This window comes from Maylandia zebra, linkage group LG4, assembly GCF_041146795.1.
Source record: "Maylandia zebra isolate NMK-2024a linkage group LG4, Mzebra_GT3a, whole genome shotgun sequence".
NCBI lineage: Eukaryota > Metazoa > Chordata > Actinopteri > Cichliformes > Cichlidae > Maylandia > Maylandia zebra.
This window is the reverse complement of record NC_135170.1, coordinates 1007179-1146541: the sequence shown is the minus strand read 5'-3', so window position 1 is coordinate 1146541 and position 139363 is coordinate 1007179. Positions and strand designations below refer to the sequence as shown.

The following is a 139363-nucleotide window of genomic DNA, read 5'->3' as shown; positions in this document are numbered from 1 at the left end:
CATAGAGGCTGGGGTCTATCACACCAGGCAAGACCCCAGGTGCAGGCTGTGTAAAGATGCCCCAGAGACAATCCAGCACATAACAGCAGGGTGCAAGATGCTAGCAGGCAAGGCATACATGGAACGCCATAACCAAGTGGCCGGCATAGTGTACAGGAACAAGCTCTGATCCATAGATGCTGGGGTCTATCACACCAGGCAAGACCCCAGGTGCAGGCTGTGTAAAGATGCCCCAGAGACAATCCAACACATAACAGCAGGGCGCAAGATGCTAGCAGGCAAGGCATACATGGAACGCCATAACCAAGTGGCCGGCATAGTGTACAGGAACATCTGTGCCGAGTATAACCTGGAAGTCCCGAGGTCAAAATGGGAGGCGCCCCCAAGGGTGGTGGAGAATGACCGAGCTAAGATCCTGTGGGACTTCCAGATACAGACGGACAAAATGGTGGTGGCTAACCAACCGGACATAGTGGTGGTAGACAAACAGAAGAAGACGGCCGTAGTGATCGATGTAGCGGTTCCGAATGACAGCAATATCAGGAAGAAGGAACACGAGAAGCTGGAGAAATACCAAGGGCTCAGAGAAGAGCTCGAGAGGATGTGGAGGGTGAAGGTAACGGTGGTCCCCGTGGTAATCGGAGCACTAGGTGCGGTGACTCCCAAGCTAGGCGAGTGGCTCCAGCAGATCCCGGGAACAACATCGGAGATCTCTGTCCAGAAGAGCGCAGTCCTGGGAACAGCTAAGATACTGCGCGGGACCCTCAAGCTCCCAGGCCTCTGGTAGAGGACCCGAGCTTGAAGGATAAACCGCCCGCAGGGGCGTGCTGGGTGTTATATATATATATATATATATATACATACATACATACATACATACATACATACAAGGGAGGGGTAGAGAGAATTTGTGGTCCCTGCCAGGACAGACCTTTCTAAGCTGATTATACTGTCTCTGCACTGAGCCATAATTTAAGGGCGGCAGTATGTCAGTGTCAGTAACATTTATTTATAGCCGTTCCTTGATTTTGCGCACACACAGTTAGTTAGAGACTTGCTTTTAACTGGTAATGAACTTGTGTAATAGTTTTCCATCTTTTACTTTAAACAGCTTGCAATTTCTAAAATGCAAACAAATGAGGCGTTCATTAAAGTATTAAAGCATTTCTTATCCAATTACTGTATTAATTGATGGAATAATCAACAGAATACTCGATTACTAAAATAATCCATCACTGCAGCCCTAGAGATGGTTACAGAAATAATTAAATTGAAGATTTGGCTTAATATAAACAAATTATGATTATATTTGAATAAAAATTATGCTATTTGGAAATATCAGATCAGATCCACATATAAAGATTCAAATAAATTGAGTTGATATTGAGTCAATGAGGTGAATCATACAGAGGAACATGATGAATTTCAGTGAATGTCTCTGTTCAGTAAGTTACTACGTTGTGCTTGTTCAGACATTACAGTTAACATTCCCAGACTTGAGGTATTTGACTTTGATGTCAGGAAATAAAGTTATGCAGTTGCAAAAACAAGAATGGAAAGGTGACGTAGATGAGCTGTGAAAGTATGAAGATGCGTAGGCGAGAATGCAGAGAATCTTGGCGAGAGAGAGGATGCCTGAGGAATGCAGTAGTGTACTGGTACCAATTTCCAAGAACAAGCGTGATGTGCAGAGCTGTAGTAGCACAGATGGATTAACATGAAGATTCATAACATGAAGATATGGAAGAGAGTTGTTGAAGCTAGGGTAAGAATAAAAGTGACAATCAGCAAGCAGCGGTTTGACTTTGTGCTGAGAGTATTACTGTTGTGATATTTGCCTTGAGAACGTTGATAGAGAAGCATAGAAAAGGTCAGAAGGAAGTTTACTGTGTTTGTATCTGTGGTGCAGGACCTGTATGAGGACGACAAAGTGGTGAGGTATGTGGTAGGAGTGACAGATGGGTCCAAGGTGGGAGTGGGATTACATCAGGAATGGCTCATATTTGCAGTAATGATGGATTCATCCATGAAGTCGTGCAGGAGTCTCTGTGGACTACGATGACTGCAGGCCACATTGTGATTTGTGATCTAGTGAGAGCGTGGAGCAGTTGGAAGAGAGCCTGGAAAGGTGGAGGTATGCTCTGGAGAGTAGAGCAATGAAATTTAGTATGAGCAAGTCAGGATATGTGTGTGAATGTGAAGGTGACAGGTTTAAAAGTCAACATGCAAGAGGTAGAGATAGTGAAGGCATGCGACTTCGAATTTCAAAGGTCCAAAGCAGCAGACAGTGCACAAAAATAGATGAAGAAGAGAGTGCAGGCAGGGTGGATGAATGTTAGGGGCGATTTGTGATACGATAGCAACAAGAGTAAAAGAGAAAGTTTACAAGATGGTTGTGAAACTTGCTGTGATGTATGGTTGACACTGACACTGACAAGAGGCTGCGTTTTTCATTCGGAGTGAGCAGGACTAAAAAGTACATCAGAGGGACAGCTCAGGTTTGAGGTTTAGAGATAAATGTTAGAGAGGTAAGGCTGAGATGATTAGGACATGTGTAGAGGAGGGATAGTGGCAAACAAAGACAAAGGATGTTAAAGAAGTAGCTGCCATCTTCCAGGAAGATTCATGGATGTAGGACATGCAGCTGGTTGGTGTGAGGCAGGATGTTGGAGACAGAAGTAAAGCATTTGTTGTGGTGACCCCACAACCAGCCACACAGGAAGAAGAGCTAAAACCCCAAAACCTGAACAAGGACTAGACTGATCAAGACATGATTTTTCTGGTGGCTGGTGGTTTAGCAGTTTGGACACATGCATCAAGACTGGTGGTGAACCATGCATGAGTTTTCTGAACGATATGACAAGTTTAATCAGCTAAATGCGTGAGAAGATGCAGTAATTTACTAATCTTCCAACAATGTTGTGTCAAATTAAAAATAAGCAAACGTGGTGCTTCCTGCAAAACAGAGACACAAAGCTAGGATGTCAAAAAGGAAAAGAAATTCTAAGACTGCATCATGATTTCAGTTTCCAAAAGGTTTGCCTGTCTTTTAGTCCATGTTTGTTCCAGCTTATTTAGACTAGTATAGAGACAGATATGGTGACTTTATTTAATCAGTCCAACCGCTGTATCACTTTACCTCACTGTAAGTTCCTCTTGTAATTGTAATGCCTCTTTATACCACAAGATGGTATAGTCAGCCAATGTAACATCCAGACTGCCCATACTCTAACATTAGCAGTGTTAGGTGTGGCTGTGTGCAGACAGGAATAGGACCCAAGGTGCAGACTCCGGAGACAGAACTTAAACAAAAACAGCTTTAATGCTGAACGCAAACATGACATAACTGGAAAATGTCAAAAATAAACTAACACCAGTGGACAGGCAAAACACACAGCAAAATAAACAGTAGATCGCGACACAGACACAGAGAAACACTGGGCTTAAATACACAGAGGGAGCAATCAGGGAATGAGTAACAGGAGGGAAACACAGCTGGGACAAATCAGAGCTGACGAGACCAAAGAAGCGTAAACTGAACACACTGAGATAAGACACAGACCTTCAAAGTAAAACAGGAAACGCATAACACAGACTCACATGCAGGCACTACAGAGGGAACAGAGACGTGGGAACAGGGCAGACACAAACACTGACTGAACACGGGGATATAGGAACTTAAGATACACATAGACGCGAACTAGACAAGGGGATGCAGGTGATAGGGGAGACAGAGCAACTAAAGAAGACAGAGACATAAACCATAAGACAGAACTCAAAGAAACCAAAAACTAGACAGTATAAATAATATCATAAACTCAAAAACCCTGGGTCGACGACCCAGGCATCCTAACAAGCAGTGCATATTTTTCTTTCATACAGTCCATGATTGTGACCTCTTATCCACCGTCCTGACAGACAAACAGTGAAGGCAGCATCTGTTGATTTTATACTTTTATTCTTTGGTCTAAGTACTCTGAGTCATTATAAAAACAGCTAAAATGTGCAAATGAACACAAAAGTGGTTTTTAATAACAACAAGCCAAACACCATTTTCTTCATACCACTCTCTCTAGCCTATTTTTGAACTATGCGTCTCGTTGGTGTTGTGGATGCACGTTAGCTACTTTCTGAGACAGAAATAAATGTTTGTGAGACAGCACAATACTGCTACCAGAATGAACCTTCTGTTAAGATTCATACTTAATGCAGAGGGAATTAAAACCCCACACTAGCTAGTAGCAGAAGAGCTGTGCAAACTAAGGGCTGAAATATCACATTCAAATAGCAAAGATTTGTCAAGATCAGTTTATCATATATCTTTATATCTGCAGTTCACTGAACAGTGAAAATAGACTGACAAATTATAATTGTGTAAAGTCATATACCTCTGTGACAAGGCCACAGTGAAAATGAAAGTCTTATTATTAAAACCCCTGGGGGGTCTTGGGTCGATTTGTGGCTATTTTCAAATTTTGATTACATGCCATTTGCACAGTGTTGAATGGACTATAGCCAAATTCTCCAAAAAAAAGTTTGATATGATTTTATTTCAAAATTCAAGTCTGACTTCCTTCAATTAGCTTCAGTGGCTAAGCTACAGACAAACTTACACTATCGGTCCTAGTGGTCGATTTGTGCCCCATTGAAACCCATTATAAACGCTATTTTTCACTGTACAATTATTACCATTAACGTAGTGGCGATGGCTTAAGTTTCACTTTCATTCTGGACTCAGGGCCTTAGAATTGTAATTTTTTTATTTGTCCACCGGGTGGCGCCCTTGCTCCACATTTGACCCGGGGCTGGAAAACAGCAAGAGCAACAGCGGGCTGCTTTGACAGAGCTGCGGGAAATGAAGCCTCATTTCCGGCGTGCAGCAGCGGCTTCGCCCGCTGATCGGGCGGGACCATTTTTGGTCCCTAGGACCGTTTGAGGGTGCATTTATTTTTTTTAATCAACAGGAAATGACGTATTTGTTTTCACGTGGTAGCGGAAGTGTGTGCTGCAGACACGGGAACCGAACCATATGCTCCGGCGCTGCGCGAAACACACCCGCGGCAGAGGCACTCCTCCCCGGGGGAGCAGGAGCAGCAGCGCCGCCTGGGGACATTTTCGGCTTCTGCAAAAAAAATTAAAAACGGATCGAAATTAATGTTGGTGCCAATCTTTTGTCCATCTAAAGGCCTAATTATAATAACAATAAAATATTACTTCAAATGTTTTTTTTGGAAAATATTTTATGTTTTATGTTTTATGTTTTTGGGGCAAAAAAAGCAGTGCGCTCATGTGACGAAACCGGGATATAAAGGGTTAAAATCCGCGAAATGTAATTAAAACTTGACATGAATATTTCAAGGAGAAGTAGGTCTAAAAGATTGGCTAATTTAAAGTGGAATAAAATATTAATATATAATTTTTTTATAGCACTTTTTTGGGCGTGGTCGATTTGTGGCTCTAGGTCCGATAGTGTATGCATTTTTCTAAGACCCCCCAGGGGTTTTAATAACAAAAACAGAGGTGAGTGAATTCTTGGGGCTGGCTCGGTACAGGTTCACGCTAAACTTTGCTCAGCTGACTGGCCCCCTGGCCAATGCGACCTGAATGGGTGCCTCAGATCAGATCCATAGCTTGTTTTTTTTGTGCACAGCTGAGATTCTTGGTCTTTGTTTGGCTTACCATCCTGTGTCATATATGTATATGCAATACTGGTCCATTTTCCCAATTCCAAAACCAGGTCCACTGTTTTCCATTTAACTTCCTTAACTGGATTCTTATGACCCGTATGAGTTCAAGCTCAAGTGAACAGTTTCCACTGCCCGGGATAGGAGGGTGTCTGAGGGCGGGGATCTGATGGCTGGACTTTAGTCCATGGGCCCGGCTGGGCACAGCCAGAAAAAGGGACACGGAACCATCCTCCTGCAGGCCCACCACCCACTAGAGGCGCTGTGGGGTTTGGGTGCAAGGTATACCAGGTGACGGCCAGGAGCAGAGGTGATCCCCTGCTATCTAAACGAGCAATTGGGACATGGAATGTCACCTCTTTGGTGGGTAAGGAACCTGAGTTATTGTATGAGGCTTAGAGGTACCGGCTATATATATATATATATATAGTCGAGCTCACCTGAACGCACGGTTTGGGCTCTGGAACCAGTCTCCTGGAGAGGGGCTGGACTCTGTTTAAGTCTGGAGTTGCCCTTGGTGGGAGGCGGCGGGCTGGGGTGGGTATCCTAGTTGATTCTCCAAATCAACAGGATCTAACTGTTTCTTTCCACAAGTAAATGCTGGAATCTTTAATTCTGCTTGGCATCTCCGAATGGAATCTTTGACCAGGAAACCCCTGTCTGCTAAAACTACATCACCTGGGAGCAAATGAGATAAAAAATTTCTTTGTTCTGTAATAAACTTGCCACTTGTGCGACCTCCCCATCCAGAGGAGATGAAACAAATAGAACCTTGAGGTCAAATTGTAGCAATCTACTCGGTTTCTCTAGAAATATTTCTAAACAATCTATGATGCAAATGTAGCACCCCACCCGTTATACTGAGTCTAAACCCACTTACCTCAGATTGGACCCCCTAGGCGGGGTGTTAAGTTCGTTACTGCCTAGATACCACAAATGGTTCTGGTATAGACAGGAATCAGGGAAACTACCAGTAAACCCTTGCCTGCAGGTTAAACTTAACCGGTAGTAAGTTTTTTTTTAACACTTTATTTGTAGTTTTTCAATTATCATACATAGCATTCTTATTATTTTACAGATAACCACAAAACAACAATCCCCACAGATAACAAAGACAGATAATACCAAGATAGGGAAAGGGAAACAAACAAACAACAAAAAACAAAATAAAACAAAAAAACCACAACAACAACAGGGGAGAAAGAAAAAGGGGGCGGTGCACCTCTCAATTGTTTTTACAGGACTGTTCCAGGGCAAACAAAAACATTCAAGATCCCAGTTCCCGACCAGGTAGATTGTTGACGTATGTTAACAGAGGGTCCCATGTTGTGTGGAATTTGCTGATGGATCCGTTGAGAGTACATCTGATTTTTTCCAGTTTGACATTTTGCATAACATCCCTTATCCAGTGGTGGTGTGATGGAGCAGTAGTAGACTTCCATTTAAATAAAATCAGGCGTCTCGCTAATAATGACAAAAAGGCAATGACTGCTCTGTAAATGGGCAGGGGGAACAGAAGAAGTCACGATACCAGAGAAACAACCAAAAAAAGGGGCAAGGCGAGATGTTATAGGCATAGGCTTTAGAGATGACTTCAAAAAATGATGACCAGAAAGGAATAATTTTCAGACAGGACCAAAACATATGAAGGGAAGTAGCAGGAGTCTGTTTGCATCTATCACACGATGGGTCTATGTTCAGAAATATTTTTGCTAATTTAGCTTTTGAAAAATGTAACCTGTGTAACACTATTGTATCAGGGAGTGTCTTGAACACACAGAAGACGAATGGACCCTGGTAAGAGCCATACCCCACTCTTCGTCAGACAGCTGGGCACCCAAATCATTCTCCCACTGTTTTCGAATGTATGAAATAGACAGGTTACAACTATCCATAATATGTGAGTAAATAAATGATATTCTGCCTTTTTTCATCTCATTGACCCTTAGTATAGAATCCAAACAGGAAGGAGGGGGGAGAGTAGGAAAATTAGCAACCTTTTTACGTATAAAATCTCTGATTGGCAAGTATCGCAAGAAATGGTTATTAGTCAGACCAAATTTTCAAGATAGATGTTCAAAGCTAGCAAACATATCATTAATATACAAATCCTCAATACTGTGAATGCCCCTGTCTACCAAATTTTGAAGCCATTGTCCACTAAGGATGGTTGAAACAGATGGTTACGTATTATTGGAGAGTGAATAGAAATACTCTGAATACCCAGATGTTTTTTAAACTGATTTACAATGCGTAGCGATTGAGTAACAATTATGTTATCTTTAACATTATTAACTAGAGGTGGTAGGGGTGCGCAGAGTAAAGCTGGGAGTGAATGGGGCCTGCTACCAAGTCTCTAAGTTGCTGCAATTCTTCCTCCATAATAAATTTAGACCAAAAAACAGGGAAAATTAAATCAGCAAGGTGCTAAAATCCTATTACTCTTCCTCCTAAACCTGGATACTGCTGTCTTGTCTGCTCAAATATTAACGACTTACCAGCAGCGGTGGACCAAAAGAAAACCACACAAAAAACCCCACTATAGTCTATTCACCTGAAGCTGTATGTAGCAGGTTGAAAAAGCTACATGTTTATTTTCGTAAGAAAACCAATTACCCCCTTATTTTTTGTTTATTATTGTGACTTATTTTGACATTGTTATGTGTTGCCAGACCATGGTTATATTTCATTATGCCAATAGATGGTGCTCTTGCATTGCTGTGGAACTACCAGAGAGACTAGCTATAGGCTCTGCGCATGCGCAGCTCAGAAATAAATGAGTTCCGTCCTGAGCAAGACGCTAACTTCGGTGTCCTCTCTATTAATCCACAGGTACTGACAAACAAACTTTTATGTTACCGAACTGGTTCTAAATGTCATGGAAGTTGAGTAACAACTGTTCGGCTATATTTTGAGATGAGAGTGATGATGTTGTTTTGTGGTATTTTGTTGTAATGAGTATTAGTGTATCATCGGCATAATGCTATAATGCTACGTAGCACTATAAGTATATGCTATGACAGTGGCAACCTGCGACTTCTGAAAATGTGTTGTAGTGTTTGTTTTAGTGTTAGCCAAGCAGTACTGAGTACATGTATTAAGGGGAAAGCTTTTTGTTGGTGAAACAACGTTTGCAGTCGTCTGCCGCCATGTTGTGTTGCGTTCAGGGGACGCCATGTTCAAAAGTAATAGCGCTGGGGTTTCCCCTGGCAGGACGAGTCGTCCGTCCAGAGGATATGACCAAGTTTTGAGTCTCAGTGATGTGGCAGCTTTGTTTCCATGCAGAGAATTCAAGTTGCATGGTGGACAAATTTCAGATCTTGGCTCGGATATGTCCTACAGTAGTCTGTGCAAACAAATTGATGAGGGGTTACAAGAAGGGTTTACTGAGTGTGAAATAATCAGAACCGTGCTAAAGATAATGAAGCCTGGTACTCTCAAGGAAATGTTAACCAACAAAGATGATTTGACAGTTGATGGTTTGAAGAAACTTCTCCGCTCTCATATTCGAGACAAGAATAGCGCTGAACTCTTTCAAGAGCTAAGTAATGCTAAGCAGCAAGACAAAGAGAGTGCACAGCAGTTTTTGTACAGAATTATAGGGTTAAAACAGCGTGTACTATTTGAGTCACGACAGCCTGGTGCAGACTTTAGCTATGACAAAAAGCTTGTGCAAGGCACATTTCTTCACACACTTTATCAAGGGTTCAATGAAAAAAACAACTGTGTGAGACAAGACCTCAAACCTTTTCTTAATGACTTGCAGGTTAGTGACGATTTTTTGCTTGAACAGATTACAAAGTCCACCAGTGAGGAAGCTGAGAGACTAAGGCGACTGGGTACAGCATCTAAAATCAGACCTGTGACTGTAAGCTCAGTCAGTGTTAGCCGCTCAGCTTGCTAACACTGAGCAAGACTTGACTGAGCAAGCGAAGGTTGACACTGAGCTACAGGCTAACCGTGCAGCTATTAGAGAACTGACTGCCCAAGTGTCTTCACTGACCAGACAGCTAACTAAAGTGGTGAGCCAGACTGATAGTGTGACATCTGGAGACTCCTGCTCACCCCTGAACCACCCTCCAACACCTCCAGCTGAGAACCGGGGCAGATGTGGTGATTGTGTACAGCAAGGCAAAGTGAGCTGCCCCCACTGCTTTGCGCGTAGCCAGCCAGGAGACCGGGCTATTGGCTGCCTGCGGCGTAAGGTGTCGGGAAACGGGGTGAGGTCACTGGAGAGGGGCTGCCAGTGACCGAACAAGCCGAGGAGTCCCCAGCACACACCAATTTTGCTAAGACTTCAAGTGTGGTGAGATCAAATGCACCCAGTCCTGCACCACCAGCGAAACCCACTGCGCAACTTATTGGGAACAGATGTATGGTCTCATGTGCCATCAATGGAGTACCACTTAAGATGCTGCTTGATTCAGGGGCCCAAGTGACTATGGTATCAAGAGCGTGGATAGAGAAAAACATCCCCCACATTAAGATCAAGCCACTTGAGTCCCTCCTTTCAGACCAGCCCCTGGAAATAGCGGCAGCTAATGGTACAGACGTTCCATTTGATGGTTGGGCAGACACGGAACTTCAAATTCAGAGTGTGAACTATGGGCATGTCGCCATACAAGTGCCAGTGCTTATCAGTCAGCACAACCTTAACTGTCCTATTTTAGGCAGCAATGTAATAGCTGAAATCCTAAAAACCAATAAAGAACAGAAAGGTGGGGCTGACCTTTCTGCGCTCCTCAAAGAAGCGTTAAGTGTCAGCAGCAGTGCAGTAGATGCTCTAGTTTCAGCACTTCAGATGCCAACCCCTGATGAAATAGATCCTGAGTGCAGTGTGAGAACAGGAAAAAAAGGTGTAATGATTCCTGCAGGACAGATTTGTGAAGTAAAGTGTAGAGTCAGAGAATGGCCAAGAGGTGGCCCACGACTCTTCCAACCAGATCTAGAGAGCAGCTGCCCTGAGGGTTTGGAGTTGTTCCCAGCTTTGGTAGATGTCCCCAGTGGGTTGACAAAAATTGTTAAGATTCCCATTCAGAATCCTACCAAACATGACATTTTTCTCTCCAAAAGAACAGTCTTAGGTACATTGGAAGAGGTGACTGAAGTGAAACCTGTCAAGTATCTCTCTGCTGACGCAGGGTCATCAGCCCATATAAATGTAAAAGTGTGTTCAGTTCAGCTAGGTAACAAAAAGCACCAGACAGAAGTCAGTGAAGGTCAGAGATGGCATCCACCTGTTGATTTGTCCTACCTGACAGAGGTCAACATCGTTTTTTGGACACCACTCAGGCAGCCAGCAAGGAGAATGTGGCTAAACATGTCACTCTTGGTCAACATGCTGACAATGTTCCACACCACATTAAAATGAAAAGATATCATAGAAAACAAAAAGAAAGAGTGCATTTCAGGGCATCATAGACTTACCCAAACTAAATGCAAAGCACTTCAAAGAATCTGTAAAGATTATAAATAACTGGCCTTTCAGGTAAAGTTTTCTTTTAATCAGGACATTAATGCACACATGAAAAAGGAAAACAAACAATATCATGCCTTTTTTCAGTTTTGTTCTTTCTTGGAATTCTAGATGTTTCATAAAACCTGATGATCCTCCATGCAAGTGGAATAAATGCAGACCAGAACAAATGAAATTAACACATAATAAGAAGCCTCCTAGATGACAAGCCTTTAATAACATTTAAAGAAGTCAATTTACCTTCTTTTCAAGCTCTTAAGACTACCATGACCTGGATGACTGAGAACCTAAACAGACACACCTCGTTCCTTATTCTTTTCCTTACTCCTTACTCTAATCAGTCAGGGTAAGTGGTCACACGAAGGTGGTTGTATCATGGTCCTGGATCTTGGACTTCCACTTTCTATTGCTATTAGAATTGAATGGTTTTTCTGGGCTTGTTTTACTGTGATTTATGAGGCCTATGGCTTCTGAGCTCTTATATTCCTTACATTCTGTGCTCTTTGGCTTAACCTAGGTTTTAAATCCTGCATTTAGTGTAAAAACACAACCAGTTTTTAGATTATGTAAAGCCAGGAAGGAAAGATGGAAAAACCCTGATGTTATACGTTTACAACCTTCTTACAGATCTGTCATTAAAACACATTATAGTCTGATAAATTCACCAAGGTTCAATAATGATAGTTTTAGCGTTTTTGTCATTTGCACCCCTGGGGTGTTTTAACGGTTTGAGAGTAAGTAAAGAATAATTTCTCTGATAAGGTGAACCTTCTGGTTCTGTTGCACACACGCACATATAAAAAGGGATATTTCAAGTTTTGCGAAAGAAAAGTCATGATCATATCCCTCAGTGGCAGGGTGTGGTTTGTGTTGGAGCAGATGTTTCAGGGTGTGGTGACCTCCATCATCCAATCCCGTCTCCCCTGTAAAGGATGTTGCCGGGACCAAAGGGAGTGTGGTGTGGCAGCTGGAAAGCTGCTCAGACAGAGAGTTTGTAAAAACCTATAAGCAATACAACCCATAGCAAAGTGCGTGTGTGTGGGGGGTCGTCATTCTTGTCACACCCTCCAGCCGCACAAAATGATCCCTGTGAGTTTTGCTTACTCAAATCAAAGACTGTCTTAAATCAGGTGATATTGTTAAAAAGTTTATAGAGTAAATCACTGTTTCAAATAAGATAACATACACTCAACAAAAATATAAACGCAACACCTTTGTTACTGCTCCCATTCCCCATGGGATGGACGTAGAGACCTAAAATTCATTCCAGATACACAATATAACCATCCCTCCCAAACAGTGGTCACAAAGCAGTCCAAATGTGTGGTAGTGGGCACATCTGCTATATTGAGATAATCCATCCCACCTCACAGGTGTGCCACATCAGGATGCTGATCTGACATCATGAGTAGTGCACAGGTGTACCTCAGACTGCCCACAACAAAAGGCCACCCTGGAATGTGCAGTTTTTTGCGCTATTGGGGGTCTGGGGACCCAGAACCGGTCAGTATCTGGTGTGACCACCATTTGCCTCATGCAGTGCAACACATCGTCGCATGGAGTCTATCAGATTGTCAATTGTGGCCTGTGGAATGTTGGTCCACTCCACTTCAATGGCTGTGCGAGGTTGTTGGGTATTCGTGGGAACTGGTACACGCTGTCGTATACGCCGGTCAAGCACATCCCGAACATGCTCAATGGGTGACATGTCCGGTGAGCATGCTGGCCATGCAAGAACTGGGACATTCTCAGCTGCCATCTGCCCTGAACAATGTGAACCATGATTCATCCGTGAAGCGCACACCTCTCCAACGTGCCAGACGCCATCGAATGTGAGCATTTGCCCACAGAAGTCTGTTACGGCGACGAGCTGGAGTCAGGTCAAGACCCCGATGAGGACGACGGGCATGCAGTTGAGCGTCCCTGAGACGGTTTCTGACAGTTTGTGCATAAATTGTTTGGTTGTGCAAACCAATTGTTCCAGCAGCTGTCTGGGTGGCTGGTCTCAGACGATCTTGGAGGTGAACCTGCTGGATGTGGAGGTCCTGGGCTGGTGTGGTTACACGAGGTCTGCGGTTGTGAGGCCGGTTGGATGTGCTGCCATATTCTCTGAAACGCCTGTGGAGACGGCTTATGGTTGAGAAATGAACATTCAATGCACGGGCGACAGATCTGGTTGACATTCCTGCTGTCAGCATGCCAATTGCACGCTCCCTCATTGCTTGTGGCATCTGTGGCATTTTGCTGTGAGACAAAACTGCACATTCCAGGGTGGCCTTTTGTTGTGGGCAGTCTGAGGTACACCTGTGCACTACTCATGATGTCAGATCAGCATCCTGATGTGGCACACCTGTGAGGTGGGATGGATTATCTCAATATAGCAGATGTGCCCACTACCACACATTTGGACTGATTTGTGACCGCTGTTTGGGAGGGATGGTTATATTGTGTATCTGGAATGAATTTTAGGTCTCTACGTCCATCCCATGGGGAATGGGAGCAGTAACAAAGGTGTTGCGTTTATATTTTTGTTGAGTGTATTAATGCATTAATTTTGGGGTTCAGCACACAGAGCTGTAAAAATAACAATTTTAATTCAGCCTAATCATTTTATTACTGAGTGTGCTTAAAACATGTTGTATATATCTTAATGACTTCACAAAACAAGAATTGGGTACACAAGTTTGAATTTATTTTGGATTTTCTTTAATCCACACAGGATAAAAAGTATACACATATGCTCAAATATATACATGTACCCCACTAATATTTGGTGAAATATCCCTTAGGAAGTTGACAAGATGCTAGTCATCAACAAGCTTCTGGCATAATTCTGGCTGAATAATTGACCAATATTCTTGGCCAAATTAGTAGAGTTCATGTAAATTGGTTGGTTTCCAGGTACGGACCTGGCTTTTAAACATAATCCACAAATTTTCAATATAGTTAAGGTGGGGGCTGTGGGAAGGCTCCTTCATCCATCCATCCATCCTACACTCTTCCACTTATCCAATTCAAGGTTGGGTGGTAGGCGGGGGAATAACCCAGCCTTCATAGGACAGACACTCAACAGGGTGCCAGTCTGTGGCAAGGGTATTCCAGAAGCTTACTTTAACCTGGTTCATCCATTTCAAAACAACTTCTGATATGTGTTTGGAACTTTGGAATTAATCCTCCTCCATTATTCCATCCACTAACAGTCTTCCATTTACCACTACCACTGGCAGCAAAATGACCCCGGAGCATGATGCTACCACCACCATGCTAAAGATTTGTACAGTGTTCTTGGGTTTGAAACCATTACCACTCCTCCAGACATGCAGTTGTGGTCCCGCGTTTATATACACCGATATGAACATGAATGTCAGGCTAATTTCAGGCTTTAACTGTTTTCTTGGAACTGTTTCTTTTCCAGGGTGGAATGATTGTACACCATATTTCTTTAATGACTTAAAAAAACAGTATTGGGTGCACAAGGGATAATACAAATTTTGTATTATCTCTGATGCAAACAGGATAAAAAAAACACACTACCAGTCAAGCGTTTGGACACACCTTCTCATTCAAAGTTTTTCTTTATTTTTACTACTTTCTACATTGTAGATACAAACTGAAGACATCAAATATATGAAGCAAAGATATGGAATTATGTAGCAAAGAGAAACTTGATGACTCTAAATATGTCTGTTATCTGAGTGTGACAATTTCAGACATCTTCGATATGCTGGCAAAGTGGTAACACATTTGACTAGTTAATTTTAGTGTTTTAACTAATGTTCTCAGCGTTAATCTCGTTAAAATGACGTGCGTGGGGCTTCATGGCGTCAAGGCATTAGCACGGTTAGCTTGTTAATGCGTTAGCGCCGTGCAGCCCTACGCATGGGGTGATCCGCGGTAGCTCAGTAACGGAGATTTGACGCGTTAATGTGGTTATGGCATTAACGTCATTTTATCGAGATTAACGCTTACAGCACTTGTTTTAACTCATGATCTTGAAATATTCTGTCGTTTAGAAATGGCTTCAAGTTTCTCTACTTAGATCCTCATGGAGCTCTTGGACTTTCACATTGTTCTGAGTACTGTCAAACCCGTAAGTGCTTTTAAAAAGTTTTTCTTTTTTGCTGACAAAGAAAAATTACCAGTAACTCATAATTAATGAGAAGTTTATAGGCCCTGGTCTTGCAGAGTTAAAAGACATTGTACAAACTCCAGTATCACTTATTAAAACAGTTAAAGTGGGAAAAAAGATTGTCCCCTGGCTTATGTCTCATTACATCTGAGAGAGGGTTAAAGGACTTTACATCTAGCTTTTTATGTTAAAAGTGATAAGGAGTGCTAAAACAGAGTTTAATTGTATGGGTTTGCTAATAGTAAATCTAATAATTAAATTCTTGATCAAAAAATGTAATCAAAATGTAAGAGAGAATTGAGAAGATTTTGCTGTGGACAGAAAACATGCGGTCAAAGTAGCTCTCTATGCAGGTGAAACATGCCGTCCTTAAGCTGTGAAAGCAGAAAAAAAAAACTATCCGAGAAAGTCCTGCAATATTAGGAGTGGCAAAATCTAGAGTTTGGCACATCCTGAGAAAGAAAGAAAGAAAGTGGTGGATGATTGCAGAATGGTTTCCACAGTGACGAGAAACTCCTTCAAAACAGCCAACCAACACTTTCCAGGAGGTAGGAGTATTCATATCAAAGTCTATAGACTTCAGGCTGTCATTGCCAAAACAGGGGTTTCATCCAAGTGTCAGAAATGAAGAGTTTATTTTCAGTTATTTAGTTTGTCCAATTACTTTTGAGCCCCTGAAATGAAGGGGTTGTGTTAAAAATGTTTTAGTTCCTGACATTTTTACACAATGTTTTTGTTCAACCCACTAAATTAAAGCTGAAAGTCTGCACTTCACCTGCTGTTGTGTTTCATTGTTGAGTTGTTTCATGTAAAATTCATCTCTGTCCAAACTGGACCTAACTGTTGATGGATTAAAGACGAATCAAAAATAAAGTCAAACTTTTCTTGCTTTTTGAATTCATTAAAGATTCATGCTGAACAATCATTCCACTTTAGAAAAAGGGTAGTTCAAAGATGTAATTAAAAACCTCAAATTACCATGACCTTCATTCCTATAATTAGTGTATGCAAATTTTTGAACAGAACTCTACCACTTATCATTGCAGCCAAAAAGCTCAATCTGCATCTCATCTGATCATAACTTTTATGATCAGATGCATTCGGTCTGTCCATGTAGGCTGCTTCAAATTTCAGTTGAGCTTGAAGGTGCTGATTTTGGAGCAGGGGTCTTGGTCAGCATTCTCTGTCCATAGCAATGTAAAGCCAATAGTTCCCTGTTCATGGCAGGCTTCAGCTTTGGTGGTTCCTGAGTTATTTTTGAACGTCTGAACAATTTTGTGTGATCCAAGGGTGAAACTTTGGGTAATTTCCCAGACCATGGCAAAGTGATGACACGTCAGAAACCTTTCCAGTTACATGTACATGTTTTATGTAAATCTACAATTCTCTTTCTAAGGTAGTTACTGAGCTCCCATTTTTCTGAGTACTGGTCAGTTCAATGTCAAAAAAATCGTTTTATATGGGCAACAAGAAACTACCAAATTATTAAAAGATTTAAGTGAATGTATGTATATTTTTGCCCTGCTTGTGTACCTTTAACCCTGTTGTGGATTAGAGAAAATAAAAAAATAAATTCAAACCTGCTCATCCAATTCTTCTTCTTTAAAGTCATTAAAGATTTATACTTTACAATTTATTGTCTAAGGAGCTTGGAAAGAAAAATTTACAATTCATTCCAAACTTGAAAAAAAAAAACAGTTCAAAGAAATCAAGCCAAAAATGATGAAGAAATGTAAAATTCTACCTACAACTGTATGATCACACTCTGCAACACCACCACCACCTGTCGCCATTTCCAAAGACATACACTTAGACAAGTTTCATATTGAAAACACTGAAATATTGGACATGCCCCTTGCTACAAAGGTAATTTGTAAAAGTGAGCTTTGTTGTCTGACACTGAAGCGGAGGGAATTTGCAATTAACTTCCTGTAGATACCTGACAAGAGTATCTTCTTACTGAAAGTAAAGCTGGGACCATGGTTGGTTTTGTCCTTCACAAGTTTTGCAAATTGTTGGCGTGGTCAAAATTGTTTGTTAAACCCAGATGTGTGTGTGTGTGTTGTTTGTTTTTCAAATCACTGTTTGTAAAGGTGAGGACTGTTTCAATGAGTACACAATATATTACCATGCAACAACCACACATGGACACCCTTAGACATGTGCACTGTTCAAATACACGCAGGAGACATCTACTGGACAGCAGCTTAGGGCTAGGATACACGGGTAGCATTTGGCAGCAATACCGCCAACAGGAGGAAAATGTTTTCTATTAAATGTTTGGTATTCACAAGACCTCAAATTTTTCATGATGAGTAATGCTGTTGAATCAGTATTCTGGGTCAGAGTTAAGTATAAATTTGAACCACCTGCAGTTTCACCAGTGAACCATGTATGGTATGGTTAGGGTTAAGTTAGATTTAAGACGTAAACTAGCATACTTTCAATAACCGGACTTTATCTCCACTGCATATGAATTTTTGACCAACACTTCATCTGTGATATGATTTTAATTTGGATGTCCGAAATAAGTGCATAGTCACTATACAAGCATAGAACCTAACCCTTACCCTAGCAGCATGTTGTTTTGTTATTTTGAAGAGGCGAATGGAACATATATTTTTCTTATGCAATACACATGGGGAGAGAAATCTAAAGCAATGAGCTGTCAGACATTGCATCACATTTTAGCACTCATGTGATAAAGTTCAACCGATTAAAGTTTTCTGACTTGTTTCTAGATCTTTGCAGATGAAACCATTTGGTAAGGATTCTCAGCTGAGGTTGTCTCACATGTCTCAACTGTCATTGTAAAGCACTTTGACCTATCTAAGAGCTTCAAAAAGTTACCCAAGTAACAATGCCTGAAAACATCAGATATCCTCCATGTTGCCCCAACAGTAAAACATTATAATAAAGTTAGATTTATTTCATTTACAACAACAATAAACATTGTTTAGATAACCAACCAATTTCAATAGTTCTTGATTTCCAAATGGGATTTTTTCCCGTGCTGGAAAAGGTTGATTCCTTTTGTGATGAAAACCTCCAATCTTCCATCCAACGCTCAGGCTTTCTTCCTGTGATTTATTAGTGCTCTCTTTTTCTGTCAGCGTGTTTTTTTCTGCAACACAAAAGAGCAAATGTTCAAGAATGATAAACTGAGTGTTATTATTACAAAAAATATATTATCTGTATTATCATAATACAGTAAAAGGTACAGTAATGAGAAGTACTAGGAGTGCAAATCTCCAGCAGTGCAGCTCACTTTATGGGCAGTATGTAATTTTAAGGTGATACTATTGTATTTTGTATATATTCATTTAGTTACCGTGTGCCAATTTGAAAAATGGCACATGTGAAATGTAAAAGTGAGATCAGAGGTTAAATGTGACACGATATATTGGATATATTGATGCAAACTATAATGTGATATTTAGATTGTCCATATATGATATCCTAACGTATATACACTACCTCACATTTCTGTAAATATTTTATTATATCTTTTTATGGGACAACACTGAAGATATGACACTTTAATACAATGCAAAGTAGTCAGTGTACAGCTTGTATAACAGTGTAAATTTGCTGTGACCTCAAAATAACTCAGCATACAGTCATTAATGTCTAAACTGCTGGCAACAAAAGTGAGTCCACGCCTAACTTGTGCCCAGAGTGTCAATTTTGTGTGTCAGCCATTATTTTCCAACTCTGCCTCTGTTGGCCATGGAGTTCACTAGAGCGTCACAGGCTGCCACTGGAGTCCTCTTCCACTCCTCCTTGATGACGTCATGGAGCTGGTGGATGTTAGAGACCTTGTGCTCCTGCACCTTCCATTTGAGGATGCCCCACAGCTGCTCAATAGGGTTTAAGTCTGTAGACATGCTTGGCCACTCAAGTTACTTTATTTAGCAAGGCACTGGTCTTTTTGGAGGTGTGTTTGGGGTTGTTGAAACACACTGATGAGAAGTGGGCTACTGGAACAAGAAGGCACAGGTGGGCAAGAGATTAAAATAGGGCGCTTTTGGAATTGTTGGAATGCTACTATGCAAGTAACCCCAGCGGAAGGGGTTACATAAATAGGATGAGGGACCTATGGATTCTTCGCTACCCAGCATCCAGATTGATTGCAAAACAACCAGTAGCTCAGTGTTCCAACATTCAGAAGAAAAAACTGCTCTCACTGAGAAGAACTAAGGGCTCAGAGAAGTACTCAAGAAGATGTGGAGGTGAGTGGCTCCGGCAGAACCCAGGAGCAACATCTGAGATCTCTGTCCAGAAGAGCGCAGTCCTGGCACAGCAAAGATACTGCACAGGACCTTCAAGCTCCAAGGCCTCTGGCAGACAATGCAAGCTTGAAGGATAAAGGGTACCCTGCAGGGGTGAGAGGGGATTTTCTAAATACTGCAATATATCTTTGTCTCCCCTTGGTCAGTGCATACTGTTCAGTTCCCTGGTCTTAGTTTCCGTGTGGTTCCTTGCCAAGAGTTAGTTGAGTTAGTTTTGTCCTTATAATCCTGTTGGCCTATGGCTTTTTGCATCGGCTGAATAAAGGGCTAGCCTTTTGTTAACTTCCACCTGCCTTCCTGTGTCTGCATTTGGGTTCATTTGGGTTGTACAATTTATGGATGTTAGTTATGGAAGTTATCCGCTAATTTCTGGTTAAAAAGACAACAACATGGCAGTCTAACATGATAACACTGAGGTCTCAAAATGCAAAATCCAGAAACCAGTGGGTGAACACATACTGGGCATAACCTTCTTCTCATTTACAGTGAGCTTCTTATATGGCTATATATTTGGTCTGACCACTAGCAACTGTGTGTGCATTCACAATAACACTTTAACCTGGACAGAAAGTAAACATCATCGGTATGATTACCTGTTAGAGTGGCTCAGGGTAGGTCTGTCTTGGATCATAAGTCATGTCAGGAATGTAGGGCTCATGGAGGTCGGGGTCTAGCGGCAGGGTGTCCAGTGGCAGATCAGCATAGCCATATGGGGGGTAAGAGCCATCTAACTCTGAGATGCAGACAGACATAACCTGAGTGACTGGTGGTTTGTATTTTTCAAACTATTCAAAATTAAAAACACTGCTCCTAGAGTTACAATGAGGATTTTCTGTCAGCACTATCAAATTAAAACCTTCAGTTCACCTCCATTATGGCTCTTAATTTTAAATTTGTTTTGGAAATTTTAAATGCCATCCCCACACAAACATGGATACATACTGTTACAGTTTCATTGTATCAGATTGTATGATGGAGGGAAGTATATAGACCAGGGGTAGGCAACCTTTCTGATGATGAGTGTGTTGGAATTTAAATATATATACTTAGTGCTTATTTGATTATATTGTTTTATGTATTTTAATAGGAGAGGGCCAACTTTGAGTGTAAACCAGGTCGCAGGCTGACAGGAAACTGCATGCTTTTGCAGAGCTTATGAGGTGAAGACAGAAAGTGAAAGTAAGCAGTGTTTTGATCAAAACTTAAAATGTGTGTGACGTGCAGCGGACATATATATATAACCAGGCTGGCACTGCTGCTTTCAGACCTGAGCTTGTGTGTTCGTGTGTTCAGGTCTCCGTTCCCGGGAATGTAAAATAAAGATCATTTGTTTGAGCTTTGACCACTTTGAGCCGTGTCTTTCTTTGCCGTGAAGAATACAAAGAACTGGATTTAATAAGTGCCATCTAAAATTTCCTCAGAAGTCAGTGTGCCATATGATTGCATTAGCAATAAATTTAATAACGCTCTGTATTAACAGTTACACACTAGCTAGAACCACTTTACAGAATTATATTTGTTCACAGATTTTGGCAGCTATCAGCTATTATGAAAGAAAAAAAGACTTTTTATCCATAACAACAAATGAACTGAACAACAGAAAATACAAATGCTATTTATGGTCTCCTCACAACAATGATAAGAAAAATAAACTGGGTCAATACGGCATGTTTGTTAATACAGAGACACACATGTTAATGTGATCTCTGGTCTCCCACTCAGAGACACAGGTCTCCCATTGTCCAGCATTCAGAGGCTACCTGAGGACTCGTGAGAGAAAACCTGCTCACACAGACATGTAGAGCCAAATACTGTCAGTAAGGCCTCTGCAATGTTCTGAAGATAGTCAAACTTGTCAGGTAGTGACGTCCAGCAGGTGAACATGCAGCTCCATGAACACACACAGGTAGTGACAGCTCCTGAAGCATTTGAAGTGTCCGAATGTGTAAATTACAACATCGCTTGAAAAAACTGCCAGCTGGCAACGTCCCTTTCACCGGTAGGCTGGGTTATTTTTAGCCAATTACAAGTTGAGTCTGGTAATTGGAGCTGTTAGCTAAGATACTGTCATTAAGAAGCGGCACAACTAATGTTTCTATGCGCGATAATTTGCGATGTGCACCGCTGGCCCGGCCATTTATTTTTTAAAGCACCTCTCAGATTAATTCACTGCGTGTCGTGTCCAGGGCTGGACTGGGACAAAAAATCATCCCGGGCATTTTGACTAGAGACCGGCCCACCAGGTATTATAGCCATAAAGCCTTTGAATGAAAACAGACGCTGTTGTGACAGTGATGTACAGTCTTGTTGGTATATGTGTGATTTCTATACATTTTACATCAGATAAAAACTTTGGTTGTAAGATTCAGATAATTATTTATTAAAAGCGAAACATTTTAAATGAGAATAAGAAAGAAAAGTATTTCTTTGTGCCCCCCTTTCCCTGTTAATGCCCTACCTGCCCCCCTGGCAACACTTTGCTAGACCCGCCCCTGCACAGTTACCAGCTGTCAGCTACACAAAAAGGATCCTGGTGTTATTTGTCTCTCAGAAACAGTTCATAACTTCAACTCATCCATGTCACCTAAAAGGTAAACCTGTTTCTCCATCACCTGTTCAGCTCTGATGATCCAGTAAGGACATCTCCTGGTTTCATCTTCATGTTTCCCTCTCACCACATATCCAAACCATCATGACCAGCAGCTTTACAGCTGTGGCTCCAGCAAACATCAGCTGATACTAGAAAGTAATATTAAATAAATTCTAACAACAGCTGATCAAGCTTAAACGTGCTGCTGTTGTTTAGCGCGACATCCGCTGGTTTCTTCTTTCTGGCGCAAAGTGGACGATAAATAAACAAGAGAGACGATCAGCTGATCATCGATCAGTTTCATGATTGAAGTAGAAACAGGAAAAGGGAGGGGAGAGAATGAGAGAAGAAGAGGCAGCTGTGCAGCATAAAGACAGAATAACTTTTTCCATTGTAGCTGAAGTCCGGGACAAACTGTTCCTTTTCAGCTCAATACGAAACGCGTAATATTTTCTCTCAATACGGAACGATTCCATTTTTTACGGGACAGTTGGAAACTCTACTAACTAACCTTATGAATAAAACAAAGTTCACTATCAGTAACATCACAGCACCCACCCAGATGTATAGAAACTCCGTCATGCTAGCTAGCACAACGAAAATAAACTCCACCTAAACTTAGTTTATATCTGACCCAGATAGACTGCAGCTCATAACTTCTTACCTGTAGCTCAGTTCACCTGACACTCGGACCGGCGGCCGCCTCGGGTCTCTCCTCCCCCTGCCTCCCCTTCCCTCATCCACCCTCTGGCCTCTGTGGAAGCTCCGCCAGAGCCACCACCAAACAACTGAGTTATTTTTACACGTCAGCCAGCACCTGGCCAATCCACCACCTCTCATTGTTCATGCCGTTACAAGAAAAAAAGTCATCGGCCCATAAAAATCACCATCGACCCACCGGTATGCCTGATGGCCAGTCCAGCTATGGTCGTGTCATCAGTTAACCCTTCGCGTGCCAGCTGTGGCACGTGTGCTCAGGGTTGCCGACCCCTGATATAGACAGAGACTTTCAGTTTTAGTTCTACTATTTCACTGCTGCCTTCAACACTGTTGATCATGACAATTTCATTCAAAGACTTCGTGACTCAGTTGGTTCAACAGGTCCAGTTCTCAGTTGTTTTTCATCATATCACATCGAATCATATCATATCAAAATCTCTGTTTTAATTAGCAGTTTTAGACCTATATATAAATATTTTCTCAGTGGTTCCTCAAGGGTCTATTTTTTGTTTATTATTCTTTAACCTTTACATGCTTCTTCTTACTACTCTCACAAACAATCATCTAGCCAATCTTATGTTGATGATATACAATTGTGCTAATATTTTTTTTCTTCTGATGATTGAACCTCTGTTCACAAACTAATGAGGTGCGCCGATGACATTAATTTGTTGGATGCCTCAAAACTTTTGGGAATTAAACAGAGACAGAAATATTTGCTGTTGGTCCAAAATGTTAGAGACTGACAAACTGCTCATATATACTACCCCTGTCTCTGAAACAAGTCAACAACCTTGGCATCATTTTGGAGAGTTTTAATAGTTACATCAAAAAAGGTCACCACAATTACTCTCCTTCACTTACAAATATATGGTTAGGTTAGAAAGGTTAGAAAATTCTAGTCTCAAACTGACTATAAGATATTGGTCCATGTATTCATATCAAGCAGGTCTGTTTGCAGGATTATCCAAATCCTGATGTTCATTCAATACGTAGCAGTCAGAGTTCTTGTATGCAAAAATCTGACCATATTCCCCCAGTATTGAAGTCACATTGTTGGCTCCTGTGATCTATGTCCTTTCTTTTGAGTGGTGGTGTGACTACAGCACATTTGAGAGAAACAGAGGTGAATGTTGGATCTACGGACAGGTCGGCCACTGAAGGTATTTATTAGTGGAAAGTGTTATAGCGCTAAGAAAAATAAAGAAAATAAGCAAAAGATGCACATTTTGGAGGAAAAGATAGGTAAATGGAAAGACAATTAGCAGGGAAATTTGATGATAATACATTTAAAGAGATTTGTTGGCTTAAGGGTAACCTTCATGAAATTTATAACAGAAATGCGGAGCATGCAATCTTTCATCTTAAAACAAATTTGTATGCGAATGGTGAGAAGACAGGCAGACTATTAGCCAGACAACTTAAGCAAATAGACAACCAGAATGTTATCACGGCAATTAAAAAGGATGATAAATTAGTTATATCCTCTTTGGAGATCAGCATGATTTTTTAAAATATTTTATCAAGACTTATACACGTCTGATAACAAAGTAAGTATGGACCTGCTGAACACGTTCTTTGATAAAATGACAATACCACAAATTTCACAGGGGGTAGGGACACATGGGAAATTCCCCTAACAGAGACAGATGTAAAGGAAGCTATCCATGCAATGAAAACCAGAAGGACACCGGGAATCTCAGCTCAGCTTCTCAGCAGTTTTATCACAAATTTATAGATTTGCTATGTTAATTTTTAACTTAAGTATAACATGAAGCTTTTGGATATGGACTGCTTCCTGTAAGTTGTATTTAGGCAGTAATATCACTAACTCCAAAAGGCGATTTAACTGATCCAGGTATTTACAGAGTGATAGGTTTAACCAATGTGGATTGCACAATTCTATCCAAAGTATTAGCAGCAAGGCTGGAGGTTGTACTACCAAAAAATATTCATAAAGATCAAGTAGGGTTTGTCAAGAATATAATATAAGGATAATATGAGGAGATTACTACTCCTGCTGTGGCTAAACAGAAATAACACAAATCCTGTGTTGGATATATCTTTAGATGCACAGAAGGCTTTTGATAGGGGCCAGCTTCCCCGCTGACCCCAGCAGGCCTGGGCCCCATCAAGGCTATGGGGCCCAGGCTCATCTGGACCGGGGCCCACAGCAGCCTGGGGCAGCCGGCAGTTGTGATTTGGCGCTATATAAATAAAATTGAATTGAGTTGAAATGGCTTGATTAGGCAAACATTGGGCAGGGAAGACTGATATAGATTGGATTTTAATAGAACAAGAGCTTGCATCTCAGTTCACACCAATCGATATTTTATCACCAAAAGTAAACAAACAGTGTAAGATACAAAATCCTACTTTGAAGTTTTGGAAAACACAATGTGCTCTGAAACACAATTTTCTTGTGCATCAAAGTACTTACCATCTGGAAGATACGTAGGCTCCAAAGGAACTGCAGTATGGGCCTGTGAAGACATTGTTAGACATAAATACAATAATACATTTTACTCGAAAAAAGTAAAACATTACCTATTATTTAAATGTAATACATTACATCACTTAGTTATTCCCCAGAGGAATCACTGCATAATATGGCCTGAGATGTATTATCACATAATTAGCCTTTAACAGTATACACCTTAGGCCACAGTCAAATAATAAAATTAATTAATAATAGAATCTGATGACTTCCAGTTATACCACAGCAAGTAAATAATATTAGTAGATCTAAAAGGAGACAGGCATGCTAAGTTTCTGAATCTGTCAAGTCAACTAGTAATTATCTGCCTTTGCCAAATTTTAAGAAAGAGCAGGTTGGAAGTTAGTCCGCAGATGATTAAGACAAACCGAAATGAGGTTAACACTCTTTAAGAGTGGGTGTGGCTTTTGTGCCAACACCTCTGCACACAAAAGCACACAGACATCCACAAACATAGGTATTTTACCATTTCCCAGGCAGCAGGGTCATGCTTGAACAGCGAATGTGTAAGCTCCACTGACACTCTCTTCCTGTAGTCGGAACTCTTGTCTTCTGAAATGCGGAACAACACTGCTGCGGCATAGGTAGCTGCAGGGAGATGGCAGCATCAGTTATTTACAAACAGAATTAATTATCAAGTCCTTTCACGAATGAACATATTTTGAGTGTAAGGAAGCTTCTGTGTTACAGAAGTGTATATGCATACAGATCCATGATGGACTGTGTTCCTAAACCTCTGGATGGGGCCTGGGATGTTGAGAGCTCTGCACAATATCTTGACTGCACTCTTTTGGATACAGACCTCCAATCTTGTTCCTTAAATCTGCCGGAGCCACTCTTCAAGTCTACCACTGGGACCACTTTGGACTTTACCTTCCACATCTGCTCCAGATATTCCTTCAGCAGAGGGCACTTTTGGATTTCGTGGTAGTTGGTGTAATGTTTAGTGGAAGTTTAGTGTTTAAATCGATGACTGTTCCAGTCTGCACGCCAGATATCCTTGGGCAAGATGCTAACCCCAGGTTGCTCTCCGATCCATCTATTGGAGCTTTAATGTGTGTGAATGTTAGATAGAAAGCACTTAGGAATGTATAAAAGTTCTGTATGAATAAAGTGCTTTGAGTGCTCAGGTAGAGTAGAACAGCACTACACAAGAACCAGTCCATTTACCAGAACTAGTCCAGCTGTTGTTGGATAGGATTGCCACATCTATCACAACTGTGGTTTTCTGCTCCTTGTCTAGTTCATTGGCCTACAGCTGCTTTTTTGTCTGGAACTTGTAATCCCACAGGACCTTAATCCTGTTCATCTCAGCAACCATTGGTAGTATCTTGGTGTGTTCTTGTCCATATGCTGCACAAGTGTTCCTATATACTACCCCAGACATTTGGTTGTGCTTCTCAGTGTATAAGGTCCCAGCTTGAGTGTTACATCATGCTACCATTAGTTGGATAGCCTCCAGGGCACCTATGCACAGCCTGGGTCCTAACAGGTGTGTTAGACTCCAACTCTGTGCATCTGGTGCTTATGACCTGTTCTTGTGCTGCCATGATCGGAACCTTTTTGCTTTTAGTTCAGGCTTTAATAACCGCTGGTAGGATTTCTTGATGTCTGTCAATGACCCATAGCATGTAGGTGCTTGGCCGTCCATAACTGCTGCTCTTCCTCACCTTCTGTTTTCAGCTGCCTGAGGCATTTTTGGAGCAGGTTGGTGGATTCTAAATGTTTCATCCTGGACTCATCCTGGCTCTGACGTTCACTAATCCTCATGGCTCAAGGTGCTGGACTTTGGGTGGAGACCTCAATGCACCTCCTATGGTCATCTAATTATTCCTGCTGAGTATGTGATGACTAGTAGGGTCTATGTATTCATGGCTTGGATTTTCTTCATAGCATTTATCTGGGTTCTCAAAACCTGTCTCATCTTCTGGAGCCATTTGGCTGTTACTGAGATTTGCACATTGTCATCATAGTTCATATTGGCATGTGGGAGACCCAGGTATTTGTAGTTATCCTGTATGTCTGCTGTTCTTTCCCTTTACAAATCCACCCATTTAGTCTGCATCAACGTTCCTGTCTTTGCATCCATTCAGCAGAACATTCTTGATGTGAGGCAACAGTGCTAACCAGCACCACCATGCTGCCTCATTTACAATTCCACTTTACCTTTTCTTTTCTTTCTTTTCCTTTTTTATTATTATTTTAAGGAGCATAAAATAATCCAGAAGAACAAGGGGCTGAAGGAATATCTGTAGCAGATGTGGAAGGTAAGTCCAAAATAGTCAAAGTGGTGGGAGGGAGCTATAGATATATCTGAGGTATTTTAACGGGCACAATTGGCATGGCCTACTAAATGACTCATAAGCTACATTTCCAGTTTCACCCATTATTAAATGCAGCAAATAGCACTCATGATACACTGACAGGTTTTTCCCACATTCACCGTTTTACTACACAAAAACCTTGAGCTTCTTTTTTCTTAACTTACAAAAGAATAAAAAGCCATAGTGGAAATAAAAATTGAACATAACGTCTTTGGTGTCGGATGAATTTTGTTGTTTCAAGCAACAAGTTTTTCTCCTGCTAAATTTTCAGAACCTACCAATTCCCTCGTTGTTTGAGTGCAGCAGCTCCATGAGTGGTGCTGATGCTCCTTCTGCATCTATGAGCTCTGCAGAGTGTTTGTCCAGGGCTAGCTCACACAGTACTCCTGCAGACACTCTTTTCACATTCTCCACATACGAATACAGCAGCTGGACAGACACACACAGACACATAGATACATAAATCCTGACATTTCCCAACACACATTACTTTTTTGGCTATCCTTATTACCAAAAACATTAGTACCTAAATTAGTGCAGATGCTTTGTATAGGTGATTGAGGCTTGTAGTAAAAATCATTTTAGTGCTAAGTTACATTAGAAAAGCTCTATATAAGTAAGAGTCCACTTACACACTGATGCCAGTGTCGTGAGAATCCGAATCAGAATTGTCAGAATTTTTAAAGTTGGCTTTTTTGTGTGACGCACACAGCAGGAAACGTTCGCCGTCAGAGGTGTTTTCTTTACTGAGTATACTTTGTGTGTTTTTGCAAGTCTTACTAAATCACAAAGAAGGCAAGATGCACTTAATTCATGTTTGCCATGCCAGCAAGTTCTGTTTGCCCGACTAGAGTGTTTTTTGACACAAGACAGTGATGTTGTGGTTACTGTTGGATCACAAAACGAAGGTTCTGAGTTTGAATCTACTGGCTAGCTAGTAGCATTCTTTTTTGGGTTGCATGTTTTCCCTGTGTGAGTTTCAGAGGTGAGAAGCAACTAAGTACAAATATTTCGTCACTGTAATGAAGTATAATTTTTAAGTATCTGTACTGTACTTGAGTATTATTTTTTCTGACACATTTGAATGTTTTAAAGGAACAGTCAGTCATTTTTTAGGTTATTTAACAGGAAAATATCCCTTAAATGTGTGCCCTTCAAGGATATCTGTCATGTGGACTGGAGCAGCCATTCCAATTACCAGCCTTCTAATTAAATTGGCCTCTTGGGTGCATGTGTTGGTGTACGTGAGTATATGAGCTGTAAATAGTGAGTATGACTTATAGTATAACTCGAGTGCTATTAAAACTGAGGGGACACAAGCATGAGACCCTGGTCAAGAGTGCTCATCTACACGTCTCCCCCCAAACCCTCCATGTCTAAGGTGCATGTAAAATTGAGAGGCAGATACCAGTGAAGACGTGATTAGGACTGCCTTGCCAGCTCTGCCCATTAACCACTGGGTAACAAACCTGCCCCCAAAGGTCCTTTGTGTATGGTTATGTGTCATGAAATGTAATGACTGTAGTGTAATAAAAAGGAGGGACAGATGGCTGCACATCACAGCCAGGAAGGCCATGTGGATGGCCCTACCAACTGTGGTCTATGCTCCACAGTTACACATGTTCACTTTAATTTTTGGAATGACACTATCATCCTAGAGGTATTCATTGAATGAAAGACGAAGAACTCAGCTATGAGGGCTCTGAGCAGGACTCACATTATCTCTGTTTTATCTAGTAGTTTTAGGTACTTGTATAATCTTTTGCATTTAGTCATTTAATATTCATGAAAGATGAAGTTGAAATACTTTGTCTAGAAACATCAGTCTGTCACAGAAAAACTGATGTTCAAATCTACTAGAACAACTTTAGCTGGACATTTATATTTAGGATGGAAATATATGAAATCCTACTGGCTTTAAACTCCACAGTGTGTATTTAGTGGTATGGGAACCAAATGTTTTTAGCAAGAAAGTCAGCAGTTTCTGTAGGAGCCTGTAATCTTAATGACATGTCTGCCTTGATGTGACTATTGTTGTGATTTGGTAAATGGAGTGGTTCTTATATAGCGCTTTTCTACTCTACTTGAGCACTCAAAGTGCTTTATACAACGAACTCATTCACCCAATCACATCCATTCACACAAGCACCTTTTTAAAACTGTTTAGTGCTTACTATCTGACATTCACACACATTCACACTCCGATGGATGCATCGGAGAGCAACATGGGGTTAGTGTCTTGCCCAAGGATATTTGGCATGCATGGATCGAACCATCGGACCTGCTCTACCACCTGAGCTACAGCCACCACCATTTGGCAGTTTATAAATAAAATTGAATTGAATATGCATGCATGTGAATGTACCTGTACAAACAGTGGTATGGTCTGCATGCTGGCAATCTCTCCTCTGTTTATAGGGTCTCTGGCCAAAATATGAAGCGCTCCTGTGCAGCCCTCTACTATTTCCTCCATGCGAACGCCATCCTGAAACCAGGAAAAGTGAAGAAAGTCATGCATACAACCATCAAGCAAAGAAACAAAGCAGAGGACCTCTAAATACAGTAGAAGAATTATTATTAGACCTTTTGTTTTATTTTATTTTTTGACACATCATTGTTAGTAGGTGCTTGGAGAAAAGCAACATAAATACTGTGATGCCAAGGATTCCCAGCCAAGTGTCAGAGGGTTCCAACAATGTCACTGCTCATGATCAAATAGTTGATCTCAAACATCAACATGCTGTTGTAGTTTTATTCAGCGTTAGTCTCCCACTGTACAAAAATAAGCAAAACTGCACAATTACTTTTAGAACTCGAACCGTTTGCTTCTCTCTCTGCCCCGTAGTTTTCATCTGAACTTCAGCAACTTAAAGCTGCCCTCGTGCACTCCGCTCTTCTTCAGCTTCCCTTCTGTCTCTTCCACCTGCTCACCAGACTTCCATGGGACTCAGAACCTTTAGCTGTTCTCCCCCAAGATTTTGGATGCACTTCCTCCAGATCCCCGGACTGCAAACTCTCTCTCTACTTTTAAATCACATCTCAAAACCCATCTATTCAAAATTGCATACCCTTCATCATGATTCCGTTTTAGTCAATTTTTTATTACCTTTTTTAGCTTTTATACTTTCGTACTTGTTTTTTATTTTTCATATACCTTATTTTTTTTTAATTTTTTCGTACTAATGCGAGGTGACCTTGAGGGTCTTTAAAGGCACCTATAAATAAAATGTATTATTATTATTGTTAATATTATTATAATAAAACAGCTTTTATAACTTTCACTGACAAAAAAGTCACAAACTATAAACCTAATGGAATAAAACAAAGATTAATATGAAAAACAGAAGATGAACCATCTAGTCCTCATATATGTTTAGAATAGCTCTGAACTGGCCTTGCCTTAAACCGTCACCATCAACTGCAGAAGTCTAGGCTCAAAAAAACTGAAATCTAAACTTAGATTATTATATCAATGTCACAGTGAGCAATAAACATTAAATAACTTGTTGAGATTCAATGTTTGTGCATCAGTAGTGGGTCCTGCAGTACTAAATGATACCAAAGAGAGCAGCTCACTCCAGGTTCAACATTTCTGCTTTATTTCACATTTTATACTCTGCTCTGTTTGTGCGCACACAGCGAATGTGTCTTTGTACTTGTACTACTCATGCATGTCTAAATTCCAACCCCGCATCACAGATGAAACCTGTCAATGCATTCCTGTTATCTTCTTTCTACCTACCCTCATTTCCTTACTTATGTGAAGATTGGTGGCTGAATTTCCATGTGTGTGTGTGTGTGTGTGTGTGCGCTCTCCATACCTGGTATGTGTGCTGTGTAGAGGAGGCATGTCTTTGTGTATCCTGGTGAGCTTTGAGCAGCAGGTTCACCAGTCGTGGAATTGCACCTGCCTCTCTCAGTGATGCCTGATTAGCTGGGCACAGTGCGAGATTCCGGATGAGTCCAACTGTGGCCTGGACACAGAAGAGAGATCAAGACTTGTTTCTGAAGGTTATACATGTAGCAAATCCAAATGGTACATCCTGTTACTGTTTGAGCATTCACTCATCTGCACTAAAGTTTGCTGACCAGAGTGTGGTGCTACATATCTAAGGAAACCACAAGGATGAGAGAAAAAGTTTTCTGCTGCTGCTCATTGATAAAGTTGGGCTGAGGTTAAGCATCCTGACATCAGTGACAGCTCAGTTCTGTTTTGCTACCACTATTAACGCTCTGTAGTTTTCAAGCACTACATGGAGGCTTGCTGATATTTCAGAGGGAGTATTTCCTCCTTCAAAAGTAGATACATGTTATATTTATATGAACGTTCAAAGTTCCCAGTCCACCACACTACTATTAGGTCCAATCATCCCCAGGACCATAGCAATCTTTGCAAACCATATATATATATATATATATATATATATATATATATATATATATATATATATATATATATGTATGTGTGTGTGTGTGTGTGTGTGTGTGTGTGTGTGTGTGTGTGTGTGTGTGTGTCAATTTTTGTGTGGTGGAACTTCAGGTTCAGCCAATATGATGCCAAAAAGTGCACTGCTGGAGTTGTCACTTGAGGGTCATCCCAAAATCTAGTCAATTTTCACAGACACCCATTGTTAGCTATTGTAAAACTGCGGTCAACAATGTAGCAGCAGTTAGATTAAGGCAGATATGTGGACATCCGTTAACAGTGATGTCTACCTGTTACCTGCCCATTTATACTTGCCTGTCTCTAGTCCATTCTCTCACCCTTTAATGAAGCCACTGTGGAGTTGTCAGAGGAAAAAAGCATATCAGGTATCAAGTATTATGACAAATGGTAGAGCAGATGCTGGAGTAGGCAAAGCAGTCAACAGTCCTACTGACACAGGAACTGGGTTAGCACTTCATCAGGCTCCTAAGAGAAAAGTTTCAAAACCTGCAAAGCACGATCATCATGCTGCTGGCCACCTCGCTGGATCCTCGCTTTAAACAAATTGGTTTCTTTAGCCCCAGAATGGCCAGTGAGGCTGTCAAAGGACTAACATCTGAATGTACTACTGTTTTGATGTCCCGGTCAACTCCAGCAGCAGCGTCAGCATCAACATTATTACAGGATGCCGTAGCTGACAGACCTGGTAATTATTTTTACTTTGTTTTGCAGCCAGTCTAGATTACTTATGTGCCTTACACAATCTGTTTATGCTTCTCAGGAAACAAACTTTGGTTATTTAGATGCCACAGTAAAGGAGACCCAGAGAAACCACATCATTGCTGATACCACAGTGGAAGTCCAAAGATAGTTAGCAGAAGCAAACATTCCCAGAATGGAGGACCCACTTCAGTTTGGAAGGGGCAACATAAGATTTATGCCAACTTGTACAAACTTGCTGTGGAGTTCTTATGCCTCATCTGTACTCCTCTGAAAGAAACCCCAGGACAGTTGAACACATTTTGTTCCTGAATAAAAACCGTTTAAAAACAGTTGTTCCCCTGTCATTATTAATTATTTAAATGTTGACAAAATTATTTATTGATAAACATTTGACAGTTAATATTAGGTTCAATTGTATTGTCATGGTATATAGCCTTATTACACCAAACAAAAATAGAAATTTTGTTTATATGAATGAATACATGCATTTAAGATAAGTTGATTTCTTTTACTTGGCAGTCTAAAATTTTGCAACATATTTACCTTCATATTTTATCATAGTAGGCAGTAGCTGAAATTTGGAGAATCACAGCATTTTGAATTCGGTCAGTTAGAGCTCTCCACTGCTTATTGGGCAGTACTCAGGATCAGAGAATGCACTTTTTACACAGGGAGCCGATCTAGACTTCCAGTATCCAGACACAGATCACATACCTCACTTCCTAAAAATAAGCCTGAATTGAGTTGGGAATGCTGTCTGACTGAGCATCAGAAGTGCAACCAGCACTTCTTTGCTTGTGTGTATGTGTGTGTTTCTCTGTGTACCGAATAATGTGTGTACCACTATTATTTGGGTATTAAAGCTGTGACATCCAAAAGCCCCACTGCTGCACTGTGAGTGTGCTTGCTACCAGAAATACTCACTATCATGTGAAATGTGGATTGATTGTAGAAAACAGTCCAAATAGTGCCGTGAACAGTTATGCAATATATTACCTTGTTTATTTATTTGTATTCTTATATCCGACTGTTTTATGGAATTCCTGAAAATATTGATCTTTGAGTGTGTGTTCAGGTGCAGTGGTGATTTGAGATCAATTCTAATATCAGCATTCCCACTGGTGGCATAGATGAAAATCTAATAGTAAAATATACTTCACTGTTACTGTTCACTGTTACAACTTACTGTTTTTATCACGTATTAGGACTCCACACTGATTTTCAATTGGTTACAATTTTTTTTTGTTTTCACTTTTTGACTGGCACCTTCTTTAGATACACCTAAAAATGCTCAGTCTGCTGTTGCAGCATTTATAATCAGTGGGCATTTGTGTTGTGTTGCAGTAGAAAGCAATTTTGCAATCCAGTGTGACCTCTTACCAGTGATGGGAATAACGGCGTTAATAACGGCGTTACTTTCTTCAATAACGAGTAATCGAACTAATTACTATTTCTATTGTTACAACGCCGTTACCATTACCAAGAAGAAAATGTGGTGCGGTCGCATTACTATTTTTCAACAAACAGAAGCCGTCTTCCGCTTACCGCATCTTATATCAGTTGTATGGAAGTAGCTGTTTATGTAAGTAATCTGGACACTACAGCTTTAAGCAGCTGCGCGCGCTCGCGTGGACGGCAATCACAGACGATCACTTTCTGGCACAACACCTGGAGCTAAGGGGGCAAAACGATCGCACGAGTGCTGCTGTTTAACTGAGGAAGAATAAAGTAGTTGTGGTAAGCCAATCACACGACCACTTTAAGATGACAAAGCAACAAGGTGCCAGTTTTTAAATTGTGTTGATAGGCCACGTAAAACCAGAGTCATGATAAACAATATATACGCGACATTTTTTCAGCGAGACCTCTCTGCTTATGAGCAAAACAAAACAAAAACAAAACAAAAACCAGCCCGTTTGTGTTGGTGGAAAAATGCAACATGCCGACCAATCAAAAAATGATACGGCAACATGACATTTGGTTGTTTAAGAAGAGGGGGAAGTTTTTGGAGTGTGTTGTCTTGTGTAGTTAGTGTGTGTTGTGTGTCAGAACAATGAGGCGACTGCTGAATGAAAACAGGAGTGATGCTGTCAGGCCCGCAGGTATCAGGCTGTGATGTTCTCGTTTATAGTAGACAGAAATTATTTTTTTGGAGAGGAACAAATAATTTGTGTGGCATCTTATTGAATGCAGAACACCTGATTGTTATCTAAATAGTTTGAAATGGTTATTTAAAAAATCAAGGTAAAAGGTAAATGGCTGCAAATAACTTTGTTGTTTGCAAAACTTGTGCATATGATATTAAAATCAACAATTTATATTTGCATTTAAAGTTATAAATATGATTCAATAAACATGTTTGTGGCTGTTACAGTAAAAAAAATATTTTTTTGTACTCGGATTTTATGTTTTTTTGTCTGATTTTAGATCAATTGTGTTAATACAGTCTGTCAAAATGAAAACATAACTGTAAATTCAGACACGTGAGGTTGTGCTGAAAAGGATGATGCCAAACAAGGCAAAGTAAATAGTTTTTAAAGGTGAAATGCAGAGGGAAAATCAAAAGTAGTTAAAAATGGCCAATTATACCCTGGACCCCATGGTTAAACTTTTTTTTTAAAGTAACACAATAGTTACTTTTCAAGTAATTAATTACTTTTAGAATCTTGTAACTCAGTTACTTTTGTGAAGAAGTAACTAGTAACTATAATTAATTACTTTTTCAAAGTAACTTGCGCAGCACTGCCTCTTACATACAAGTGGAACTCAATGTCAGATTGAGAAAGGTAAAGGGATCATATAAAACATGAGAAAATCTGGAATGGTATGAAAAACTATCAGAGGATGCAGGAATGGTGCTCTAGATGGGGACACGGTGTGAGCAAATCTGTTGATGTTTTTGTTTTTTTAACAGATTTGATAACATTGTCACTGCCAGTAATGCCTGGCCTAGTGGCACTTCCCCCAACTATCTGAGATACACAAACCGTCCTCATTTCCCCCACGATGCACAGAAGCATCCTCACTCCCTGACAGCTTCCAGGACCTCGAGACTCCTCCAATATGTTATGTTATGGTGGACCATAACATCTTATTATTAAGACTTAAGCACACTGTGGGTATGAGAGGCACTGCCCTTGACTTGTTTAAATCATACCTCTCTGACAGGTCCTTTTCGGTTAACTTGGGCACCTTCTTCTCTTCTTCTGTTGCGGTGTACCTCAAGGATCAGTTTTAGGCCCTATTCTTTTCTCATTGTATTTGCTCCCTCTAGGCGCAATCTTTGAAAAATACAATATTGCCTTTCACTGTTACGCAGATGACATACAGATCTATTTTGAACTTACTAATGAGCTTGCTGTGTCTCTGCATTACTTTCGAGAATGCATGCGTGAGGTCAAAGAATGGTTCCTGAGTAATTCCCTTGTCTTAAACGATAAGAAGACTGAGATTGTGGTGTTCGACAGTAAAATCCCTCGTGTCCAACTTCGTGCTGCTTTGGGTCCCTTTGCTAGCTCTTCCTGTGACTATGTCAGTAACTTAGGTGTATTGCTGGATAGCTTGCTCAAACTCGATAAGCAAGTCAGAGAAATGACAAGGCATGCAAGGGTTGCCACCCTTGGCTAAAAAAAACAAAACTATCAGACAATCAGAGACGACTTATGGACCTCAGGTTCAATCCAAAGGCATACAGTAAAAGAAGATCTACACTTGTAAGATTTGTATTTTTGACTTTTAATCAACTTTAAAGTTAACAACCATTAAAGGAAGCTCAAACAGGACTCCTGTTTGAATGGAAGTCATTGGCGAAGGCTGGGGAGCTTATCCAGGAGATGGCCCCTGACGCCTGAGAAACAGCATATGACTGCATTTAAGAAAGGGAGTGTTTCTAAAAATAGAATCTCCTGGTATAAAATTGTTTGGGGAAAAAGACAGGAAGAAGATGATGAAGGTTTTGTGAGAAGAACATGATTATGTGCCTACAGAGACACATGTAGGTAGCAACATCAGACTTGTGGAGAGGATTCCCTGCCAGAGGAAGTTGTGGAATGTAAGGACTATAGTCAGGGGTGCACATAAGTGGTCTGCAGGTGCTTCACATGTCTTAAAACATAATTGCCAATAATCATAGTTTGTTCCTCAGTAGGTATGGAAAAATAATTACAGATGTCAATTGGATGGTAGTTTGCTGGGGGCTTTCTCTGCACCCTTACTCAACCATCCTGTTTTCCTAGCTGCTCAGGAATCCTGGGATAACTGTACAGGATCAACAGGACCCCAAGACCATATATCAGGAATTCAATGGGGATGTGGCAAACAACATTAGAGACTAACTGAAGGCCAACAGCACAAATTACTATCAAATGCGGGATTTACCAAGAAGATGCTCTGTCCCCGCTGCTGTTATAGGTCTGAACCCCCACAGCCAAATTAACAACTTGGCTACTGGAGCAATTGTCAGCCACCTCCTCTACATCAAGCTGTATGCCATGAGTGAATCACATCGATTCACTGGTCCATACCACTGGGATCTACAGCAACGACATCAGAATGTCCTTCGGACTGCAGAAGTACAGTTGCATGGTAACTAGGAGAGGGAAAATAGTGGCATCAGTTTAGCTCACTGCATTGACCACATTCCATATGGCTGAGAACCATATAATTATGATATAATTATTAATTAATAAATTCATTTTCTTTTGGATGTGATATTTAAACAACTATTTTTATTGTTCCAGAATTTTCTTATTGGTATCTGCTTCAACAGTAACTTACATTTATTTTTATATCAAGAAAAGTACTTAGCTTAGAAATGGGCTTAGAAATGTCAGTGTGTTTAGCCTGTCAAGGGGATTAATAAAACTAAGAAATAAAGAAACAAAACAAAAAACAAAAAAAAATAGATGGCCAAATTTAATGTAATTTGGTAGAGAAGTGGGGCATGGATCAACAAAGCAGTGTAGTTTGGTGTAGGTCTGGTCTTTGTACCAAGAAAAAAACAACTGACATAGGACACGGGTCTTTAAACTCTATGGGTGTTTGAAATGATTTATTTATATATAGAACAAAAAACCTTAAAGATTCTGCAATGAGAATATAAACAGAGTCACAATAGAGCTTTTTTAAACACAAATAGTCACCTTGTGATGAAATGTGTGTGTTTCAGTTTAATGGTAAATGGACTGATTCTTATATAAAGCGCTTTTCTACTCTCCTGGAGTACTCTATACAACATGCCACATCCACATTCACACAAGCACTGTCTTCTATGCTTTTAAGTGCTTTCTAACTACCATTCATACACATTCATATTCAAATGGATGCATCAGAGAGCAACTGGGGGTTAGTATCTTGCCCATAGATTCATTTATTTATTTATTTAGGACAGTGCATGTTAATGAACATAAATGTAAAAAAAAAAAATTACATGAATGTAAACATACCAGATTATAGCCAAGGGCTAATTTCCATCTGTTGTCCTTAAGCATAAAAATAGACATAATAATTCATAAAAATTCATCATTCATTCATAATAAAAACTCCATCATCAAACTTACACATACACACCATTCTGTTCCCAAATAAAACATTAAAACTATACAACTTATACAAGATATTTGGCAGGATATCCTTGCGGATATCTAGGGGTAGCCGGGGATCGAACTACCAACCTTCCAATCAGTAGATGACCTGCTCTACCTGTGGAGTGAAACAATTATGTGAAAAACAATAAGTACAATGTAAGCTCAAAACAGCAGGGAAGTCTAGATTGGAATAATAGTAGTCTTACATAGTACAACACAGCAATGTCTAATGCATGTTGCTATGCTGTGTATACTATTGCTGTTCAGACAAAAAGAAGCAACATGAAGAGGTTGCATTACTGAACTGTGTTATATTCAGGATTCTAAAAGAAGGTGAAGATCTTCCTGCTAAATACAGTGCATGTATATACTTATAATAACTAAACTGAACTGAACAGGTAGTTTTACCAATGTTACCAGTTTACTGAATGATTACTGCAATTATTATGCAGGCAAAAGGCCTCTGCAAATACCAAGTGGATTATCAATATGTTGTTCTTGTGCACCTCTGTTCACTGATGAATCACCTTGCAGGCTTTTAAATTGTCTTTCTTTTCAATTTTTACTTCAGTAAATAGGACCCTGGTACAATGAGTGCTCTCTCTCCCACTTTTTAAGAATCAATCCTTCCCTTTGTCTTTTCCTCACTAAGAAACAAAGCAAACAGCCTTCTTGCTCGAGCTTTTAGTGTCTCTCTTTCTCTTATCCATCTGTCTGTCTTCCCAGGGACATTATGCACCACTAGGAGTTGTCACAGATGAACTATTTTAGGGAAGTGGGTAATGGGAGGTGTATGTCATGATGTGTGTGTTTGCTTGTGGTGTAGCTACAAAGGTGGTGGTAGTACTATTACCTTATGTCTATCAAAAACTCAACCTGACACTATGTAAAGAGGGGTGTCATTTACATCCTTAACCTTTTTTCTTACCACTCCTGTGCTCCTTCTCTGTTCTTTACCTCTGGCATCTTTTCTTTGCTTTAATCTCTCCCATCATCTCTCTTTTCTTCTCTTTTATTTTGGCTTAAAATATCTATCTATATCTATATAAAGTGTACACTTACAAACCTGTCAAACCTGCATTTGGTAAATGGCCTGCATTTGTATAGCGCTTTACTCAGTCCCTAAGGACCCCAAAGCACTTTACACTACATTCAGTCATCCACCCATTCACACACACACATTCACACACTGGTGATGGCAGCTACGTTGTAGCCACAGCTGCCCTGGGGTGCACTGACAGAGGCGAGGCTGCCGGACACTGGCGCCACCGGGCCCTCTGACCATTTGAAACGTTGGCTACCATAGCAGTACAGTATTACAGTCCATTTTTATGGACTACCAAATTTTCATTCCTATTTCTTATCTAAAGATTGCTACATGTTTCAAAAATGATCAAACCAAAATTTCTAGACAGTGAAGACAGTGAATCTCAGTGAACTGAACTTTGGAAATACCTACTCGGGTAACAGAGTTTTTAAATTTCAGCACCCCTAAGTTGTTATCAAAATGTAAAAGTTATTATTAAAAATCAATAATTCTCCCTCCAAACCACAAAGTGGGAGTGAAATCTTTCCATCAATCCAGATCAAAACTTCTAGACACAAATGTTTAAGTACTTTCAAAATGACTTAGAACCCCAACTTACAACTCATACAATACAAAAATCTCCACAGAATACACGATACAGGACAAAGGATGCTCCTAATGGGTCTTGCAGACACAAAAATATGCACCCACTGCACGGGCAATTCCATTGAGAACGATATGCATGTTATGTGGTCTTGTATGCCTGTCCATATTACATTCTATGACAAATTCTTTCTCTCACACACACACACACACACACACACACACACACACACACACACACACACACACACACACACACACCAAAATTGTATATCTGCTTGTGTAGCGCTCTATAATTTGTCTTTTTGGTGCTGTATATCATTTGAGTGCACTTTATTACAAGGCAGCAGATGGAGACCCAGCATGTCTGTTTACTTCACCCTCGACTTTCCCCCCACCTCCATTCTTTTCTCTCTCTTTTTCCTATTTCTCACTTTCTTCTTATTTTTTGCCAATCTGGCCTTTACCCCATCTGCTATCCACTACACAATAATATGAATAATAAAATACAGTAAATAAATAAAAGTGTACACTACAAAGAATTCAGACCATAATTCTGCTTGCTGGACAGGACAGGTTAAAAAATAATAACAAATAAAAACATTTTATTTTTCAACTCACTTTTGTCTTCCTTCTGCTTCTCTCATTCCAGAGGTGCAGCACCAGTCTACAGGCATCCAGATCTGATCACAAGCTGTTTATAAAGTGGGGTCATGATCAGAGATGGGCAGTAACGCGTTACAGTAACGCGTAATCTGATTACTTTTTTCAAGTAACGAGTAAAGTAAGGGTTTACTATGGCAAAAAAAAATTTGTATGATGGATTATGCAGAAAAAATAGAATTGGTCTGAAAGATCTATCGCTTTATCACCTATTCAGGTTGTAAATCATGTTTTTAAAAAGTAACTAAGTAACTAAGTAATTAATTACTTTTGAAAATAACTAATCAGTAAAGTAACAGGATTACTTTTGGGGGGAAGTAATCAGTAATTAGTTACTGATTACTTTTTTCAAGTAACTTGACCAACACTAGTCATGATAGAAGTCCCACTCTGAGTGACAGTCTCTGATATAGCTGTTTTGTCAGAGTCTCAGTCATTGTATTCTCATCAGTTGCTGCAGGCCTGGAGTATCTGCCCAGGTTGCAGGTGACGACAATTCAGACATAGCAGTGTCCTTTGCTGTGTTGTGATGGACCTTGAAGAGACGCCCTCTTCTGGGACAACTGCTGCCATCAACCATGACCTCCTTTTATATACTTACATATATATTTAATTTCTTTTTTAGATTTTTTACTTTTAGATTTAGATTAATTTATTTATATTGTATTACTCAGATGGCAAATCAATGCACAAAATCACATTCTGATGTGCACTAACTGGTGTGTGTTATAAATGAGAATAAAGTAGCTATTCTATTCGCTTGTGCTGAGCTAACACTTGTGGTTGAGCAGGGAGTAGTCCTATTGCTCAATAAGGCCGTGGATATGTCTCTGCATTTAGTCAGGCCATTGTGTCTCATGAAATGATGAATGATTTCAACTCCTACTGACCTTGGCGCTACTTAGGACATGTCCATCACATTCGGACGGCTCTGATTTCACTTGAACAAAACAAAAGCACTCACTTCCACTGGTACTTGTAGAATGAGCACTCGGTAGCTTTCTTATGATGCTGCTTTGTTGAACGTGTATCCAGCATGGGTTATAACAGCACAACAATGGGTGTGGCAGCTAAGAGAAGAACTGCACATAGACAGCCCTGCCGCAAAGCATGTCATGGTGGCGTAAAGCCGCAACACCCACCCGCTCGACACAGGCAACCCAGTATATGACATCTCCCCCCTTTTCATGTTATTTCCAATAACAAACCCCAAATAGAACAGCAACGACACAATGATAACATGTGACACTATAATAGCCTCTGGGCGGTTCTCTTAAGGACCCGAGCACAATTGGCTTACTGTCGGCCTGAAGGGCAGTGTCCACAAAACAGGACTTATTAAACATGGTAAACCTTTAAGGTAATTAACTCAACCAGGTAGCAGCAGTATTGGTTGCAGCTCAAAACACAAGTGCAAAACAGCAACAATACAGCATTCCCACTCCCCGGTCCTTCCTTCTCTCCCATTACCCCAGTGTCTACAGATCCAGCCTGTTGACTGGCTTGCGTACCCGGCCGCACCTCCTGCGTAACTGATCCGGTACGTCGCCGTGAGTGGGTGCAAGCGTTGGGGCCAGACTAGGGGCCAAAGGTGGGGTCTCTGGAGTGGACACACCAGCGCACTGAGAAGGCAGCTCCTCAGTGTCCACAGTGGGTGTTGGAAGGGGCTGTGGCATAGCCCGTGGAGATGGTTCGAGGCGAAGATGGCGGCGGTTCCATCGCAGCACCGCACCTTGGGGTGTGGCAACGAGATAGGATGTCGGAGAGACGCTCTCCTAGGAGATGATGGCCGGCATTGCCCAAGCCTTCTCCTGGTCCAGCTTAGTTAGGACAGCATCCCCTGGATGGAGTGGAGGTAGGGGCTTAGTACCATGGCGGCGGTCGTAGTAGAACGCCTGCTTGGCCTTCTGACCAGCATCCCTTCGTTTAACCTCTCTTTTGTTGGGCCATTTAGGTTGAAGATTCTTCTCCAAGGTAGGCAGGGTTGTCCTGATCTTCCTCCCCATAATAAGTTCCGCTGGGCTGAAGCCTGTAGTGGTATAGGGAGTAGACCTAAAGCACATTAGTACTATCAGTGGGTCATTGTGCCAGAGGATTTTCTTTGCAGTCTGTACTGCCCTCTCCGCGTGACCATTTCCCTGTGGGTGGTGGGGACTAGACATTCTGTGGGCAAAATCCATCTCTCTCGCGAAGGCCTGGAACTCAGAGCTGGAGAACTGAGGGCCATTGTCACTCACCACCTCGTCAGGGATCCCAAACCTAGCAAAGGTCAACTTCAGTTTCTGAACAACTTGGCCACTGGTAGGTGCAGTATTTCCAGAAAACGTGAGTAGTAGTCCGACACAACAAGGTAATTATTCCGCTTGTGTTCACAGAGATCCAGGGCTATCCTTTGCCATGGACGATCCGGCAAAGGTGTGGAGATGAGCGGCTCCCTTGTCTGTGTTGGCCTCTGTGCCAGACATGTGTGGCACTGCAGCACTGCATTCTTTAGCTCAGTGGAGAGCCCCGGCCACCACACAGATGAATTAGCCCTATCCCTGCACTTGGCGAGGCCTTGGTGCCCTTCATGTAGTTTGTGTAGAATGGCTGTTCTCTGTGACTTTGGAATGACGATTCTGCAGCCTCGTATAACCAGGCCGTCAGCCTCTAATAGCTCGTTTTTCACTTTCATGTACGCTTTAATGTTCAATGGCACACTAGCTCCGTATGCAGGCCAACCCCTGCGTATGTACGTAATGACAGTCTGTAGTTCAACATCCGTTGCAGTGGCTGCTTTAATGCTTTCCATTCGGCTTGGGGACGCTGGAATGCCCTGTAACACGGTGGCTATGTAGCAGTCCACTTCACTGTGAGTGCTAGTGTCATCCTCAGCCCGAGTCTGTGGACTTCGTGACAACGTATCGGCGATGACAAGCGTTTTGCCAGGGACATAGATGGCCTCCGGCTTGTACCTCATGAGCCTCATCAGGAGGCGTTGACACCTCAATGGAACATTGTCAAGGTCCCGGCTATTGACCAGGGGCACCAAAGGTCTATGGTCGGTCTCAAGCCTGAAGCGATCTAAGCCACATAGATACTTATCAAACTTCTCACAGGCCCAAACACTTGCCAAACACTCCTTTTCGATTTGTGCGTAGCGTGTTTCAGCCTCCGTGAGGCGTCTAGAGCAGTAGGCAACAGGTTTCCACTCTGCACCATGAAGCTGAAGCAGCACAGCCCCAAGCCCGTAGCTACTGGCATCGGCAGATACGGCTGTGAGTCTGTTGACGTCATAGAAGGCAAGAACAGGTGCTGATGTAAGCGCTCTCTTTATGTTCTCGAAGGCTGCCTGCTGTGGGTGATCCCAGGTCCAACTGTTTTTGCTTTTAAGCAACTCGTACAGTGGCTGGCATACTGTGGCAAGAGCAGGAATATATCTGCCCAGGTAATTAACCATTCCTAGGATCCGTTTAAGCTCTTGCACATTTTCTGGTGACGGCAGCTGAAGAATGGCGTTCACTTTCTTAGGGTCTGGCCTGACCCCAGAATAGTCGATCAGGTGCCCTAGGAAGCGAAGCTGGCTCTGTCTGAAGGAGCACTTCTCTCCTTGAGAGCTTCAATCCGGCTAACTCAATGCGCTGCAGCACCTTCTCAAGTCGGGTGTCGTGTTGTTCCATGGTGGCCCCATAGACCAGGATGTCATCCATAAAGACCTCCACACCTTCTAGCCCCTCTAAGGTCTCCAAAATCTTTCGCTGAAAGATCTCTGGTGCACTTGTTATCCCAAAGGGCAGCCTATTTGGCAATACCTGCCAAATGGCGTGATGAATGTCGTTAGTTTGCAACTCTCGTGATGCAATGGGATCTGCCAAAATCCACTGGCTGCATCCAGCGAGGAGAAGACCGTTGCCCCACTCAACCTGGACATGGTTGCCTCAGGGGTAGGCAAGATATAGCGCTCTCTTTTGACAGACTTATTCAGTTTTGTCAGATCGACGCAGATCCTGGCCCTTGCTGTGTTCTTCTTCAAGACAGGCACCATTGGGGCACACCATTCGGTAGGTTGGGTCACCCTCTCAATGACACCATGGTTCTCCATTCTTTGTAGTTCCTCCTTCACTTTCTGCAGCATGGGGAAAGGCACACGGCGTGCCGTATACACTGCGTATGGCACAGCATCGTCCCTTAACTGAATTTTGACTGGCTCAGTTTTTAGTGTTCCGTGTTCACCGTAAAGTGGTTGGTTCCTGGTGGGTGTGATCGTTGCTTCATCAATTCTTCTCACCAGGTTCATCTGCACTGACAAGGAGCGGCTGAGAAGGTTGCTAACTCTGCGTCCACGAACCACATACACCTTGGATAGGTAGTCTTTGCCTTCATAACTTATTGTGGCCTTTAAGTAGGTCACGAGCAGTTGTCCAAGCATTTCACTACATATCGTACTGTGTATGACTGTGTACGTGACAAATAAAATTTGAATTTGAAGTAGCCGAGACATAACAGCTCTCCTCCTGTACTGAGCCTCCCGCATCTCCCTGCAAGCTGACCTGCGCTGCGACCACCTCTGACTGTCTGACAATCTGGGTCGTTTGCGCCAACGTGAGGTCCTTCATCAGCTGTAGCCTGCGGGAGAGGTCCTTGTCTCGTATCCCGACCACAATACGATCGCGGATATTTTCCTCTTTACATGCACCAAACTCACAGTGCTCTGAGAGGTCATACAGGGCTCGGATAAAACTCTCCGCCGTTTCACCTGGCCGCTGGACACGCTGGTGAAAACATGCTCTCTCATGTATAATGTTCCTCTGCGGGAAAAAATACTCGTCGAACTTCCTCATTACGACAGCGAAGTCGTCACGTCTTTCATCGGCGGCGAAGGTGAGTGACTTGTAAATGTTCTCTGCTTCATTTCCCATCACATAGATTAGGCAGCTCACCTGTACTTGTCCTTCGTCTTTGTGGAGTTTCGTTGCGATCCTGTAGCGCTCGAAACGCTGTTTCCAGTCGGGCCATTCCGTCGGCTTATCGAAAGGGAAGCTTGACGGGGGATTAAACTTAGCCATTCTGTTGTTTTCTCCCTTATGGCGTTATTCCGGCGATGGTCCGGGTCACTTCTGACATCATGTAGAATGAGCACTCGGTAGCTTTCTTATGATGCTGCTTTATTGAAGGTGTATCCAGCATGGGTTATAACAGCACAACAATGGGTGTGGCAGCTAAGAGAAGAACTGCACATAGACAGCCCTGCCGCAAAGCATGTCATGGTGACGTAAAGCCGCAACGCCCACCCGCTCGACTCAGGCAACCCAGTATATGACAGTACTTTGCTTATGTGTTAAGTCTATGCTGTTTTGGGGAGTTTCATGAAAGACTGCAGTTCCGTGTTGGCTCTGTTGCCATTCTGATTTGCTGGTGGACACAGGAATCTACCACTAGCAACATAGCATGCCACATCACTGTGTGTTCCAGTCTCTGTGAAAGTGTTAGCTACGGGCTATGTGACAGGGTGTCTGCAATGATAAGAGTATTTCCCAGGACATGCTCCAATACTGGACTGAATCCCAGGAGCCTCATGAGAAGATGTTGGTACCATAGTGGCACATTGTCCAAGCTGTGTTTGTTAACGAGAGGTACCAGTGACTCGTAGTCTGTTACACATTTTAAACTGAGCCGGGCCACTAAACTGTCAGACTCTTTGCACACCCACACACCCACCAAACTGAACGTACTGAACGTAGCATGTTCTGCTCATTACTCAGATTTCAGGAGCTGGTCTGCAACCTATTGCTATTCACCTGTTTCCTGCTGCTGATGCGAACCCACAGGCTACGGGAAATCTAAAAGGAGTTGGAGAACTCACCTAGCTGGGGTTTTTTGTTACAATGTGCGCTAGCTTTGGGTTGCTCGTCCTGCTCTTTCCCTAATGATGCCACTAAGCTGTCCAATGCAATCAGGGGGAAAGCGCTGGCGTGGGCTGAGGTTTTTTCATTTATCATTCCATTTCTACCTTCCCATATGAATGAGCTGAGAAAGAAATTTGCTCACCTATATCTGAGGGCAGTTTAGCTAAAAGATTGTTTGATCTATGCCAGGGCATCCGCAGCATAGCTGAGTTCTTAGTTAAGTTTCAAACTGTGGCCGCCACAGCGAGCTGGCCAGATAATGCATTACAAGGAGTATTTCTCCAGGGTTTAAATGATCAGATGAAGGGCCAACTAGCTTTCTACAACAACATTCTTACCCACATTGTCCATTATTCCCTCCAGACTTCATTTATGTATCAATCCTGCTCCATCTTCTTGCATAATGACTTGGAAAAGTAATTTCCTCTGCTTGCCTTTGGGTCTCACAGGTTGAACTTTTCCAGAAGCAATTAAAAGCACAGTGAACTTGTCAACATATACTGATGTACTGATGCTTCAGCTTCTTCCACAAAGGTCCACTGGCCAAAATGTAAAATATGATGGTTTTACCATTACCAGCTGGGACCTGCTCTACCTCCTGTAGCTTAGGAGCAAGCATTTGGCAACAATGGGAAGCAATTTCTGGAAGAACTAGACTCTGGAATGAGGTTAAGGGGAGGGAAACAGTGAAAAAAAAAACACTGGGGAAGAGAGCCAGAGATGAAAGTTAACTAATGATGAAATGCAGAGTGATGTATAAACTGAGAGTGAAAAGAGGTGAAGAAGAAACGCTCCAGCATCATGGAAAGCCCCCAGCAGCCTAGGCCTATTGCAGCTAATTAATGCATGGCTCAGGGTCACGTGATCCAATCCTTACTATAAGCTTTATCAAACAGGAAAGTTTTAAGCCTAATCTTAAAAAGTAGAGGGGGTGACTCCTGAATACAAACTGGGAATATGTTCTGTAAAAGACTATGTTGAAAGCTAAAAGCTGTGCTTGCCATTCTACTTCTTTATACCAGAGGAAACCACAAGCAAGCATGGGCCAAAGCATGTTTGGCCCATATCCAGGAGTAAAGGTAGTTTTTTGTGTTGGGATAAAGGTCATTACTAGGGGTGGAGAAGGACCCTGTGTAAACCTCTCATAAAGATATGTAGTGCAGCTCTCCAGAGGACAATGGTGCAAGGGACTGTTGATACAAAAAGACACGGCACATATAAATCCAAAAAGGAAGGAAGCTGTTGCATTTTCTGCTATGCTGAGGAGACACTGCAATACCCTTGGCTTACCTGCCTCAGGCTGGCTTCCGTTTTAATATGTTGAACATCATGAATGCGTTCAACATATGCAGTAACATGAAGTTTTATGAATGGAAAGCTGGACCAATGAAGGGTTGGTTAAGTATCAAAGGTGCTTTTCTCTTTTCCTTTCTGTTCCCGTCCTTTTCTTTCCTTTCTTCCAATTCTTTTGACCCACAGAGGCTAATTTAGTTACCAGCTCCAATGCATGTTATCTCTAATAGTATACATCACTGTCTGTCCTTACCTTTACTACAGGCCAGTAGTGGGGCTGGCCCAGTAGTTTAACAATAGCTGGGACACCATAGTGCAGACGCACGGCATTCTGGGCTAGCTCGGCATCTTGGTGGCGGGAGGTGAGATGCCGCAGGGCGCAGACCGCAGGTTCAGCAACATCCTCCTTCTCGCCAGCACGAAGCACAGCATGGATCAATGCCTCCACTCCACCATACTGAGTCACCAGCGTCTGTAGGAACACATGGGGAACAGAAATCTGGGTTTTTCACCATGAAATACAAATGTGAATCCACACATCAAAACAAAGACAAGTAAACATTAAGTTACATCGCTTTGTTAAACTGACGTTCTTTAGAATTGAAATGTGTACACAGCTGAGGTGTTCATGACCACTGTGACACAATCACACATGAACAAATAAAATCTGTTGGCCGTTTATTTAATCTGATATTTTTAATGACTTTGGTTGGCAATAAGAACTTAAGAATTTCAGGAAATATTCATAGTAGTATGTCTTCATACTACGCCAGCATGCGTAAAAATGGATTTATAAAAGCCCAGAACATCGCACCTAAGCTTGTGTATATTGTACAATATGCACAAGCTTCTGCTCATTTAGAAAATGATATTTGCCAGCAGTGTGTTTTGTGTATTTTAAAACTTGACTGCATGTCTGTGGACTGTGGGAGGAAGCCGGAGTATCCGGAGAGATCAACCCACGCAAACACAGGGAGAACATGCAAACTCCACACAGAAAGACCCTGGTCTAATGTTGGAACTCAGAACCTTCCTACTGTGAGGTAACAGTGCTAATCACCAATCATTGCGCCGCCCCACAATACGGAGAACAACTAATAAACTCTGAGCCTGTGAACAAAGACAGCAGTGTCTTTTTTAAGAAGTTGAGAAATGAAATCTGGAGCTTGTTCTGTATACTGAATTTTAAAACAAATCCTAAAAACTATTTGGAGCCAGTGTAAAGAATATAAAAAAGAAGTAATGTGAGCTTGCTACAACGTGTTAATAGTCTGGCTGCAGCACTTTCTATAGCTTGAAGGCGTGAAAGAAACGATTAGTCCAAGCCGGGCATTACCATTATTTAAATGCAATGACATAAATGCATGGATAATTTTTTCCAGGTTGGCTGATGAGACCATATGTCACAACTTAGAAATGTTCCTAACTGAAAGATGTGAGTCGTATTACACCAAGACTTCGAATGCTGAACTTAGTTGAACAAACAAAAGCAAGAGCCTGAATGTTTCTAAGATATATTTCAGGAGGAGCTACAACCATGGTCTCAATGTTGTTGGTGTTTAAAACAAGATCATTCCTAGAGAGCCAGTTGGTAACTTCTGTTAAACTTCTGTTAAACAAGAGTAGTCTTGTTTAATAAGTGAATTGAATTGGATAGGCTGTCCACACTAGTGTAGACTAGTGTGGACAGCCTATCCAATTCAATTCACTCATTTATACAGCACCAAATCACAACAGTTGCCTCAAGGTGCTTCATATTGTACGATAGACCCTACAACAACACAAAGAAAATAGAGAAAACTCTAACAATCATATAAGCCACTATTAGCAGAGTTGGAAAAGGTACAGATATTCTGTACTGAAGTAAGAATACTCAAGTAAAAGTTACAAAGTAGAGGCTCTGAAATGTACTCAAAGACATTTGGAGACATTTTTGTGCAAAGCTAACTGAACCTTGTGCTATATTAACATTAAATAAAATAAAATTAAATAATATCAGATGGGAACTGAATTCAACAAGATGTCAGCAGATGTTTCACGAGTTCTCCTGGGTGATTTCCATCCTCTATACTGACACTACGCTGTTTATGATGTCTTTTTCCCAGATGGTATAAAGTTGGTATGAAGGTGGAATTAGTCAGTGGATCTAAGGATCATCAAATTCATATGAATCTCTCCTATATTTGATGTAACCTCACTCTGACTCATGAAACCACAGCCACTGTGCACCAGTCACACGTACTTTTATTTACTTAAAGACAGTTTGTGTGTTTGCTGATGTCTGTTGAGCTGATAGAAACATTGCAAAAAAGTCACTCCCTTTATGATCACTCCTCTTTAGTTGGACTTGCTAGATGCCGAAGTACCACATTCTGGTGTTGTGGCAAGAACAAAAAAAAAACACCACTTTTAACCCATGACTTTAGCACACACCATCTCTTTTTGTGTGACATCCTCTGGTGATTAATAAACAAACTGAATTGCTCTTCATCTGTTTAGTCCTAAATCGTGTTGATGTTTGGAGGCTCACAGTAACAAAATAATAACTTTCCCCAAATGTGCTAAAGCAAAAGTAACAAGCCTGTTTTGAAAATGTAAGAAGTAGAAAGTGCAGATATTTGTTTAAAAATGTAGGAAGTAAAAGTAAAAAGTAGCCAGGAAAAAACTACTCAAGTAAATTACAGATACAGTTTTCAGGTATCTGTACAGTTAAGTACAAAGTATTTGTACTTTGCTACTTCCCATCTCTGCCTATGAGCTAGCGCTTTGGCAACAGTGGGAAGGGAAAACGCTGCACATTTTTATTTATTGGTTTACACTTGTGTTACTAACCTCTTCTCAAATAACATAATTATTTTCAAAACATTTTTCTTGCTGTTTCTTACCACCCCAGTCTTTTGTTGCCCTGTCCCAACTTTTGAGAGATGTTGTTGCCATCAAATTCAAAATTAGCCAATACTTTTTAAGAAATAGTGAAATGTCCCAGTTTAAACATTTGATATGTTTTCTGTGTTGTGGTTATAATAAAAAATATGAGTTCATGCATTCTGTTTTTATTTACATTTTACACAGGATCGCACCTTTTTGTTGGAACTTGCAGCGTTCTAGAAATCCTTTACTGTTACAACACTTGTAAGTGGTGGAAAGTACTCCTGACAGAAATGGTGACATCATAGATTTTTCTTTTACTCCAGTTCAGCGTTGCGTTAGGGCTAGAGCCTGTCCAGCTTACAATCTGGACAGGCCAACATACTGGATGTGTATGTGAGTGTTTGTGTACCTTAAGACATTAAAATTGTACTTGTTTACATGTTAGTTCCATGTAGTCTTGAAAGTTGTGTGTCTGCCATCTCATCATGGTTACCTTGTTGCGTGAGTTATTGCATGTCAGGTTGGACAGAATGCCGGTGGCACAGGTTAACATGTTCACATCATCTGAGCCCAGCTGAGTGACCAGTATCTGCAGCAGACCATCTAATCCCTCCTACAGAGCAGAACCAATAGAGATAAAGAAAGGATCAATCACAGCAGAGATGTATTGGAACAAAGTTAAAGTACAAAATGTCCTGGGATAAATACATTTCTATACATTTTATGGAGCAGGATGTCTAACCAAACAAGTATCACTAGGTTTTTTTCTAGGCATCAGTTGACAGTCGTGATGTTATTAAAACTTATATAAATATAGTAATCTTCTCCTCCTTCTCATGTCATATTTAGTATATTCTGAAAATCCAAATGGATTATTTTTCTCCTAATTGTTGATCATCATGATTATTGCTCCATGAAGCAGTTGTGAAGGCAATTGTGGAACATCAAAGTACTTTTCCTGTTCCAATCCGCTGAATGAGCTAGTTTGCTACCTGATATTTTGATGGAAATTTATTACATGGTGCTTGAGGATTGTGTGTCAGTGGTGTGAATGTCATAGCTAGCAAGTTAAGAGCAACTGTTGAACTGCACTAACTGAAGTGACTTGCAAATGAAATGATACTTACATACCTTTTCTATTCTGAGCACTCAAAGTGTTGCATATCTAGAAGTTACCGTTAGGATTTTGTAAAAAATGAAAATCATCTACAAGGCCAAGATTGCACCATTTAGGGTTCTGGGTTTTAAGGGGATGTGTTGATGGGATATTTTGTCTATGCGCTTGATATTGCATGAACCAGCTTATATAAAGTCATCAGTATAACTAATGACCAGCGATCATTTGTTTTGGCTTCTTTATCTTTACATACACACGAGTGACTTCATGTCATCACTGTACCTGTTTGGTTGCTGCGTCTGACAGATTACGGAGTGTCCACAGACAGTTCTGGATCAGACGCTGGCTAGACCCTGTAAGATGCTGCCCCAAAGCCTGCATGCCTCCTGAGCACACATGTGAACATATGGTTACAGAACATGTAGCATGTTGCGCTAAGCCCACAGTATATTCAGCAGTAGTTACATACCAGCTTCGACTATAGCTGGTTTGTTGCTGGGGCAGACAGACAGCACTTTAAGGACACGGCTTGTCGTCCAAAGCAGCTTCTCATAGTTGTAGTTTCTCATGATGAAAACCAAACACTCTGGACCCCCATTGGCTAGAATAATCAGCTGACAAGAAACAGGAAGTAGGAAGTGTTGATTAGGTATTAAAGAAAATAAGTAGACCAATAGTCTCCTTTCCAGCTCCAGGGTCCTCTTCTCACCTTGCTTTCCTGGTTTCCGTAGGACAGGAGTTGCAGACAATCTGTAGTAATGGCTAAAAACTTTGGGTTGCTCTTTTTCAATAAGGGAACTATTCTCTGCAGGCCATCAGCAAGACGCACAGCCATCTTTGCTCCCTCTTGATGCAGCAGCAGGTTGTGAAGAGTGGTAATTCCGTAAAATAGGACTGATTCTACTGGTGAACTGCACAATGAAAAATGGAAAAGGATAGAGATCCCATAAAATTAATAGATTTCAAGGCACATTAGACAGTTTATGACCTTAACTGACTTCTATCAGACACAGATAACTCATTCAAAAGAAATCCCTGAGACTTGAGTTCAAGACTTTTTTTCCAGTGTCCATGACTTGATAGCAGCACCACTCCCTTCATGAAGCATCTGCTATTGGTGAATTCTGCAACAGCAAAAACGATGGTAGAATACCACTTTTGGATGAAAATGCAAAATAAGGTAGTGCCCCGAAAAACTCTGTGCGTAAAGGTGCTCAGATGTGTTAATATGGCTGCTGAGTATCAGGCCTTGTTTCTAGAAGCTTCTAGAAATTAACTGATGATGTTCTTTAGGTGCCACACTTGCATGTTCTAACTTTATAGTACATGCATATAAAAACAGCCCTGATGGCTACTTTGATATCTGTTTTTATACTGTTGAATGTAAATATCTAAATCCACCAAGACTTCAGAACCATCAGCAGCACAAAGTATGTGTCACGGAGGACCCAAGAGCAAACAGAGGTGAGGACACAAAACCGGACTTAACAGAAGGCGAGCCTTTATTTAGGGCCGAAAACTTAAGGAACAAGGCAGCAAAGCAACTGAGGGAAAACCTGAACATAGACTGGGAAAACTATGGCTAAACAAAGTACAAACTAGGACTAGTTAAGGCTGGGGAACTATGACAAGGGGTAGGGGAGATAACACAGACGACGCGACACAGACTGTAAGAAACACAGAGACTAAATACACATGAGGGATGATCAGGGGAAGTGGCCACACATGGGAACGCAGCTGACACACATGAACTTAACGACAGGACAGGAGGAGTGAGCTGAATACACAGACAGTGAATGCAGGCCTTCAAAGTAAAACAAGAAACATGAGACATGAACCGGGGAGACGTAGTACAGGGGGAGGTGACATAACTGACAGCATGAACTTGACAGTACAAGACACACAGACATAAACACACGAAGGGCAAGGGAGACGTAATGCAAGGGTAACATAATTACAAAAAGGGCTGGACTACCTTAAAGAACCTAAGCAAACAATAAACATCAAAATAGGTTAAGCATAACACACTGGGTCACACGACCCAGGACCATGACAGTATGGCCGCTTTGCTCAAGCAGACGTTTTTGCAGTTGCTAGTCTGAAATTAATTTAATTGGACAAAAAGGGTCCAACAACACGGGGTAATAATGTGGAAAAAAGCTTCGGCAATGAGGCAAAACCAGTTAGTAATAGTTGCAGAATACATTGGTAACAATATGATAACCTGCTAGCAATAAAAAGGTAATATCTGTGCATTAGACTTTTCTTTTCTTTGTTTTTTTGTAAGAAGGCTTTAAATGGTAATAGCCTCATAATAATGAGGTTACATTTGCTGATGTTTTAGCATAATAATAAAGTGATTAAATTAATCCTAACTTAGGTTTCCAGCATTCTGCTTTGCTTAAAATCAATGATGTAAATATTGTGTTTATTGTTCAGGCTTGTTAAATGCAATTATGTATGTTTGGCAGTTTCTGGGTAATAAGCAGGAGTCAGCGCTGCAAAATGCAAAACTGCCTGCTTCTATTCAATAACACATTAATAACATATTAAAGCAAACTTTAAAAGTGTGTAATTATTACTTTATTATTATTATTATTATTTCTATTTAATACAATCATTGATCAAAGAAAGGTTCAAGAAATGTGATGATGACCTGGAAACACTCGTGCAAAACACCTAAAAAAATATGTTGTTAATGCTAAAAATGTAATAAACATGTGTAAAAGATGAATCAAAAGTTAGCTTGAAAATAATGCATTCTATTTTATCGTGGATCACAATACTGTCCAAAATATCTAAAATAGTTTTTGAAAAACTTATATAATACATATGAATAGGTCAGATTTGCATGGGAAAGAATGGAGCGAGGGTAATGTTGGTTGAGTTTGTATTAAAAGGCAGAAGTAAAGAGGACATAGAAAGGAAATCTGCATGTTGATAGCATTGATGCACCAAGCAGGGCTCTCTCTGTCAAGCTCTTTTTCATTTTCTCTTCTTTAAATTCAATTTTCTTTCATTTTCTGTACAAATTAAGCTCCCACATCAATTATGAGTGTGAAATATCCTCTTCTGTTAAGCCTGAGTGTATGGAATTATTTAGCAGCCCTTCCTGAAGGTTGGAATAGTTCCCATAATCAGTACTGCTAGCCTGTTAGCAACATCTGCTACAATTGTCTGTTGATAAACTTTGTTAAGCTCCTTGTTCCACTGGGTATGTTGGTAAAGAGGATATGGGCTACAGGGTATCTATATCAAGGAGGCAACATGCAGTAAACACTCACATATAAAAATGTAAAGAAGGTGGAGAAAATCTTAAGCATATAAGTACTCTAAGGACTTTTAAATAAGTACTATCCCTTTAACCCCTGGAAACAATTTTTCGTAAACTTTATATTATTCATGAATGCACTTCATTATTAAAGTGTATATATACTTACTTCTGCCGTTTGTATCTGCAATCTTATTCTTACTACCCAGGGCTTGTGACCCTAAGTAAAACAGGGCACTTCCACACTCAGCTCTCTCTTCATTTCCACAGAGCGATACAGAGGTCCATCACTGCTGATGCCACAACAACTCATTTGTCGGTCTCCCGCTTCACTTGCACCTTGCACGTAAACAAGAACCCGAGATACTTGAATTCCTTCGTTTGGGGCAGCAACTCATTTCTGCCTTGACGTTAGCACTCTACCCTTTTTCGCCTGAGAATCTTGGCATCCAACTTGGAACAATTGTTTCTCATTCCCGCTGTATTACACTCAGCAGCAAAATGCCCCATTGCAAGCTGGAGGTCTCTAACCACAGGAATTGGTGGTTCCGCCCCTACTTGGTGTTGGCTCTCTCTGTGGTGTGGTATTATTTCCTGTTCCTGTTCCACTGGCCAAAAGTTTTTTTGTGTAGCTTATCTATTTTTTTCCTTTTATAATAACTCATTTCATGGAATAATCTTCTACACCCTGCTGAATCATAATACTAACTTTGTCTTTAGGGATTTGCTACAAAAACTTAGCTCATAGTGAAATCACTAGCAGCATGTGTTCTTCCCCTGTTCCTCCCATGCTTATTTTAAAGACCTCATAGTGCCATAACACTCCAATAGAGCACTTTGCTCTCAGACTGCTGTTCACTTGTGGTTCCTAGCATATTTACTGTAAATATCGAATGGGAGGCAGAGCCTTCAGCTTCAGAGTCCCTCTTCTGCCGAACCAGCTTCCAGTTTTGATTTTGAAGACAGGGACCCTTTCTTCTTTTATGATTAGGCTTAAAACTATCATTTTTGATAAAGCATATAGTTTAGGAGCAGATCAGTGGACCGTGAATCACCGTTAATTTTGGTGCAATAGGTTTAAGCTGCTGTGAGCTTTCCATGATGCACCGAGTGTTGTTTTTCACTTTGTATTTATACACCACTCTGTATTTAATGCTTAATACTTAATTATAATTAATCTCTGACTCTCCTCAACAGTCAGAGCTTTAATCTGCCTTCTTCCAATTACCCTGAACCGGTAGCGGCAGATGGCTGCCCCTCCCTAAACCTGGTTCAGCTAGAGGTGACTGTTGTTGTGAATGGGTGGAATGGGTCCAACGTATTGCCTAAATGGGGACCAAGCTCTCACTGCGGTTGCACAGTGACTGATCTTCCCATAACCATAACCACGTTAAGGTGGATAATGTTAAACTGAATATTTAACTTGAGCAGATATTTCTGCTGTCTAGCTAAATGTAATTAAATGAAAACCACTCAAATGAATCTAGCAATTATATTTCAATAGTTTCATAAAAGACACAAACCTCAGTCTTTCAAATGACAGTACAGTACAGGACCTGGCTGTGTGTGGACTTTGTCAGCCTTTCAAACATCTAGACGTCTGATTTCTGCCAGAAAACTTTACTTGTATTTCTACAGAAAGGACGGTCTAGTACAATTAACATTGTTGTCCGAACGTGTGCATGCCTGCTCTACCTTTGTTCTCAAGTCCACATTACTGTTCCAAGTTCACTTACTTCCTGTTTTATTTTGTTAGACCTTTGTCTCTTGTGCTTTTTATTTAATTTTACATCCCAGTTAGGTACAAATGTCCTCTCCTGTTGCCCTCATCAGTTTGTTTATTTATTCCCTCAGTTTGTCTGAGTTCTTTGCTCTGGCCTCCCCCATTCCTCATGCATGTGTGTGTCTGAGCTTTGTTTTTCCTTAGTTTTTTCTTTCCTTGCTCCTGGCTGTCCCATATTTTGTACGGTGTTGGGGTTTAGCATTGATGTTGCCTTTTTCTTAACTATTTTCTGTTTAGAGACAAATAGACAATCAGTGAAAAGTGTAAAAGAAAGTTGGTGGTTGCATTCTTAGTAAGTGCTGTATTCAAAATGACCAGCAGTTTGTTTGGGGTTTTTTTTACATCTTGGACTGGACATTAATAAGTCAAAGATTCATATTTAGAGCATTTGTAATGGCCTTCCTCTGTGTTTTGCTTTTCAGTATGTAAGTATTTTAAGTTGCCATATGCTTGCCTTATTTATAATTGTACAAATTGTTATTTTTTATTTGTATCAATTATAGTACTAGAAATGTTCATTATTATTTCATCTTTATGTACTTCATTTCATGAACGTCATTCCCAGCCATTTTTTCTGCAAAGCCCTTAAAACATATTTCAAGCACTGAAATGTTCAATACTTTAAAGTCCTGCTTGCAACAGATGTACAAGGTTTAGATTCAAGGTAACGTTGCCAAACCACGTTGACAATGAGCATAATCACTACGTCCAGATAACAGGACACAATTTGCCAGATTCTGCTACCAAGTATAGCAAAGCCTCTGGTGTATAGAAGGCAGTTTGGCATAATGTTTTAGCCTAAGTGCTGACAAGGCAAAATCATTGAACATAATTCTAATAACAACAATCTAAGTATTTGTACCTTAGCATTCGGACCAGTGCTGGTATCCCTCCAGCCTTGAATATGGCCAGCAGTCCCTCCCTCTGGTGCGATAGGCTGTGAAGCACACTGGCTGTGCAACGTGCCGTCTCCATGTCAGTTGTTGTCGTCATGGCACACACCACGGATGCCACCATGGCTGGAGACTGCACCAGCACGCGGAGACTGGCCTCCTTACGGGTTAGCTGGTTGACAATCATGGCCGCCTTGTTCACGACAACCTAGAAAATAAAGAAGCTAGCCATCTAAAAAAACACTGTTTCCTTGGTGTTCAACAAGCTAATCCTTAGTAATTGATTGTGTGAGCTCTGTACCGGATCCTCGTCTCCCAACAACTTGGTGAGTTCTGGCACTGCCCTGGTGGCCAGTTCAGCATCATCTTGGTAGTTTATCAGGTGGACGAGAGCTGTCTTTAGCAGCCGAGAAGGTTCAGCCAGTCGTTGCACATTGCTCTGCTGTGAGGGATCTGACTGGACAGGCATGGCTGCCTCCCCTTCTACCAGAGTCTCTGGAAACATGGCAGCCCTGACCCGCTGAGCCCGGGTAAGAGAGTACTGAGCTTCTAAATCTGTTGGAGGGAGATGGCAACAAGAGTTATGGTACAGTGTGTGTAAACTGCAAATCTCATAAACCCATATGCCATCAGTAGAAGAATTTAAAAAAGCAAATCAAATGCTCAAGCTACAACATTTTATTTCAGGAAAAACATGAGCTCATTTTGAACTTGGTGACAAGAACACATCTCAAAGAAGTTGGCACAGGCACAACAGAAGGCTGGAAAATACTGGCAACCGCCTGTGTTACCCCTTACCCTTCTAGCAGACGTGCCTGTGGTATCAATCAACTTATCGCATTTACAGGATTTTAAAAAAGAGTTTAACGCAGGACCTCCTTGCTCTTCAAAAACTTTTCTATGGTCAGACGAATCAAAAATTGTAATTATTTTATGGAAAAGATCCTCTGGACTAAAGAAGAGAAGGTCCATCAGCAATCAGTTCAAAGTCTGCCTCCATTGTGGTAAGGGGTTGCATTCGTGTATATGCAATTACCAGTTTGTTTGGAAAGGCACCATCGATGCTCAAAGGTATATATAAAATTATTATATTATATATATTATTATATTATTTAAAGGTATATATAAATTTTAGAACACCATATGCTTTCATCAAGACATATTAGAGCAGGACAATGCTAAACCACATACTGGACTAAATGGCAACTGGACTGATTTTTGTATAGTGCTTTTCTACTTTCCTGGAGCACTCGAAGAGCAATTCACCACATTCACCCATGAAAACCCATTCACACAAGCACTTCCTTCTATGCTTTTAAGTGCTCACTAACTACTGGTGACCAAGATGGTGGCGCGTGAACAACGTGAGGCTCAGTGTCTCTCCAGAATCTGCTATTTAGCGGTTTTTTATCTACTTTTCATCAGATTATTCATCCAGAATTGCTGACCTACAGCAGACAAGAGCTTCTGGACATCTGGACTCATAACTCCAGAATCAGAATCAGAATCAGAATGGGTTTATTGCCAGATGTTGAGGTTTACAACATTAGGAAATTGCTGCGGTGCTTCAGTGCAGACAATAAGAATTAAAGTGCTATGTAGAAAGAAAGATATGTGCATGAGATATACATGAGATATATACATGAGAATAAGAATTATGAGTGCTACGTAGAAAGATATATACATGAGTGCAGGTGGTGATCAGTGCCAAACATATATACATGAGAATAAGAATTATGAGTGCTACGTAGAAAGATATATACATGAGTGCAGGTGGTGATCAGTGCCAGACATGAAATGATGCAGTGACACAGCGTAGGGTCATGTGTTAGTGGCGGGGACAGTCATGTGGTTATTGTTCATGTGTTCAGCAGCAGAGGGGAAGAAACTGTTCTTGTGGCGAGAGGTTCTGGTGCGAATGGACCGGAGCCTCCTGCCTGAGGGGAGCAGGTCAAACAGACTGTGTCCAGGGTGAGAAGGGTCAGCTGAGATCCGAGCTGCACGCCCCAGTGTCCTGGAGGTGTACAGGTCCTGCAGAGATGGGAGTCTGCAGCCAATCACCTTCTCAGCAGAGCGCACAACACGCTGCAGTCTCTGTTTGTCCCTGATAGTGGCTCCAGCGTACCACACGGTGATGGAGGAGGTGAGGATGGACTCGATGATTGCAGTGTAGAATTGCATCATCGTCCGTGTTGGCAGGTTGAATTTCTTCAGCTGCCTCAGGAAGTACATCCTCTGCTGGGCTTTCTTGATGACGGAGGTGATGGTGGGCTCCCACTTCAGGTCCTGGGTGATGGTGGTACCCAGGAAGTGGAATGAGTCCACAGAGGTGATGGGGGTGTCAGTCAGGATGATGGGGGGGAGTGGGGCTGTGTGCTTCCTGAAGTCCACAATAATCTCCACTGTCTTCTGGGCATTCAGCACCAGGTTGTTGTGGCTGCACCAAGACACCAGACGTTCAACCTCCCTCCTGTAGGCAGACTCATCCCCGTCAGAGATGAGCCCAATGACGGTGGTGTCATCTGCGAACTTGATTAGCTTGACAGACTGGTGGGTGGAGGTGCAGCAGTTGGTGTACAGGGAGAAGAGCAGAGGAGAAAGAACACAGCCCTGAGGGGAGCTGGTGCTGATGGTCCGGGAGTCCGAGACATTCTTCCCCAGCCTCACGTGCTGCTTCCTGTCCGTCAGGAAGTCAGTGATCCACCGGCAGATGGGATCAGGCACATTCATCTGGGAAAGCTTGCCTCGGAGATGGTCTGGAAGGATGGTGTTGAAGGCAGAGCTGAAGTCCACAAACAGGATCCTGGCATAGGTTCCTGGGGAGTCCAGATGCTGCAGGATGAAGTGTAGGGCCATGTTGATGGCGTCGTCTACAGACCTGTTGGCTCTATATGCAAACTGCAGGGGGTCCAGGAGGGGGGCCGTGAGGGTCTTGAGATGGGAGAGAACTAGGCGCTCAAATGACTTCATGACCACAGATGTCAGAGCCACGGGTCTGTAGTCATTTAGTCCAGTGATCCTAGGTTTCTTGGGGACAGGGATTATGGTAGAGGACTTGAAGCAGGCAGGCACATGACATGCCTGCAGTGAGGAGTTGAAGATGCCAGAAAACACTGGGGCCAGCTCGTTTGCACAGTTTTATCGCCGATCTCTGACTCATCCCAGAGATCTCCAGAACACCGGAGGCTGCCCACTCTCCCCGGCCGGGTGGAAGTGCACACAGACGGCACCGAGATCGTAAACAAAGGCGAGGTAGGCGCGGAGGGCTACGGGCTAAGCTAAAGCTAACACCACACCGGCTGCCTTTACCCAGTATTTTCCTCACCAACATCCGTTCTCTGGCAAACAAAATGGATGAGATACGGCTCTCCATCACTAACAACAGACGGATTATGGACTCAAATGTCATGTTTTTCACCGAAACATGGTTGAACAACAGCTGCCCGGACAATGCTATCGAGTTAGCAGGACGCCACACACACTGAGCCGACCGGCTAGCAGATGACTCCGGCAAGGCCAGAGGTGGAGGTTTGTGCATTTATATTAACAATGCTTGGTGCATGAACTCCACTACTACCGAGAGTCACTGCTCACCTAATGCGGAGTTTTTAATGGTCAAATGCAGACCTTATTACCTCCCCAGAGAACTCACTTCTATCATACTCACTGCCGTGTATATCCCCCCCGACGCTAATGCTAGGTTGGCCATGAAAGAACTTTCTGCAGCCATTAACAAACACCAGAATAAACACCCTGAGGCTGCTTTTATTGTTGCTGGCGACTTCAACCACACCAACTTAAAGACAGTCCTCCCCAGATTCCACCAACATGTCTCCTGCCACACCAGAGGAGACAAGACTTTAGACCATGTGTATTCCAACCTGGCTGGAGCCTACAAAGCCACACCCCTCCCCCACATTGGACAATCGGACCATCTCTCCCTGTTCCTCACACCTAGGTATAGGGCTTTGGAGCGTGATGTCACGGGGGGTGGGCGTGGAAAGGATTTTGGCCCGATCCGCCATTTTGGGGGTCTAGCGCAAGTGAAAAGGGAGCGAAGTCACACACAACACCGGCAAGAGAATAAGGTTGAAAATGGTTTATCTTTTCATTCTTTCCCAACTTGGAAGCAACATAAGGCAGCTCGTGTATTGATGTTACCAAACGAAGGCGTCTAGCCTGGATAGCAGCTGTGAGACGAGCTGATATCCAGTTCTCTTCCATCTCCAGATATCTGTTGGTGCTCCAGACATTTTCATTCCGGTAAGTTCTAAATATGTTCATATCACTCTTTATAGCCTATTAGTTTTATTTTCGATGCGCTCTGAGGTCATAGCAAATTAGAACAAACATCCTACTGAGTGATTTTGCAGAACTACCTTCTATCTATACAGATGCTAATTATTTGGCATTATTGCAGCAAACCAGCCTATGAAATGGATGAAACATCGTGACTGGGTTCCAGTGCTACACAAGGGACCTTGTTCTGGCTCCTTAAGAGTCACCACTCATTTTATGTAGTGTTATACAAGTTCATGCAATCTTTATTCGTTTCTGGCACACTGTTCATTTTATTTTGACATTCTACCGGAAGTGCTACTTCTCATTACTTCCTGTCTAACGGGAGAAGGACAGTTTGCTACTCCTGTGCCTGCCTATGCTACCTCTTAAGCCAGCACAGTCTTTTTACCATTCATCCATTCATGTATTTCGACAAAGCCATGCTATGCATCCAATCAAATAAATCCACCAGAAAGGAACAACGGTGTGGTTTTTCTACATGGGATGATGGTTGTCTGTCTGCCTAGTTAAGTGCGAGGGCAGAACAGTAAAAAGACTGGCGAAACGGCTACTTCAGGAGGCAGTCTTCCAGACATCTGACCCAGACGCCACTATGCTGTCAGCAGAGGAGTTGCAGCTGGAGGTACGGTCCACCTGCTCTGGATCTACATCCAGATCCCGCAGCTCACTCGCCAAAGCAGCAGTCGAAGCACGGGCAAAGGCCGAAGCAGCACGCGCCAGAGGAGAGTTTAGACAACGGGAGATTGAGGTGAAAATGAGGCAAGCAGAGTTAAGTGCTACATTAAAAGCACTAAAAGAAGAAAAGGAAGCAGAAGCTGCGCTCGCTGAAGCCAATGTATTTGAAGCAGCAATAGCAGAGGAGGTAATCGGGGAAATGTGGTCATCTCGTGTGTCAGAAAAACAATATGGGGAATCACGACAGGGTCAAGAGAACTCACAACCAGCGCTGAACTCTCACGCTCTACTCCAGCTTCCAGCTTCAACCCAGTCATACAGACTACAGAGTTATCTTGGATATTCTTCACCAGAGCATCGCAGAGAAGACTTGCCGGACCCCAAACACTTTACGCCGATAAAACAATGTGACATCAGTCCAATCCCCGATCCAGCCACTTCACCTCAATATGTCCCACAGGTAAATCAACAGGACATCAAATATGAGATTGGCAGCCATCTGACACCAGCTGCTGATACCCAAGAAAAATGTGGCCAAAGGTATGTAAGTACCACACCGCAACCTATGAGCTTTTCCCCTTACACTCCACCTTTCCAGCCAACGCACATCAACAACGGGAACAGTGACTTTGCTAATCTCGCTAAGTTTCTGGCAAAAAGAGAATTGGTGGCCGACGGTCTGACAAAGTTTACGAACAGAGCAGAGGACTACTGGGCATGGAGAGCTTCTTTCTGTAACGCTATTGAAGGGTTAAGCTTAAAGCCTAGCGAACAGTTAGATTTGCTCACCCGGTGGCTTGGAGAAGAGTCGTCTAAGCATGCCAAACGTATACGCTCTGTCAATCTCAACAATCCAGCAGAGTTTGGACACGGCTACAAGAATGTTATGGCACCCCAGAGGCTATTGAGAAGTCGCTCCTTGACAGACTTGAACGCTTTCCTAGAGTGTCAAACAAAGACCCTCAGAATCTCAGAGAACTTGGCGACCTACTTTCTGAAATTGATGCAGCCAAATCAGACGGCTCTTTACCTGGGCTAGTGTATTTGGACACATCACGTGGCATTGCCCCGATAGTTGATAAGTTGCCAACAAATCTTCAAGACAGGTGGATGTCAGAGGGGACTAAATACAAGCAGAGACATGATGTATATTTCCCTCCATTCTCATTCTTCTGTCGCTTCATCTTGTATGAAGCGAAAATGAGAAACGACCCCAGTTTTAAGTCTACTGTATCAGGTCCCACATCCTATCCAACAACTCACGACAACCACTATACAAGATTTGCCAAGTCAAGACCGCCTGTTGCCGTCCACAAAACAGAGGTAAACAAAACTCACAAACCAAACTTAGGCAGCACGAGTGAGTTCACAAACAAACTGTGTCCCATCCACAAGAAACCGCACCCGTTAAAGAAGTGTAGAGGTTTCAGGGAAAAGACACTAGATGAGCGTAAGGCATACCTCAGGGAACACAACATCTGTTTTAGGTGCTGCAATTCCTCAGCTCACCAAGCTAAAGACTGTAAGGAAGAGATTACTTGCCTAGAGTGCAACAGCAACAAACACGTTGCAGCGCTGCATGCAGGTCCAGCTCCATGGACACAAAACACAAAAGCTCAAAACATTGCCCCAGACCAGGACAGGGAGGAGCATGGCGGGGAGAGTAGCCTAGACTTGGAGACTAGCTCAGCATGCACTCAAGTTTGTGGGGACTTAGGTGGGGGGCGTTCCTGCTCCAAAATATGTCAAGCCTACATTTATCCAAAGGGGCATCCAGACAAAAAGGTCAAGGTTTACGCTATCATAGATGACCAGAGCAATAGGTCATTAGCGAAGTCAAATCTTTTCGACACCTTTGGCATCCCAATGAGCAACCTAGCGCCATACACACTTAAGACATGTACAGGGGTTTCCACCACAAATGGCCGCTTAGCTGAGAACCTCTTTATACAGTCTGTTGATGGCCAGTTCAGCTCTCCTCTGCCTTCTTTGCTCGAGTGTGACTCACTCCCAGACAACAAGAATGAAATACCAACGCAAGAGATTGCCCTAGCCCATCAACACCTCAAACACCTAGCAGATCATATGCAGCCCCTAGACCCTGAGGCTGACATTATGTTGCTGTTAGGCCGAGACATAATACAAGTGCACAAAGTGTATGAACGAGTGAATGGACCAGTCAATGCTCCATTTGCCCAGAGACTTGCACTTGGGTGGGTTATTGTAGGTGATGTATGCCTAGGAGGAGCCCATAAGCCAGCCATCATAGGCACATACAGAACGAGTGTTCTAGAGAACGGGCGTCCAAGTCTCCTAACACCCTGTCAAAACAGCTTTCATGTCAAAGAGCAGTCACACAACAAATCCTGGAACACTCACAGTTCATGTCAAATAGGGAAACACATATTCCAGCAAAGTGAAAAGGATGAAGAGCTAGCCCCTTCCTTTGAGGACCAAGCCTTTCTGGAAATTATGGAAAGAGACTTTTACTAAGACGATGCAAATAGCTGGACAGCTCCACTTCCTTTCCGTACACCGAGAACCCACCTCCCAAACAACAGAAACCAAGCACTCAGCCGCTTAGAGTCGTTGCGCCGCACATTAAATAAACGCCCTGAGATGGAGAGACATTTTATGGATTTTATGCAGGGGTTGTTTGACAGGGATCACGCCGAACCAGCACCAGCTCTCGAAGAAGGAGAAGAATGCTGGTATCTGCCCTTCTTTGGCGTTTATCACCCGCAGAAGCCCGGGAACATCAGGGTGGTATTTGACTCAAGTGCTAAGTTTCAGGGAGTGTCCTTAAATGATGTGCTGCTCAAAGGTCCAAATATGAATAACAGTCTGATTGGGGTGCTCATCCGTTTCAGAGAAGAAACGGTGGCTGTCACAGCGGACATACAACAAATGTTCCACTGCTTTCAGGTGCGAGAAGACCACAGGAACTTCCTCCGGTTCCTTTGGTACCGCAACAATGACCCAAGAGAGCCAGTTGTCGAGTACAGAATGAAAGTGCACGTGTTCGGCAACAGCCCCTCTCCAGCGGTGGCAATTTTCGGTCTGAGAAAGGCAGCACACCTATTCGACACACAGCACTATTCTGAGGCCAAACAGTTTGTTCAAAGACATTTCTATGTCGACGATGGACTCAAATCCCTCCCTACTGAGTCAGAGGCAATTAAGCTCCTCAAAGACACACAGGAGCTGCTCGCTGCGTCCAACCTGAGGCTCCACAAAATAGCTTCAAACAGCCCAAATGTCATGAAAGCATTCTCTACTGTAGACTTGGCAAGCGGGCTCAAGGTCATAGATTTCAACACAGAGTTTCCTCCAATGCAGAGAAGCTTAGGAGTATGTTGGGACATTGAAGGCGACACCTTCACATTCAGAGTCTCTCAAGCCGAAAAGCCTTACACGAAAAGAGGTGTTCTGTCCACTATCAACAGCCTTTTTGACCCGCTGGGGTTTGCAGTGCCAGTGAGCATCAAGGGGAGGGCACTGTTGCGGGAGCTGACAAAAGAGACTTGTGGGTGGGATGAGACTCTTCCAGAGGGCATGTTTAAGGAGTGGTCAGAATGGAAGAATGCTCTCAAACAACTCGAGCAAATCCGTATCCCAAGGCCATACTGCTCCTTCTCCTTTCTTGGTGCGAAGCACAGAGAAATCTGTGTCTTCTGTGATGCATCAACCCAGGCTATTGCAGCCGTGGCTTACCTGAAGTTAACGAACAAAAATGGTGAGACAGAGTTTGCGTTCATATTCGGGAAAGCCAAACTTGCCCCCAAGCCCGATCTTACCATTCCCAGGCTCGAGCTGTGTGCATCGGTGTTAGTGGTGGAAGTTGGGGAACTAATCAGAGATGAAATGGACATTCAGATTAGTAACATGCGCTTCTTCTCCGACAGCAAAGTCGTTCTTGGCTATATCTACAATGAGGCAAGAAGATTTCACGTTTTCGTGAACAACCGGGTGCAACGCATCAGACGAGCAACAGTACCAACTCAGTGGGGCTATGTACCCTCGGTGCACAACCCGGCCGATCACGGATCCAGATCTCTACCTGCCGAAAAACTGTTGTCCAGCACATGGTTGAAAGGGCCGGAGTTTCCCTTAAAGCCCTTACAGAGCAACTCATCAGGTACATTCCAACTTCAAAACCCCGACTCAGACATTGAAGTTCGTCCCTTGATCACTGCCACCATTCAAACATCATACCCCTGTTTAAAGACTGCAAACTTAGAATCTTTCTCCAGCTGGCAGTCCCTTACCAGGGCAGTTGCACGTTTGGCACACATTGCACGCACCTTTGAGGTAAAGCAATCAGGCGGACAATGTAAGGGATGGCATATATGTCATGAACTCACTACCTCAGATTTTGAGCAAGCAAGAGAGACGGTTATAAAAGCAGTCCAACAAGAAAGCTTCCCAGAGGAGCTCAAACAAATAGAGTCAAGGAAGGACATCCCAAAGAAAAGCCCTCTCTTAAAGCTTTCTCCCTACCTTGACAAATCAGGCCTCCTGAGGCTTGGCGGACGCCTTCTTCATTCTGACCTTGAGTCCGCAGAAAAACACCCCTTGATTATGCCGCACAAACACCATGTAACTAACCTGTTAGTCCGCTATTACCATGAAAGGGTCAGGCACCAGGGGCGTCATCTTACAGAGGGTGCTTTAAGATCCGCAGGTTACTGGGTCTTAGGAGGTAAACGCCAGATCAGCAGCCTCATTTACTCATGCGTAGTTTGTCGCAAGCTAAGGGGAGTAACACAGTTCCAAAAAATGTCAGATCTTCCTGCAGAACGCCTTAGTGCTGAGCCTCCATTCTCTTACGTAGGCATAGATGTGTTCGGGCCATGGTCGGTTGCCTCTCGTCGTACTCGGGGCGGACTTGCCAGCAGCAAACGATGGGCAGTGATGTTCACCTGCATGAGCACAAGGGCAGTTCACCTTGAGATCATAGAGGGGATGGACACGTCTAGCTTCATTAACGCTCTCCGCAGGTTCTTTTCAGTCAGAGGACCTGCAAAGCAATTGAGATCGGATTGTGGAACTAACTTCACAGGAGCCTCCAGGGAGCTAGGGTTTGACAAAAGGATTCCTTGTGACCCACGTGTTAAATCCTTCTTAAATGATCATGGATGTAGTTGGGTCTTCAACCCTCCCTACTCTTCTCACATGGGGGGCAGTTGGGAGCGGATGATAGGAGTGGCACGTAAGATATTAGACTCCCAGCTCGCTCAACTTGGTTCCAGGCCCCTCACGCACGACGTCCTGATCACCTTCATGGCAGAGGTGGCCGCCATCATCAACGCACGGCCGCTGGTTCCAGTGTCAAGTGATCCCGATGTTCCGTGCATCCTTACTCCCGCCACACTCCTCACGCAAAAAGTTGGTGCACCTCCAACACCCTTAGGTGACTTCGGGGAGAAGGACCTCTACAGGCAACAGTGGAAAAGAGTTCAGAGTCTGGCCAACTCTTTCTGCCATCGCTGGCGTAAGGAGTACTTATCAACACTGCAATGCCGCCGCAAGTGGCATTCCACCAGACCAAACCTGCAGCAGGGGGATGTGGTCCTCCTGAAAGATCCTCTCGTGAAGAGAAATCAGTGGCCCATGGGGGTGATCGCAAAGGTTCATCCTAGTAGTGACGGACTTGTCAGGAAGGTAGAAGTCAAGGTGGTGAAAGATGGTAAAGCCAAAGTTTACTTTAGGCCAGTCACAGACGTTGTTCTTCTTGTATCAGCTGCTGTGCAACAAGTTTAGTTTGGGTACAAGTGTGACATCTTACCGATGTCAGGTGGGGAGTGTTCTGGCTCCTTAAGAGTCACCACTCATTTTATGTAGTGTTATACAAGTTCATGCAATCTTTATTCGTTTCTGGCACACTGTTCATTTTATTTTGACATTCTACCGGAAGTGCTACTTCTCATTACTTCCTGTCTAACGGGAGAAGGACAGTTTGCTACTCCTGTGCCTGCCTATGCTACCTCTTAAGCCAGCACAGTCTTTTTACCATTCATCCATTCATGTATTTCGACAAAGCCATGCTATGCATCCAATCAAATAAATCCACCAGAAAGGAACAACGGTGTGGTTTTTCTACATGGGATGATGGTTGTCTGTCTGCCTAGTTAAGTGCGAGGGCAGAACAGACCTGCTGCAAACATACCACCATGCCAATCAGATTACTTCTTCCATGTGAGGGTGAAGAGGTGACCCTTCTGGATAAGATGGTGAAATATGAAATATGATATATATGATAAGATGGTGAAGGTTTGCTGCCGTTTTGATGAACAGTGTGATAATAAAACCAGGGAAGAATGAAACCTGCTCCTGTTAAATATTCTTAAGTATTGTGCTGTTAAAATTGCTGTATTTTTTCAAAAGATACAGTAAATAATGTTAGTAGTGGGTGATGTCATGTAAACACTCATGATTTTGTGTAAACATTTTGTCATTTGTAAACTATAAATGACATGGATTCTACATTGTAACTGATGTGATGTTCTATAAGGTGGTTTCAATAAAAAAAAAAAAGAGGCAAAAATTAGTTTGTTTCTTTATTCAACTTTTGAACAGTGGGACTCAGTCAGTATATATTCAGTAAATGCAAATTATTTACATGACAGTGCACTACAGGCATAAATCTAGACCCCTAGATAAAACATTATGGGTCATTCCCACAACCCACAGCTTTACTGTGTTCCAGCAAAGTATCCAATAGCAGTGACAACTCCTCCAAAGTAGCAGGTGGGATTTTTCTGTTTTGAGGACCCCTCCTTTTACCTGTCACTACAGATGGTCTGTTTATGTTTTGATCAAGAGCCTTTTTTTTGGGCAGCTGAAGAGGAGAAGTCTATCTTATGGCCAACCTCTGGCTGTATCTTGGTCATATTACCCAGAAAAACCCAGTATGCAGGTTCATCTGTAACAGTCCTTGTGCCACGGATCAACACTGTTGCTTCTACATTAAACAGAAGAGCAGCGACATGGCTGCAGGTCTCTGCGACTCCGGCCATACAGGTGCAGTGGGCGGCTTCAACCTTCCCTGTGATGCTCACAGTGACCCATGGCTGCAATGCTGGTTCATTTAGTCTTTGAGAGTGCAGGACCTGAAACACACACAGACAAAGTTCATTTAAAGAACAGAACTATGAGCCAAGGCCGACGTAAATGTGTTTTATCTACTTTATCATAAATGTAACAAAGTGTTTAGAAAGTTAGCACATACATGTAATTTTTTATTTTTTTATGTGTCCATCTATAGAACGCTGCATGTTATATTCTAAATCTGCCTGTTCTCTGTCAGAAACCTGCCTGCAGAAAATGAACCTAAAGGATGTAATGCAAGGATGTCATCACTTTAGAGATGGAGAAAGCATAAAGTGACAATTATGAATCACTTAATATGATAAGGAGATTCTGCAGGTCATTGATCAATATATAAAATTAAAATAAAATGTATTTTTAGTGACACAAGATACAAACATGGAAGCAAGATGTATAATAAGGATTATTTATAATAAACATTAATAAATTAGTGCAATTTCTTTAACCATAAAGAATAACAATCCTTCAGGACAGTGTCACATCAGTGCACTGAACTCATTATGTTATCCACCTAACAGCCTCCACATGTTCTCACTGTCATTTCCCCTCATGAATGAATTTATGCTGCACTAATCTGAATGTTTGCAGGGAAATCAAACGCATTTCACTCGCAGTACTCAAGCTGACTTACCTTTGCTTGAATGACGACTTGTACGCGCTGACTCCACAGACAAGGTACGAGAATATGTCAGGCTACGTCAATAGCGGTTGGTCTTCAGGGTTTCTACTCCACGGCCGTATTTCATACGGGTCCACATTTCCAATGCACGCTATTTTCTGCAAGTACCGCTGCTTCGCCTCTGAATGAAATCGGTCTCTATACAGTTCATTCTCTTTTGAGCTGCTTTTAAGCATCTTTCTTGTAGTCGTCGTTCCAACACAGTGTGTTTGGTTTGATTCGTAGACCCCGAAAATGGCGCTGCGCTCCCATAATGCATTGCGGTGTGACGTCAACTCCAAAGCCCTATTCACCACTCATCCAACGTGTGAAACCTGCTGTGAGGACAATTAAAGTGTGGCCAGAGGGGACAGACGCAGTGCTCCAGGACAGATTTAAAAACACAGACTGGAATATGTTCACCCACACAGACCTGGACCAGTACGCCTCATCTGTACTGGAGTACATCTCCGAAACCACAGACAGTGTCACCACCCAGAAACGGATCCATGTACCCCAACCAGAAGCCTTGGATGAACCGGGATGTTCGTCTCCTCCTGAAGGCCCGCAACATTGCCTTTAGGTCAGGAGATGCACACGCCTACAGTACAGCCAAAGCTAAGCTAAAGAAGGGCATCAAAAAAGCCAAACACATTACAAAAAGAAGGTAGAAGAACACTTCTCCAACTCCAACCCCCGACGCATGTGGCAAGGACTCCAGACCATCACAGACTACAGGACCACCAAACCCTCCCCCGCATCCTCTGATGTCTCCTTCCTCAACGAGCTCAACAACTTTTATGCTCGTTTTGAGCGAGGGAACCCCACAACCACAACCAAAGCAGACGTGACGCCAGACCACCAACCTCTGACTCTCTCCCCCACCGATGTAGGAGCGGTGCTGAGCAGGATCAATGTCCACAAGGCTGCAGGTCCTGATGGCATCCCCGGGCGTGTTCTCAGAGCGTGTTCTGGGGAGCTTGCAGGAGTGCTGACAGACATATTCAATCTGTCCTTGGCCCATGCTGTGGTACCGGCCTGCTTCAAATCCACCTCCATCGTCCCGATACCCAAAAACTCCAACCCATCTTGCCTCAATGACTACCGCCCAGTAGCACTCACCCCCATCATCACTAAGTGCTTAGAGCAGCTGGTCCTAGCACACTTCAAATCCTGTCTCCCCCCCACCCTGGACCCCCACCAATTCGCATACCGCCAGAACAGGAGCACAGAGGATGCAGTCTCCATCGCACTGCACTCTGTCCTCTCACACCTGGACAACAACAACACCTACGCCAGAATGCTGTTTATAGACTTCAGTTCAGCATTCAATACAATCCACCCCTCACAACTCATCAGGAAACTGACAGACCTGGGCATCAGTTCCCTCATCTGCAAATGGTTACTGGACTTCCTGACCAACCGCCCCCAACATGTCCGGCTGGATAACCGCTGCTCATCTACAATCACAATGAACACCGGTGTACCACAAGGCTGTGTGATGAGCCCTTTCCTCTACTCCCTCTTCACCCACGACTGCAGACCTGCTGATGGTTCCAACACCATCATTAAGTTTGCAGATGACACCACGGTGATTGGCCTCCTCAGTGACAACGATGAGGCCGCCTACAGGGAGGAGGTGGATCGTCTGGCTGAGTGGTGTGACACAAACAACCTGCTGCTTAACACCGAGAAGACCAAGGAGCTCATCGTGGACTACAGGAGGAATGCTGACCCACATCCACCCATCCACATTAAGGGGACGGCTGTGGAGCGTGTGAGCAGCTTCAAGTTCCTGGGAGTCCACATCTCCGAGGATCTCACCTGGACGACCAACTGCTCCAAGCTGGTCAAGAAGGCTCACCAGCGCCTCTTCTTCTTGAGGACTCTGAGGAAGAACCACCTGTCCTCAGACATCCTGGTGAACTTCTATCGCTGCACCATCGAGAGCATCCTGACCAACTGTATAACAGTCTGGTACGGGAACTGCTCTGCCTCGGACCGGAAGGCGTTGCAGAGGGTCGTGAAAACTGCCCAGCGCATCGCCAGAGCACCACTTCCTGCCATAAAAGACATCTACAGGAAGCGGTGTCTGAAAAGAGCTGGGAAAATCATCAAAGACCCCAGTCACCCATCACATGGACTCTTCACCCTCCTGCCCTCTGGGAGGCGCTACAGGAGCCTCCGGACTAAGACCTCCAGGTACCGGAACAGCTTCTTCCCCACAGCTGTCAGACTCCTGAACTCTGCCTCCTGACATCTGACCCACGTTAAACTCATGGACTGGAGATACAAAAACCCACAACCACCTACACACACACACACACACACACACACACACACACACACACACACACACACACACACACACACACACACACACACACTGGACAACTGTACCCTCATACACACAATAATAACATGGACTGAACCACCACTCACAACCACCAGCACTTTATACAGCCTCTGTAGAAACTATCCACACCCTCATTTATCTTAACACTGGGATTGCCAGGCTTCTACCGTTCTACCTTTAAAAGCCGGAGAGCAGTCAAATGCTGGAAGTGGAAGCTAAATTGGCTAGTCATTCATATGTAGATTAGGTCGTTACCTAGGAATTCTGGAGGGAGGGGAGTGGGGGTGAGTGATTGAGGGGGTGGGGGAGTGGAGTGTTTCAGTTTGCCATCTTAGGGAGAAATCAACACATGTCCTTTGTATGTCCTTTGTTGCTGACATTTATTGATGAAAACAGTACAAAAAACCAACCATTTGTACACATATTTACAAATAATGATAAAAAGTGAGTGAGTACATTTCATTTCATTCATTCATTTATTTATTCATTTTCAGGCACAACAAATACCTATATTGAACATAAAATACACAAAACAAAAAACAAAACTTGCATGAAAAAGGAGTGGGACGAAGAAAACTTATTAAATCCCACCCCTATACTCACTCATCAACAAAAAAAAACAATAAACTTCCCGCAGCTACGCCCATCATTGCATACAGACCCATCAACAGCCCCGGGCAGATACAAGCATCTAAGCGGCAGCTCGCAACCAACAATTAGAGCCTTCATAACTGAATACAGAATATATAAATTATAAATTGCATTACCACAGGTAACAGGCAGTAATAACTACAAGTAACAGACACACATACATATACATACATATATATCTACACACACAAGTACATATATGTACATACATACGCACACTTTATTTTTTATTTTTTATTTTGGAATCCATACCAGCAATGGTAAGAGGACAGACATTACAGAGCACACTAAAACCCATCATTGAGTATACTGTGACCAGACCAACTGTTTGTAGAGGAATTTAAATCTATGAATATTTTTGCATTGTTTCAATTGTAAACTCAGACTGTTCCAGATTCTCACACCACATACAGACACACAAAAGCCTTTACGGGTTGTTCGAGTTCTGGGTAATTTGAATTCTCCAAAGCCTCTCACATTATAAACCTTTTCTCGAATTTCAAATCTAGTTTGTAAATTTGCCGGTAAAAGTTTAGTAAAAGCTTTATACAAAATTATGGATGTATTGTAATTAACCAGATCCTGGAATTTAAGTAACTTTGCCTGAAGAAAGAATTTGTGAGTATGATCTAGATAACCAGCCTTGTGAATAATACGCAGTGCTCGTTTCTGTACTGTGACTAATGGATTAGTTGTATTTTTATATGTGTTTCCCCACACTTCCACACAATATGTAAGATATGGAAGAACCAGGGTACAGTACAGAGTACGAAGTGCATCTTTATAAAGGAATTGTTTCACTTTGTTCAAAACTGCGAGGCTTCTGGAAATTTTGGTTTTTATGTGTCTGACGTGGGGTTTCCATGAAATTTTGTTATCAATTATAACTCCCAAAAATTTGTTTTCACTCACATTATCAATTGGTACACCTTCAATGATAATTGGTAATTCTATATTATATTTTAAATTACCAAAAAACATTGCTTTAGTTTTATTTATATTTAATGATAATTTATTTATGTCCATCCTTTTTTTATTAATTTTATCTCCCTGTTTACGGTCATTACAAGATCAGTATAATCATCGCTACTGAAAAATATGTTGGTGTCATCTGCGAACAGTATGAGTTTAAGTACTTGAGAAACATCAAAAATATCATTTATGTATACATTGAAAAGTTTTGGTCCCAACACTGACCCTTGGGGAACACCACATGTAATACCAAGTTTCTCTGAATGGTAATGCCCTATGCTAACATATTGTTCCCGACCTGTTAGGTAACTTTTTAACCAGTTACCAGCTTTCCCTCGAATACCATATGTTTCCAATTTATCCAGTAAAATTGAGTGATTGATTGTGTCGAAGGCCTTTTTGAGGTCAACAAAAATACCAACTGCATATTTATTTTTATCCAGTGTATCAGTAATTTCTTCTACTGCCTCAATTATCGCCATTGAAGTGGTTCTTTGCGTTCTGAAACCATACTGACCAACATTTATTATTTGATGTTTTTCAAGGAATTTTTCTAATCTTGAATTAAAAAGTTTTTCTAGAATTTTTGAGAATTGAGGCAGTAGAGAAATAGGCCTATAATTGGTAAAACTGTGTTTGTCATTACTTTTATATAGTGGTATTACTTTCGCAATTTTCATTTTTTTTGGAAAACAACCGGACTGAAATGATAAATTACAGATATATGTTAAGGGACTAGCAATATTCAGAATAACCTGTTTAACTACAGACATATTTATGTCATGATAATCCATTGAAGACTTACTTTTACATTTTAATGTGATATTTATTACTTCTTGCTCATTTGTAGCTGAGAGGAACAGTGAAAAGGGATTTGATTTTATATTACTGATATTTTCATTTTTATGACACGGGATGTCCGCTGCTAGTTCAGGGCCAACATTTATGAAGAATTTATTGAACCCATCGACAATATTACTCATGTTGTGATTTTCACCATTTGCATCAGTAAAATATTCAGGATATGATGTTCCAGAAGATCCTTGTTTAATTAAGTTGTTTAACACATCCCAAGTTCCTTTTATATTGTTTTTATTTTCATATAATCTTCTTCTATAATAAAGTTGTTTGCTCGTTCTTATAATATCAGTCAATTTATTTCTATATGCTTTATTTTATTTCAACATTTTCAGCAATCACTCACAATCCTGGCACTGCCATGGTATCTGTCGTCTGCATTTACCACATGTGTACCTGTAGCAGTGAACACATCGCACAGTGGCCTGATTTTTTTTGCATCTGTGTTTGACCTGACACGTGGCCCTTTTTCCAGGGCTCGGTGTGGAGGGTTGTGTCCGAAGCAACTGATCTTTTCTTGCCTTCTTCGCAGCTACATGAGAGTGAGCCAACTCCCTTGCAAGCTCCACCAGGAAGTCCACCCGTCTTTCCTTCGTCCCGGTGCATGCTTGATACAGCACATGTGCATTCAGTGCTGCCATGTCAATCATGTTATAAAACACGGCGACTGGCCAGCGCCGTGTTCCTTTGCGGACAGTGTACTCCCGAACCATCTGGTCCATCACATCCACGCCACACTTTGTTTTGGTGTAAAGGGTGACAGTGTTTGGCTTCCTTTTGGTAGTGTTATCAGTCTGAACCACGCCGTGCATGCTGCTAAGAATATAGACTGTCTTCTTCCGTTTGGCCGCATACGCCGTCAGCGTGGCAGCAGAGGTTGAAAACACCTAAGAAATAAGATAAATTGTTATTTCCATAGCCCTTTTACACACAATGAAACACATAAACATAGAACCACAAAAGACCTGCAACATACCTGAGTGGTGAATTCATTGCGATCTGTCTGTCTAGTGGATTGAGGAATTTCCCTGCGAATCTTGTTGACTGTGCCGAGGATGGTGGTTTTCCGTCCAAGAAGTTTTTGCGCAAGTGAAAGCGATGTGAAGAAATTGTCCGTGGTAACATTTCTGCCCTTGTCTAGGAATGGTTCCATCAGCCTCATTACTACATTTTCAGAAAGTCTCTCCCCAGTGGGATGATTGGGGTCCTTGCCAAGATATGGGAAGACATTGCAAATGTACTTGGATTTTAGGTCACAGGCCACCCAAAACTTGATCCCAAACTTGTCCGGTTTACTTGCAATATACTGCAGGAAACAGCACCGAGTCTTTGATGGGAAAAGCTGTTCATCAACGGTGATATGTAGACCAGGGTTGTAGCACGTGATGCAGTTGGTGACAAATGATCCCCACACACTGGAAATTGCAGCGAACTTATCAGTCTTTGCTCGATCACTGCGGGTGGACTTGTCATCAAAGCGTAGGTGTTGCATGATGTCTTGGAAGCGGTTTCGTGCCATAGTTCCAATTATCTGTGGGTTTCCCAGGTTTGCTGACCAGCAGTCATTTACCGATGGAACCCTGTAAACCCCCCGCAAGATGACAATTGCAATAAATGCCATTAGTTCAGGGAGGTCCATGAACCAATGAACATGCTCCGTTTGCTGTGCATGTTGAATAGTCCATTCTTGAATGCTATGAAGCATGTCAAGAGTGATGAAACACAGGAAGCTCTGAAGGCGACTCGAGATACTTCTCCTGGCCTTAGCCGTTGGCTCTCCATCTGCAGCGTACGGTTCTATTGGGGTGAAAGGGAGACGGGTCCCCACATGTTCTTCACGCCACACTGTGCCATCTTTCGCTGTCTCAGTCCCCAAACAAGCTCTCTTTTTCGGTGGAGAAGCAGTCTCCTCATCTGCAGTGTGAACAAATTCAAATTGTGAGCAATGGGAAGGTCAAACAAACTTACTAACTACATCCACTTACTTGTTTGAAATGAAAAAGGAAATAACATGAAATGAAACTAACCGGAAGACTGATCAGACAGCTCTGAGTCCGAATCCGGCTGAACTTCTAGGTCTTCTCCATCCGAGTCACAAGGGTCGACTTCCGTCAGGATCATTTCCAACGCCTGCTGAGTAGTGAGCCTTCTCTGCATTTTCTTTCCTTGGAGAGGAGGTCCGTACACCACAGAATTCTTCAGGGCAATGAAGGGTTAGGCTAAGTGCAGTGAGATTGTGTCATATATATACCCAGTACAAAAAACACCCAGTGCTCTGATTGGTGCACAATCATAGAGATGATTGTGCACCAATCATAGAGCACTGGGTGTGCCCCGTCACAGTACCCCGCTTAGCGGGGCACACCCAGTGCCCAGCGGGGCACACCGAAAAAGAGAGCTTGTTTGGGGACTGAGACAGCGAAAGATGGCACAGTGTGGCGTGAAGAACATGTGCACTACTGTATAGCTCTGTGTAAATAATCATTCTGTACATACGATAATTTTTAACCCTACAACTGTTTACAACTTGCATAGTTCCCATTTCTGTATAGCTGTATATCTCAGATTCTGTAAAGTTTTTTATTTCATATTCTGTATAGTTTTTCATATTTATATCCTGTTCATAGCCTGTACATAGCTTGTACTCACTACAGCCTGTACATACTTATAGTTATAGAATATTCACAACATACTTCATACCGTGTACATTATAACATACCATAATAGACCCATTTCTGTAATATACTTACATATCTATATTATTGTTAATATATATTTGTAATATATCTATATCTAATGGTAGATATAGCTAATGGATGCAAACTGCATTTCGTTGCCTTGTACCTGTGACATGTGCAATGACAATAAAGTTGAATTCTAACTAACATTCATATTCTGATGGATGCATCAGAGAGCAACTTGGGGGTTAGTATCTTGCCCAAGGATACTTGACATGCAACCTGCGGGAGCCAGGAATCAAACCACTAACCTTCCGATCAAAAAGATGACCTGCTCTACCTCCCGAGCCACACTATAGCTGTTACACCATGGCTTCATAGTAAAAGAGTCCATGTGCTGAACCTAACAACCTGCAATCCAGACCTTTCACCATCTATAAACATTTGGAATGAATTAAAATAATAAAACAAGGGGATGGCATTCCTCTCCTAAAAGTCTGTTAATAAAGAAGAAGAAAGAAGGCATACTAAAGGACTGAGTTCAATAACCTTAGTAGGAAATTACAGATTTCCAGGCCTTTATATATTTAGGACCTTCCTGTAGTTTAATTAATTAATTTGTGTCATCTGCCTGAATCGATAAATAACGCTGGGTGTCATCTGCATAGCACTGAAAATGTACGGAGTGTTTCTAATGATAATGTCTTAGGAAAGCATACAGTGGGGCAAAAAAGTATTTAGTCAGCCACCGATTGTGCAAGTTCCCCCACTAAAATGATGACAGAGGTCAGTAATTTGCACCAGAGGTACACTTCAACTGTGAGAGACAGAATGTGAAAAAAAAAATCCATGAATCCACATGGTAGGATTTGTAAAGAATTTATTCGTAAATTAGGGTGGAAAATAAGTATTTGGTCACCTCAAACAAGGAAAATCTCTGGCTCTCACAGACCTGTAACGTCTTCTGTAAGAAGCTTTTCTGTCCCCCACTCGTTACCTGTATGGATGGCACCTGTTTGAACTCATCATCTGTATAAAAGACACCTGTCCACAGCCTCAAACAGTCAGACTCCAAACTCCGCCATGGCCAAGACCAAAGAGCTTTTGAAGGACACCAGGAAAAGTATTGTAGACCTGCACCAGACTGGGAAGAGTGAATCTACAATAGGCAAGCAGCTTGGTGTGAAAAAATCAACTGTGGGAGCAATCATCAGAAAATGGAAGACATACAAGACCACTGATAATCTCCCTCGATCTGGGGCTCCACGCAAGATCTCATGGGGTCAAAATGATCATGAGAACGGTGAGCAAAGATCCCAGAACCACACGGGGGGACCTGGTGAATGACCTGCAGAGAGCTGGGACCAAAGTAACAAAGGTCACCATCAGTAACACACTACAACGGCAGGGAATCAAATCCCGCAGTGCCAGACGTGTTCCGCTGCTGAAGCCAGTGCATGTCCAGGCCCGTCTGAAGTTTGCCAGAGAGCACATGGATGATACAGCAGAGGATTGGGAGAATGTCATGTGGTCAGATGAAACCAAAGTAGAACTTTTTGGTATAAACTCAACTCGTCGTGTTTGGAGGAAGAAGAATACTGAGTTGCATCCCAAGAACACCATACCTACTGTGAAGCATGGGGGTGGAAACATCATGCTATGGGGCTGTTTTTCTGCCAAGGGGACAGGACGACTGATCCGTGTTAAGGACAGAATGAATGGGGCCATGTATCGTGAGATTTTGAGCCAAAACCTTCTTCCATCAGTGAGAACTTTGAAGATGAAACGAGGCTGGGTCTTCCAACATGACAATGATCCAAAACACACCGCCCGGGCAACAAAGGAGTGGCTCCGTAAGAAGCATTTGAAAGTCCTGGAGTGGCCTAGCCAGTCTCCAGACCTCAACCCCATAGAAAATCTGTGGCGGGAGTTGAAAGTCCGTGTTGCTCGGCGACAGCCCCAAAACATCACTGCTCTCGAGAAGATCTGCATGGAGGAATGGGCCAAAATACCAGCTACTGTGTGTGCAAACCTGGTAAAGACCTATAGTAAACGTTTGACCTCTGTTATTGCCAACAAAGGTTATGTTACAAAGTATTGAGTTGTATTTTTGTTATTGACCAAATACTTATTTTCCACCCTGATTTACCAATAAATTCTTTACAAATCCTACCATGTGGATTCATGGATTTTTTTTTTCACATTCTGTCTCTCACAGTTGAAGTGTACCTCTGGTGCAAATTACTGACCTCTGTCATCATTTTAAGTGGGGGAACTTGCACAATCGGTGGCTGACTAAATACTTTTTTGCCCCACTGTATATAATGTACAAAGTACTTTCATTTACATGCACCAACAGGAATATTTTAGATGAATATGATCCAAACCACTGCAGTGCAGTTCTGTTGATGCCCATGGTGTAATCTGATCTATGTGGTCAAATTTTTCACTCACTGGTATTGAATACTGTTTAACAGAACAAGCACAGAGATGAGTGCACTGTCAGAGGCCATAAGAGTCAATAAAGTAAAGTCAATTCAATTAAAGTCAATTCAGAAAGATCAATCAGAGAGAAATAATTTAAGTAAATATCAGCAGCTATTAGAGTTGTTGTACTTAATCTGTGGCACAGATGTAAAAACAAAACAAAAACAAAACTCTAATAGTTACAATTTTTTCTGTCAAGAAATTCACAAAGTCATGTTAAAGGAATACTTAACAGAGCTCTGACTCTTTTGCAGCCTGGTGGTACTGTTGAGAAGAAACCCGGGGTTGTTCCTGTTTTCCTCAATCAGTGACAAGTAATAAAATGCTCCTGCTTTATGGACAGCCTTTGGTTAATAGGGTAACAAAGTATTTTCCAAGTCAAATGAAGACCCTCTAAATAAGAAGCTATTTCCTCTCCAGGTCACGTGTCATGTACTTTAAGATGTGCGTTTGAGAATTATACTATGAGGTCAAGTACTTGACTGAAGTGATTCGAGGATTTATTTTTCAGAGGAGCTACATAATAATTCAACACTATTAACAGGATAATCAGCTGTGGGAGTAGAGTTTAGCTCCAGTTAAGATGTATAAAGGTGTCAAAGGTGAGAATTCTGACAGTCAGTGTGACTGGTATTGATTCATTTAAACTAACATTTTGTGTAAGGCAGAATAATATGTTGATTGAGCCTAATATAATTTACAAACAGGGACTTAGAGAACAAGCCAATGTGTAAAAATCCACATTTAATTTAACCTTAGTGTATGCCACTGATATTGGCAACATTGTCTAGAAACCTTTGAATCTAAAACTGTACTTGGGAATTAATTTCCCTTGTCATGTAACTTGTTTTCTCCTGGCTTACATTTGTTTCTTGTTTTTAACAAATAGTTATGCAATTAGTGTATCTTTGCCAGTTATAGAAAAGTAGTTTTCCCTACTTTTGCTAGTTTTTAAACAGTCATATTCGATATAGTAGGATTTGTCGTGGTGGCAATCCCGAAAAAAGCTTCTCACATTGTTAATCTTATAAAAAGAAAAGCCAATTTGTGATCTTTTTGAATCTTAACCATATTATTCTGTGTTTAAAAACTGATCAAAATAAAAATAGCAAAACTGACAGTAAAAAAAGAAAATGATGGTCCAACACACAAACACACAAATCAGCTCAATTGTGCCTCCACCACCTGACTTACTGTGCACAGGTTAGAAAGAAAATATGTGATTAAGGATGCAGATCCCACTAAAGTAGTCAGCTATTCTGCGCAGAGATTACTGTGTACAGCCTGCACTTTTTCAACTGTCAAACAAACACTTGTTGCTGTTCCACTGCTCACCATCCGGATGATTTAAGAACTGAACCCCTAAAATGCAATTTGATACCTTCATTTCCAGAAGTTCATGCAGTCATTAGGATTATAAGTACGCATGCGTTTATTTAAACTCTTTACGGCAGAATAAATGCTGCGATTAACTAAGTAGAATAGAAGCATCTGCTGCTGAAGCTGGAGACCAATTTTTAAAATGCCCTAAATGGGTGGTAGATGATATTAATTATGGAGCCTCAGGTTGCATCATCATTAAAGGTACTTTGTAGTCAAGGAAAAGGAATAATTGCTAGATAGATTACTTAATAATCATAAAACAGATGACACAGCCATCTCAGCTTTGGAAGGTAATACGCAAGAAATCCTTAGTATATGCAACACTGTAATGGTTTTGAAAGTTGTACCCAACAAATTAACTCACTAACTCCATAGAAACCTTAATCATTTCCCTGCAACATGAGTACTTAAACACAATTCATACTTACTTAATACTTACTTACTCAACACTTTGTTACATTTGAGAACATTTTCCTGATGAGCTAGTCATCTTAATCAACACACATATATATATATAGGTTATTGGCACAGTGCATGGTAGCATAGTGTTCTGCCTACCTAGTAATCAGTCACTACTTTGAAAATTACAACTTTACGAGCATACATGGACTGGGAACCCATCCCAGCTACCATAGGGCAGAGGCAGGATACATCCTGTCTGTTGCAGTGCAAACACAGAGAGACAGACAACCATTTGCACTTACATTCACACCTATGAGCAATTTAGAATTACCAAATAACCTAGCCCTCCTAACTGCATGTCTTTGGACTGTGACCTGGAGAGACAGACTTGGGAATAGCATGCACACGACACACAGAACTCCCCCAGCCAAATAGTGGAGTCAAACTCAGAATAAGCTTTAAGAACAACCCGATAATAATGAATTACAGTAGTTCAGCCTAGTAATAAAGTAATAAAAACATTAACTAGTTTGTCAGCATCACTCTGAGACATGATATTTTTAATTTTAGATATACTGTGTAATTGCAAGAAAGCAGTCCCACATATTTGTTTAATATCCAAACTGAAGGATATTTCCTGGTCAAAAATTATTCCAAGATTCTTTACAGTGTTACTGCAAGCAATGCCATTCATTGTAAGTACCTCAAGCAGGTTAAGGCAGGGGCAGCCATCTGCCGTGACCGGTTGGGAGGATGACAGGATAAAGACACGCTGTGGAAGCGAGCCAAAGATGAATAAGAACTAATAATTTACACACACAGTGAGTGAAAAGGAATGACTGAAGAAGAAACACCCAGTGCATCATGGGAATCCCCTAGCAGCCTACACCTATTGCAGCATAACTAAGGGAGGATTCAGGGTCACCAGCCCTAACTATATGCTTTAGCAAAGAGGAAAGTTTGAAGCCTAATCTTAAAATGTTTTTTAAGATTAGGAACCAGCTTCTGTGGAACCAGCTTCCAGTGTCTCCTGAATCCAAACTGGAAGCTGGTTCCACAGAAGAGGGGCCTGAAAACTGAAGGCTCTGCCTCCCATTCTACTTTTAAATACTCTAGGAACAACAAGTAGGCCTGCAGAGCGAGAGCCAAGTGCTCTAATAGGGTGATATGGTACTACAAGGTCATTAAGATAAGATGGGGCCTGATTATTTAAGACCTTGTATGTGAGGACCAACCCATCACTAGTCAGCGATCATGCTCCTGTATCTTTAAAACTAATACACAAGAATAATACTACACCAAGTAAAAACTGGAGATTTAATTGATTGATTGATTGATTGATTGATTGATTGATTGATTGATTGATTGATTGATCATACTTTATTCATCCCGAGGGAAATTGGGTTAAGGCTGCCAGCCGTGCCAGCGCCATCTTACCCTTCCGACCATAGATACATTACACAAACATCACATGGGGAAGACAGGTAAGAGGTATAACAATGGAAAATACACAACATGAGGAAAGAAGAGGAGAAAAAAGAACTCCCCCCAGACTGAGCTCCGACAGGGAGATCAGTTTGAGAACAGAAAAAAACACCTCAGCGCATACAAAAAGCACATGACTATCAATACACCATACAAGACAACCCATATGGAAAAGATATATATAAATCTTATAAAGTTTTTATCTGTCTTGTATGAAACTTGTATGAAAAGCATACAAGAGTGAAAACACATATAAGATCCCTTGAAAAATTATATAATGAAACTAGAATTAAATGAGATAATTGATAAAAAAAACAAAATTCTTAGTACAAAGACTACGCCTACAGAATTATTAACATGGTAATAAATCCGGTCAATTTCTAGCAAACCAGCTAAAAATAAATAAAGAAAAAACAACTATATGTGCTGTTCAAGATTCATCTGGGAACACAATATATGACTAGAAAAAATAAACAACATTTTCAGGCATTTCTATAAAACGTTGTATTCACCACAAATAAACCCATCTAAAAAAGAAATTGATCAGTTTTTGGACAACATAACTCTTCCAAAATTATTGGACACTCAAGCAATGGCACTGGATTCACCATTGACACCAGGTGAACTCCAGGAAGCCCTGATAAGTATGCCCAATAATAAGGCTCCAGGTCCAGACGGCTTTCCTGCAGAATTCTACAAAGAATTCTGGACGATTCTAGCACCAGTTTTCTACAGAACGTTGTTGGAAATTAAAGAAAAGGGCAGACTTCCATCAAATATGAGTTCCGCAAACATTAATCTCCTGCTAAAACCAGGCAAAGACCCTGTATATCCCTCAAGCTATCGTCCAATATCCCTTATAAATGTAGACCTTAAAATAATCTGCAAAGCTCTCTCAAAGAGACTGGAGAAAATAACCCCCCTCTTAATTCATCCTGACCAAACTGGTTTCATAAAAGGCAGGCACTCATCAACAAATACACGTAGATTACTTAATTTGATAGACTACTCATACAGTAAAAACCTAGAAACTACAATATTCTCTTTAGACGCAGAAAAAGCATTTGACAGAGTTAACTGGAAATTTCTATTTGCAACTTTACACAAATTTGGTTTTGGATCCTCTTTCATTAACTGGTTAAAAATATTATATAATTCCCCAACAGCTTGTGTTAGAACAAATGACCAGACATCCTCCAGCTTCTGTCTCTTGAGGGGCACCAGGCAGGGATGCCCACTCTCCCCTTCACTGTTTGCAATTTTTATTGAACCACTAGCAGCAGCAATTAGACAGAATTCAGTAATTAAGGGCATAAAATGCAAGAACGTGGAACATAAAATCAGCCTTTATGCGGATGATGTGTTACTCTTTCTCCAAAATTCACAAACCAATATCTCTGGGGTGATTGAATTGATAAACTCTTTTGCAAGAATATCAGATTACTCAATTAACTGGTCAAAATCTACAGTCCTACCGATTAATTGCTCCCTCCATAATTCCTCTTCTACACCACTGCAATCAGGAAATATAAAATATTTAGGTATTAATGTTTCTCCCAAGCTTGCAGATCTAACTAAATTAAACCATATCCCACTTTTAAAGAAGGTGTAGAAGATGATCTGGCTAGATGGAAATGATGTCAAGATATGTGAAGACTTATCAAAGTGTCTGAAATGTAACATTCCAACTTCCCCCTTAGTGTGTTTGTTGGGCAGCTTAGATAATGTCACTACAGAAAAGAATATCGCCCACATGGTTTTCACTGCCCTATGCATAGCCAAGAAAACAGTCCTCATGAACTGGAAAAATAAAAACAATCTTAATTCTAACCAATATAGAAATTATCTATTAGATGACATTAGTCTTGATACAGCCTCTGCCACCACATCAGATCATCCATCACCTAGTGGGGGTGGGGGGTCATAGTTTGGTCCCACCTTTGCTGTTGTGATTGGTGTGGGGGTAGGGACAGGCTTGGGGCGTTGGGGGATTCCCCGGAGGCATCTTCCTTGGAGGACTCAACCCGGGGTAGCGGTCATGGCCTGTTAAGGGCTCTGTTGGCTCTTAGGTGACGGTTTCCTCGAGGCTGCGTGCAGCGGGGCTAGGGGAGGGTCTGTGCTGATGGACGTGGGTTACTGACCTGGTAGCCTTGCTGCCCCTGGGTGGATCGGGGGGGGGGGGGGGGGGGGGGGGGGTTCTGGGGGTGCACCGTCTCTGGGCTGGGGCCCTGGCTGAGCCTTGGGGGCTTGGGTCTTGGTTGGTGTGTCGCCGGGGTCGTGGGCAGGTGGGTGTATGGAGGCCCAGCCCTGGCGCAGGGTGCCGCCAGTGCATCGAGCCACCTGGGGGGCTCTTCAACTGGTGGGGGAGGCTGTTACATCTTGCAGGAGGTCTCCTCTCTCCAGGAACTCACTCTGCAGGTGGGGGAGATATAAGAGAGGTGGAGAAAGAACTCAGCCTGGGTGTCTATTGTCTTGTGTTGTCTGGGAGATGAGTGGATGACGGGGTGGGTGCAGTTTTCTCTGTGGTGGGGTCTGGTGGGCTGTCCCGGAATCTGTGGGGCCCGGCGGGGCTGCTGAACTGGGCCCCGGTCTGGATGGGCCTGGGCCCCCTTTCCCTGGTGGGTTGCAGGATATGGGGGTGCCTACTGGGGTCAGCGGGGGAGCTGGCCCCAGGGAGGGGCCACTTGCCCCTGCCTTCCTTCCCTCCCCATTACATTGAGGGCTATCAGGAGGGGCTATGTGCTTACCTGCTGCTCTCTGGCAGGTAGCTCCATGCCCTCCTGGGTTTTAAATGCACCTTAGAACACACATGCATCAACACTACAATGAGCGGGTGGAGGGAGGTTTGGAGTCTTCACACACCCCCATTCTCTGTTGCCTGTTGGGGTGGGGGGCTGGGAGGAGGAGTTGGCTGTCCGACTGCGGTCTGGAATGTGGGGCCTCCCTGCTGCTGTGGAGTCGGGGCGGTCTGCCTCTCCCCACCGCAGGGAAAAGGGTAACACCACCTGGGTCTGGGTGCAGTTCCCCCCTCCAGGGGCAAGGGTACCTAGACCCGGTTCGTAGAGTACGCTTGGGGAGTGTGATCGTGTGTACAGTGTCTCTCTATGTCTGTCTCCACGTTGGGTGAGTGTGGAGTAAGTGCATATGAGAGCATGAGGGTGGGAATGGATGTTTGTGTCTGTGTGTGCCTGTATGTCTGTGTCTGTATGTCAGGTCGAGTATCAGACGCCACCTCTTTAGGGACATCTCAGGCCCTCCAAGGTATGGAGGCCTATCCACCCCCACCACTCCCCCTGCCGGTGGCAGACACCCACCCTGCATTGGTGGTTCTTTGTGTCTGGGGATGGGCGTCCAGGTACCCACCGGCTCACTCCTGGTGGCTGCTTGTCGGGGCCTGGAGCCTGCGGGCACGTCACTGCAACTCCCCCTGGCTTCTGCTCCGCGGCTGCTGAGTGAGCCCTCATCTGGGACTCTCCTCAGCTCTTTCTGGGACAGTGGCGCGGCTGCCCCTCTGTTGGTCTTCCTTGGTCTCTTGTGTTCTGGGGGCCTCTGGATGTCTGGAGTCTTGATCTCCTCCATACCTGCTTCATGCCCTGGAGGACGGGGCTGTGGCCCCCCCACACTCCCTAGCAGATCATTACATGAAGGAACCTTTTAAAAACAAGCGCGTCCATGCTCACAGATGTACACACGGGTGATCACACCCACAAACTACACCCTTTTTGGCTCCTACCTCAAAGCACACTGTGTTCTGTCGATCTTACGTGCTGCACAATAATGTTTAATATTTAGTATTGACTGTTATATTCACATAGATCATCGCAATGATGTTGTTTATTGTATTGCTCTCTTTTTTTGCTTGTTTTCTCTTTTTTCTTTCTCAACAGGTGATCCAGGTGATTGATAGATGTATTTTTTGTCTGTTTGTTTTGTTGGTTTTTGTTTTTTGCCCTTTATCATTGTTTTTTCTTCCCCTCGTTCTTTCTACCTTTTCTTTTCTGCAGTCAAGTCTGTCCCATGTTTAGCTGGTGAAAATAAAATAAAATAGACAATAAAAGAAAAGGTGAATCAATTGGACCAATACGGCAAGGCTGGGATGGTCCGTTTGGTAAAGTAAATCTGTTGGGCATCTTTCTTTGCCTTTAGACAACAATTCTGATGGCAAAAGAACCAAACGGGACAGGCGAAGAAAAACAAACAAACAAACCCCCCCCCAACAAAATATCATCATTACCTTTCCCTTAAAGAGATATTTTGAACTTCTAGTGTTCTCCTTTATAAATGCTAACATTTTTGAAAAAGCAATGTAGAATTGAAAATCCTGTGTTATAACTGTGTTCCACTTTTAACACAAATACTTTGTCAGCTTCACACACAGAAGCACAGAGAACATGCTAGTGAGGTCAGTCAGCAAGTTGGCCCAAGGAAAGAATACTTGTGCATGATATACATTTACGTAGACTTAAGTAATAGAAGTTTGTCAAAAAGTTAATCTCTTTTGATTAGGCAGACCATTCCAAAGGTTAGGTGCCATAAAGCAGTAAAGACACCCGTCTGATCTAGTGAGCCGGTTGTTGTCCAAGGATATCAAGTTTTGTGTAAATTCAAATGAATGATTTACATCTGTTAACAGGTATCTGCAAGAATTCAGCTGGGATGAAACAAAGACATATACATTATTGTAAAACAATAATTTCATCCTTGAATTACAGAAACAGGAGGATGTGAGCTTTTGAATCATGAGATGTAGTTAGTGAGTCTCCTGAATCCCAAAAGACTGTATGTTGGTGGAGGTGTGTTTGAAACATGCAGAGGGCAGGATGGGCTGGTTTACATGTGCCATGAACATGCCATGTTCAGTGTTCAAGAAAAGGAAAGGGGGAAAAACACTCAATTGAATTAGTGTGATTTTAAAACCCAAATGAAAGCACACCAAATGACTTTAACAACAAAGATTTGGGTGGCATGCTGAAAGAAAGCAGAGATGAACTAGTGTATAAGTTCAATTACCTGTAGTGTTATTTTAAACATTTTCTAGATTATGTGAAAAGTGGTCAAAGGAAACAGGCAGTGCTCCTGAATGAAGCGACAGAGGACAACCACAATCCAAAGTAACTGCAAGTATTTATTTCTGATTTTCATGGAATTTGCTGGGGCTGCAAAGTAGCCTAAAACGAATTAAATTATTAGATATGTACTTTAAACTTTCATGCATGCAGTGGAGAAATAAAAGTACATTTACAACCTGCAGCTAAGTTTTCTATTTAGCTAGCTTGTGTCTACATTTGACATTTTACTTCACATGTCATATGTGAATAGAATTTTCAAAGCACCACAATGTCAAACTGAGCTTGAAATGGCCAGCTGTCTACAAACAGCACAGGTGTGATGATGCGTGAATTTTTAAAAAATGTAGCAGACTTTTATTTCTTCCCCTGACTGTCAGATGACTGAAGCAGAGCAAAACAGAGCGAAATGAAGATAAAACACAAAGTTTCTTAATACTTACCATGATGCATTATCTTGCACCATGAAGATTTATTTCATATTGAAGACAGATGAATCACAGGAAATGGAAAACAAGCTGTTATCTGCAGCTGCTTACAATAACCTGTGCATGTCAGTGTGCTGCTATTTCACCATTTTCATTATCATTAAAGCTGCAGTAATTGTTTTTTTGTTTGTTTGTTTACTTGTGATCTGTCCAGTGGTATTTGATACTGAATCATGTGAATCAAATCCTGCATTCAATTCCATTTATGAAAAAGAAGATGAACCAATATATTATATGATGTTACCAGACACAAAAAAGAGCCACAAAATGCAGATCAATAAAGACCGAAAGCTGCTGTTATTAAAGGAAGCAAACAGAAAGCACAAACAAAAAAGAAAATCAAATGATTTTGATCAGAAAGTGTTACCTGTTGGGCTATCTACTCCACTGAATGCTGAGTCTCCACCTCCCCCCACTGTGGCCTTAACAGGTACAGAGCCAGTGCCGGTTGTAGTACTGTTTGTGTACTTCTTGTTGCCACTATACTCAGTGCTGCTCTCGTCGTCCTGCACTGTGGTAGCTCCCGATTGGATGCCAGAGTCTGTGGCATAGTAAGTCTGCTGCCACTCTGCCACCTTCACCACGCTGTCTGCCTCACTCACTGCAGAAAACAACACACATCTACTGCAACCAGTAATATCTACTGCAACTATTGTAAAGTGGTACATTGGTTGCACACCTGCAGCTAATGAAAGTCTGGACCTAGCGGTTAACCTCAGTGCAAGCCTTTCCTTATAGTAATTTCTCACAGACTTAACACAATAAAACAAAAAATGTTTTATAGAGTTTTTTGTTTTTGTTGTCATTGTTTATGATGCACACAGGTCTGACTTTCAAGGGTTTTTAGAAGCTGGTATAGCTAATGTTACCTACTTTACTCCAACATTTTTCTCATGCCATTACCAGCACATGCAACTTTTTGTACCACAATCCGCATTTTTACTCAACAAGGAAGTTTGCTTTTAGGACTTTCTGAAAAGTTGAAAAAGTAAACAGTTTTAAGAATGCAAAGTATACAACCAGACGAATCGGTAGTTAAATGGCTTAAACAATCGTCTAGCAAAACTTTCCTCTGTATAACTAGTTAGTATGTTTTTCAAACATTGCTTCAGAAAAAAAAGTCTTGTTTCTGACAGAATAACCCAGTCGCTGCATTCTTCCATTTCTATTGGGCACAGCTTGAGCTTGTGGGCTGCTGGCCATAGAGCCTGGGTGAGGTCAAGCTGCACTAAGACTCTTCAGTGAGTAGCCTCACACAGCTCACTGAATGGTCTAACTGCATGTAGTGCTGCTAATTCTACCATTTTTGGAATAGTACTATTACTAAACTACTACCAATTCTTCAAATCTTTCTGTGACAAGTACAACCTTTTATTGGTAGCATTACCTTTAACCCTCTCAAGCTCAAATTAAACTTTTTGTTGCTAATGCACAACCAAGTCCTGCAGTGGTACTTCTGAGTAAAAAAAACTCATAAAATATGTATGTGGGGTAATCCGGTTGTTAGTTTTTAACTGTTGCAAATCAGCAACGCCTGCCTTGGGAGGGTTAAAGATGGTACTGGTGTTATGGCTAGAGTATATACTACTTCTAATGCAATTACCACATCTCATTATAACTTCTACGTTTCCTGCTAGGATTAAACACTGAACTTCATACTAAATGCTACCACTCAGTACTACCACTAGTGTTCCTTCTACTACTGCTACTTATTCAGCAACTAATGCCAGTGCTGCTACTTCCTCTGCTGTTGAAAATACTGCTATTTGCACTAAACTACTAAAATGATTCTGGTATTGCTACCACTACAGCTACCATTAATGCTTGTTTTGTAAGTACTGTAACTGTGATTTTTGCTGCTGGTAGTCCTAATAATTCCACGTTTTTTACTAAAGAAGTGGCATTCCTTTATAGATAAATGAATGACAAAAGCAGCAATATACTGCTTGTACTATTACAAGACTACTACTACTAATCACTGCTACTATGAATATACCTACCTGTACCTGTATACCAGCTAGTCCTAATAATAAGTGCAGTGCTCATATTGCTACTTGTAGTGCACCTATTTTTTACTATATCAACTACTACGACTAGTGCTGCTTCTGTTAATTATCCCTGTTGCTTGTATCAGATACTACTCCTATTTCAACTCATGTTGCTACTGCTTTTACTTTTTTCTTCTAATGATGCAGATACTTCTTCCAAGAACCACCTGTTTTCCTCCCACAGCTATTACTACCGCAATGAACTTAGGCCAGAGCTGGGTGCTATGGTGACAGAATACTTACTTTGCATGGACATCATCTCCATCCACTGGTACTGCTGCTTTCACTGACCTCTCACCTGCAGGAGAATACAGGAATCATTAGGTCTGAAAAAAGATTCAAGATTAATCCTCTAGTCCGACTAGCCTGGGAAATCGCAAGTGACCCCTTGTACCCCACCCACTACCAGCCCTCTGGTCAGCGCCTCACATCAATCAGGTCCTACACTTCAGTCTCACAAACAGCTTATTCCCCTGGGCCATTCGGACAGTAAACAAACATCCACCAACCTCCCCACATCCCACCCATTCACACCCAACCAACTTATCGAGCCACAGTCTGAGTCCAAGCACTTTACAACTTCTTCTCTATTGTGTGCCTTTCTATTGTTGTTGCATATATTTCTCTTGTTTTGTATATATTCCGCGTGATTCTATGTATTTCTCCTCTTTGCCATTCATTCCTGTTGTGTCCTATTTATAGTTTATTCTGGCAGAGTTGGTGTGAGGAACCTACAATTTTGTTGTGCATGTACAGTAACAATGATCATATGGGTTACAGCATAACTCTGAAGATGATGATGGCCCAGATTTATAAGGGGCATATCCAGTCTCAGAGGCATCTTCACACAGACTGCACCTGGGGTCTTTCCTGGTGTGATAGACCCCAACCTCGATGGATCTTGTGCTCAGAGCTTGCTCCTGTGCTACCATGATTAGTGCCTCTGTGCTGTCTTTCGGTTCAGCTGCGTACAGCCACTGGTAGGATTTCTGGGTATCAGCCACGTCCTCTATCTGCCGGTGGTACATATCATGTAGGGGCCTGTCCTTGCATGATGGTTCCTCCTCTTGCTCCACCTTCTTCAGTCTCTACTTCATTAGATAATCACTAAGCACTTTCGGTCGACTGTGGCCATATTTCTGATGTACCCATGGATGTTTGTTGTCCCATCCTGGACAGTGGTTCTGACACTCACTAGTCCTTGGCCTCGTACCTTTCGCTTAGTGTACAGTTTCAGGGTCCTCGATTTGGGGTTGATCCCTCTATGCATGGTGATGACCTTCCTTGGCTTGATGCCAATGGCTTCAATCTCCTCCTTATCCCAGTTTATTATCCCAGCAGCATACATGATTGTGTTCAAGTGGATTCTAAGCAAATGGGAACCAATGTACTTGTATTATGTATGTACCAATGTATTTGTAGGTAATTGCAGCCATCCTCAGTGTCTGCAATGTTGCATTCTGCTAGCGCGATCCCCTCAGTTCTGACAGTCTTCCCTCTCTTTGTTACCACCCAACTACATTTCTACTACTACAGCTTGATGTCATCCAAGTAGAGGAGGTGGCTGATAATTGTGTCATTCCGTAATCTGTATCCATAGTCAGTCATGTCAGTGATCTCACTGTGGGGGGTTTCAGGCCTATGCAGACCAGCAGTGGGGTCTGCATAGGCCGCACTTAAAAGTGACTTGTGCAATTGGCTTGAAGTTGGCCTCTATTGTTGTTCACTAATTCCCCATTGAGTTCCTAATGAGTTCCTTGTATGGTTCTAGGCATTCCAGGATCCATGTGTGGGGCATTGAGTCATAGGCTGTCTTGTAGTCAATTGTAGGGATTATGCATAATGCTGCATTTACATTTTTAGTAGACCTTCAGATGGTACTTGATGCAGTCTTGGTAATTGGCCACAGAGGGTCCAGGTTTCCATCTTCACCATGATCCTATCTTTCAAGTCAGCCGCTACTAGTTGCTTCACCATCAGTCTGGGTGTTGGGTATCAAACATTCCATAGGTCCACAACTTTCCTTTCATGTAACCCCTTCTGCTGGGATATTTGCACTATACCAATCCATTAGCGCCTTGTTTTCATCTCTTGCCCACTTATGCCTGCTTGTTCCGGTAACTGACTTCTCATCAGTGTGTCCTCAACACCAGATGCGGACCTTCTTAAGCCGAGCAACATCCGAGCTTATATGACCTCCTGTCTGAGGTAGGCTTGGTTGGCATTGGGGGGGGGGGGGGGGGGGGGGGGGGGGGACTAGCCTTAGGACCTTTACTGGATACAGATGCCCTAGTCGAGAGTCAATCTCCCGACGATACGGTCTCAGAGACTCCAGCAGTAACACACACACACACACACACACACACACACACACACACACACACACACATGACCAATCAAAAGTTTGGACACACCTTCACATTTAATGTTTTTTCTTTATTTTCATAAATTCTCACTGAAGGCATCAAAACTATGAATGAACAGTATGCAGTAAAAGAAAAAAGTGTGAAATAAAAATGTTATTAATGTTTCACAATGTTAGCTCAAAATACGGAGAGTGTCCTCAGTGGCCAGAAGAGAGAAGGATGCCACACCGAGGATGTGGACAAGTGGGTGAAGAGTTTGTCTCACAAACAGCTTACCAAAACAGAGAAAAACATCCTTGCAAAAGGATAGAATTTTGCTGTGAAACTGAGGCAAATCCCTCTAGTGGAACTGATCACAGCCACCGAAACTGCAATTCGATACAACAACATTGCAGACGTGGAAGCAGAGCAACTATGGATGAAAGTTTCAGCCTGTCTCAGCAATGCAAAGCCCCCAGCGTCCAACATCAGCATGGAGAAGAGGAAGGCAATCCCATCAGTTAGTCATGACAACAACATCATTATCCTTCCAGCAGGCAAGGGTAGGTGCTCTGTGTCGCTAAACCAAAAAGGCTATGATGAAAAAATTTTGTCACTGCTCAGTGACAAAAATACTTATGAGCCCCTGAAACGAGACCCAGGAAGTGGTTACAGGAAGACGGTGATAGACTGTCTGAAGCAGTTAGAACAAGACAAGGCTATTGACCGTACCTCATACCACAGGCTATACCCAGCGGAATCTATACCAAGTCTGTATGGTTTACCAAAGAACATAAACAGAGTGCACCTTTAAGACCAATTGTCTGTATGATCAACTCACCGCATCCAGAACACCTTGGATTGTGTTGAGAAGGTGAGCGATGTCATTATGGAGGCAGATGAAACCATGGTCTTGTACGATGTTACATCTGTCTTCACTCATGTTCCAGTCACTGAAGTGTTGGAGGTAGTTTGTAAGAGATTACAGGATGACCCCAACCTCAGCAACAAGACCACTATCAGCACCGACCAAGTGTGTTTGAACTGTGTCTTAATTCCACCTATTTCACATACAAGGGTCAGTCCTACAGGGAGAAACATGGGAGTGGGTTCCCCAGTTTCACCCATTGTGGCCAATTTGTACATGGAAGAAGTGGAAAAGAGGGCTTTGTTATCCTATCCTGGAACACCACCTAGTCATTGGTTCAGATATGTGTATGACACCTGCGTGAAAATTTAATCTCAGGACCTACCACAATTCACGGGTCACATTAACTCGGTGGACCAACACATCAAATTCACAAGGGAGGATATGAAAAGTGGCAGGTTAGCCTTCTTAGACTATGAGATTTCCATCAGTAATGAGGGACATCTAAAAGCTGATGTGTACCGTAAACCTACGCATACGGATCAGTATTTAAGGTTTGACTCTCATCATCCACTGGATGGTGGTTTGATCCCCCTCTGCTCCGGTCTGCAGGCTAAATATCTTTGGTCAAGATATTAAACCTACAACTTGCTCTAACCTTTTTCAGTGCTGTGAGTGAATGTTAGTTAGATCTGTACATAGAAAGAGACTACAAATCTATTTAATTCAACAAATGAACAGCCTTAAAGTAAATTAAAAAATCCACACAAAGGGAGGTGTTTGGAAAAAAATACGGAACTTTTACATTATTCCTACATGAAGGGTAGGAATAATAGAGTGGCTACATCTGAGTGACGTCTTGACAGCTTAAATGGCACAATGTTCTGTTTCAGTAATGGCCATTTAACGTGTGGGTGTGTGCAACAGTAGATGTGTTCTCTGCATGTGGCTGTGGCACGGTACATGAGTTTTATGCATGTGAATGTGTGAGGAGAAATGTTTCCTGTTAAAACAAATGTGGGTTTTTTGATGTGCTGAAAAGCTTTTTGAGAAAAGATGGAATGAAAAAAAAAAATCATCACACACTCCCTCTCCATTTTACTGTACTCTTCAAATGAGACTGGACACTAGACACCTTTTTCAGCACCACATGGCAGTTTGGATTAAAATGAGACCCCTAAAACATTTAACATTCATTTAAAATTTTGGGGGTCCCATCAAATTGAACCTTCTTGTACATAAATGCATGTACAATATGTCCTAAAATACACAAAAAATATCTAAATTATTAAAAAATTCATAATGTGTTAAACATTGTTTAAACCATAACTAATCCTTCTTTGTATGCAACAGGTGAAAATAAATATTGATCATATTACTTATTTTCTAAGTAATATTTGTAAAGGTGCTATTGACATGAAAGTCTCACCAGATGTCAGTAACGACCAATCCTATACACACATACAAAGAAATCGTACCATAGATGTCAAAAGATTAAGTTATTTGTAATCATGAGATATGACACAGGTAAAACGTATTGAACAAATGAAGTAGAGAGGTCCAAGAGGCACAGAGAGTCAAGACACAAGTTGAAATCTATCAGCATTTAGAAAGCAATCCTGCCACTAATATTAGCTAGTTCAGTCCCAGCTGATGGTCTACAAAATGTGTCTCAAGTCCTGGGGAAGATACCAGAGGGAGAGCACCTGGTGGCTAGGCCTTCTGTTACTGTGAAAACCACTGTTGGTCCATAACAGACAACATGTTTGAACATAAGGTTATTTACAAGTGCACCAGGACACTCTAGGCTGCAGGTTGATTATTGATTTTGTAATCGTATCATCGGATCTGCAGCAATTTGTTCTGGACACTCAGGTGAAGAGAGGGATGAGCTATCAACTGATCACCACCTGGTGGTGAGTTGGATCAGGTGGTGAGGGAGAATGCTGGATAAACCTGGCACAACTAAATGTATTGTGAGGACACTCTGGGAATGCCTAACAGAGGCCTCCAACCTTTGCCAGAACTTTGACAGCATTCTGAGGGAGACTGGGGACATTAAGTCCGAATGGAGCATATTCAGCACTTCCATTGTGGAAACTGCTGCAATGAGCTGCTGCAATGAGCTGCCTGTCTTGATGGTAACCCCTGAACCAGACGTTGGACACTTGAGGTGAACAGAGCAATCAGGCTGAAGAAGGAATCCTATCGGGTTTGGTTAACCCTGTGGGACTTCGGAGACAGGCAATGGAGGCCAAGCAGAATGTGTCCTGTACTCACAGCTTCATGTTGAGTTTGGTCTTTAATTTGTTTTTTACATTACATGTTCATTTTGTAATACATTTTCAGTGCCTATTTGTATTTTTACTGCAGTTATGTTATGTCTAATTCTATGTATTCAAGTTAAACACTACTTTGAGACATTGTTCACAGCTAAAGAATGTTGAATAAAGAATTTGGTGGTGAAAAGTGTTTTTTGTGCTAATTTAATAGCAGCTAACAAGGACCAGTCAATTTTGATTGGGAACACTAAAGTAAGGGGGGTGGGGGTGCACAAAACCGGAGGGCTAGGCTGTAGTACTGTAATTCACTATTTTTTGGCTGTCCTAAAACTCTGCGAAAAGCCTTCAGTTGATTGTAGTTGATTGAAACTAGAATGAGAGGCCGGGCCTTCAGCTTTCAGATCCTTCTTCTGTGGAATCAGGTTTCAGGAGACAGACACCCTTTCTACTTTTAAGATCATGCCTAAAACTTTTGACAAAGCATATAGTTCGGGCTGCATCAGCTGACCTTAGTTGTGCAGCAATAGGCCTAGGCTGCTGGTTATGGAGGACCAGAAGAGTCACACGCATCAACATAAAGCCTTTTGTGCTCAATAATGAATTGTGAAATAAAATCTGCATTAATAAATTAATTTACAAGTTCATTTTGTAATTCTTTTACAAAACATATAGAAACATTTAAAAAAAACAATTGATTACTCATCCAAGTGACTTTTTCAGTACTCTCCAGTGTCATGGATGAGTGATGAAATGTTACGATGCCTCTGATAACCACTGTGTCAAGTGTCTGGGATTGGATCTTAAAACTGGATTTTTAGGTGGCAGACAAATGGTGGCACAAGCCAATCCTTGAACAGATGGGGTAAAAGCTTTTCAGGAAGTTTTTAGGACAGCCCAAAAATAATGAATTACAGTGGTTCAGTCTAGAAGAAATAAATAGGTCTATCATGATGCGTCTGCCAGGACCTGACCAAAGCTGTTCTCTGTTTTCGTAAACTGGTACCAAGAATTACTTAATAAAGGTCAGTGAAGTCAGAACACAGAATCAACCCATTCCAAAGACATGTAACTCTCTTTGTAACTCTGTGCTGTGAAGTTCTTTCTCTACTTTTAAGATTAGGCTTAAAACCTTTTGCTAAAGCATATAGTTAGGGCTGGTGACCCTGAATCCTCTCTTAGTTAGGCTGCGATAGGTGTAGGCTGCTGGGGATTCCCACGATACACTGAGTAGTACTTCTTTAGTCACTTTTCTCACTCACCATATGTTTATACACCTCTCTGCATTGAATCATTACTTATTATTATTCTCTGGCTCTCTTCCACAGCATGTTTTTTGTTCCCAACACCCATCCCCTTTGGACTGTGTCTGCTTCTAAACCACCACAAAACACACCAAAAATCTGCAAAAAAACCCAACTGAAACATTACCAATAAAAAAAATCACAAAGAAAGAACAATACAGCATCCACATCTGCACCAAAGAGTAACACAATGAAATGTGGATTATTAAACATTAGGTCTCTCTCTTCTAAGACCCTGTAAATCCATGAATAATAACTGATCAACAAAAAAATTTACCGTGCTATACAAAAACTTGGTTACAACAGGATGATTATGTTAGTTTAAATGAATCAACCCCCCTGAGTTACACTAACTGTCAGCATTTAATCTATTAAATGCTGACAGTTAGCATTTAATCTATTATTAGACTCAACTGTCTAAATATGACAAGACAAATAATCAAAGAACCTACGCACCACTTTAATCACACTCTAGCTCTTGTTCCGACGAATGGCATAAAATGGAGCAGAACAGTAATTCTTGAAAACCCTCTTTTTTCTGATCATTTCTTAATAGCATTTAACTTTACAATAATGGATTAGACGGGGGGGGGGGGGGGGGGGGGGGGGGGGTCGATTTACAGTTGTTGTCTTACTGAAAGTGTTGTACAGTGCAAAAAGGAAAATGCATAGACAAACAGAAAACCTCGTACACCATTTGTTCAAAAGTTTTTAAATTTAAACTTAAATTAATCCGTGTTTAGTAAACAACAACATTGGTACATTTAATGTTAAATATCCTTTAATTTTCAAAACTATACTGAAAAACAATGACAGCATCCATCCTCATCATAAAATTACTTAACAGCTAATACATGGAGGTGGAGCATTTTTCTTTTTTCTTTAAATATGCATGTATTAAAGTGACTTTAAAGTGTTTTCTTCAAACAGGACACCTGAAAAACACAAAACTGTAACAATATTTGCACATTTAAGATTATCCAGAGTACATTTAAGCTGCAATCATTGCCTTTTGATTGTTGTGCCTCAGTCAAATGCTTAAGATGTGGCTTTCATTCTGGTCTGTTCACCCATGATACAATATCCTTTAATATCCAAATATCCTGTATATGCATACAGTCAGTTTTACTTCATTGATGAATCTGAGTGAACATTTGTCATAAATTAACACTGTAGGGTCTTTACCTTACAATATAAAGTGACTTGAGACCAGACTCTCAGTGGTGCTAAAACTGAACAGCCCTAAAGGTGTTCCTGAAAGTTGGGTTTACTAGAACAAAACAGGTGGATGACCACAGACCTCTCAGCACAAGGATGACAGAACTTTTCCCCCATATAATAAATAAAAAAAACACAGAACACAACATTGAAATAGAAATAGATTAAGACAGATTACGATACCAAACGATACCAGATAAAAGTGCATTTACTGGATCTGTTCATCTCCTCTTGCTTTTCAAAGACAATGAATGAAGATGATGACAATGGGATGTACCTGCCACTGCAGGACAAGAGCCTGTGGTAGCTGTAGGACAGGGTGGTACAGAGGAGGAGCTAAACGTGCATGTACGAGACGCTCTGCTTCACTTCTTGTGCTCCAGTTAATGATATTATTCTCACCCCTTGTCATGTGCTTACAGGAATACTGCTGTTAGATGCCAAATGAAATAGAAATGATAAAGTTTGTTTACTTTTGCGGTTATTCTGTGTTTTCATGTGGGCTGTTACATTTTTCACATCACTGAAATGCTAACAGTTGTCCGGCTGTGGGATAAATCTCCTGTAGTGTAAATCACTTTACAGAATTATGGACACACCACATTTTTGTGTGGTGACATCACACGACAAAGACACAGCGTTTATTACTGGGCAACAAAAGTTTGGTGAAAAATGTCATTTAGTAATGACTGCTTAAATACAACAAACCGTGATGCACACACATTATAGGCTTGAAATACTTACAAATATGTACAAATTAGTGATTATTATTATTTGCAACAGCTAAGTTTTTGGTAAGACTCTCCTGGAACAGAGGGGTACAAACCTATATAAAGTATAAATTTGTTTTTTTAATCTCCAATGTGGAAAGTTTAGGGGTGAGGTGAAACTTGAGTGGCCATCCATTGCTCGTGTGAGGCTGCAAAGCACACTGAGGAATGCCTGGTTGAAGACTGTGGCCTGTGCCATTTCCTCCCTTCGCAGGGCAACTTCCTGCTCCCGTGCCTCATTGAGCGGCAGCTGGATGTGGTGTTCCCACTGATCTTGGTTTAACACATCTCCATCTGCCTGCATCTCCATGGGAACACTTGTGAGGTCAGGTTTGGACTTCTTTCTCTATAGTATGAAACCTATCATCGTGTCCTACCAGCGATGAGCAGTTTCTGTGTCATGCCAAAAGGTGTAGCTGTCGACGCCGTCAACCAGAACTGAATCACAGACAAGGGAGGTCAAGACTAATGGTGGTGGACGAAAAACCCTCACATGTAGAAAGCATTTCTGAAACATAAGACATGCATAGCATAAGGACACACACGACATGACATTACAACATAAATGAAAAAATGAACCCGTATTAATACTAGTAGTGTTCATCAGATGTTGCTCATATGGCTTTACAATGACCCCTCAGAAGAGGAAGTTAATGCACAGCTAGCACAAAACAACATGCAGAGCATGGAGTTTTTATTGCAGCAAGTAGACAATGGCGTTATTAAAAAATGTCCAGGCTTGTTCAAAGTGAACTCAACACGCGACAAGTACTATTATGTTTGAACACACGAAGCACTCACCGTCCTTCACCATAGTTTCTAAAAATGCCGTGTCCAAGTCGGGGCCACTCTGCCTCCTGATGCTCGCCAGTCAGTGCCCGTAGATTGTGTCCATTTGACTATACCACTTCCAATCTATTCGATTTGCCCCACTTCAGCCGTTGTGGTACCCAACTGGTGGCATGCAGTCTGATGACTTCACATTTTAATACCTGCTTGGAACTGCGCCAGAGTAAAATAATAGTATGACCTAATAGAAAACCCTGAAAGCCGTGGCAAACCATGCCGAGTCGATCCAAGTAGGTACTAATGGTACCAAGTAGGGGCTGAAGAGGAAGAGACAGAGCCCTTACTCAGATGGTGAGTGCAGGGAAAGTGAAAGAAAATGTGTTTCTAGCATTCAAAACAGCAGCGCTTTCCTTTAATCACTATTAAAATAATTACTGGGACTGGCCATTGGGCATACCATGGGCCATCTGATCTCAGGAATTCGCATGATTAAGGTGGGTCCAGGTTTCACAATGAGCTCACCCAAAACTCTGGCTGATTGGGACCCACACCCAGTTTCACACCTTGGCTCAGGCGATTAGAGGATCATCAGGGGTCCTTTTGTCCCTCTTTGGGGGGAAACTCCCACTAGGTTTATATCTGGGACTCTCCACCATTTGACCTTAGAACTGAAGAAGCTTCTCGGATGAGAGGTGAAATGTCTTCAAGCAACTTACAGAAGTCCAAACGTTTTTCTTTACAAGCTCCTTTGACTTTGTTGTGCTGACTTTTTACAGTCACTTACAATAACTCGTACTGCGTGCTAGCTAGCATGACGGAGTTTCTATACAGCTGGGTGGTGCTATGATGTTACTGATAGTGAACTTTATTTAATTCACAAGGTTAGTTAGTAGAGTTTCCAACCGTCCTGTAAAAAGACGGAATCGTCTCGTATTCAGAGAAAATATTACGCGTTTCTTATTGAGGTGAAAAGGAACAGTTTGTCCCGGACTTTAGCTACAATGAAAAAGACACAAAGCTGGAGTTATTCTGTGTCTTTGCTGCACAGCTGCCTCTTCTCCTCTCATTCTCCCCCCTCCCTCTCCTGTTGCTACTTCAATCATGAAACTGATCAGTGATCAGCTGATCGTCTCTCTTGTTTATTTATCGCCCACTTTGCGCCAGAAAGAGGAAACCAGCGGATGTCGCGCTAAACAACAGCAGCACTTTTAAGCTTGATCAGCTGTTGTTAGAATTTATTTAATATTAATTTCTAGTATCAGCTGATGTTTGCTGGAGCCACAGCTGTAAAGCTGCTGGTCATGATGTCAGTTTGGATATGTGGTGAGAGGGAAACATGAAGATGAAACCAGGAGATGTCCTTACTGAACCATCAGAGCTGAACAGGTGATGGAGAAACAGGTTTACCTTTTAGGTGACATGGATGAGTTAAAGTTATGAACTGTTTCTGAGAGACAAATAACACCAGGATCCTTTTCTAAGCAGCTGACAGCTGGTAACTGTGCAGGGGCGGGTCTAGCAAAGTGTTGCCAGAGCTCATGTATTGGTCCAACATGTCTTTCTCAGTAACAGACTTTCAGTAGATATAATTTCTGAGAAAGGCCCAGAGCTCTTTGGAAAGCTTTCTATGGGGCACTACGAGCAAAGATTAATATAAACTCTTTCCATTTCCATTTCACCACAATCCAGTGATTAAATGGAAAGGTAGTCCTATGTTGTATCCTCCTTCCATGAATAGAATACACTCATATGAACTTTTCAGCTACCTTTTGCGGTTTCTCTCAGATATAAAACTCCATTGTTTCTCTCTCAAGAAAGAAGCAGCTGTCTCCTCAGTCAAACAACATTGTAACACGAAAGCTACTGTGTGTGTCCAACATACACAGTCTGACACAGCAGTTTCAGTTTACACAGGTTTTTTATTTTGCTTTGCACACTTCACTTCCCAGCTTCAAAGACGTGGCCCTCGGCTTTATGGCAAAGTTGCTCTAACTATGGCTGTCACCAGAACACTGCCACTTCTTGGCTGTCAATCACAGCTTCTTGCATCCCCACATCCCCAATCATTCCCATGCCTTTCAGACTAGTACTGAGGTGCTAGTCTGAATTCCCTAAAGAACCAGTAATTCATGCAGCTCCTTTAATGTGCAAGTATTGAATAAGGTGTTCTGGTCAATATCTTTTACGCATGCTAACTCGGGAGATGATCTGAAACAGTGCCTGTGCCAGACTTCCTGCAAAATTGCTGCACAGGGGTACCACCAACAAATAATATCAGACCTCATGTGGCTGACCGTTAGGTTAAAATAAGCTGCCTGTGAGATGCCTTTTCAGCACAAATGACTCAGTTTCTCTCTCCAGTGTGTCATACTAGCCTGTGCCTAATTATCACAAAGGACTGTTCTGCCTCAGCACACACCATGTGACCCTTAATGTTTATTTCTTAAACCAACGTTGAGTGTAGAGTGTCACCAAAGGACTGCTCCAATGGAAAATATTCCTTGGATTTAATCACAGGAAGTGGCAGGGTCTCCTGAAAATGCCCTGTGGATTTCTCCTCCCTGGTAGCAGTGTTGGACAGCCTCAGCACAGATACCACAAGTCGTTCCCAGTCATAAGCGCTGCCCCACCAGCTTATTAAACTCAGCCCAATCCATCCCAAGAAATAAGGGGTGACCAAGAAAGGAGCTAACCACTGCCCCAACTCTATACATTTTAACCTAACACCACTGGATATTTGTGAAAGTCACTATGTACACACCTAATTCCCACCCAACAACAACCCAGGCTGAAGCAGGGTTTGGTAGAGTCCACCATAGCCTATTGTGTACCACACCCTGGCACCTCACCAGAACTTTGTACGTCCTTCCAGTCTGGGCCGGCCACAAGGATCCCACCTCTATGAGCTGACACTCCCTGCAGAAGAGTTCGGGCTGCGTGCACTTCCAGCTCTCCTGCGCTGATGTTTGCACAAATTCACGTGAGTCAGGAGCAACACCTGTTCCCACTGAGATCTGAGGAGAAAAACAGTGGGGAGAGTGTTAGTGTGAGGCATCTATGCCAGATTGTGGGGGTCGGATGTTTCTTCCTCTGTGCCAGGCCACCATGCTGCTAAGTGGTCCTCTGGAAAGGTCATGGCCCTCTCCAACACACCAAATCCACTCCAGTCACCAGGAGCCTCATCATCTGCTCAAGGACCACTAGCTCCAGTATAGGCAATGACTCAAAAACCTCGTTCCCTGTCTCCAGATGACAGTTACAGAAGCAGCAGCAGTGGTTCTGCAGTGGTTCTGTGGGTCATCCACCTCGCCCATCCTGTGAGATGTGGTGGACATGGTTGGAGAGAGCGGTGGCGGGTGAGCTAAGTATCAGGGTCTACTTTACAATATAAAGTGCCTTGAGGCAACTGCAGTTGAGATTTGGTGCTGTATAAATAAAATTGAACTGAATTTTCAAAGCTCTCCAGAGATGGTTAATTGGGATAAAGTCTTGGCTCTGGCTGGACCTGTCAAAGACATTCACAGAGTGGTCCCAAAGCTATTCCGTTGTTATTTTGGCTCTGAGGTTATGGTTATTGTTTTATTAGACAATGAATAATGTATGTCTTGCCATGCATATTCATCTTTATTTATAGTACCTTATCACCCTATTAGAGTACTTAGCTCTCACACTGCAGGCTTACTTAGAATAGAATAGAATAGAATAGAATAGAATAGAATAGAATAATCCTTTAATTGTCCCACAAGGGGAAATTTGGTTGTATCAGCAGCAAAAAAGAAAAAAAAAAACAAAAACAAAAAAACCCCACACATAAAACAGAACAGAAACACAATTTTTACATATTTACATCATGGACAATAGTTACCAAAGCAGAGTACTGTACAGTTATTAAAATTAGAATACAGATAAGCGGCAAATCCAGATTGCATTGTGCGAGGGAGCTTGTTGTTCCTAGAGTATTTAAAAGTAGAATGGGAGGCAGAGCCTTCAGTTTTCAGGCCCCTCTTCTGTGGAACCAGCTTCCAGTTTGGATTCAGGAGACAGACACTATCTCTACTTTCAAGATTAGGCTTAAAACTTTCCTTTTTGCTAAAGCATATAGTTAGGGCTGGACCAGGTGACCCTGAATCCTCCCTTAGTTATGCTGCAATAGACGTAGGCTGCCGGGGGATTCCCATGATGCATTGAGTTTTTCCTTTCCAGTCACCTTTCTCACTCACTATGTGTTAACAGACCTCTCTGCATTGAATCATATCTGTTATTAACCTCTGTCTCTCTTCCACAGCATGTCTTTATCCTGTCGTCCTTCTCTCACCCCAACCAATCACAGCAGTTGGCCCCGCCCCTCCCTGAGCCTGGTTCTGCTGGAGGTTTCTTCCTGTTAAAAGGGAGTTTTTCCTTCCCACTGTTGCCAAAGTGCTTGTTCATAGGGGGTCATATGATTGTTGGGTTTTTCTCTGTATCTATGAAGCGCCTTGAGGCGTCTTTTGTTGTGATTTGGCGCTATATAAATAAAATTGAATTGAATTGATTGTTTTCTGGAATCACCTTGAAGCAGTTAAAAGTCTTTTTCCATGGCCCCACTGAACTCATCCCACATCAAAGTTTTTTTTGAGCCACTGTCCGAGTTGCATTCCGCTTGGCCTCCCATGTACCTCTAACTCTAACTCCAAAATCCTATAGGCCCAATCCTATACCCAATGAGGGTTTCTACAGACAAAAACATAGATGTGCCATGGGCTTCCCAATGTGAAAGTGGAAACTAAAGCTCTTGGCTCTTTCAAAGAGAGAACCTATTCACTGGTACAGATATGTTAATAACACCTGGGCCAAATCAAAACCAAAGAAATATAAGCTTTCACTGTTCACATCAACTCAGTGGATAGAAACAAAGTTCACCAGGGAAAATACAAAGGATAATAGTTTGCCGTTTCTGGACTGTGCTGTGCACATTGAGGAAAATGGAAACCTCAACAGTGAAGTTTACTGGAAGCCCACATACACAGACCAATACCATCTCTTTGCTTCCAACCACCCTCTGGAACGTGGAGTAATCAGGAATCTGCAACACTGGGTAGAAATGTTCCTTCTAATCCAGAAGGGAAGGAAAAGGAACAAACACATAAAGAAAGCTCTTAAAGCATGTTTATCCCAATTAGGCTTCCATCAAATTAGCAAAGATGCACAGTAAAGAAGCTGAGACACCAATTAAGTAGAAACAGAATGGCAAACGAAACAACACTGTCATCCCTTATGGGGCAAGTTTTTTCAGAGAAACTCGGGCAAATATTCTCCAAGCATGACATCCCAGTGCACTCCAAGCCTAGCTACACACTGGTTTATCCCAAAACTCCAAAAAACAAACTAAACAACGTAGTAGAAGAGCCACCTCGACGGGACAAGACTCAGATGCACAAGGTCACTCTTTTGAGGACACCATTGTTCTCATTTTAGATAGCATGAAAGAAGAGTGACAGAAGCCTACTTCTGTCTACTGTGAACGATCATTCTTGAATAGAAGGGGCGGTTTATGACACCAACTGTCTGCCACCTACAATCTAGTTTTGAGATCTTTCCCCAGGCGCCTGAACGCCCACTCACAGCTTGTGTCAGTTGATCTCAATAGATCACATGATAGAGAGAGGCAAGTCTCACAATGGCTTCACCGGAAAGCTTTGCTGATAATGACAACAACCTTTTTCACACCTTGTATGTCAAGGGCCGTCTTAAGGGACAAATCCCATTGCTGCTCCCACTAAATATCTGGGAATCTCCAGTATTTGGTTATTGTTATTTATATTGTCCTCTGTGTCCACGCTTCGTGTTATTGTTTGTTCTAGTACAGTGTGATCACTGTTTTTGTCCTTGCCACATGACTAAATAGTGTCTCTGTATGTTTTTACTAACTTGTGTGTAACACCAACCTGCCAGAGTGTCTGCAGGTGGAAATTAGTCCAAGACTATAATCTGGGATATTTACATTTGTTAAAATGTTCATTAGCATGTATTGCCCCTCTTTCTAAATAAAATAAAGTAAATAAATTGAACAGAAGAAGCTTCTCGGATGAGAGGTGAAACATCTTCAAGTAACTTGAAGTCCAGTTGCCTTTCTTTTCAAGGTCCTAGGATCATTGAGGTGTTGGTTTTTGTTTATCTCTAAATTTTGTTTTTCAGTTGACTTTTAGCTAATACAAAATCAAATACTGTGGAAACTAAGTCTGGCTTTTTACCAGGGAAAACATATCATTAGCTTCTGAAACAATGTCAAGGGCTAACAATATAAACTGAATCTAAAACACACATTGATTTTATGTGTGATTTTCAGCACCAGGAGTGCTGGTGGAGAATGTAGGGAAGACAAGAATCAAAGATGGCGGGTATAATTAACAATGAGTAGAAAGAAAAAGGAGAGTAAACAACCAGAGCAGTGAGAAGTAAGAGCATGAGGAGATAACAAGAGGGATAAGAGTGAACATGTGATTGTAAAAGGGAAAGACAAGCTTTCTAGTTTTCCTCCATGTCAGTCAAAGAACCACACACACACAGAGACCGAGTGACAGAGAGAGAAGCTTAGTATTTGACATGATCACCATAAATGGGTGACAACGTCGCACTTAACAGTATATCTCTATCTCTCATTTCCTTTCCCTTCACTCGGCATCTACAAACACCTAATCATGCTGCCTGCTCTATCATTTCTCTCATTATCACTTTCTCTCTTCTTCCTCAGACTTTGTCTATATAGACCACTTCCTCATGCCCTGTCTCACCCTCTCAAACTGTTTGTACACCTTTTACTTGGTTTAGATCAGGGTTGGCTTACGCTCACACCATAAATGAACTGCTCTGGAGATCATTTGGAACCATGCCATGACCACCTCCTCCAGAAGGTCTATGTGCAGATGTGAAAACAATAATCACACATGGATGGTGACCAAAACAAACACAACAATGGGTAAAACAAAACAAAGTATGATTTAAACAGACCAAACATGGCAGGTGTCAAAATACTCTCAAACTTAATCTGAACAAGGCTGAAACTCCATGATAATATACCCCCACCAACCTCCCAAAAAGTACCAATTTCTTTTAATTTAAAGACGCAAAGAAGTAAAATGTTCAGTTTGAATGCTTATAAAAAATCCAAACACATATGGCTTTTAAAAAATAAAGACCAATTCCAAAAATGTATTATTCGTAGATTAAACTACTGTACTTGGGGATCTTATTGTTTCATCCTACATAGTGGTTATGACACTCAGTAGTCCTCTGCTTCCTCCTTCCAGTTACCATACAGTCCGAGGCTGCTGGACTTGGGGTGAAACCCTCCATGCATGGTAAGGAGCTTTCTTGTCTTCGTGTCAGTGGCTTCCATCCTGTCACGGCCGAGGCTGACTAAAAAAAAACAAACTGAAATGCATGACGCAGAGAACGTTTAAGTGACAACGTTTATGATTCACAAAAAGTGTAAGCGAACAAAACTAGAAAACTGAGTCGTGTCTTTAACTTGTGCTAAGAACAAACACCAAAACTAAGGGGCGCTTATGCGACCTGAGCTATGTAAACAATCAGTGATTTTTCAACTGTGGAAACTGCAGTTCTGTGGTTTGGGCCAAAGGGAGAGTCAGACTGGATGGCTGGGTCCTGGGAAGGGGTCAGAGTCACTGAAACTAGAGTACATTTATTTAGGTATGGTTCCGGAGGAATACTGGCAGCTATTTGTTCTGAATAGTCCTTTGCACTGCCTACTTGCCGCGGGTGGATCAGTAGCATGCAGGGGAGAGTGGTCCAGGTGAGTGGTAAGTAATCCGAAATTCCTGACATTGAGGCAGGGAGGCAGGCAGGTGCGTGGAGTGAGTAAAACTGTGAGACTGTCGGGAGGTCCAGCGTCCGGATGGGGGTTCTATGGCAGAGATTTGCTTCTGGTAATCTGGTGTGTAGCTATGAAAGAGAGATACAAGGTGAGACAAGGTAGTTTGCTAAGATGTGTACAAAACACAGAGCTGGCCTGCAGCAACTGTGGTTAGCTGAGAATCTAGCGAAGAGAGGTTGAGCGCGCTGGCCTTATAAATCCACGGCTTAATTACCCACAGGTGCCAGCAATGAGCAGGAGCATGGTGCTTCCTCCCAGAGGTGGAACTGCCCCCCCCAATGGATGCCTCCTGGCGGCCGACCAGAATCCGCCCCGCGGCTTACCTGAAAAAGTCAGAGATCATCACAGGGTCAAGTATCAACGATCGAGGTACCCAAGAACATTCCTCCGGCCTGTAACCCTCCCAGTCCACCAAAAACTGCTGCCCTCTACCCCGCCACCGCACATCCAGGATACGCCAGACGGTGAAGGCTGGGTGTCTGTCAATGAGCAAGGTGGGAGGCGGGGGGTCAGGAGGCGGGCAAAGGAGGCTAGACAGTACCGGTTTCACCTGGGAGACATGAAAAACAGGGTGAATCTGTAAGGCTGGAGGTAAACAGAGCTTGACAGCTGTGGGGCTATCCACTGTATAGGGACCAATGAATTGAGGCGACATTTTTCCAGGAGGACGCTCTGAGAGGGATGTCCTTAGCAGTCAGCCACACCTTCTGTCCTGGTGAGTATGTTGGTGCTGGTGACCGTCGCCAGTTGGCATAGCGACGTTGATGGGCTACTGTACATAATAGTGCCTCCCATTTACGAGTCCAGACCCGACAGCAGCACTGCTGGGGACAGCGAGATCAGCCTCCTGCTCAGGAAACAGTGGTGGTTGATATCCCAATGAGGCTTCAAATGGTGACAACCTGGTAGCGGATGTTGTTAACGTGTTGTGTGCATATTCCACCCATGGTAGATAAGTGGCCAAAGTTGACAGGTTATGCAGTGGAGTGTGGCCTTGAGCTCCCAATTCAAACATCCTGTCTGGCCATTAGTCTGCAGGTGGTACCCAGAGCTCAGGCAAGGCTTGGCCCCTAAAGCGGTGTAAAAAGATCTCCAGACTTGGGACAAGAATTGTGGACCTCTGTCTGAAACTATTTCTACTGGAATGCCATGAAGCCTGAAAACATGTTCAATTAGTAGCCTAGACGTTTCTGCTGCTGTGGGCAGTTTCTCTAAAGCTATAAAGTGTGCTGCCTTAGAAAACCGATCTATGACTGTGAGTATGGTAGTCTTTCCTGCCGAAACCGGGAGTCCTGTTACAAAATCCAGGGCAATGTGGGACAAGGGTGATGAAGCGTGGCCAATGTTCCCTCTAATGTGCCGACACCGGTGTTTTAGCTAGCAAAGCGGCGTGTTTGGTTTTCTTCCTGAATACTGTCGTTGTTTATATTTACTGCAGGAAGAAACGGTAAAAACGGCGTTTTATAAGGAAAACGCTCGAAAGCCTGTGAGCAAAAACAAAACCAAAGAAAACCCCACCCTTTCCTATTGGTGGAAAAATGTACCATGTCGACCAATCAAAAAATGATATGGCAACATGGCATTTAGTTGTTTAGGAAGGGGGAAGTTTTAGGAGTGACGGCGGAGATTGAGATGTGAGAGATTTGTGACATTTAGCATAAATCTTGTGTAGTTAGTGTGTAGTTAGTGTGTAGTGTAGTCAATAGTTTTGTTGTGTGTGTCAGAACAATGAGGCAATGAGAAAGTTGTGTTTTCAAAATTGGCGTTCCAAGTTATTTTTACTTCCAATAGACTTAACATACTGCACAGGTCATGAACAAGACTTATTTAAATTTTCATTGTAAGTGGGCTAAAGCAGTTAATTAAAAGTAAACAAATAAATGTAAATGCTGTAATTTGATACCATGTGACTTGGATGGATTAGATGCTGGCGTGACCACAGTGCACACGTCTACTGTTGCTCACAGTGGTCCAAGGGATGCTCAGGGAGTTTGTGTGTTTGCTCAGACACATGAAAAATTAGAGGGAACATGGGCTGCAGCAGCCCTGCAGGATGTTCATTATGTGATTTATTCCTGGCACATACTGAGCACGCAGCCACATACTCCCTAATGTCCTTATCTAGCATGTCCCATCAAAAATGTCTTTTAATTAGAGTAAACCATCCTATCTCTGCTGGGTGGCACACGAACTTAGAAGCATGCACCCACTCCAGCATCTTGGAGCGAGCGGCTGCAGGAACAAAACGCCAGTCGGGCAGCCCCAGTTCTGTCTGGAGAGCCTGGTTAATGGCGTGACAGTGACAGCTCCAACCTTGCAGCTGGCTGGAAGTATGGGGGAAGATTCTGATTGTGCTGTTTCAGAGTCAAACTGCCAAGAAAGGGCATCCGGTTTTACATTTCTGGAGCCTGGGCAATAAGAAATAGAAAAGTTAAAAAGGGGGGAAAAACAGTGACCATCAAGCTTGGCATGCATTCAGTCTCTTAGCACTGCATAAGTACTGTACATTAAGTTCTTGTGGTACGTCCACACTAGGAACGGTTTCTCAGCGCCCTTCAAATGATCGCCACTCCTCCAATGCAAACTTAAGGGCAAGCAGTTCCCGGTCCCTACATCATAATTCATTTCCGCTGGCAAAAGCCGATGCAAAAAAAGGTGCCCGACCGGTATGCTTACAAGAGGGACAGTACTGCCCCAACCCCACAACAGAAGCATCCATCTCGACAATAAAAGTCTGGGTCAGGCAGAATGAGGATGGGCGCTGTTGCAAATAGATGTTTCAGTCTAGTGAACGTGCTATCTGCTTCATTGGACCAGATGAATGGAAGTTTAGTGGAAGTGAGGTGTGTAAGTGGAGCTGCTACCTGACTAGTTTCTTATGAATCGGCGTTGGAAATTGGCGAATCCCAAAAACCTCTCGAGTAGGGCTGCTCGATTATGGCAAAAATGATAATCATGATTATTTTCACTGAAATTGAGATCACGATTATTTGACGATATTTCAAGGTTCAAGGTTCTTTATTTGTCACATGCATAGTTATACAAGTATAACACACAGTGAAATGTAGCCTGACACGCTCCTCGACATGTGCAAAAATTGGGGGGGGGGGTGTAGAGGAAGAACATTATATATATATATATATATATATATATATATATATATATATATATATATATATATATATATATATATATATATATACAGACATATAGTATATACACTGGGTGAATGTGCAGTAGTAGCAGCAAGCAGGTGAATTCTGTACATTAATATGAATAGATATCTGACTATTTTACAGGATAGACAATATAAACATATTTAAAATTAAAGGAATTGAAATGTACATTGTTCCTTGGTTTAGTGTCTGGAAGAGTCCTGACTCAGTCAATTATAGATGATGTGAGAGGGCGGGTGTGTGTGTTTAGGGCACGGATGGCTTGGGGATAGAAGCTCCTCTTGAGTCTCTCTGTCCTTGCCCGGAAGATGCGGAACCTTCTACCAGATTGCAGAAGTTGGAACAGTTTGTTGCCAAGATGGGACGGGTCCTTCAGTATCTGCTCTAGTCCGGCATCTCCTGGTGTAGGTGTCCTGAAGCGGGGGGAGAGCAATCCTGCAGCAGCGTTCTGCTGTACGGATCACTCTCTGGAGAGCTTTTTGGTCCTTCACACAGCTGTTCCCAAACCACGATGTCATGTTCTGTGTGAGGATGCTCTCCACAGCGCCTGTATAGAAAATCCTGAGGATCTTTGGAGAGACCCTGAACTTCCTCAGTTGTCGTAGGTGATACAGGCGCTGCCTAGCCTTTTTGGTCTGGACCAGAATGTGGGCAGCCCATGTCAGGTCTGAGGAGATGTGGACACCAAGATACTTGAAGGACTGCACCCTCTCCACTGGAGCTCCATTGATGATGATGGGCTTGTAGTCTCTGTGCTGACCCCTTCTGAAGTCCACCACCAGCTCCTTGGTCTTGCTGACGTTCAGCTGGAGGTGGTTGTCCTGGCACCACGATGCCAGATTCTTCACTTCATCCATGTAGGCCGCCTCATCGTTGTTGGAGATGGCACCCAACACCACTGTGTCGTCAGCAAACTTCACAATGGTGTTGGAGCCATGGGTGGCCACACAGTCTGAAGTGTAGAGGGAGTAGAGCAGTGGCGAGAGGACACATCCCTGAGGTGCTCCTGTGTTGATGGTGATGCTGTTGGAGAAGCACCCTTTATTTAACCCTTTAAGACCTACTATAGAACCAAGTCCACCAGAGCTTAAATATATATATATATATATATATATATATATATATATATATAATTTTTTTTACATGCTGTAGTGCCATTTGTGGGAGCATTTCAAGTTGCTATACATCAATACAACTGTTATAGCCCATATTTTAATAATATGTCTGCATTAAGTCCATAGTAATTACATAAATTGCAAAAAAGTGCAATAAACTACAAAAAAAATTGAAAATCGCTTTTGTTTTGTTTACATATATTTCTACTTGGAGAAGTTTAAGAGGTTTATCCCTCAAAACTTTAAATACAATAAAGTTGCAAAAAATAGTTTCCCACCAGAGGAAATTTATTTTGAGTGTCTTCATAGTTTTATTTCGGAGATACAGCAATTTTTATATACTGCAGGAAAAACAAAAAACAATCCTATGATGCAAATTTGCAAAGAAAACAGCAGGTGCATCATTTCACTGTGGGAAGTGTTACGAACAGCTGATCGGATCGGCAAAGCGTGTTTCTGGAATATTGTGTTTTTGTTCCTGCAAGCGCTTTTTATGCAATTTTTGCAAAGCTATATGTGGAACGAAACCGTGACCGAGGACAAGCTGATGGCATCAGATGTAAGTACAACTCCTCCGGTTTCATATGCAAAACAAATTATTGCGCTAGCTTACACGGTTCAGGTTCTACAGGGATTTAAAAATAGTTACGCAAAACGGAACGTGCTGCTCTGACCGGCTTTAAAGGGTTAACAATGACTTTAAAAAAAATAATATAAAATAGTGTGCAACACCACTGAAGTTTTTTTACCTCTCTTTTCAACCAACAGCAGTCACTCTCCTCTCCAAATAACTTCTGCTTAGCTTTCCGAGCTTCCCTCGGGTCCTCTTAATCAGCGGTCCCCAACCTTTTTTGCGCCACGGACGGTTTATGCCCGACAATATTTTCACGGACCGGCCTTTAAGGTGTCGCGGATAAATGAGGGAGGGGCTAATAATCGGCTCAGTCATTTTTAATGATCGTTGAAAGCCCAGATCGTAATCGTGATTAAAATTCGATTAATTGAGCAGCCCTACTCTCGAGTCGTTTCTGAGTGGAGGGTACAGGCCAGTCTGTGACCGCTTTCACTGTAGCCGTTAGTTTGTTCTCCATGAGGCATTGAAGGACAGCTCGGACATGTGAACAATGCTCTTCCAGAGTCTTAGAAATAATGACAATGTCATCTAGATAGACAAATACAAACCGGTCGAGGAAATCCTGCAGAACGTTGTTTATTAGGGCTTGTAACACGGCTGGTGTGTTTGCCAAACCAAAAGGCATGAGAAGATGCTCGAAATGACCAAGGGGGGTGTTGAAAGCTGTCTTCCACTCGTCTCCCTGACGGATTCGCACTAAGTGACAAGCGTTGCGGAGATCTAACTTAGTGAATATTGTAGCACCCTGTAGTGATTCAAAAGCGGAGCTAATGAGTGGCAAGGGATACTTGTTCTTGGTAGTAATGTAATTTAAGCCTCTGAAATCAATGAACCGCCGGCAAGAGCCATCCTTCTTGTCTACAAAGAAAAAAAACAGCTCACACAGGAGATGACGACGGACGTATGATACCAGCTGCTAGTGACTCCTTAATGTACTTTTCCATCGCGGCACACTCTGACTTAGATGTTATATAACCGGCTCGTTGGCAAGGGTGCACCAGGGAGCAAATCGGGCCGGAACCAGGGACAGCGGGAAAACTAGCTTGGACTCAAATGCAGGACGCAGAGCAGCACAGAGAACATTTAAGTGACAACATTTATTTTTCTAGTGATATGGATCAGTGAATCAATGTCTTGTTGACTCTTTACATACAACGTGATGTCCATGTAGAGGAGGTGCCTGACATTTGCTCTTTTCCATAGCTGGTATCCAGTCTTGTTAATGATCAGGTTGAGGGGGTTCAGGCCTATGCTGAACAGCAGTGGGGACAGAGCATCATCATGGCAAATCCCGCACTTGACGGTGATTTGTGCAATTGCCTTGAAATTGGCCTTTAGTGTTGTCTTCCCCTTTCCCACTGAATTGAAGGCCTTTAGGGTCCTGTTGGTCTTGAACAGTTTTAGGCATTCCAGAATCCATGTGTGAGGCATTGAGTCACACAATGCCTGTCTTTAGTCAATTAGGCAGTGCATGGGTTGGTGTGGTCTTATAGCCTCGAGCTATATATGTACCGTATTTTCACGACCATAAGGCGCACTGTACTAAAAGGCGCAGTCTCAGTTATGTGTGCCATTACTGTATTTAACACACACATAAGGCGCACTGGATCATAGGGCGCATACAAGTACCATATGCGTATTTAAAAATAAAGCAGGAGCAAACCTGAGTTCAGTACCTTACTCACATTTCTATTACCGGTAATCGTCATCATCAACAACACACAAGCATACAAGTGTGCATATTTAAAAATAAAGCAGGAGCAAAACAAAGTTTGGTACTCACACTTTTATCATCAATCAAACCCATCGAAGTCCTCATCCTCTGTGTCTGAATTGAACAGCTGCGCTAAATCTCCATCAAACATGCCAGGTTCACTGTCTTCACCGTCAGAGTCACTTTCCGTGCCGTGCGGCTCCTCGGAAATGATGCCGGCTTTTGCGAAAGCTCAAACAACAGTGCCCGCAGACATGTTAGCCCAAGCATCTACAATCCATTGGCAAATTGTGGCGTAACTCGCCCGGCGCTGCCTTCCACTCTTAGTGAAACTGCGTGGAAAAAACCACCTGGTCTCCTTACATACACCTCCCTCAGCCACTCTTTCATCATTTCCTCATCCATCCAGCCCTTTTCATTTGCCTTAATGATGATTTCTGCTGGAAACTTCTCTTTAGGCAAAGTCTTTCTCTTAAAAATCACCATAGGCGGCAGTTTCTGTCCATTAGCATGGCAGCCAAGCACAACAGTAAAAGAAGACTTTTCATACCCCGTTGTGCGTATCGCTACCGTGCTGGTCCCCTGCTTCTCCACAGTGTGACTCACCGGGATGTCAAAAGTGAGCGGGACCTCGTCCATGTTTGTGATGTGGCTGGGCTGGATGTTTTTGTCGCCGATGTGTTTGCTGTAGTAGGAGCGGAAGATGGCCAGCTTTTCCTTATAATCCGCTGGAAGTTGCTGCGCTACCAAGACGGACCTCCTTGGAAATGTTCAATGTTCATCTCTTCAGCTAGTGAAACTGCTTTTAGCCGAATGGTGACCGTCGAAACGCTTCTCCAGCTCGTTCTTTGCTCGATGATCCACCGCTCAAGTCTTTCCTCCAACTCGGGCCACCTCGCCTTATGTCCGCGGAAACTCAGCTGCGTTTTCTTGACCTGCCGGAGCTTGTTTTCCAGCTTCCTCCATTTGCGAACCATCGATTCGTTAATCTTAAATTCTCTCGCCGCTGCTCGATTTCCATGTTCCTCCGCGTAGCTGATGGCCTTCAGTTTAAACTGTGCTTCATAAGCGTGTCTCTTTGCCATTTTCAGGGTTGTTAAAACAACGATGTCTTGCATAATGCACATACCTGTTCTTTTATACAGGTATGTGCGATTGTCCTGGTATATACGATCAACGCCCACACTTCACCCTTTAACGTTCTCATGGTGTTCTCTACTACGTCCTCCTTACAACACACAGGGCGCACTGCGCTATAGGGCGCGCCGCACTATTTGAAGAAAATCTAAGACTTTTAAGTGCGCCTTATGGTCGTGAAAATACGGTATATATTTATATAGCTCGAGGCTATAAGATAAATACCAGTAACTGGTGATTGTCCTATTCCTTTCTGGCCCCACCTGTTCACCTCAGCCTCAATGATCACTGTTGCAGAACAGGTGAAGCAATATTGAAATGTATTATCTTTATTTTGCAGAGCATTTTTTCTTCTTTTCTTTGCTAAATGAACTTTGTTTGTTTGTTTGTTTGTTTGTTTATTGTGATCATGTAAGCAATACATAAACTGTTGCAGGTATGATGTTTGATTTTTTTCAATGAGGAGCACACTTATTAACCAACTGAAAAAAACATTCACCAACATTATAGCCATGTGATGGATGTGGTCACTGCTGAGCTTAAGCACTGCCAGGCTTTGTCATGATTACTTCTTTACACATGACTTCACATCCTAACACTCCCATTGCACACACACATGCACCACACTATCCTGCCTGCTGGCTACCTCTCTCCTTTCTGCTGCTCTCTCCTTTCTTCCTGTCCCTTTTCATTTTTAGCTCTCCTCTCCTCTTCAGTCTAATTTATTTCCCTCTTCTTTTTTGTGCTCCTTTTCTGTCACCATGACTTCTTTTACAAACCCTGATAAGCTGCGCGCACACACACACACACACACACACACACACACACACACACACACACACACACACACACACACACACAGTTCCTCTTGAATATACACATTGTTTACTGTGTGCTTGTGTGTGCACATGCTATCCTGTCAGACTGGCCTAGTCTTTATTTGATGTATCTGTGCCCACCCACTGGCCATGCACAGTCCCCCTTTCTATTTGTGTCTCTCTCTCCCCATCTCTGTGTGTGCGCGTGTGTGTATCACGCTTGACTGTAAAAATGAAAAGGCTAAGCTTCAAGAAAGAAAAGATAAGAGCCAGGCTGAAAAACGACAAGGAGTAGAGAAAGAAGACCGGGAGGGAGGAAATGGGGATAGAGAGAAATGCATACTAGAATGGAAGGAAAAGATAATGCAGTTTGTTTCTGTGTAAGGTAATGTCTGCTACTAACAGGTTATTATCATGCAGACTGGTGTAGTTGTTTCTCTCCCTCACACACAAACACACACACACTGAGGCTCACAGAGCATGCAACATGAAGAGTGGATTCTAAATGCAAATATGCAAAATTTTAATCACACTTTCCTTCTTCCCTCTTTCTTATCTGCTTACACCAAACAGAAAGGACCACCAGCATCTTCCGAGGTTTGCCATAGCAACAAGCAGCAGCAGGACTTCGACATCATTTTCTTGATGGGAAACTGACATAAAACTTAGACAGCCAGCAGAATCCCAGGTTCATCCTCTGTCAACCCTCTGCTCACGTGCCTTTAAACATGACACAGTGAGCTTGTCAGCATGGATTGGTCTTTACCGCCCTGGATATCAGGTCAGATTATTAGATAGATGCATGTGAATGGATTAATGCTGCCTGGTCTTATGATGCTGGAGAGTTTTCCAAATGAGGCAGCAGAGTATTGAAGAGTGACATAAGTAATTTAGCATAGATACATGTTCTACTCTCCTGGCAGTTAGAACAAGCAGTGCTCCAACTGTTTGGTATTTACCTACCTTGCTTTGCTTTTCTGTGTGGTATTTTGATGCCAAGTGCAAAGCAGAGCACAGAGTGAGCAGTGCACAGGTGGAAGGAATTAAACAAACAGCTGGGAGGTTCATGCAAATGTAGAAATTCCTAGACTTTCCACCCATAACAGACTGAATAGTCTGAGACATTTCTGGTTCTGGACAGTTTAATCTCATTGGACATTATCAACAGTAGTGAAAAACCTACCTACTGTGTTTATCTTTAATCAATTATGCACAGCTGACACCAGGTAGGGACACACCCTAGTCTGATTGGCTATTAGAGATTTCACATTGTATTCCTGTGAAATTGTCAACAACTAACCTGAAGCTAGAGCCAGTCACCCTGCATAATTCATACTGTGTATTCAAACATAAGCTCTGCTGCTGGTGAGAGAAAGAGAGCAAAATAAAAAGAGAGTGAGTTTATTTCTCATTTCCAGCATGGAGAAAAGCAGCAGTTAAGCCTCATTTTCTTGCAAGGATGAATGATTTAGCCTACAATAACTTTCAGACAGATCTCAGCGAAACAGATAAAACAGTATTAAGTCGTAACATTTTCCTGGATTACAGTTCTACTAAGACTTTCAGGCAGAGTAGGTCAGAAGGTCAGAGGGTTGGTTGTTCAATCCCTGGCTGCTCCCTGGCAAGATTCTGAACCCCAAACCTAGTCACACTCCCGTGGGTGCATTGGAGTGTGAAAGCTAGAAAGGAAGAACTTTACTAAAACATAGAACAGGGGTCCCCAATCCCAGTCCACGAGGGCCGGTGTCCCTGCAGGTTTTAGATCTCACCCTGGGTCAACACACCTGAATCACATGATTGAGAAGGTAATTTATCCATTTAAATCTGCTGTGATGGATCAAGGACACATCTAAAACCTGCAGGGACACCGGCCCTCGTGGACTGGGATTGGGGACCCCTAACATAGAATAACATTGTCCCATGAATAGAGAATCACAGAAAATTCACCTGTCTTTGGAGCTAAAAGAGGGCACGCAAACACATAAGAATCAGTGGACAGACGAGGATGTCCTCTATTGAGCACATCATGACTTAGTAGGGTAGCTGAAATAAGTCAAAAGACAGAGACAAAAGACAAATATCACTTACAGAAGACATAAATGAATAGGCTGTGTCTCATGGATATAAGTGTATGATATATGACATATTCCACCACAAAACTAGAACAAGGCTAATTTTCTTGTTCTGCACGTAAAGCATGTAAAGAGGTGGACCCTGCCTAGTTGTTTCTAGATGTACAGGTCTTTGTTTTGGTGTTAGGCCAAAAACCAGTAATTGTCAAGGAAAACATCATTTACTTTAATTGTGATTACATAAATGTTTTATGGATTACAATTTGGTATCCATACGTATTTCACACAGATGGGTTTTGCGAGGCCCACAGCTGTTTACTCGGTAAAAATGTGAAACATTTTGAGTTAATCTTACAATGACCTTTAATTCCTTAATCCTGCTGAACATTGCAAATATATTTATATGATATACACTGTGTACATGGTAAAAAGTTTTAAATATATGGTACCGAATATATTAGTTTTACAATACACTAAAGCACAAAATTTAATATTTTAATAAAGAAAGATCTATATACACTGGTAAATTTACTAGAACAATAATAATAATACAGGGAGTGCAGAATTATTAGGCAAATGAGTATTTTGTCCACATCATCCTCTTCATGCATGTTGTCTTACTCCAAGCTGTATAGGCTCGAAAGCCTACTACCAATTAAGCATATTAGGTGATGTGCATCTCTGTAATGAGAAGGGGTGTGGTCTAATGACATCAACACCCTATATCAGGTGTGCATAATTATTAGGCAACGTCCTTTCCTTTGGCAAAATGGGTCAAAAGAAGGACTTGACAGGCTCAGAAAAGTCAAAAATAGTGAGATATCTTGCAGAGGGATGCAGCAGTCTCAAAATTGCAAAGCTTCTGAAGCGTGATCATCGAACAATCAAGCGTTTCATTCAAAATAGTCAACAGGGTCGCAAGAAGCGTGTGGAAAAACCAAGGCGCAAAATAACTGCCCATGAACTGAGAAAAGTCAAGCGTGCAGCTGCCAAGATGCCACTTGCCACCAGTTTGGCCATATTTCAGAGCTGCAACATCACTGGAGTGCCCAAAAGCACAAGGTGTGCAATACTCAGAGACATGGCCAAGGTAAGAAAGGCTGAAAGACGACCACCACTGAACAAGACACACAAGCTGAAACGTCAAGACTGGGCCAAGAAATATCTCAAGACTGGTTTTTCTAAGGTTTTATGGACTGATGAAATGAGAGTGAGTCTTGATGGGCCAGATGGATGGGCCCGTGGCTGGATTGGTAAAGGGCAGAGAGCTCCAGCCCGACTCAGACGCCAGCAAGGTGGAGGTGGAGTACTGGTTTGGGCTGGTATCATCAAAGATGAGCTTGTGGGGCCTTTTCGGGTTGAGGATGGAGTCAAGCTCAACTCCCAGTCCTACTGCCAGTTTCTGGAAGACACCTTCTTCAAGCAGTGGTACAGGAAGAAGTCTGCATCCTTCAAGAAAAACATGATTTTCATGCAGGACAATGCTCCATCACACGCGTCCAAGTCCTCCACAGCGTGGCTGCAAGAAAGGGTATAAAAGAAGAAAAACTAATGACATGGCCTCCTTGTTCACCTGATCTGAACCCCATTGAGAACCTGTGGTCCATCATCAAATGTGAGATTTACAAGGAGGGAAAACAGTACACCTCTCTGAACAGTGTCTGGGAGGCTGTGGTTGCTGCTGCACGCAATGTTGATGGTGAACAGATCAAAACACTGACAGAATCCATGGATGGCAGGCTTTTGAGTGTCCTTGCAGAGAAAGGTGGCTATATTGGTCGCTGATTTGTTTTTGTTTTGTTTTTGAATGTCAGAAATGTATATTTGTGAATGTGGAGATGTTATATTGGTGTCACTGGTAAAAATAAATAATTGAAATGGGCATATATTTGTTTTTTGTTAAGTTGCCTAATAATTCTGCACAGTAATAGTCACCTGCACACACAGATATCCCCCTAAAATAGCTAAAACTAAAAACAAACTAAAAACTACTTCCACAAACATTCAGCTTTGATATTAATGAGTTTTTTGGGTTCATTGAGAACATGGTTGTTGTTCAATAATAAAATTATTCCTCAAAAATACAACTTGCCTAATAATTCTGCACTCCCTGTACAATATTATAAATTTGTTTCATCCAACCGTTGTCTTCCACTTATTCAATTCAGGGGACTTGAGCCAGCGACTATAGGGTGAGAGGTGGGGTACACCCTGGATAGGTTGCCAGCCTGTCGCAGGGCTAAATCATGCAAGCTCCACACCAGATGGTAGAGTTCAACTCAGGACCATCTTCCTGTGAGGCAACAATGGGAACCACCATACCGTTGTACCACACGTAAATTTGTCAGATGTCATATTTTAAACAACATTAATATGATAAAATGGAAAATATATTAAAATTACAGAAATCACGAGGTGTTAATACCCAACAGGCTGCTTTGTAGTGATGTGTCGGTCGCAAACGAAATGGCTCTTAGAGCCGGATCTTTGAAGTGAACGACGCGAGCCGGGTGGGTTTTTTTTTTTTTTCCTTTCTCTCACCCTTTTTCCGCTTCACTCCACAGCGAGCCTTGTGCTTTGTGCTGGGCAGAGGGGGGAGGGGCGGTAGTTACACTCAGTAGCACAGGAACAGAGCGGGAGGGAGAGAGAGAGAGAGCAGGGACAACAACGTCACATTAGAAAGGTATAGTAATCATCCACAACTATTTTCAGTTGCAGATGATACGGGATTCAGAAAGTTTATTCATGCAGGCCCATATGACAGAGAATGTGCATCTTCTTTTTGTTTTCATATTTTAATTTAATTTATTTGTGTTGTGGTTTGCAGTGTTTTGTGTTGTTTCACTTTAAATTTGTTTAAAAGGAAAAAGCTAAAAATTTTAATATTTAAAAGTTGAACTGTAAATTGTTGGTTCTTGTATTATATGATTTATTTATTCTATTTTATGTGGAGAGAATAAATAAAAGTATATTTATGGTGGCCCCCAGAGACAAAACACATACAAATTCCAAGGCACAACGGAAGTGCTCCAGGATGCTAGGGGGCAGTGTTGAGCTTTTGTTACCTAGTGTCTACACAAGCCAGGAAGTACCAACAACCAGATTTGGTGTGTGGTAGTAACAGGTAAATGAACATTTTTTTTAATCATTTGAATATATATTACTGTTGGTGTATAAATACACAAACAATACACACATGCTTTCAATTTTGTAATTTAAGTGATCTAGGTAGCTCTGTTTTGGAAGTTCAGTTAATGCTAGCAATGTGATTGTACGTGCTTTGGAGTTTGTACGTGCTTTGTCTCTAGGGGCCACCGTATATATTTATATATAAACAAGAGCCGGTTCTCTAAAAAAAGCCGGAATTCCCATCACTACTGCTTGAGGGGTCAAATTTACCAAAACAGATACTGCGTATGTGTGCATGCATTAATATTTTTGTGAGCCTATGTGTTTTGCAAATCTTTGATGTTGCCTTCTCAACTGACCCCAATACTCAACTGAGCCCCGAGGTGCAGTCTCATAGGCACACAATCCCACAGTCTGTTCACAGATGGAAGTAAATAATTGCAATTTGGCATCTTACTAAAAAAAAATACATTTGAAACTTTATGAATAACAACAATAATTCTATTTTAACATTAAAAATATCATGTTGACTAAAGAGCTTGCACACTGGTGGTGGTACTGGTGGATTAACCAATAAAGAAAAAGAAATGATGTTGTTGTTAATTTAGGTCAGCTGCAACATACACCTTCACTGGGTGGTGGTCTAATACATTTGAGTTATCTCAGTCATTTCATGTTAAATCAGCCAATTTTAGGTCAACCATCTGCACACATGGATGTTATTGCAGTGCAATTTTTATATTAATTATATTGCTCAAGATATTCAGACTGTGTTCTATATTAAAATACAAATTAACATTTTGTTAAATGTGTAATTTGTTCAATTCTTGAGAATTCATCTTCAGGTAAGCTTCATCTTGCCTTCAAATGTTTGTTGAAATGTTTCTATTCTTATGAAGTATTTCGTCTTGTAAAAGTAGCTTATATAATAGTTTTCAGTCACACAGAATACAGACATTGAGGCTAAAGGCATGATGGAGCCAGAAAATGCCCAGTTGGATATCAGTGTTCAAGCTCTGGTGGTCCTCAATGGTATGGCTAGCACTGCAGAGGCATATGGTCTGCTGTCTGGCCCTAAGCTTTCCACCAGAGCTCAAATACATGTTTGAAGTCCTGCAAAAAATATTTTGGAATCTTGATGAACACCAATTATCATCCACGGCACATACTCTCAAAAACAAGCTTCTGCTATAAGTTGAACAAGACTGACGGGTACCAGCACAGGTTCAAACTGAGGTAACTAATTCAGATGGCTTGGAAAAATATGTTTAGTCTTGTAAAGAGTTTTGTACAAAAGTCTCGAACCATCCATTTCTTTGTTTTTATGAGGGAAATAGAAAATAGGTGCAATGTTTTATTAAAGTGTAAAGTGTGTAAGCATACATGGAAATGCAGTATTTCCCATGTATGTAGGCAAAATCAGAGTTTGTACATTCCTAATAATATTGAAAGTCAGTATTTGTTATGGCACTTGTATTCTTCAACACAGCCTGAACTTTCTGAGGTGGCGTTCTGTAATTTCTTTAAGTATCTTCAGGAATTATTCTCCAGGCTTCCTGAAGGACATTCTATGCTCTTCTGTGGATATTTCTGCCTTTTATTTCTTCTCTGTCAAGATGATCCCACACTGCTTAATACTGAGTTCCAGGCTCTGGAGAGGCCAGACTATTAGGAGCTGGTGCGTACATGTGGCGTTCTTGGGTTTTTTCCTTTTTTGGCACAGGTAGGCGGGCCGGTGCTTTGCGGGAGCATTGCGCCCAATCACAACAACAGTCGCCTCAAGGCGCTTTATAATGTACATTAGATCCTACAATAATACATACAGAGAAAAACCCAACAATCATGTGATCCCCTATGATCAAGCACTTTGGCGACAGTGGGAAGGAAAAACTCCCTTTTAACAGGAAGAAACCTCCAGGCTCAGGGAGGGGCGGGGCCATCTGCTGCCACCAGTCTAAACCATGACAGAGCCTTCACGGTCTTTAAGTGCATTTTCACACCAATAGTTTTACTCTGGTCTGAAACTGTTAATTATTTTATAAACTTGTAGCTTTTCTCCATGATTTGGATTCTTTTTCATGCAGAAATGATTAGTCTGCTTATTGGCTAGATGTGTCTGTGACAGGAAAAAGTAAATACAGTAAAAAGGTGCTGTGTTCTATGGGAGAACGTGGAAAACGTACACTCATGGTAACTTTACATGGCTAGTTGCTAACCTGTTCTGACATTTGCACATCTATGGTACCTTGCCACATCCCTGAATGGAAAGCATACATGGCTATGGGAGGGGTTTAGCTTAAACTTGCAACATAAAACTGATAGCTGGGTTGGATTGAGATTGAATCATATTCACACCATGAATGAACCTCATTAGAGGTCCTTGGTGCTTTTTTTTGTTTGTTTTTTTGTTTGTTTTTGGGTTGGCACCCAAGTATGACTATTGTGGTGACATCACATGAACCGCACCAAGGGGGGGGGAAAACAAACCAGACCAGATTTTTAAACAGATTAAACTTTGCAGGATATTATCCTATTTCTTAAGCTTAGCATTAGCATGCTATCTGTGCAGTTTCTTGCAAGGAGCAAAGTTATGTTAGCAGCATAATGCAGTTGCACTTTAGCATCATCATCATCATCATCGTTTATTTGTATAGCACTTTAAAAACACACCAGGCAGACCAAAGTGCTGAACAACACAGATAAAATAAAAACTAGCAAAATTAAAATGACAATAAAATTCTTACAAATATGATCAAATTAACAAGAAAGGTATCAGTTTCCTACAGAGTTAAACAAAATTACACTCTTGTCCTTTTGTGCAATCAAGATAAAAATAGTTTCCATATCCACACTGTACACTGCCTTAGTATAAACAGGTTAATTCTTCTAACAAAAAACAAAAACTCGATATTAGACAGAATTATCTACACCGACTCTGATGACCCAGACAAATACAAAAGAGAAAAGAAATATGAAACATAGGTGTGTTGACTGCACAGGTGTAATATATGAGAACATTCAAGAATTATGTTTTGAATTCAACAGAAAATGTCACCATATAATGCAATGAGAGTTAAATGGCCTGGCCTGCATTTGTATAGCGCTTTACTCAGTCCCTAAGGCCCCCAAAGCGCTTTACACTACATTCAGTCATTCACCCATTCACACACACTCTCACACACTGGTGTGATGGCAGCTACATTGTAGCCACAGCTGCCCTGGGGCGCACTGACAGAGGTGATATAATGCAATGAGAGCTAGTGCCATACCATTCGTTATATCGGTATAATTTTTATGTGACACCACCAGTGTTGGGACTAACGCACTATTAAGTAATGCTTTACAGCAACTACATTATTATTGTGGTAACGAGCACGGTAACTAGTTATTATGCCAAAACCAGGAACGCGTTACTCGTTACTGGGATTTAGATAGGCTCGTTACTCGTTACTTTGTGTGGTGGCTGTCGCGGAGCTTCCTCAGATTCAGTAACATTAGCAGGTGGTGGAGGCCAGCAGGTGGATGAAGGAAAAGGGAGGCAGGAGGAGAGACCCGAGGCGGGCGCTGGTCCGAGTGTCAGGTGAACTGAACTTCAGGTAAGAAGTTATGACCTGCAGTCTATCTGGGTCAGATATGAACCAAGTTTAGGTGGAGTTTATTTTCGTTGTGATGACTTTTTCGTGCTGCGTACTAGCTAGCATGACGGGGTTTCTATACAGCTGGGTGGTGCTATGTTACTAATGTTGAACTTTATTTTGTTCAAAAGGTTAATTAATAGTCCTGTAAAAAATGGAATCGTCTCGTATTCAGAGAAAATATTACTCGTTTCTTATTGAGGTGAAAAGGAACAGTTTGTCCCGGACTTCAGCTGAAAAAGACACAAAGCTGGAGTTATTCTGTGTTTATGTTGCACAGCTGCCTCTTCTTCTCTCATTCTCTCCCCTCCCTTTTCCTGTTTCTACTTCAATCATGAAACTGATCAATGATCAGCTGATCGTCTCTCTCGTTTGTTTATCGTCCACTTTGTGCCAGAAAGAGGAAACCAGCGGATGTCGCACTAAACAACAGCAGCACGTTTAAGCTTGATCAGCTGTTGTTAGAATTTATTTAATATTAATTTCTAGTATCAGCTGATGTTTGCTGGAGCCACAGCTGTAAAGCTGCTGGTCATGATGGTTTGGATATGTGGTGAGAGGGAAACATGAAGATGAAACCAGGAGATGTCCTTACTGAACCATCAGAGCTGAACAGGTGATGGAGAAACAGGTTTACCCTTTAGGTGACATGGATGAGTTGAAGTTATGAACTGTTTCTGAGAGACAAATAACACCAGGATCCTTTTCTAAGTAGCTGACAGCTGGTAACTGTGCAGGTGCGGATCTAGCAAAGTGTTGCCAGGGGGCAGGTAGGGCATTAACAGGGAAAGGGGGGCACAAAGAAATACTTTTCTTTCTTATTCTCATTTACAATGTCTCGCTTTTAAAAAATAATTATCTGAATCTTACAACAAAAAGCGCACATGACGTAGGCTAGAATCATGGCGGCGAACAACGACGGTCCTGGCGTGGGATTTCTCTCGTGGAAATGTGCACATTATTTTTTCTTTTCTATTGGTAGGTGGCACAGTGCACTTGTGGCAAGTAAGCAAGCTAGAAGACTGGCAGTTGCTGGGTATCCAGTTAGCAACACATTAACAGAATTCTGAGTAAAACCAAAAGTTACTTTCCCTAGAACCTTCACAGACATATTCCCTTGTAACTAGTTACTCTGAAAGTAACGAGTAACTTGAAGTAATGGAGTTACTTTTGATAGAAGTAACTAGTAATGTAACTAAGTTACTAATTTAAAGTAACTTACCCAACACTGGACACCACGTAATCAAAAATTATATAATAATAATAATAATAATAATAATAATAATGGAGTGGATTTATATAGCGCTTTTCAAGTCACCCAAAGCGCTTTACAATTCCACTATTCATTCACTCTCACATTCACACACTGGTGGAGGCAGCTACAGCCACAGCTGCCTTGGGGCAGACTGACAGAAGCAAGGCTGCCATATCGCACCATCGGCCCCTCTGGCCAATATATCAGCGATATAGCAACACTATGAATATTCCTTAGTGCATATAACAGCAAGACAAGCCCAAATGAGTCCACGCTAAAGGTGGAAACCAACAAAACCACTTGAGGCATAAACACACAGGTTACGAAGGCATGCAAGAAACAGATACAAGCCGCTGTCGATGTGAAATTCAAAAGTAAATGATGTAAATACCAAATAGTGGACACAGTACACAGAAATGACTGATTTGGATAAAAGTAGTGTATCGTGCAGGCTCCCACAGAGTCACAAGTTTATTTTAGTTATTGATAAAAGTAAACCGCTAAGTTATGCTAAACTTAATAGGAATATGTTCTTAATCAGGTACCTGCTGTCACTATGAAAATACCTGCCCTCCATCATTAAACAGGAACTGTGGATAATGAAATGAAAAATTAAAGAACCCAATGTGAAAAATAAATAAATAAATAAAATCTACTGAAGATTAAGCAGTCCATTCACTTTGCAACTTTACACACGTGCAATACATAGAAAAAAAATAATTTTATTAATGGAATTTCCCCTTGTAATTTGAACAGTCTGCTGGATGACTTAAAAGGTACAGTGTGTAAAATCCCACCATTATATTACAGTATAGTGATGCGCGAATCATGAACGAATCACTTTACTGACTCGTGAATCATGATTCACAAGCCCAACTGACTCACTGACTCATCCCTGTTGCTGTTAGCAAACTCATTTCATTAGTAGAAATATATCTAGCTTATAATTAAAATTGTGAGGGAAAAAACAACAGTTTCTTAACAAAAACATTTCTGCTCTGAAATGGAAGAAAAAACCCTGAGTAGAAGCTCACATCAAGACAACAGCTCCTCAGTTCACAATAGCATCGCTCTGCTAACATGCTAACACCACATTTAAGTTACTCACCCCCTCCCTCCTGGCTCACAGCTTCTTCTTCTTGGTTGACAACCAATGTTAAGGCGCATTACCGCCCCCTGGCTCACAGCTCAGTGGACATTTAGATGAGAAAATATATATTTAACACATTTGAGGAAAATACTAATAAAATTAAATAAAAATAAATAATATAAATGTTCCCTTTATAAATTTTTTTTTTGCTCTTTTTGCTCTATAAAATAGTTGTTTTCTTTTTCAATCACTCATCTTAGCAGTAGGATTTACATGAAAAGAGAAACAAATTAAGTTTGAGTGAAAATGTACATTTTTTGCACTCTCTGGTCGACTAACTCAGTGACTCAAATGACTCAAAAAAAACAATTCACTTTGGTGAGTGACTTATTAACACTCGATTCAGTAAAAAGAATCAAATTTACCATCACTATTACAATAAATTACAGCTTGCAGTCAAGTGAATTCTGTTTTCTTATCCCTCCTAATTTAATGCTAGCTTTTTAAATCCCCATCAGTATTCTCGTTGGAACATTCTGGGTCAACTGACTACTTTTCAACAAACTTACAACAACCTGATAACAGCAGTTCTGAATAATAATTTGTTTATTACGCACACTGAAGGACATATCCAAGAATGACTCCAGGATTCCCCACAGTGTTACTGGAGGAGAGGTAATCCCATCCAGAGTATTTATGAGTGCAATAACCGCAGTTTTATCTGAATCAGGAGGTTAGGGTTAGGGCTGGAGGTGACTGGAGGTCATCCAGCTGTGTGTGTCATGTCGGGTATTACCTGCATACTAATGCAAATGTATGCTATGGTTTCTAACAATATGTATAATGTATAAGGAAACATGTCAAGTGTAAATAGAACTGTCCTAAGGACAGAGCTCCATATTAGCTTGAGTGTGTTAAGAAGCCACCAGTTTATTTATAGTGCTTTTCTATTCTAATTTCTATGCTTTATATAACATGTCTCCTTCATCCACCCACATAGCCATTCATACAAGACCCTTTTTAAGGTCTAAGTGCTTTTTCTCTAACATTCACGCTGTGATGTAATCAACTCAGGGTGCAGCATCTTATCCAAAATTACTTTGGTATGCAGACAGGAGCAGCCAGGGATTGAACCAACAGCTTTTCAATTAGTAGAGGCGTTTTAAGTAAAAGTGTTTTAATTCCTCCCACCTTTCAGGCCTGTGGTACATGGGATATTATTAAAGACAGGTTGCATATATTTAAGACTGAAACATTAATTAATGGAAGGACTTCTTTGAGCAGTCTTGTAGGAATGGTGTTTAAATCCAAAATACTTGGTTTGGGTTAAAGTTTACCCTTTCACTTCCCTTTCTAGTTATTAAAAGTAATCACACATGTAATTAAATATAATAAATAATAATAAATAGAACAAAGGAAAATTCAGCTCAACAGAGCTTCGTCACCAAAGAAAGTTGGGGTTCTTCTAGTTTTCTTCTAATCTAGTCGAGTCATCTTCTGCCTTCTTTGAGCTTCTATTTTGCTTGCTTTAAATTTTTATTTATATAACACCAAATAACATCAACAGCTGCCTCAAGGATACTAGAAATTTGTCTCAAGCTGATCTCTGTGTGTTTCTGTCATTCGTGAAACAGGCTTCACCCAACTGACTTAGAACTGCATTCATCTTCTAAGTCAGTTGGGTGAAGCATCTTCATCTTCACCACCGCAGCATCTTGAATCTGGGGAGCCTGTCTTAAATCCAATCTCTTCATAACAGACTTTAAGAAAACAGAACATAAAGTCTGTTTTCAGCAGCACAAAAACCTGCCTCCTATTAACCTCAGAAAGCCTTTCAAGAAGACAAGAGTAAAGGTACATTATCCCTTGGTTTAGATTGCATATAGAACTTTCTTATTAGACTTTGTCTGTACTTAAGATTATTTGCATATTTTTGCATTTAAGAAAATACTTTCTTTAAAAAAAAATCAACATGGGACGTACGCACAAAGGATCTAGTCAGGGGTTTTTTTGGAGAGATGCCCTCAGTTAAACTTTAAATCATTCCCATTTTTAAAATGGAAACCAATGAGCAGCTCATTCTGAAAGATGCGTGTTTTTTTTCTTTTGAATATTTATGCTCATTACTAAGACCAAAGTATTTCTTATCTGATGAAATAGATTGCTCAATTACTAAAATAATCGGTAGCTGCAGCCCTAACAAAACAGTCACCCTGACTAAACGAGTTATCCTCTCACTCCTTTGAAATGGATTTAAACTCCTATGGTAAGCATTTCTGACAATTTCCTTTCCTACTGTCGAATATTGGCTCCAGTGTGGTCAGTGGAGTCTATCCAAACTGTTTCTCCTTGTACCGACTGGGACTTGTTTCGTCTCTCTGCTCCATGATGCAGACCACGACCGTGGCCCAGTTGTAGCATGGTGTGGACAGTCCTTTCTTGACATTAAAGTGTTTAAAACAAAGGGAATGGTTGTTGATTTTCATAAACACTGATTTTCATCCCTGCCCCGTTTGTATTCATGGTCAAGAAATTGAGGTGGTAGAGAAATACAAATATCTGGGCACCACTGCTGATGAAAAGTTGAAATTTAAATTGAATACAGACACCATATGTGCAAAGACTCACCAGCGTATGTATTTGTATCAGAAACTAAGTGATTTTAATGTGAATAACATTTTATGAAAATGGTTTGTTCTTGTTTTATTGAGTCTGTCTTAACTTTTTCTTTAATCTGCTGGTTTGGGTCTCTTAGCTCGAAAAATAAGAAGAAGCTGGAGCACATTGTTAAATTGTGTAGTAGAGTGGCAGTATAAAGCTAAATGATCTTGCCATCCTGTATGGAGGGTTGGATTATGGAGATATTCCATATATGAATGCTTCTGCTCAATGTCTTCGAACGGTTGATTGCATATCGTGCTTCTCTGAGGTTCATCACTTTCAAAATTTCACACTCACCACTGTGAGTTATACTCTCAGGTAGGATGGCCTGCTCTGGCCAGTCGGAGGAAATCTCATTTACAGTTTTATATAAGGCAATACTGGGATTGCTGCCTTCCTATATATGTTCACTGCTTGCAATGAAACATGTTGGTCATTATTATCTTCGTCCGCGAGGTTACTTGTTGCGTTCTGTTCCATTTGCCTGAACTGAACTTGTGGAAATTGTAATCTGGACCAGGATGAGACTGAACATTTCCAGATAAAAGAAGAAAAAGAACAATGGAGCATTTTTGTAATAGTACAGGAATATAAACCAGTCATATGGAATAATCAATCAATTAAATCAGATCTCCACTGATGATCAAGTTTGAAGAGCTTTTCTAGACTGTTTTTACATCTCACCTGGACAGAGAGCTGTCAATAAAATCAGTAAAAGAAAAAGCTACATGATAGACACGTGACAGGAAGAAAACAATGGTGAAATCCACACTAGTGCAGATAGAAAGCTGATTCAGGCCAGCTTTTTGGTCCTTTCCAGTCACATGATGATGATGATGATGATGAAGATGATGATGCAGTGTGACATCACACATTAACCAGGAAATCAGGTTAGAGGAAGAATGCTGTGAATAAATTTACCAAAATCAAACCAGCCTGGGTCCAAAATAGGATGGTCACATTTTGGGGGCTTAATATATTCAGCCGGATTTCTAGTACTGAGGGCTGTACCATCCAAAGTAGGTTAATGCTGTCTCTCCTAACAACACCGGGTTTTACAGAGACTGTTTCCCCCCATGGTTTGCTGGACATCATTCACACAGCCATGCACATAGTGCAGCTAAACAAATCATGACCAATTGGGGAGTGGAACACAAAACTACAGAAATCCTGCACTGTGTTACTGTTGGGCAAATATATGGATCTGCCTCTAATCTGTAGAAAATTCTGTTAGGTCAAAAAAGTAAGAGGCAAATGATTAGGCCAAATACAAATGCATACATAAATGTTCATATATTTGTCACAGAGGGAATTTTAAAAAAATATGTACAGAAGTGATTCATTTTCTGCATAAGTGGGACAAAATAACTGAGAATATCTTAACATCTTTCTTGGATTATGCTGCCAATCTATAAGATGAACTGGATCGATGTGCCACTGGAACTGGACTAAGCCTGAGATAGAAACTCGGACTGTTTCTGAATTATGTAATACAATAAAGAAAGACATGAATAACTTTCAATATTATAAATATGGGTCTGTTACAAGGTGAGGCATGTGTGTTCCATATGTCACACACAGCTATACACCCATAACATTAGTGTTGAGCATGAAGAGCGGGGTAACTCCATCAAGTTACCTACACTGAGCGCACAGACGCTTGGCTGCTACACCTGCTTTTCAAATAATATGGAGTCAATAAAAAAGAGGGCAGTGTAAATATGCAGGAAAGAGGTTTAAACATCACGGGTGGCGATGGCATCTGTCTGTGTTAGCTGCTGGACGTGCATTTCACAGCCTCACCTGCAACATCTGTTGAGACTCTTCTACAGACTTCAGAAGCACACCAGCCATGTGTGTCTCCACAAATAGAAGCATAAATGCAAGCCAAGACAGGGAGAATGGTAGCAGAGTGTGGGATTTGCCCTGTAAAAATGTACCTGAAAGACCTAAAATATCAGCATAGCTCATTGTACTGAACAAAGGGGGCAGACAAGGCAGAAGGAAAGTATGTCTGTATGTATGTGGGAGAAAGAGTGGGGGAAAGAGAGAGTGGGAGAAATGTCATCCAGAGAGACTGCACCGAGACACTAAGCGACATAGAAAGCCACACCACATCGACTTGAGCCAACAAACTGCATTGCTTTCAAACACTTATGCACACATATAGCAATAATATAAATGCTAATTATAGTCTAGGAGACGGCACACATCCCAAAATCCATATACTATTCGATTTTAAAATGCAGGCAAATATGAAACCCGCACTAAATCAGTTAATGTGAGATTGCATGATTTCAATGAACAGTCGTCAGCACAGAAACATGGGAGATCTACAACCCCCCAAATCCCAGACAAATTCTGTTTATTCTGACCGCCATAATGCATGTCGATAACAATTAGGTCAGCATTCTTGTTTTATTTAACGTCACGTGCCATATCCCCTGTGCGTAAAATGATAGCCCTTTGATCTGTTTAGGGTGCGTAATAAGACGGCTTCGCCGGATCTGGTTACCTCTTATCTGACCAGCGGTGTGGAGCGGATCCCTGTCGCAGCACTGACAATTTCAAATCCTCTTCGTCGCTCTTTAAATCCACAGACAGGTGTAGCTTCGCTCCTGTGTTACCTCTGCCTCGCTTTGTCTCCCGATGAAGGCGATTTGCAGCACGCAGCCAGCTATGCACAGCGAGGGGAGCGAACCGGCAGAGGCTCGGCTGCTACGGCGTCATAGAAGAGGAGTCAGTGAAGAGGTCTCACTCCGCCAGCGAAGAATGGCGTCGTTTTCACACCTTCCAGTCACATAAAGCAGCAGTGCTATGCGATGCGACTCACCTCCACATACTATCTAAACATACCTTTGAATTTCCCTTTTGTCAGAATGATTAAAACACATCGCGTAACTTCACAAAACCTTTGCTTCGGAAACAAGGTTTGGTTGGGTTTGGTTGGTGCACTGTTGCTAGCTTTAAACCAAGGTCACAATTTAGATTTTAAAGCAATTAAAAGCTGGCTCATGGCACAAGCAGCCATTCATTTTACTTCAGTCTTTCTGGTCCTATTTATGTCCCTACATTTAATTTCACCTCCTCTGTCTCTTCCTCACTCTTTTCTTTTTATCTGAAAATCTGAAATGACATAAATGTAACAGAGTAATGAACAATACTAAATCAGGCTGTATCTTCACACAGTTTTTATGTTATACTGCTGTGAGTCTGGAGTTTTGGTCATACTGAAGCTACAAAACTCTTGTCGTTTTTGAGATATTAGTATCAGAACCATTAGCAGGAATAAAAAAAAAGGAAAAATCTCAAGTGTAATGAAAATTGATAAGAACTAGGTCACCTCTAATTAATGAATGTGTTGCTCTAGGGTTTTTTTTACAGTATGCATGTATTCTTTATGGTGGCACAGTGTGTGAGTCAGGGGTTATAGTGAGGATGAAGTCGCTTAAATGCAGCAAATGACATTTTCTGTTGGAAGTTGAAAAAGCAGAAGGAGTCAGAGCTGAAATCTGCGTCTGTTTAATTTTCTCCTTGAAAGCAGAGATATTTTAATCAATTTATAGCAGTGTGCTGCTCTCTCTCTCTCTGCTGATATGAATTAGCTTAGAACTTTTATTATCAGTATGCAGTTGCTTACACAGCGAAATTGGGTAGCAAGACCACAAAGGTACAAAAGTACAGACAACAATATAGAAGGAAGTACAACAACATAAGCACAGTATATACAGGGTGTATGAGTTACAGAAACATTAATGGAGCTCACCTAGCAGTCGCTGTCTTTCTCATTTTCTCTCATATATACGAAAGTTATCATTCGAATAAGATATTTCTATATTATTTATTTATCCTTATAGTATTTGATTACCTCTGATTCCAGTCTGTGTGAATAGTCTAAATTGGTTTCACAATCCACAGTCAAAAATAATAATGAGAGAGAAAGTTTTCTGTCACACATGTGTGTCTAATAAATGGAAGCAGTCGTATCTGTTACTTTCCCCTGAAAGGGTCCAGGTCTGAAAAAGGAGACAGAGGCAAAATGGTTAAATTAAAGAGTTTTATTACAGTTTCTACTAACAACTCAACTAAAAGAGACGGACAAGCTGCTATCACCATTTAAAGAAACAAAACCAAAACCCAAACGTTGGTCAATAAACTGAAAAGTACGTCGAAAAGAGATTAGTGACCAAACACACTCCTCTCCACCAAGCAGGAGCAAATAATCACAAGATACAGCTGTGTCCACGTTAGGTGAGTGCTGAGTATTTGCATGAGGGTGTGAATGGATGTTTGTATCTGTGTGTGCCTGTATGTCTGTGTCTATATGTCAGGTTGGGTATCAGACGCCACCTCTCTGGGGACATCTCAGGCCTTCCAAGGTATGGAGGCCTATCTCCCCCCACCACTTCCCCTGCCAGTGGCAGACGGCCTCAGACATCGGTGCGTTGGTGGTTCTTGGTGTCCGGGGCTGGGTGCTCAGGTATGCACCAGCTCACTGCTGGTGGCTGCTTGTCAGGACCTGGCACTTGTGGCTCGGTCGAGCCTCTTCGGGGGTGGGTGCCCTCGGCCTCTGGGCCTGGGGGGCTTGGTTCAATCTGGCACAGCTGGATGTCGGCAGAGCTCACGGGCACTGCAACCCCCTCTGGCTTCTGCTTCCCCCACACCCTCTAGCAGATCATTACATGAAGGAACCTTTTAAATACAAGCGCGTCCATGCTCACAGGTGTACACACGGGTGCTCACACACAAACGACACCCTTTTTGGCTCCTACCTCAAAGCACACTGTGCGCTGTCGATATTACGTGCTGCACAATAATGTTTAATATTTAGTATTTACTGTTACATTCCCATAGATCATCGTGATGTTGTTGTTTATTCTATTGCTCTCTTTTTCTGCTTGTTTTCTCTTTTTTCTTTCTCAACAGGTGATCCAGGTGATTGATAGATGTATTTTTTGTCTGTTTGTGTTGTTGGTTTTTGTTTTGTGCCCTTTATCACCGTTCCTCTTCCCCGCTCTTTTTCTTTCCCTACCTTTCTTCCCCCAATCATGTCTGTCCCGTGTGTAGCAAGTGAAAATAAAATAAAATAAACAATAAAAACAAAGGTCAATCAAATGGACCAATATGGCAAAGCTGGGATGGTCCATTTGGTAAAGTAAATCTGTTGGGCATCTTTCTTTGCCTTTAGACAATAATTCTGATGCAAAAGAACCAAACGGGACAGGCCAATAAAAAAAAAAAAAGCATTCATTGTTGATGGTTGGGGTTAGGGGCTGGGGACAGCATTATGTCAATGGGATGTGCCCACGAGGATAGCAAACCTGACGTGTGTGTGAGAGAGAGAGTCTGGTATGTTTATGTGGTAAATTGCAGCACTAAAGGCAAAGCAGACATGATACAAACAGAAAGAGAAGAGAAGAGATATGAAAAGTGAGAAGAGAACTAAAGCAACCAGAGTGACCAAATAACAAGAAAAAAAGAAAATGTAAGAAACATGCTACGCAGATTAGAGTACACATGTCTATTAGTGGGACAGAAGAGTGAAAAAAATAGAATCAGAATAAAGGCATTTGTGCAGATAGAGGTCACCTGACTCACTGCAGCCATGGCGTGATGTTTTGGTTGCAATGAAGCTTCCTGTTGACCTACAGCTTATCAACCACAATGACAGCTCGGAAATTTCTTTCAATGAACTTCTGTCAGAACGGGAACACGACCTTGCATCGCACCAGGATATCCTTGGGAAGCTGAAGTCCGTTCCTCTCGGTTCATGGCCGCAGCTTGTCAACAACTATTTTTGTTTAAAGTGTTCAAATTTGGCCACGATCGGTCTGGGACTCCATGCAGCTGGATGCTTGCTTCCCAGATGGTGAGTGTTAGGTGGGTTTGGGTGATTTCTCTCACTATTGTCATCTTCTTCTGCCTTCTCTGACATACCTGAGAACACCAAGCTGTCCCTCATGCTGTTGGCCTGGAGCTCGATGACAGTACCTCTATCTAAATTCTGTACATTAATAAATCATGGTCATTTCTTTCTAATGATCTCCTTTTATTGAATACTTTGTATTAATTCATTTAGTTTAGTCAGTTACTGTTCTTACTGTTTGGAGCAACTGTGACCACATCGTTTAGTATTCTGATTCTGAAAAAAGAAAACTACACGTCGGCTGTTAACAAATGAATGCCATGTTAATTTAAAAATAGGTCATCCACTCTGAAAGTTCTCAAACACAGTTCAAATCAAACGTTGTCAGTTTGGACTGTTGTCAGACGTGCACGTAGGTGCAAATGACACTATCACCATCACTGGTGATTTAAACCATACCGGTCTTGACTGCTGTGCCAACTTTCCAGCAGTGGACTGCAAAACCGTCCATATACTTTTGAACTTTCAGTTTGGAAACATGCAGGATGCGTACAGAGACACTGACCTTAATGACTTCACATCATGTGTCATAAAGTTGCTGGAGAGACTGGTTCTTAGTCCGCAGGTGAAACATGCTCTCGACCCTGTTTAGTTTGTTTGCCAGCTTCTTAGAGGGGTTGATGCTGTTATCTATACGTCACTTTCACCTGGTATTGGTGGCACTGTGATAATCATGTTTTTTAATTTTTTCACTGCCTTTAATACCATCCACCCACTTCTGCTAAAAGGCGACTTAAAGCAAAGTCATACGAGCTTTCAGAACTAGAGGATGAACGCTATACTTGTCCTGATTTCTGTTGTGATGTGTTGTGCTTGTACTGCTGGTTCAGGGTGAGGAGGACCAGTGCAAAGGAGACAGTAATTAGATTTAAATGTTGGTGATAGAGTCTGAGCCAAGGACATAGGGTCAAACAGTCCAGCTGAAAATCAGACTGGTCTTTGATGTGAGGGGCCCAAACACTTACATCACCACTAACTGATAGACTGAAGACTGCTTACAAACCAGTCGTCAGAACATTAACTCGACTCAAAGAACAGGAAAGGTTATGTGATGAAGTGGAAAGAAAGAGCCTTTTATTAGCTGTGTAGAGATATTAAGGCAATTTGAGCTCAAAGAAAAGGAAGAAAACATAGTATAGTGTCATAATATATATATATACTATAGTGTCAACAGTGTCATAAAATATTGGTTCATATACTAAAAGAAGTAGCAAATGTTTATTTGCCTTTCATCTGATAACATATATGAATTTCCATATTATATGGGAAGAAGTAAGCAAAACTTGTCAGCTTTTGGAAGAAATGAACTGGAATGCTGACCATGAGAAAGGCATGTCAGCATAACTAATGCTGCGGCTGAATGGGAGCAAATTCCTGCAGCAAACATCTGCTAGAATGCCAGAAGAGTAAACACTGTGCTATAAACTTTGTCCAAGCAGTGCACAGGCTGTTGAAGAGAGGTCTTAGATGCATCGCGGTAAATCATTGCCATATCAATGTAAACACCAGGAGCAGCACTTGTTGTTGGAGTAGCTGCAGTCAGAAATTGCAATCTGCATGACTCCCACTAGACCAAAATGACACAATCATTGTGCAAAAGAGACAGCTTGACTGTCTTTAAAAATAAACACATTTTCATTCAGTTGGCCTAGCTACAGGAGAGTCTGCATATTATACTGCATCCAAACACACTGAGGCCTGAGCAGCATGCAGCAGAATGAACATGTAGCTGCTTTTGTTGTTTACTTTCTACAGTGTGTATTTTTTAGTTTAGTTTTTTTGAAATACAGCATGAATATTATATTTAACTTGAAGTTTTCTTACAAGGAGTCTGGCTTAGCTCATAAAACCCTAGTATTCTCTGAATGGGTGCTGATTGGTCAGTAAAAGATTTTTGACCGAACACAAATTTACAAAAAGTTCAAGGTTTTTATTTTGACATGTTTATTGGCAAGGACCATCGAGACTAGGGAGGACAGCATGAAGAGGAAACGACTGGCACAGAATCAAACTTAGGCCTGTGCGGTCTTTTTGCCATATTGGTGACTCTGTGACGAGTGAAGATGTAGTGGCACCGCTGTTCT

The 139363-nt window shown here is 41.9% G+C and overlaps 1 protein-coding gene across 2 annotated transcripts; it reads right to left on the bottom strand.

The window, feature by feature from the left end:
• Nucleotides 1-20174: 20174 nt before the first annotated feature.
• jupb (junction plakoglobin b) lies at nt 20175-134134 on the bottom strand. 2 transcript variants are annotated; one of them, XM_004575797.3, is made up of 17 exons: nt 133869-134134; nt 103894-104058; nt 91715-91769; nt 89791-90024; nt 58154-58407; nt 57822-58060; nt 52615-52816; nt 52375-52519; nt 52188-52291; nt 51282-51401; nt 48171-48389; nt 31534-31686; nt 30078-30197; nt 27991-28141; nt 25855-25976; nt 25332-25374; nt 20175-20314 (listed from the first exon to the last, which is right to left on the bottom strand). In XM_004575797.3, the coding sequence occupies exons 3-17, from the start codon at nt 91734-91736 to the stop codon at nt 20178-20180; spliced, it is 2265 nt and encodes a 754-aa protein (XP_004575854.1). In that variant the 5' UTR covers nt 91737-91769; nt 103894-104058; nt 133869-134134; the 3' UTR covers nt 20175-20177. The 2 variants fall into 2 exon arrangements, with proteins under 2 accessions (XP_004575854.1, XP_004575855.1); XM_004575798.3 differs by lacking the exon at nt 103894-104058.
• Nucleotides 134135-139363: the final 5229 nt, after the last annotated feature.

Coding starts and splice junctions, on each gene's coding strand:
- jupb (XM_004575797.3), bottom strand. CDS start 91,736: ATGGAGATGATGTCCATGCAAA. Junction 58,061..58,153: donor TGTTGGGAGACGAGGATCCG/GTACAGAGCTCA, acceptor TTTATTTTCTAG/GTTGTCGTGAACAAGGCGGC. Junction 52,817..57,821: donor GCACTGGTCCGAATGCTAAG/GTACAAATACTT, acceptor TTCATTGTGCAG/TTCACCAGTAGAATCAGTCC.